Here is a 144179-nt window from a genome sequence, read left to right on the forward strand (position 1 = left end):
CCACTGACTAGCCAAGCACGCTGACTTAGGCAAGGCACCTGGAGTTAGCTATCTTTAAAACAGAGATAAAACTTTCTACATCAGAGGGTTTTGGTGAAGGTGAAATGAGATAAGTCATGTGAAGTTTCTAATTTATCATATATATTGTTTAATGTTTAGATGTTATTTTATTATATCATATCACTTTTATATTAAGGTTAGTTTACATTCCCTTTTCAGGAAATTCGGAGTGTTATCTCACAACCGTACTAAGTGATAGGAAAAAGCAGCCTAGGATTTAAACTTCCTTAAGTTTAATTCCACCTTCACTGCATTCATTCCTCTTTAAATAATTTTTCCTCATATTTGACAGTGTACTTAGGAGGTAGGGAATTTTATGTCACTCAGATGTGTTGAAATCAAAAATGTCTAATAATGTTAACTAATTTTTTAAACAATTATCCATAATCCCCACCCCCTAGAGATAACTGTCAGTAGCATTTTGATGCATTTTCTCTGTATGTACATATTTTTAATCGAGGTATTATTACTATATTACTATGTATATAATTATACATAGTAATATGTAACTATATTACATATATACTATATTACATGTATATGTAACTATATTACTTCCAGGTACTTAACATAGGGATTTGATATTTCTATATATTATGAAATAATCACCATGATATGTCTAGTTACCATCTGTCACCATACAAAGATACTACAATATAATTGACTATATTCCCCATGCTGTGCATTTCATCCCTGTGGCTCATTTTTTAATAACTGGAAGTTTGTACCTCTTAATCTCCCTCACCTATTCCCCAACTCCTCTCCCCTCTGGTAATCACCTGTTTGTTCTCTGTATCTATGAGTCCGTTCTGTTTTGTTATGTTTGTTCACTTGTTTTGGATTTTACACTCCACATACAAGCGAAATCAAACAGTATTTGCCTTCCTTTGTATGACTTATTTCACTTAGCGTAATACCCTCTAGGTCCATTCATTTTGTCACAAATGGCAAGAGTGCATTCTTTTTTATGGCCGAGTAATATTCCAGTGTGTGTGTGTGTGTGTGTGTGTGTGTGTGTGTGTGTGTGTGTGCGCGCATCACATCTTGTGATCCGTTCATCTATTGATAGACACTTAGGTTGCATCCATATTTTGGCTTCAATGAACATAGTGGTGCATGTATCTTTTTGAATTAGCATTTTTGTTTTCTTTAGAAAAATATTCAGAAATGGAATTGCTGGATTGTATGGTAGTTTTATTTTGAATTTTTTGAGGACCCTCCATACTGTTCTCCACAGTGGCTGCACCCGTTTACATTCCCACCAACAGTGCAGGAAGATTCCCTTTTCTCCGCCTCCTCGCCAACACTTGCTATTTTTTGTCTTTTGGATGATGGCCATTCGGACACGTGTGAGGTGACATATTGTGGTTTGGAGTTGCATTTGCCTGATAATTAGTGATGCTGAGCATCTTTTTTTTTTTTTTTTTTTGCGGTACGCGGGCCTCTTATTGCTGCGGCCTCTCCCGCTGCGGAGCACCGGCTCCGGACGCGCAGGCCCAGCGGCCACGGCTCACGGGCCCAGCTGCTCCACAGCATGTGGGATCTTCCTGGACCGGGGCACGAACCCGTGTCCCCTGCATCGGCAGGCGGACTCTCAACCGCTGCGCCACCTGGGAAGCCCGATGTTGAGTATCTTTTCATGTGCCTTTTGGCCATCTGTATGTCTTCTTTGGAAATGTGTCTATTCAGGTCCTCTGCTCATTTTTTAATCAGGTTGTTTTTTTTGATGTTGAGTTGTATGAGCTCTTTGTAGATTTTGGATATTAATGCCTTATCAGATCAATGTTAAATAAGTTTTTAAATTATACTTAGAGCATAGTTTTTTCAATTTACTTAATAGGAGTATTTAATTTTGTTAGATAACAGTCACAAATCTGGTGCTTTTCAGAATTTAAAAGTCAATTCTTGGCTAAGTCTATATTAGCAGAGTGAAGTAGAGAAAAGTAGGATAACTCCTAAGAAATCAAGGGATTAACTCCCCTCCACATTTCACTTTTCCTTTGACAATTTTTTTCATGGAGTATAAATTAGACAAATGCCAACTAAGCACAGACTCTTAAGCCAGAACAACTTCAGTCTGAATCATGATGATCATTTACTAGTTGTCTGACCCTGGGTAAGATTCTTAACTTTTCTGAGTCTCAGCGTCCTTCCCTATAAGGTAAAATGATAAAACAAGGTTATTTTGAGGCCATAATGTTATATAATGTATGTGAAGTCCCTTTTATATGGTCATAATAGATGCTCAATAAATGGTAGTTTTAGTATTTATTTATTTAGTATTTTATTTAAGGACCCTAAACTATCATTGGATTGAATATTATTCCTATACTTAAAAAATAGAATTACAGGGGGCTTCCAAGGTGGCGCAGTGGTTGAGAGTCTGCCTGCCGATGCAGGGGACACAGGTTCGTGTCCCGGTCCAGGAAGATCCCACATGCCGCGGAGCGGCTGGGCCTGTGAGCCATGGCCGCTGAGGCTGTGCATCCGGAGCCTGTGCTCCACAACGGGAGAGGCCACAACAGTGAGAGGCCTGTGTACCGCAAAAAAAATAGAATTACAGGGTTAAAAGGACTCTCTATGTTTTAAATTGAATCTCCTGCCCTTTGCTAAGATTACACGAAAATTCCTCAGGGAAGTACGAGTTATCTTCTATATTATTCTAAGAGGTTACAGAGAAGGAAACAGAATATTTTCTACATTCATATATGTTAAATATTTCATAATTTATAAGTCAAGTCTTTTTTGCGAAATTTCATTTCACTAGGTATTATAACATCTACTATCACTTATTAAAAGTGTCTTTTTTTATCTAGAAATAATCATCATAGTTCATATGAGTGTAACATCGTAGAGTTTTCTAAATGTTTTCATATACCATATTTCACCTGATCTTTACACTGTCCCTGGTGAGGAAGGCATGATAGGTATTTCTAGAGCCATATCTAGACAAAGGAACTAAAGCTGAAAGTTGAAATGATTTGTCCTGGACCCTGATCACCTCATTAGTAGTGGCAGAGTCAGGGAATGACTCCACGTAACTTGCTAACAAAACAAACAACCACCGTCAAAGATCCTTAAGTGAAACAGGAAACTAAGTGAAAAATCTAAAATTTCAGGACCACCTTTTATTCAAGATATGACAACAAGCTGTACACAGAATGAAAAATAAAGCAGAAAGGCAATGCTAAGAGTTTTGAATTTTAAGAATTTTTGCAAAATGTTTGGAAGTACTGAAAGTATGGAGCGTGATGCCGAAGAGCTTTTGAAAGTTGAGCTGACGAGATTATTAATATTGGGAGGATTTGTTTCCTATTTACCTTCGTTTATTCACTGCCTGCTGGAATGCTTGGTGCTTTTTTGCTGCAAGACGGGAGTAAATTTTTAAGATCTGCCCAGACACCAGAAGAGGGCAGTATCTGCTAACAAGACAGAAGCCACGCTCCTTGGACACGGAATTGCACTACTCCGCGTTGCAAGGGTCTGGGCTGTCATCTCATGTTCCAATGTTTGCACCGACACTAACAAAACAAAAAATACAGCACCACCAAGGGAAGGAAGGAAGGAAAGAAGAAAAAAAACATTCATTTTTGGATGAAGACAACGTGAAAGTGTAGGAAAAAAATATTTTGAAACACTGCGTGCCAGGTTCCGAGCTAAATGCTACAATAAACAAGATAAAATCCCTGCCCTGGAGGAGAGGAGTTAAGAAAAGAACTTCTGCTCCAACTGGCTGCGTTCTTGTGTCCTGTTTACCTGTTAGTAAAATAAATACTTGGGGTCAGATGGCCATGCAAAGACGCATCTGGTGGCCAAATCCTCCTGCTCTTTGATGGCAGGAGTCCAGTGCAAAGGCAAATTAAGCACCCAGGAGGAAAGAAAAGGGCATAAATGCCAGTGTGTTCCATGTAGACCTAAGCCAAGTACATACATATGAACAATGTATTCCTATTGCTCATTCAGATGGAATGTGTATACATTTTCATTAATTATTCTCTCAAGGATCAGCAGAAAAAATATGCTCATGAATGTGGAATAAGAAAAATGTCATACCAACATTTTTATTGTTGATTGGAGTATTTTCTACCCCTATAACCCCCATATTCAACTCAGTTCACTTCCGCAGTGTTTATTGAGCATCTTCTATGCTCAGTAGGTGAATACCTCCCTGGAAAGAGGGGCGAGAATAGGTGAAATCGAAATGTCCAAATGTGGAGACAATCTTTTACAAGTGGTATAATAACAGGTATACATAAATGCCCAGATGAGAAATACACTGCTTCTGACTTGGGGAGCTGAAGAAGTAAGGGGTGTTTGAGATGGGCCTTGTCTGGTTTTGATGGTGGCAGAGGTGGGATGGAGATCTGATAGGTGTGAAGGGAATTTCAGGTAGAGGAAACACAGAGGCAGAGGTGTGGAGTGTATTTGGTATGGGCTATAGAGTTTATTTCCAATGTGGGATCACAAGGTATGAGGTGGCGGCAGGATGCAGGAGGGGTGGTATGTGGGAGGAAAAGGCTGGAAGGGACAAAACACGGGAGAGGAAGGAGGGGGGCAGGGCCTGCTGAGTCTTCGTGCCATGCTAAAGAGTTTGTCTATATGGCCTTAGTTTTTATATTCCATCCTAGTCAAAAAACTGGGACAGTACTCCATAAACCAAAGGAAGATGGTGAACATTGCAGAGTACATATGTTTAGATTCTGTGTGTATGTATATTTTTTTAGACTTTACTGTTTGAGAGCAATTTGGGGTTCACAGCAATTTGACGGGAATGTACAAAGTTTTCCCTTATATCCTCCTGCCCTCACACATGCGTACCCTCCCCCACCATCCACATCCCCTATCAGAGTTGTACATTTCTTATAATTGATGAATCAACATTGACGCATCATGATCACCCAAATTCCATAATTTATCTTGGGGTTCAATCTTGGTGTTATACATTCTAAAGGTTTGGACAAATGTATAATGACACGAATCCATCATTATGTATCATGCAGAATATTTTCACTGTCCTAAAAATCCTCTGAGATCTGCCTATTTACCTCTCCCTGTCCACACCCCATGGCAACCACTGACCTTTTTACTATCCCCGTAATTTTGCCTTTTCCAGAATGTCGTATAGTTGGCTTTTCAAACTGGCTTCTTTCATTTAGTAATATGAATTTAAGCTTCCTCCATGTCTTTTCATGGCTTGGTAGCTCATTTCTTTTAATGTTGAATAATATTCCATTATCTGGATGTATCACAGTTCATTTTTCCATTCGTCTACCGAAGGACATATTGGCTGTTTCCCAGTTTGGGCGATTATGAATAACGCTGCTACCAACTCCGTACACAGATTGTTGTGACATATGTTTTATGTGTGTGTATACAAAGGTCTGACGTCATGGCTAGGCGGCTACCTTCACAGGCTCATAGCCGTTGCTTCTCTGATGAAGATGGTGAGAATGGTGATAACAAATGTCTAAACCATGTAAAATCCAGTAAGCTGATCAGAATATCAGTGTTACAGGAACCGGGCGAGCAGGCAGACAAGAGGCAGCTTTTTTCCGGGAGATAATTTCTTTAGGAGACTGTGGCATCGGTGAGACAGCCATGAGCGGAGCAGCAGTAGAAATGCAAGGAAACCTTCATTTTACTTCTATCACCTTCCAGACACTATGTGGAAATCAGTTTCTTCCGCTGACATGTGTGTGTTCTGATCTAACCTTCTGGTATTGTACTCTACATCGATATTTATTTCAGAAATACTAGATTATTGTCAATGATAAGACATTTTCCCTTAAAAATCAGGTTCTTTGTATTTTTCACATGATATATAGGCAGGATGATTTGGTTTGGGACTCATAAATGCTGTCAGGAAAACATGAGGAGATAAAAATTTTGTCTGCATCTGGGTGGCGCTAATGCATTTTAGCTGGAGGATCATCTGGGAATTTAAACAACATTTGGATGTATCCGTGGTGATATATAACATGGAAAATGCATTTTTAAAAAAACTCTGTATTTGTTCTTCTCACCCTTTGAATATGTTGCTAGTCCAACAGATTTTAATAAGTTTAGTGGCAGACTTTTTAAAAACCCTACCAAAGCTGAGAACCCTATCCACAGCTGAGAACCCAGTTGACAGAAAAACAGACATATCTACATTCCTTTTCAGAGGAATTTATCAACACTGAAACTCAGTAGACCAAGGTTCAGAGTCTTTGCCTCAGACTTTTAGAAAGTGGCCAAGCCACTGTGTTTTCTTTCCTTAAAATGTCCCCCTCCCCATGTTACACTTCCTCTTTCATTTCTGTGCTTGGACAGTGGTTGTTTCCTAACCAGGTGATGACTCTGAAACCCAAAATGTGGTTTTATTTATTTAGCGTTCTGGGGAAGTCCTGTTGCCTGTGATTCCATTGATGCTTATATAAACACAAGGCTATTCTGACTAATCCAAGATGGTGCTGGGAGAGGAAATTTCTGAAAGGCTTGTTCCTTCATAGGAACCAAAAACAGGATTGTCTTCGGTAATGAAAATGTGCAGTCAAATTCCATTTTTGTCTTTCATCTTCTGATGTTTATGAAGCCCTGGCAAGAATGGACCCAAGTATCTTCTTTGGACTCAAGTGACTTAAGGAAGTAACAGCCTTATTTCAGTTTTAAATAAGAAACCCCTTACCCTGTGTTCTTAAAGCACGAGGGCAAATTTTACACGTGTTTCAGATCTACAGTCAGGCTGCTCAGCAGAGCCGTCCCCTTGACCGCCAGCACACACCGCTCACATTTCATACTGCGTACATACGTGTGCAAGGCGCGCTGCTAAGATCACATTAGAAACCCACTTAATCTTCCCAACGACCCGAAGAAATACAGAAATGTTGTTCTGCCTACTTCAGAGGTAAGGAAACTGAAGGACAGGATGCTGAGTTGCTCACGATGGTAAAGCCAGGATTTACATTCAAGCAGCCTTATTCCAGAGTCTGTACCTTGAACTCTATGCTATACTATCTCTTATACACAGCCATTATTCTAAAAAGTAATTACCTGCAAACAACCCAAGTGCCCATCAGAAGACATTTGGATTAAGAAGATGTGGTATATACGTACAGTGGAATATTACGCAGCCACAAAAAGAGTGAAATTCTGCCATTTGCACCAACATGGATGGACCTAGAGAATATTATGCTTAGTGAAATAAGTCAGACAGGGAAAGACAAACACTATATGACATCACTTATATGTGGAATCTAGAAAATAATACAAATGAATCTACATGTAAAAGAGAAACAGACTCACAGATGTAGAAAACAAGCCTATGGGGAGGACAGATTAGGAGTATGGGATTAACAGATACATACTGACAGATACATAAAATAGATAAGCAACAAGGACTAAAGAAAACTAAGAAAATTTTTTTTAAAGTAATGGCCTGAGATAACAGTGGAACAACTCTCCTATAGCTTCCCTTTTGTGAGGATCTGCAACCCAGGCCCAGGCATTTTCCCAGCTCCTCTATCCCTTGAAGCGGTTCTCTTTTTTTCTCTCTCTCCTTCTCCCTGCATGCCCCCCCCCGCACCCCCCAGGCATGGAGCCACTACACAGATGCCATTCAGCTGTACAGCTGTCCAATTGTTCAATTAGTCCTAACCTCTAAGTTCGAGGGAAGTAGCAGGCCCCAAACCTATCGCCAGCAGCCTTCCCATTGGACGTACAATAACAACTCAAGTTTGTTTTTACCATGAAAAGAAGTCAGAGATTTCACTTTCTCTTTTTCCCACAAGTCATAGAAGGTCGATATTTAGGGGTTGCAAATAGGAATGGCGAAAACTTCCTTATGGACTTTTTCCCCCTCCAAAGATTTTTGTTTTGTTTTTGTTGTTGCTTATTTATTTTGTTTTCTAGAGATGTATATTTTGTGTTTCCAATTCTGTCTCTTGGCAAGTTTTTCTATCTGTATAAGAGCTCTTAAAGCTCATACTTCCAAACTTCTGATTCTTCTCTTCCTTTGGGACTAAAATACTCACCCCCACTGGAACTTCTTCATATTTGAAAGTCTCTTGAATTTCAAGACCTTGACTTTATAGCGTTAACTAGGTCATTCTTAAAACTTACACCCTATACAATAGTCTAACTCAGTTCAGGTGTTTTGATTGGTCCATTGTTTTGACAATTACAAGAAACACCACTAGCGTTTGAAGAAGTCAACATCCCAGGCCTTCTTTACATCTAAACCAGCAGTGGCACCTGGACCAGGACAGTGGTCCTCATAGCTGATTGGCCAATGACTGACTAGAAACTCTCCATGATGGTTTCTCCTATAAGTATACCTGATGGTTAAGGAAGGGAAGAAAATAGCCAAGAAATAGAAATATTCTCTCCTTAATAATAATTTTATATCTTCAGTTAATTTTCACAAGGTGAAAAGGTAATATTTTCTAAATATCAGCCTTCTAAATCAATTTGAAAAAATCTCCAGGTTTGATGATAATTGTTTAATGTACATTTTGTTCTTTTTTGTCTTCATGTAGGATGTATGTTGAGGTCACAGTACATGAACAGATGGAATATATGGCCAGGGCCAACTAATTACCATTAAGGACAGGGGACCCATTGTCTTTCTATAACTCCCATCCATCTACCTTCATTTCTGTCACCATGGTACCTAGTGGTTCAATTATTGAGTGTTGTGAATAATCAATTCAACAAAATCCACTTCGTATAATGCTCTGCTTGGTGCTCTAGAATCTATGGATGAATATTTTCCAAATCAACTTCCACTCATAAGGGAGGTGAGACTGCAGGGAATTTTGTGCGAATTGTTTAGTTTGTAGACGAGTGGAGTGAGAATTGGCATGTTTTACATTGCATTATGGACATTCTTGTGGTTTCTCGCTGCAAGGGCCAACTCTAGAATGCCTCAGAAGTTTGTGCCAAAGGAGCGTTCAGGAAGTATGTAATTTTCATAAGCTCACGTATCATGTGTAGCATGCTGGGGATTTCAAAAGAGCAGGCATTCTTCCCAGACTTGGAGTAACTCCTGCTTCTTCTTGGAGCAGCCATTTCCTGATAGAATTGGACGGGACAACACCAGGAAGTTCTGAGCAGCATGAAAGCCCTCAAATGTGACTTGTGAGTTTCTCAGGGAGCCTGTGACAGAAGAGCACTGAAAATAGGTACAATTGAATTGCCACATGAGCCAGCCATCTCACTTCTGGTATGTTTCCAAAAGAATTCAAAGTAAGATCTTGGAGAGAGATTTGCACACCCGTGTTCATTGTAGCATTCATTATTCACAAAAGCCAAGAGGTGGAAGCAACCCAAGTGTCCACAGATGGATGAAAGGGTAAACAAAATGTAGCAATATCTGCTCTCCATATTTGCTGGTTCTGCGTCTGAGGATTCAACCAACTGGTGGCTCATGCACTGTGTTTAAAATCAGAGGTTGATTGAAACCTCAGATGCAGAACCTGAGGCTATGGAGGGACTTCTCTGGGACTTGAGCATCCTTGGAGTTTAGTATTCATGGCTGGTCCTGGAGCTAATCCGCCACAGATACGAGAATACATACAATGGAATATCATTCAGCCTTTTGAAAGAAGGAAATCCTGTCATAAGCTGAATGTTGGTGAAGCCTGGTGTCAGAAGCCAGCCACAGAAAGACAAATACTGTATGATTCCACTCCTAAGAGGTATCCAAAGTAGTTAAACTCATAGAAATAGAAAGTAGAAAGGCAGTTGTCAGAAGCTTGGGGGAGGGAGAAACGGGGCGCTGTTTAATGGGTATAAAGTTTCAGTTCTGCAGGATGAGAAGGTTGTAGAGATGTTCTGTACAACAATGTGAAGAGACTTAACACCCCTGAGCTATACACTTAAAAATGATTAGGATGGTAACTTTTGTTATGTATTTTTTACCACATTAAGAAAATTAGATATTACTGTCCTTTCTCCTTGAACTGATGGGTGTTAATGAATTCAGCAGCTAGTCTGGGGAGGACACTCGTGAGGTAATTTTGATTAGAGAAAGCTATTTTCCAGCTAAAAATACTTGCATTAGAGTTGACCAGTGTGTAGAACGACTCCAGATCCTAGATCCCAGAGCCCTCCTGGGCTGCCCGATTGCCTTGAGAGCTACTGTGGACAGCCTGGAAACTTCTAGGGAGTCTCTGAGTTCAGACGTGGAAAAAGGCAAAAAGTGATACAAGTAAAGAAATGAATGAACATACTAGCAAACATGCTTGACTTCTTGGAGGTATTTCTATGGGAAGATGTTTCCTCTTAATAGTCTACTTTGGGCTAGTTTCCCCACAGTTCCAAAAGCTGACCAAAGTTTTACCTAGGAGGAACAGTAAATGAATTCATTCATATTATGCCAAGAGGAAAGTAAGTCAGAAACGGTGAGGGAATTACTCAAGATCTTCCAGAGAAAAGATTAGAAAACTCCGTTTAGGAGTGCCAGTCCCAGTGGTGATTTTAGCCAAAATCCTTTCTTGAGTGCAATGTGACAGAAAGTCAATGTTAACACACACTCACATCCCTCGCATAAAACTGGGATTGTTCTGGTTGAAATGAAAGCAGGGGTGGCAGGGTGGTGGTGGTGTCATTTCCCTTCTGCACACTCCATACCCACCCCGGTGCCCTGGAGGCAGGCCTGTGGATGCCCAGGACTCCGTGGGGTACAATTTGAATTTCACCCATCACACTATCCTTTTCACGTTATAATCCACCTCTAGCACTTACAGACTACTTTGTAATTCTCGTTTACATGTCCCTAGGAAGGAAGTCCATAATAATAATGGCCCCATATATTGAGTACTCATTATATGCTGGCTTGCTTGCTAAGTGCTTCACAGCCTTGATTTCATTTAATCTACCACAGAAAGTTGCTTTATCCCATTTTTCAGGGGTAAGAAACTAAAGTCTGTGTAACTTAAAAAGCTTGCTTAGGCCAACACCTGGAGATGGCAGAACTGGGATTCAAACTCAGCTATGACCAAAGGCCTGTGCTAGCAACTAAAGTGGCAATTCAGATTGGGAATGATTCCTCTTTGTCTGAGATTCCTTGAGTTTATGGACATCTTTTAAAACTGCACATTTCTCCGGGAGGATTAATAACTATCAATTATTCACACGTAAGTCTGAATTCTTTTTTATCTGATTGCTTTACTCTTAGCTCTTCACTGTAGCTGAGAGGAATCTAGTGTAGTGACTAAGACATCAATTATAGTCAGACTGTTGGGTTTTTAGAATCTGTAGAATCCTGGGCAAGCTGCCTAACTTCTCTGTGTCTCAGTTTCCTCATCTGTAAAATGGATATTGTAATAGAATTTACCACGTAGAACTGTTGCATGGATTAGATGAGTTTATGCCTATGAAGTATTTAGAACAGTGCTTGGTACATAAATAGCACTAAATACATATTAAGTATTATTATGAACTGCAGTGGAGGAAAGGGTATTAAATTTGTTTTCATTGTCATTGGAAAGGAGGTATTAAATTTGTTTTGATTTTTTGGAAAGGAGGGAGGGTAAGTAATTTTTAAGCATGGTTTGGGCTTCTGACATGGGAGCCTGGGGCAGATGTATTGGGAGGGCTCTGGGCATCTGGTGGAGGCTTCCACCCTGGCTTAAGAGTGGTACAGGCAAGGGCATTAAAGAGCACATTTCAAAAATGTGCTTCAGCCCTGCTCTATCTCTGGGTTAGGGCAATAAAACCTGTGTTTCATTCTCCTCTCTCCTGCATCTCTTGGCCTCTGATCTGGACTCAAGTTTAAGCCATGGATCAGCTGTACTCTCAGTTAGGAAGGATTTTCTGAGCTGGAATAAGACTTTGGCCATAACAAAAATGGAAACATATTACCTCAACTCAAAACTTACTTTCCAATGAACAATTACGTGTTTGGTCAGCTTTTCCCATCCAATTCTCAGAGCTCAGTTTCAAAAAACGAAAGCCAAGGCCAGATAGAACAGACATCACAGCGTGGGAGAAGGAGTGAGAGCCCAGCCCTGAAGTGGGTGAGAGACCAAAGTTTCATTTCCTTAAAGGTTAAGAAGTTGGACTAGGCAGACACTTGGTTGAGGAATATGCTTCTGAGAGGGTTTGCAGATTACCTCTGGATAGACGCTCCTGAGAAAGGCAGAATCCAGTTATTATTTTCTCCAGTTTGCCAGAAGGTGTTAGAACTGACGGTCCTTTATAACCAAATTCTGGTTAATTATTTAATCTTAATCAGCAAGCCCCTTCTCAGATCACTAATTAAACATAAGGGGAAAATAAAAGACACAAAGATATATAATCTATAAGTTCATTTAATTTGATATAAATACTACGGGGATAAAACTCCATTTACTATGGGGAAAAAAGTCACCTCTTCTTAGAGTGCATGGTGATCAGTTGCAGATTTGCCCGTGGCTCTCTTCTGCTCCCCGCCGCCACACACACACACTGCCCCATCCCCCGACCCTGTGCCAGAGGGGACTACGTTTCCCAGACTCCCCTGCCACTCACTCCCAGGCTGCTTGGCCAATGAGTCACTGGTGGAAGATTGGAAGATTGAAAGGCAGTGAAAGAAACCATGTGTTTCCCAAGTTCTCTCCTGCTGAAGCTGTGCTGCCCCGTGGCTCCAGTTCCCTCTGTACAGCTCCTGCCTCAGTGGTCCCAGCTGCTGCCAGGAGTCCTCACAATTGTCCCAAGTCCTGCCAAAGACCCCTGGCTCACTGCTTCCTGCAACTCCACTTCCTCAACAGGAGAAGCAATTTGCTGCTATTGCTAAGCTCTGGGTTGTTTCCGGGGCCCCATTTGGCTCCTTCTTTCTCCCAGTGTAACCAATTCCCTGTATCAATCCCCCTCAGTGTGAAAGATCTACAAGGGTTTCCATTTTTGCTTTTGTTTTATTCCAGCAAGTGTCTAACTACTACAGAGAGAAGGAGCTCTGGACATAACTTTAGAAACCAGGTAGAGGTAGCACTATTCCTACTTACTATTTTTGCATTGTTTAGGGCATATTATTTCTTTATTTTTATCTCCCTTAATAGATAGTTTTATGGAGCAAACAATAAATCAGCAAATATTTCTTGAACACTTACTTCCTACAGTGCACTTTAGTAACAATTGTCTAAAGAACAATCTGCTAGGACAGTGGCACTCAGCTCACTACAACAGGAGACAAGTGCAGTTCATCCTAATCAAGGCAGCTGAAGGCCGAACTTTCTAGATTCTGGCTGTCTTCCTAGGCTTTTAAGATGCTGTGTCATTCCCTCTCACATTCAGATCTGAGAGTGGGGCTTGGAACGTTAATGCTGCCCCTTAGAACATCCCACGTCCTGCCTAAGTGCTTCACTGACCACTGTGAGCCCATGAATCGCCACAGGAGCAAGTAAGTCCACGGCTGTGGAAAGCTGTACTGACGGTGCCGGTCCATAATGGCCACCTGCCCATCTGCAGTATACTTAGTTTTTTTTTCCTTCTTAATAGAGTAGCTTTAGAAGCATTACAACATCTGAACGTCTACACCAAAGGGGCCAGGGATGACCTCATTAACAGGAGACTCAAAGATAGCCCTTACCTCAAACTCTCCAAGAGAGAGACGTGTGTTTTCTGTCCTTCAGAAGATGCCCTTTTGGTCTGGACACAGTTCTAATGATTCTGCTTTAATAATCATATTTATATAGCTCTGAAATACTAGAGCTACTCAAGTGGGAAGTTTCCCTGATGAACCACAGGAAAAGATATCAAAATCTCAGAGTATAATAGAAATAGTACAAACTAAGCTTATAGAGTACTTTAGAATTTGCAGAGTACTTTCATAAACACTGGCTCAATCTTGAGGGTTTTGAACGCTGTTCTGGCAAAAAAAAGTTAAGACCTAGAAGTGCTGTTTTCAAAACACTTCAGAATTGAAATGTGGTAACACTTTAATGATGCTGTACTCCTGTATAGGCAGATATTTTCTTTTGATATAATATGTGCTGTCTTTCAGGGAAATCCTTTATTAAATTTGAGTCTTATTTTAATAGTCACAGGGGAGACAACATCAGACTTTCTGGCTATGGAGTCTCACTGTGTTGGAAGGAAATTTTCAAAATTATTTGCCTAGTTAAGCAATTGACTCCTTTTGCTTTAGTGGGCTGTCTTATCATATCAAGTATTCTTGCTATGTCTCTTAGTAATAAGGCTTTTTAGGTTGTCCTAGTTCAATAGTGACATGTATAATATAACAATAGAGACAAGTGAACTCTAAGACATGTACAATCTCAAAGTTATGCTTCTCTATAGAATGAGTCTACTTTTTTTCTTATACAAGAGAACTTTCCACTGATTTTGTTTAAACTCTTCTAACCCCAGGGCTTTATCTAATGTAAGATTTTATAAATTTTTATGAAATCCTGAGACTTTCATAAATGTAAAAACGAATCCAATTTGATTCAGACCTGTCTGATCCAAAATGAATTCTGTACCATTTCACTGTAAAGCAACTGGCTGCCCTGTTTTAGACAGAAGCAAATATCTTCACTAGACTTCAACACTCAAAATAATGGCTGTACAATTCATTCATTCATCAAATTCTTTCTGAGCATCTGCTATCCCCAATATTATGCTGGGGTGATGACATAAAGGAAGACACGGTCCTTTATAGAGCATTTGTCTAATGGGGGAGACTGATCATTGAACTCTTCACTCTTATCCGAACAGACTCTTGTCATAACTCTACTGCTGAGGGACAAGTTGTAGGTTTTCCATGTAATAATAGCAATAATAATATCTGACTTGTATATATTATACACCTATATTTATGTACATATATACACGTATGCTATATACATTGCTTATTTATCTTTTCTTCAATGTCTAACACAGAACATGATAGAGGGTAAACCCTCAATAAATATTTCCTGAATTAATAAACTAAAGAAATGCAACTTGATTTAAAGACTAAAAGAATCCCTATCAAGAATATATACACTTGAGGGGCTTCCCTGGTGGCGTAGTGGTTGAGAGTCCGCCTGCCGATGCAGCGGACACGGGTTCGTGCCCCGGTCCGGGAGGATCCCACGTGCTGCGGAGCGGCTGGGCCCGTGAGCCATGGCCGCTGAGGCTGCATGTCCGGAGCCTGTGCTCCTCAACGGGAGAGGCCACAAGAGTGAGAGGCCCGCGTACCGCAAAAAAAAAAGAATATATACACGTGAATCACTTTTCTGTACACCTGAAACTAACACAACATAGTAAGTTAACTATACTTCAATTAAAAATGATTTTAAAAATTAAAAAAATAAAAGACTAAAAGAATCTGCATCACAGGAAAAATCGTTTTGACCTCAGTCTTTGGAGGCCGCCCAATATATCACCCATGGAACGTAATCTTTAGAATGAAGATCTATCACCTCAACTCCTTCCTTTCAAATCAACTTAAGAGATATCTTTTGAACAACTACCGTGTGCTAGACAACGGTAAGCACTGAGATAGAAAAATGGCTTCAATAAGGTCTCGTCCTCAACAAATCTTTCCTGGGAATTCAAATATAATATGGAAACAAAGATCTGTGCTCCTAAGGATATAGATTGTACTTTATTTATCTTTTTCTCTCCAGTGCCATGGCACATAGCAGATATTTAGTAGAAGATTGTTGAGTAAATAGATGAATCAACAGATGGAGTAAGACTTAAAATGAGAATAGCAAGGAAGGAGTAATTCTCACTTGTATGCATGAGGGGAAAGGAATTTAGTCTAGAAAGGCTGCAGATTGGAGGTGACAAGTGAACTTGGTTTTGAAAATGAGATGCTTTTAAGATAAAGAAGGGGAGACAAACGTCATAGTTGAGGAGGCAGTAAGAACAGAGACATGGGAGAGGAAAAGAACATGCTTGGAGTGGTTCCCTTTGGGAAGCTGGTGGTCATATTGGCTCTTCCTGGTTGGTGAGAGCATGGTCCCTTTGTAACATCATTCTTTCATCATGGAGGAGAAGCACCCTAGTCTAGCTTTGTAGAAGAGCTAATTTCTCCCCATTTCACTTCCCTGACTTATTTTGTTTTCAGTTTGTGAGGAAGGCAGAGGAAGAAATGTCGGAGACAGAAGAGATGAGGAAAAAATGTTCAAAACTATTCTATGGCTTGTCCAGGATCAGCCAGGTAACTTGATGCTCTATCTCGACTGCTTCATTCTGATGTCCACCTGAGTAAATTCATAATTGATTCTTTGGATTGATGCCAAAGTTTGCATATAATATACCTCAGCAATCACAGATTGAATCCAGAAGGACTTTATTGAATCCAGTTGTTAGAGAATCAAAAAATCCCTTTCCGTGCCTCAGTTATTTATAGGTCAATCCAAAAGAAAAAAAAAAAAGTCCTAGTGCTATCCAAGCTTGCTTTCAAATGGGCCTAACCAGTTTTAAACAGTTACTTACAACATCCTGCCAATTTCCATTTCATAACAAGCATGAAGTTAACATTTTTAAGAGACAGAACAACTTCACTAGTAGCCCAGCTACGAAGAAAAGATATTCAACCTTCTAATAAAATAGTAATGCTGCAAGCTCAGCGGCTCATAAAACATTTACAACCTTCAGCCAGTAAAGTGCAGAACAAGAGATTTAATGTTGCTGCTTGATGGAATGAAGGGGTGCTTGGTATAAATATCACCCCAAAGCAAGTAGGCTGCAGGGGGTGCAGGAAGAAAGGTCCCCTTGTGGCTGCAGGTGTCTATTTTGTAGGTAACCAAAGGTATATGGTCCGTTTCTGACATTTTTCTTTGATAACCTAGAACTGAAACACTAAATGGGATGGATGGAGAGAGAAGGAACTGAGCCGAGAAGTCAGTCCATGCCACCCCGTGTTACAACTTCAATGAAACAATGTACGTTACATACCAATAAGAGTGGCGCAACCAGAGGCACACCTAAGGTTGGCCTTGCCTAGCTCAGGTGTCTTTCTTTAAAAAAAAAAAAAAATTATTTCTTTATTTATTTGGCTGTGCCGCTCTTCCTTGCGGCACGTGGGATCTCTCAGTTGCGCATGCGGGATCTTTTAGTTGCTGGCATGCAAACTCATAGGTGCTGCATGGGGGATCTAGTTCCCTGACCAGGGATCGAACCTGGACCCCCTGCATTGGGGTCGCGGAGTCTTAGCCGCTGGACCACCAGGGAAGTCCCCTGCTGTGTAGGATTCCCGCTGCTGTGGGAGATGGGGCGGGAAGAAGAGGCATGCTTCAAGTTACCCAGAGGTAACTCTCTGCATCCTCTGTGTGTGTTTGAGTGACTGTGAGAGGGATGGCGAGAGCCCCGGCAAGGACTGAGTTGTTTCCTTCTGCTTTTCATTTGGGACTACGGCTGGGCATGCGTTAATATGAACAAATCCCTACTTTATATAATAACAGGAATTTGTATATACAAATTGTGTATTAGAAAATAGGGATGTGTTCATGTGTGCTTTCAATCTGAGGATTTGTTTTTTGATTCTGGAAAATTCTGAGCGATACTAATTATCTACTACCGTGTCCTCAGTTCTCTACTTTGGAACTTTTATGTTATATCTATGCTGAAGTGTGAATCTAATCTTTTCTATCTCATGTTTTTTCATTGGTTCCGTGTTCTGGGTAAATATCCCAGCATACCTTCTAATTCATTAATTCTCTTTGTTCATCTAGAGTTTTTTTTTTTTTTTTTGCGGTACGCGGGCCTCTTACTGTTGTGGCCTCTCCCGTCGCGGAGCACAGGCTCCGGATGCGCAGGCTCAGCGGCCATGGCTCACGGGCCCAGCCGCTCCGCGGCATGTGGGATCTTCTAGGACCGGGGCACGAACCCGTGTCCCCTGCATCGGCAGGCGGACTTCCAACCACTGCGCCACCAGGGAAGCCCCTAGAGTTGTTTTTATTTTTCTCTAATTATAGTGGCGATACTTTTTATTCCCAGGACTTTTTCCTGATTCTTTATCATATCCACTTGTTTTTGTTTCATAATCCCTTCCTATAATTTCTTAGTTTGCTAAGTTCTTTTTCCCCTTAGCTCACTGGGAGTTTTAACACGGTTTTCAGATGGCTGTATTATCTCTATCCTTTCAGGGATGAATCCCCGATTCAGTGAGTATTTTGGCTATCATTTACGACGTGAGTTTCATTTCTGCATTTTAAACTTTTAATTGCCATGTCATCTTGAGTGGAAATTTCCTTTTGCTGGTGTTTGTTGCCCCACTTCTCTTGCTCACCTCTCCTTGCCTCGGAAATTGTGATTGCTCTCACCCAGCCTAGGTCCCCATTCAGAGCCAAGCTCTGTGGGAGCAGTTTGGGTGTCTTATCTGTGGGAGCAATGCTGATCCCATCTCTTTGTCAGCAGGTGCCTTTGGGCGCAGGCTCTGCCTGGGAGCCTCCAGCTTCTCTCTCCTGCTGCTGATTATTGGTGACAGGCTTGCACCCCAGCTGCAGCTTTTTCTAAGCTCTTTTTCTAGAAGGGCAAAATACCCTGACCCTCTGTGTCACACAGCCAGGCCAACGCCACGCCCCACCCAGAAGAGGTGCAAGTCTGTTCCGCCATGCCTGGGAGCTCCCAGCAGCCGTGCTAGTTTCCTATTCTAGAGCCAGGAAGACTGGAACCTCCACCATACCTCACTCTCTTATTTCTGGACCACAGAGATATTCTCTTGTTTTTGAGACTGTTTACATATTTTTAATTAAAATAAAAGTTTTAACTTATCTTTGTTCTCGGCATGAAAAAGTACTATGTCCTGTTAAGAAGGTAAACAATGCTGACCTGTATTGCAATTGGGTTAAATATAACATTATTTCTTACCAAAAATAAATGACGGAGCTCTAGAAAAATAACAAATTAAGATGAAAATTGCAAAAAATTTTTCATGAAGTGGAAACGAGGCATTTGTAAGGTATAAACCATCTAGTACTGAGAAAGTCTTAGGAAAGTGGAGAATTAAATAAAGAATATAAGTAGTCTGAAAGTTAGAGAATTAAAGAGAGAAAATGTTCAGGTTTCTGAAGGAAAAAGGTCAGGAAAAGATTAAGGGGTGTGAACTGAAGCTGAATATAGTTCTTGCTGAGAAAAGTCAGGAAAGACAGAGTTTATAACAATGTCAAGAGAAGCAATGGAAGAGGAAGTGGAAATAAGGGAAATTTAGACCTCCTTCTAATTCAGAACTATGTTCATATTTTCCTAGGGTTAATGCTTACTCATTCACTTCAATGTCAATGCATGTTTTATTTATTTAAAAAGATGCATTTATTCAGCTTCATGGTCAGACTATTACATTTAGCCATCAAAAGTATGGGTGCAAAAAAAAAAAACCTACATTAAAACCCTTTGTTGGAATGCTTTACACTTTCCACAGAACAGAAACTAAAATACCTTTTATACAATTAGTCACAAATACAGTCCTCAATTTTTTTTGCCCATACACGTGAGTATTGTCTAAAACATGTCTTCTTTGTAGCAGCTAGGCCCTGCCACCACTGCGTTTGGCTGAGTTCACAAATCTATTGTAACCTGTAGCTTCCCCATCACTTCTCTGGCTCTCCTCTCCTGCTGAGCTTTGTTTCCTGGCAGTAATTAAAACCTTCTGCCACTGCCAGAGGTCCTGCTGCTGCTGGAACCGCCATAGCCGCCTTGGTTTTGTGGTTTGGCAAAGTATTGGCCTCTGCCACCACAGGGGCCAGCACTTCTGCCTCCAAAGTTTCATCCCTTCATGGGTCCAAAATTTGAAGATGGTTGTAACTGCCAAAATCATCGTAGCTTCCGCCACCTCCAAAATTGCTTCCACCATTACCAAACCCGTTACAGCCATCCCTACTGCCACCACAGCCACCGCCACTGCGGCTGCCACCAAAGGCATCTCGACCGCTGAGGTTTCCTCCACGACCAAAGCTGTCATTCCCACCAAAGCCCCCTCCAAGACCACCACCAAAGCTTCCAGAACGACTTCCAGCTCTTTGGCTGGATGAAGCACCAGCCATCTGTTGCTTAGGTAGGGCTTTCCTTACTTCACAGGTGTGGCCATTCACAGTGCGGTATTTCTGAATGACAATCTTGTTTAATGAGTCATGGCCATCAAACATTACGAAAGCAAAGCCTCTCTTTTTGCCGCTGCCTCGGTCAGTCATGATTTCAGTCACTTCAGTTTTCTCATACTGTTCAAAATAATCTCTTAGGTGATGTTCTTCAATGTCTTCTTTAACGCCACCAACAAAAATCTTTTTCACAGTTAAGTGGGCACCAGGTCTTTGAGAATCTTCTCTTGAGATGGCCCTCTTTGGTTCCACAACTATTCCATCCACCTTATGTGGCTTTGCCTTCATGGCTGCATCCACCTCCTCCACAGTGGCATATGTGACAAACCCAAAGCCTCTGGAGCGCTTGGTGTTTGGATCCCTCACTACCACACGGTCTGTGACCGTTCCCCATTTGCTCGGAATGGCTCCTCAGACTCTCATCGGTTGTTTCAAAGATCACATCTCTGAAGAGGAGCTTCTGCAGTTGTTCAGGCTCTTTGGGAGACTCTGACTTAGACATGACGGCAGTGGAGGGGGGAGACATCAACGATGCTTACTCCCCAGCGTCCACTGGCAGAAAGGAGTAATCTAGCGAACGTATCTCCCAATGCATGTTTTAAATAGTGAGCTATGTATAGAGCACTTACTCTTATGTTAAGAGCTGTTTGATCACCTGAGGTCTGACTGAAAAAGCAAACAAACAAAAAGTTCCTATTTTCAAAGAACTAAATCTAACTGGAAGAATGCAACAAAACCAGAAACAGCTGTGGTGCAATTAGTTTACTGGTGCAGACGGATGACAGAGAACTTGAGTCTGGTGGTTGCAGGAATGCCTGGAGCTGATGTGGCAAAAGGGGTGGGACTTGATTTGAATAAAAAGAAGGGGGGGGGGGAAAGGAAGGGTGAAGAGGAGAGAAGAGGAGGGGCTATTATAACCCAGAAGCTCTTGCACCCCCAAGGCTAGCACTGTAGCTGGCCTTTTATAGAGGATCAATAATGTTTGTTCATAAAAGGAGGGAAGATGGATGGGGGGTAGGGGCACAGCTGAGCTGCCTCAGGGGACAGAGAGGAAACTGACCTAGAAACATGACAAAGAGGGGAAGCAGATGATGGAGGGGCTCACACACAGGCAGAGAGAGTTTAGATTTGATAGAGTAGGAAATAGAACTCCACTAAAAGTTTTCATTTTATTTTTTAAATTAACATACAATAAAATAGACTGCTTTGTGTGTGTACAGATCTATGAATTTTAACACTCTTATCTACCACCATAATCAGGACACAAGACAATGTCATCACTCCAGAAATCTCCTCTGTGCTCTGCCTTTGCGGTCACACCTTTCTCCCTTGCCTAACCTCTGGCAACCACTGGTGTGTTCTCCCTCACTCTAGTTAGTCCTTTTGAGAAGGTCATATAAATGGAATTATACTGTATGTAACCTTTTGAGACTGGCTTCTTTCACTCAGCTTAATGCTTTTGAGATTCTTCTAAGCCGTTATGTGTATTAATAGTTTATTCCTTGCTGAGTAGTATTCCATTGTTAACTTACTCATCCATTAAACTAAGACATTTTGTTTGCTTCCAGATTTTGATATTTATGGATAGATCTGCTATAAACATTTGTGTACAGATTTTTGTGTAAACATAAGTTTTTATTTCTTTAGGATAAGTACCCCTGGAATGGTATTTCTGGGTCATATGGTAAGTGTATGTTTAACTTTATAAGAAACTGTCAAACTGATTTCCATTTTGCGTTTCCACCAGAAATGTGTGACAATTCCAGTTGCTCTGCATCCTTGCCAGTATTTGGTATTTCTAGTGTTTTTTATTTTAGCCATAAAATAGCTTTGTACATATTGTGGTTTTAATTTGCTTTTACCACTAGCAATTGAGGTTGAATTTTTTTTCATGTGCTTATTTGCTTCTGTATACCCTCTTCAGTGAAGTGTCTCTTTAAGTCTTTTCGGTTATGTTTTTTTAGCTGGTTGTTTGTTTTTTTACTGTTAAATTTTGAGCATTCTTTACATATTCTGGTAACAAGTCCTTTGTTAGATATATGATTTGCAAATATTTTCCCCCAGTTTGTTACTTCTCTTTTCTGTGTCTTTCACAGAACCAAAATGTTTAATTTTGATCAAATTTAATTCATCAATTTTTAATTTTATGGATCCTGTTTTTTTGGTTTTGTGTTTAAGAACTTACAGAGTAGGAAAGAATTCTTTTTCTTACTACTTTCCCAGCTTCTTCTGGTGGGGTCTGTAAATTGAACTGACAAAAAAAATAGATTAACAAGAAAAAGTATACAAATGTATTTAATATAAGTTTAATGTAACATCGGATTCTTCAGAGGGAAATGAACACCTGAAGAAACAGTTAAGCCTGAGCATGTGTATGCTAGGTTTGATGAAGACTGAAAAATCGTGGACAAACGTGATGACACAAAAAGGTATGAGCTAAGGGGAGTAAACTAGGGGAAACCTAGCAAGTTTGTCTAGATTCCCCTTGGTGTCCCTCTGTCTTCAGAGATAAGAATGCTCCTTTCTTCCAGGTAGAAGACGCTTCACATGAGTGTCTTACGATCTACTTCAGAGGAAAAGAAGGAAGTCAGAGAATCCTTCCTGCACCTGCTTTCTCTCAAATTCCTTCAGCTTAAAATATTCAATATGCCAAGATGCCGTATTTTAGGGTAGCATGTTCTGAATCTTGTCAAACTCTTTCCCTAAGCCCAGGTCATGAAGATTTTTACCTATATCTTTTTTTTAGTAGTTTTATACCTTCACGTTTTACATTTAAGTCTCTGATCCATTTTGAGTTACTTGTTGTTTAAAGCGTGAGGATTAGATCCAAGTTTTTTGGTTGTGGTTGTGGTTGTTTTTGCCTATGGGTGTCCAGTTGTTCCAACATCATTTGTCACTATAGTATTCTTCCTTGAATTTCCTCTGTATCTTTGTCAAAAATCAATTGGTCATATTTACGTGGTAGATCTATTTCTAAATTCACTATTCTGTTCCATTAATCTACATAACTGTCCTTTTGCCAATACACAATGTGTTGTTTACTGTGGCTTTAGAGTATGTCTTAAAATGAGGTAGTGTGAGCCCTTCAGTTTTATTCTTCTGTTTTCAAAATTGTTTGAGCTATTCTGGTTTCTGTGTCTTTCCATATCAATTTCAGTATTGACTTGTTTATATCTTCAAAAGATCCAGCTGAGAATTTGATTGCGATCCCTTTAAATCTGTAGGCTGATGTGGGGAGAATTGACATCTTTGCTAAGTTTTTGAATAAGAGAGTGAAATGACCACTCTTCACTTATGGGAACTTCATTTGCATAGGGAGAATAGATGGAGGCCATTTTTATATTTTCTGTACTATTCCCAGCCTAAAAGAACTGCTGAGGGACTTCCCTGGTGGTCCAGTGGGGAAGACCCTGTGCTCCCAATGCGGAGGGGCCCGGATTTGATCCCTGGTCGGGGAACTAGATCCTGCATGCATGCCACAGCTAAGACCCGGTGTAGCCAAAATAAATGAAATTAAAAAATAATAATAATAAAAAAGAACTGCTGAGCCTGGAAACCCACTCACCTTGACCTCTGGTCCATTAGGAACAAGAGGCTCCAGTCACCCTTCAAAGTTTACCCCCATGCCTTTAAAACACTTGTTTGGTTTTGGAGGTTTCTCTCACTAGTTCCATTAATACAAGTTTGACATCTTATATAAGGGCCAGACATCAAGCACATGCTTGTTCAACTGTCTTACTACATTCCCATGGACCAAGATGCTCTAGTTCTAGCCTCTAACTTCCTATGTAGGAAAAAATGCAGGCAATAATTAACATCTTTATAGTCTGAAACAGCAGGGAGACAATTTTGTCTAATTTAAGGTGAAAAAGAAATGGGAGTTGTAGATATCTGGTCTCTCAGGGACCTGTTGTGGGATCTGGAGAAAGACAAAGAGTTTGGCCTTCATCTTTGCAACAGAGACAAGACTAACAATATTTACGAGGAACAGCTAGTCAAAGCAGAAAGTGTTATAATTTTTAGGAGAAATTAAATGCTCAAACCATAACCTTGTTTGGTCTTAACCTGTATTCACAGGGCCAGAGTAAAGTGTTTTTGTTTGTTTGTTTTATTACTTTTTAAAATGACCCAGTTGAAAGGATAGTAAATCAACCCCAATTTTATCATGACAACATATAGCTACAAAAGCAGCCTTCTGAGTTGCATGGGGATGGCTAGAGAATGAAAAGAGAGTTTGTATTCACTGTTTCAATGGCAAAAACTACCTGTAATTATTTCCTCAGTGGGGCTGCATAAAACTTGGTTTCCATTTAATCTTATAGTAAACAATTTCTATATTTCATGTCATGGATTAGAATGAAAATGGAGATAGTTCATCAACACTGATCTGCGATATAAAAAAGAACAGTGAAGCCGAGGGTATGAGAGTGCATAAAAATGTTTTGTGTTCTGACCAGTACATTGCTTTAAAAAAATTTTACAGTCAGGCCCAATTGTTCATTCTCACCATGCAGAAGATACGCACATATTCATTTTTAAAAGGGCAAATCAACCATAATTCAGTTTATAAACTGTGAAGCTGGTTGCGAATGTCTGGATGAATATTCATTAGAATCTCTTAATCTGCCATCGACTGTGATTCATTAGGCATATGTAAATATCACTCACTTTAATTGCCCCTAAACTGACTTAACATAATATTGTCATTAGCAAATTATTAGTTATTTGTGTAACTAATGGTACATTATGGTGTGCACGTTAAATCTCCAAATATATGGTTACAATTATGATGATGTTTTATGCTGTGAGCTTTCTAAACTATTTGATAAAATATAATGGAGTCAAATCAAATCTGGTATGTTAATAGGACAGTTGCAGAACTTTTTTCTGCACCTTGGTGCTGTTATCATGTCCCAGCTACTCATTCTTCCTGACACTCGCTCTAAGTTCTTTCTATTGTCTTGTCTGCACCAAAGGTCTCAGGAACATCCTCAACTCTGTTCTCCCACATTTTATGTCATGGGCTCCATTCCAGTTTGCTTTTAGTAAAAGTGAATATTTTCAAAAATATTCACTCATTGAAATGGGGCAAACAATACAAAATAAGCAAAGAAAGTACAGAAGACCCTCCTGAACATGGATGGGAAGGGCCAAGACTAACATGTAATTTAACCAACTCATAGGAACTTCACTGTATATGATTGGAAGGCAGCAATTTCCGTATAAATTCATCAAATGGTGAGCTGTGTTGCAGCTGTTTTCTCCAGTTATCATCTGTGAAGAATTTGATACTACCTAGGAACCCTCTTGCATTCTCAGCATTGCTCTTTCCGAAAATTTTGTTGACCTGTCCCTGCATCTCCCCAAAGTGCTTGCTTTACAACAGTGTCACAAAGAAAAGGACTTTTCTCTAATCTCAATCTCCGTAGCAATATCACCATGTTTGCTTTTCAAAGAAAATCACCCACTTTCATCACTTACAATTATTACAAATTCATTAAGCGAGCTCCTAGGAATAAAGCTGACCCAGCACACTGGCAGAGAAGCCTACAATTAGTGTTCCTTTAGTCTCTGTTAATTGCCTAACTGGTGACAGGAATATGTTAATACAAAATGAGCTAACAGAGGCAGGCAAGCTTTTTATCATGTTGCCCTCCTAAATATTAGTACATTAACAGGCCATTGATGTTTATAAACGGAGATTCAGACAAACGCATGTTCCTGTCTTTGATAACACTCTAGATTAATTGCCATTTCATCTTAATTTAATAAGCAATCCTTTTGGTAAAAAAAAAAAATGCTTTAACATGAAAAGAAATTATTGAGATAATGACAGCATAATGAATATAGATTGTGGTACAAATCTCCTGAAGAGATACCAACATTCCAGAAACATGGTCAAGCATTACTGTATTTAAAATAAAGCAAAATTTTCAGTCTAACATCCTTCAGGTTTAACACTACTGCCATAAAGTAAAACAATTCTGGTGATTCTGATCGAAGGTGAGAGATTGAATCCCTCCACCCAAGAAGATGAATTGTGAGTTTCACCCCATATCAATCCTCCCATTTTACAAGATGATCTGTTGAAGTACCTCTTCTATGATATACATACTTCTGACATAACACCTAGTATCTTCTGGTTCACACGATGCCTGCCTCCTCTACAGGCTATAAGTTCCACAAAGTCAAGGGCTTTGTATTTAGTACGGAGGTTGGCAAATGGGCCAAATTTGGTCTACCACCTGTTTTTTTTAATAAAGTCAGTTGGAACACAGCCGTGCCCAGTTATTTACTCTTGTCTGACTGTTTTATCTCTTCAGTGGCACCATTGAATGGTTGTAACAGAGAACACATTGGTCCACAAAGCCTAAAACATTTACTATCTGGCCCTTTATAGAAAAATTTTGCCAACCCATGGTCTCATATACAGAATTTTGCCAAAAATGAAAGAATGCATAAATAAAATCCCTAAAATGAGCATCTTGTTTGTGATCAAAATTTATGTCTCAAATGCCAGCAGAGTTAATGATTCATCATGCAGTTAAATAAAGTTTGGTCACTTCTAACTCTGACATCGCAGAGATGTCAAAAATATCTAATTTATTTGAGCCCTGATCATTTTGTTATACAGCTTGGCCTAGATATTTGTCTGTGTTTATCTACCAAGTCGATTTATGAGTTATGGTCAAATGTAAATGTGATTCAGAAAGTCACTTTAAATTTTGTTCAGACCTTTAGGTCCACTTTAGACTCAAACACAAGTCTTTTTTGTAATGTACACACATAGGAGAAACGAAGTAGCACTCCTGCCCAGCATCAATATTGCAATTATTAATACTAACCAATATTTAGGGAGCCACTAACTTCGTGCCAGGCCCATGCAAAGCATTTTACATACATTATCTCATTTAATCTGTACTATACAACTTTATAATACAGAGACCATTACTTATCCCAATGGTAGGAGTAGCCATGAACTGCTTCACACCCCTGGTCTGTTCTATCTCCCTTTAGTTTTCCACAATCTTCTCTTTGTAGGTTTGTCCAATGTACAATATCTTGACTCAACTACCTAGGAAATCCTGTAATTCATGGGAATCGTAGGCTGGACACTGTAGACCTCTCTTTCTGCAGGGCTCCCAAGCTTCTCCATTAGGATTCCCTTCTTTTGGAACTGATTCCCCTGGGTCATAGCTTAGCTCTCTGACACATTTGATACAGCTCTGTCTCCTTGGATACCAACCTGAGTGTAATTTAGATGTACACGGCATGAAGAGGGAATAGCAGACATGAATTAGATGTACATTAGAGGGCAGGGACTTGGAGAAAGGATATTAATTCGCCTTGGGTCGGAAGAGTGGTATCTGGGAAAGCCTAAGAGTGGAGGTGCATCTTGGAAAATAAATAGAACTCTTCCAGAAGACAATGGTACATTCCAGGCAAGAGAAAGAGCTTGTAAAGAAGCAAAGTGTGTGAAATGTTATGGCATATGGTGACAGAGGAAATAAAACTAGAGAACTGTAAGAAACTTTATTTCATTGTAAGAAGTTTAGAAGCCAGTCAAAATTTAGGTAAAAGTGTGACATGAAAAGATGGATGTTCTAGAAAACTGTGGTAATAGGATTGGAAGGAGTCAAGACTGGAAATGGGCAAAACAATACAAGCGACAGATACAATAATCTGTCACTTATTTGTGAGGTGAGGACTTCCTCTATGGCAGTCAAAGTGGGACAGACGCAGGGAACTTGGAAAAGATGTTAAGAGGATACCATTGGCAAGCGTATGGATGCAGGAGAAAGAAGAGCCAAGAAAGACCCTCCTTCCCTGGTGGCGTGGTGATTGCGAGTCCGCCTGCCGATGCAGGGTACACGGGTTCGTGCCCCAGTCCAGGAAGATCCCACAAGCTGCGGAGCGGCCGGACCCGTGAGCCATGGCCGCTGAGCCTGCGCGTCCGGAGCCTGTGCTCTGCAACAGGAGAGGCCACAACAGTGAGAGGCCCGCGTACTGCAAAAAAAAAGAGAAAGACCCTGAGGTTTGTGGCCTAAGTGACAGAACTGTCAGTGTCGTTCACTGAATAGGGAGCAAAAAGTGGACTGCACGGGCATGGAGATCAATGACGATTTCAGTTTGAACATGTCGAATATGAAATGCCCTTGGAATATCCAGTTGGAGCTGACCTACAAGCTGAGTGATATATGGATTAGAAAAGAGGTCTGGACTAGAGATTTGGATTTGCCATATTAGTCCCTCTAGTTGTATGAGCTTGGGCAAGTTAATTAGTTTCTCTGGGCACCAGCTTCTTCATCTGTAAAATGGGAATAACAATAGTACCTACTTCAAAACGTTGTTACCAGTGTTAAGTGACTTAATACATGTAAAATTCTTAGAACTATGCCTATATAAAGTATTAACTATTATTATTATTATCACTGTTATTGCCTTTGACAAGATACCCCATTATATGTATTTTTTACAGTTATTTTCTTTTTTCAGCTTCACTGAGGTATAATTGAATACTAGAATTATAAGATATTTCAAGTGTATAATGTGATGATTTTGATATATGTATATATTGTGAAAAAATTTCCCATCCCCATCATGTTAACTAACACACCCATCACCTCACATATTTACCTTTGTGTGTGAGAACATTCAAGTTCTACTCTCTTAGCAAATTTTAATCATACAATACAGTGTTATCAACGAGAGTCACCATGTTGCACATTAGGTCCTCAGACCTTATCCATCTTAAAACTGAAAGTTTGTACCCATCTGCCAGCTTCTCCCTATTTCCCCCAACTCCCAGCCCTTGACTGACAACTTCTTTCTACTCTATGAGTTCCACTTTTCCTTTTTTTTCAGATCCCACATATAAGTGACATCACACAGTACTTGTCTTTCTCTGTCTGGCTTATTTCACTTAGCATAACGCCCTCCAGTTTCATCTATGTTGTTGCAAATGACAGAATTTCTTTCTTTTTTAAGGCTGAATAATATATACATATATATATATATAAGGGACTATATGTGTATTATGGAATATATATATATATATATATATATATATCGCATTTTCTTGATCCATTCATCCATTGACATTACATGTATCGTTTAGCTGTCTTCTCCAACTGTCCTCACTTCCTCCTGCCAGCCATCCTTGGTGAAAAGCTTAGTTCTCACAGTTGATGTAAAGTCTCACAGTGGCCTATATCTTTAAAAAAAAACACATAGCCTGGAATGACTTGTGCTTATTGCTAGCTGGAACGGCCCCCAGAAAAGCCTGCAATGGAAGCTCTCTGAGTCCACACTAACGCCCACCCCGAGTACGACGAGGAATGCCTATGCTACTAATTCCTCTGTAGCTTTTATAAAAACAACTTTTTTCCCTATTATAAAATTAATTCATGCACCTTGTACAAATCTTGGGAGAAAAAAATCAAAAAAGTATAAAGAAGAAAGTAAAAGTCACCTGTAATCGAGACGTAACCACCGTATGAGTATTTATCACTTGTTTCTTTATCATTGATGATTTACTCCTTAGGAGACAGAGGCAAAGAAGAGCCCCCCATCACCACTCCCCATGCTGCCTGCACACTGATCCTGCTTCTGCCGATCTGTGTGCAGGTGACTTAAGATATTCAGTGTGATCAATGGGTTTCAGAATGTTGCCAGGCTGGGAATAAATGCAACATTTGTTCCAGTGTCCTGGCTGAAATCCAGCTGAAGTCCTGAGGGTTCCAGGGTCTCCGCTGTAACGTCAGTTGGATTAGTTACCCATTAGTTCTCATTCTGACCCTGGGTGGAGGGGTGCCGGCGCGGGTAAACCAGGAGTGGCTGCTTTTAAGCGAAGGGAGCCCTGCCGAGTGGGCTCTGTAAATCATCCCCCTCCACCCAGACGGAAAGCTCTGTAGGGATCAAAGGCTCTGGGAAAGAGCAGGGTGTCATTGACCCTCCCGCTGCCACCACCCACTGCCACCTCCTCCCCCGGTGGGGACCTGCAGAGGTGGACCACCACTGCTAGGGCATTCCTCCATTATGGAATCTCTCATTTCCGTTGAGATCCTGCGAGCTTACTGAGCACCCTGGCATATTCCCTGCCCAAGTTTTACAAACACTTCATCCATCTTTCATTTTAAGGGTGAGGAGGAGATTTGGCACTGCAAGCAACCTAGGTGATGCAATTTAAATATTCTGATCACAGACAAGATCTAAGATGCAAAACTTAGTTTACTGCCCCAATGCATATAAGATGGTGAAGGTGAAAAGTTTATAAGGACCCAGAACCCAAGCTGGTAGAAAACGTTGCTTAAACATTCTGATCATGTAGGAAGGGGGTCAGGATGCCGTAAGCCTTGAACCAGAGGGAATCAAAATATGAGTCCAACAGTATCCAAAGCCCTAATTGCTGCTGATTTGAATTCGGCAGCAAATTTTGCATAATACCAATAATGACCTTTCTTCAGGGCTGCACTGGCATGATTGTTGGGACCTCGTAACAAATACCTAGTGCGCTTTAATGATGGAATGACATACCTCTGATATGCAAATTTTTACAGCACAGCAATTAAGCAGTTTAGAATTTTACGACAGTGTTTGGGCTTTATACAACAACAAAAAGGGGGCCAATAAAGGCCGGTGATGGATGGGCTAATCCCCACTGGAAATATACCATGTAATGCTGTGGAGACTACATTATGGATAGCATGGTGATGATTGGTTGTTAATCTCCTTTCCCGTCCTCCCCCAGATCCCGTGGAAGCCCTTGCTCCTGTCCTCCATACCCCACCCCCTTAAACCCACCCCCGCCCCTACGGCGCGGAACCTGGCACGGCAGCCACGCTGTTGGGACACGAGTCTGGGGTACAGATGCGAAAGTTGGGGCATAGCAATCTGCTGTGTGCACAGAATACAGAGCAAAAGGGGCTTGCAGCGAGGCAGCTTGTCAGCAGGGGACAGAACTGGGGGCCATATGCCGCTCTTCTTCTCCCTTCTGTCACCAAGTCTGCCACCTCATCCTTCTGTCAGGGGACACTAATGATGAACATGTTTTAAACAGTTTTGTTTACCTAGCAACAGCTTTTCTAAGAGGGGGTCTTAATTAGTCACCTAAAACAATTTTGGGTTTGGACTTTTTTTTTTTTTTTTTTTTAGCATTCATTCATTTGTTCATTCATCTGGAAGAATCTCCTCTTGCTCATTCCACACACAGCCCCGCCCCGCCCCCCATACCCAGGAGGCTGTTGTTACTGTTTCCATGAAAAAGTGTGTCTGCATTACAAAACTAGTTTTAATAGCTATATGCCATTTTTCTTTCTTTCATACATCCTTTAATGCCACAATTAGCTTTGAAGGGTAGATTTTTCTCCACTTGTCAGAGGCAGTATTCCTTTGTGAAGCTCTGCAAATAGGATCTGCATTTTAAAATGAAATCCCATTTGGCGAATTTTTTTTTTTCCATAATTTTGTCCTAGTGGTTGCAATCACTTCCCTGTTAAAGGAGTAGGCTCAAAGCTGATTTAGCCATTTGCTCTATGGTGACAGCAAGAAAATAGAAGATTGTAATTTGAATTTCATCAATTATGGGATTGTTTTTTTTTTTCAAATTTGCTTCACAAACCACAGTGAAAGCATAGTAGCTTCCTACTGATTTCTGAATTACTTTTGGTTCCTTTCATTTAGTATAAAGCAGTTTGAATACTGTGAATGCATAGATTTCTATGTCTATAAATTAATACAAAATTTATAGAAATCTGTTAAAATGTACAATATTTAATTCGAAATGAATTAGAGACAAATTCTGAAGTAGCATCGTACAAAATGTTGGCGTGAAATGCTTTCCTTTTTTTGCAATAAGATTTGTGACAAATGAGTTAACAACCAAAGAAAATAGGACCAAATGTGTTTAATCATTAACTCTCATTAGACAATAGCGTCCATAAAAATCAAATGACACAGGCTAATTCCTGTAGGACTACCTCTGCTTTTACATTATGCAACCAGCTTCTGCCTTATTGTAAAAGAATAACACCTCTTTCAAGTCACTAGTTGTTTCTCTTAGAACCTAGGGCCCGCTTAAGCCATGGGATTATTCACCATTGAATATCCAGCTTCATGTTTATTCAGAACAAGGTGGAATTATTAAAATGTAGGCACGGTGGAAATAGAAAAGAGCTGATCCCAGCAGAGAGTTCTTAGAATAAATAATATATTTTTGTTGGTAACTTTGTGTTTCAGTATGTCAAATAATCATTTTACTGGACGATTTCTTTTTTCTCCGTATGAATTATAGTATTCCAGAAACAGGTTTTTGTTCAGAACTCTAAAGATGAATTTTTTAAGTTCAACTGATTTTTTAAATTTTCAATAGACTTTATTTTAAGAACGGATTAGGTTTCCAGAAAAATTGAGCAGAAAGCACAGAGAGTTTCCATATACTCCCTCGCCTTTCCCTACCTTTCCCCTTATTATTAATATCTTACATTAGTATGGAACATTTGTTAAATTGATGAACAAATACTGATACATTATTATTAACTAAAATTCATAGGTTACATTAGGGTTTATTCCTTGTGTTTTATAGTTCTATGGGCTTTGACAAAGATCTATCTACATGTATTCACTATTAGAGTGTATCATATAGAATAGTTTCACTGCTCTGAATATCCACTGTGCTCTGCCTGTTCATCCCCAACTTCTGCAACCACTGATCTTTTTACTGTCTCTGGAGCTTTGCCTTTTCTAGAATGTCATATAATTGGTATCATACAATATGTAGCCTTTTCATTTTGGCTTCTTTCACTTAGTAGTATGCATTTAAGTTTCTTCCATGTCTTTTCATGACTTGGTAGCTCATTTCTTTTTATTGCCAAATAATATTCTATGGTATGGATGTATCAAGATGAATTTTTATAGCATTTAATGGTTTCATTACTGTGAAAATAGGAAAAATCTACCCTTCAAAGCCAATTGAGTGTATATATTGTACAGTTAGCTTGATTCTTAGATTTGAAAAAGTTGTTTGTTTAAAAAGTTTGACCTTGATTTTGGGCTACTAGTAACATACACATTATACTTATTTAGTGTAAGCTAGATAAAACATTAAGTGGAGAAAAGAAAGTCCTCAAAGCTGCCGTGGTCAGGGGAGGATGCTTGATAAGGTTTACAATTAACCAAGAAGTGTCACCTCATCTGATGTGTATGCCACGTGGGGAGGGTCTAGAACAGTCTCTGTGTGTGTGTGAGCCTGGTGAAGGAGAACTTAACATTTTCAGTGAGAAAGCTTGCTAAGAATGTTGTCAAGAAAGTGGGCACAGCAAGTTACCCTGGCAGACTTTTGAAGAATCATTCAGATTTAAATGCCTTGGAATTACATATTCTAGGATGAGTTGGTACACCGATTATCTTAAGGAAATAATAAAATGGAAACATTTGTGGTTGATGAAGACCGGCACTCACAATATCACTTGGTGTAACGCAGCTGGTCATGGCAGAACAGAGATGAAATTGTGTAGGAATCAGGAGTCTTTGGTGGGCGGAGGATGAGATTGAGATATTGGTCACTTCTCTTTTCACAATCAACATGATTAGAATCAAACTGAGAGGTTGGGATGGCCCCAGCTGAGGTCCATGGGTTGGAGAAAACACCCCAAAGTCCATGAAACAGAACTTACATGTTGGAAGGGGAAGTCAGGACAAACTCAGCCCAACACGAGGAACCAAATAAATGCGTCGGGCACTGTGTGTAGTTGGGGATGGAGGCTGACCCTTGAGCCACTTCCTCCCAGTGGTTTGCTTCCCAGATGGATAAGCAGGACCAGGAAGCCCCAAAGTTGGGTGGCACTGCAACCCGCCAGGGATCTGGACCCCAAATTATCACCTCAGTGGAGGGAAGTGTTTTGCAGCAACTTAGAAGATGATTCCAGAGGAGCACTTTTTAAAGAAATGCTGCATCAGTGATACCCCTGTTGACACAGACATATTATTGTGTAGAAACTCTCAGATAACAATAAAGCATTTCTAGCTAATTTAATTGGCAGTCTTTTTTATTTTGGTCTTTCTTAGTGATGCATAAAATAATGGAGCGTCTTTCTATCAGAGGTTTCTTAGTTACATAGCAGATAACCTGCTTCATAAAAGCCTGACGATCACTTTTTTCATTGATGCGTTGTTAACATTTACCATCTAGCCACCTGAGGTTATGTGTCTAACCCACTAATTCCAATACTTTTGTTATCCTGGAAAGAAAGAAAACTCCTGAGGCACGTTGTACATTCCCCCCAACTTCCAGCCTGGAGTTCCTTTCCAAACTGCCAGCCAGAGAGCTGCACTATCGCTGGCAGAGAAACAGGGATTGGAATTTGAGCCTGGTGAGGCAGCTGTGGTTTGCAAGGTAGAGTATCTGAAGAGAAGAGAGACGTACAGAAAAGGAGCTCCAAAATCTGTATAAGCATCCCCTTGATCTTGTCTGGGTAAAAGTGGAGCCTGTGCAGAGCCTGACTCTGTGAGGCAAGACAGAGAACAGCTATTGGTCTCTACTGGATTTCCAAAGCTCTCACAGTGCAGGAAGATGCTGGATTTCCAACCGGCCCAAGGAGAAAACTCTCTAAACACCTTGGGTGTTAGCTGGGACACCAGAAAGACCAAGTCTTTCCAGTCAGGTACTTCCAGGTTAAAATCCTTGACTCCCTGTTGTTCTCAGGGAAAAGAGCTAAAATTCTCATACTGGCCTCCAGCATGTCTGGGTCCTGTGATCACTCCGGCCACCTCTTCTCCCTGCTGTGTGGCATTCAGCACCCCAAGCACCTCTTTGTCATTCGCCTCTGACTTCAGGGTCGGTTAACCATGCTGTTCCCCCGACCCGAGATACTTGTTCTGTTTTGTCTACTCAGACTGGCTAAAAAAGCAAAGTCCAGGATATTTACGGCAGTGAAACTACCCTGTATGATACACGTCATCATACATTTGTCAAAACCCACAGAAAGTACAAGACCAAGAGTGACTCCTAATGTAAACTATGGACGTGGAGTAATAACGATGCCTCAGTGTAGATTCTTAAACTTCATGGTGCGTTCTGATTGAAGCTTCCCTTTGATGATTTTGTAAGCACCTAGTTCCCTGGATTAAATCCCTTTCTTCTTAAAATTAAAAAAAAAAAGAAGGCACAGCCCAATTACGTGATGATTTCAAGAGACACAATTTAAATATAAAGACAAAGATAGACTGAAAATGAGAGGGTGGAAAACGGTATACCATGAAAACTCTAATCATTAAAAAGCTGGAGTGGCTATATTAATATCAAAGCAGACTTTAAACAAGGAATAGTAGCAGAGATAAGAAGAGATATTTCACAAATGTTAAGAGGTTAGCTCATCAAGAAGACAATAATCCTAAATGTGTAAGCATATTTTAAAAAGCTTTAATAAAACAAAAACCAAAGAAACTAAAAGGAGAATTAGACAAATCTAAATTACAGAGCAGATCTAAACATTTCTCTCTCAGTAACTGCTTGAACAATTAGACCAAAAAAAAAAAAATCAGTTAAGGTACAGATTTGAACAGCTATCAACCAATTTTCCCTCTCTTTAGGCCATTACTTTTAACCACTGCAAGATACACATTCGTTAAAAGTGCACTTGGAACATTCACCAAGATAGACCATATTCTGGTCCATAAAACAGGTCTCAATAAATTTAAAAAGGTTGAAATCATATAAAGTATGTTTCCTGCCCACAATAGAATTAAACTAGAAATCAATAATCAAAAGATATATGTAAAAACTTCAAATATTTTAAAATTAAAGTATGTATTTCTAAATAACTCATGGGTCAAGGAAGAAATCACAAGGGAAATTTCAAATATTTTTTAACCAAAGGCTAATGAAAGCATAATATCTTAAAATTTGCTAAAGCAGTGTTTAAAAAGGAAATTTATAGCTTTTACACAGCAAAAGAAGACAGACCTAAGACTGTATATTGTGTGATTCGAAATTATGTAATATACAGAAACAAACCCCCCAAAACCAATAGTCCTTTTCACGCAGCCCTCGGTATTATCCACGCATGTTTAGTTTTCTGTATCCCACCTGACAGTGAGTTAACTGAATTCCTGAATCACATCTATTAATTTCCTGTCTCTGAAGCCTGGCATCAACAATACTCAGATAATGACTGGATGGTTTAATATAGGGGTTGGCAATGGTTTTCTGTAAATTGCCAGATAGTTAATTCTTTAATCTCTGTCACAACTACTCAAGTCTGTTATAGCACGAAAGCAGATACAGCCAATAGGTAAACCAATGGGCATGGCTGTGTTCCAATGAAACTTTCTTTACAAAAACAGATGTTGGGCTGGATTTGGCCCAAGGGCTGTAGTTTGCTAACCCTGGTTTCAAGATACAAGGAAGCAGTACCACTTCAATAAATCAAACACTCTCTTTCTATAGAGACCATTACAGCCCTGCATATATTGAACCCATGTCTCCCAGTCTCCCCAGCTAACCTTAGCTAGCTCAGTAGCTTGTTGCAGGGGTAGCCTGCGGGAGGAAGACACAGCCTCCTCTGCTTGGCCGGTGGGTGCTCCCCCATTTCTAAAATCCCTGTATCCGTACTCTTTCTTGTCACTCTAAAAATAAATCACAGAGTGAAAAAGAATTTTTTTGTTAAAATCTCCCCAAAATATAGGTTGAGCTTAAAAATTAAGACAAAATTGATGATATTTAAAGTAAATACAAAGATTCAATGAGAAAAGTTTAAAAGTCTAAAAGCTGAAAGATTATAAGGCCAAAATGCAAATGAAAATTTTAAATTTTAAAGTAATGAGATTAAAGGTGAAAGATAAAAACAAAGTGGTGTAGGGATAAAAAATTATAAATCTGTAAGAATTAAGAAGGTCGAAGATCTATCTTAAAAAGAGAAGAACAAAAGCATAGAGATTACAAAAAGGTAGATGCAAAGAATAATATAAAGAGGAAAACCGCAGACTAAACACAGAGAGACACTGAGATCTCAAAACCAGACTTGAGGAGTCAGGAGCTGGCAGCCTTCTCTTAGAAAGAAGCCTCTGCCTCGTGTGGGAATCAAGTTAGTAGGGCGACCTCCCCAAGATGGGCACTGGCAGGATAGAGGCAGGGACTGAGGCTCCTCCCTGAAAATAATGGAGAAATGGTCAGGGCCTGGGGTGCACACCCCACAGAAAACTGCCCAGGAGACCATCTGGAAGAGGAATTAGCTATGACAAATGACCTCCAATTTCAGGGTATCTGGTTCAGATAATTTTCTCTTCTTTTCCCGACAGATACAGAAAAAAAGTAAGAATGGAAACAATTTATCTACCAAGTATATATGATACACAAATATGTATGTATGTGTGTATATAAAAATTGTACAAAATTTTGTACAAAATTGTATTGAGCTTGTATAAAGTGTATACAAAATCAATATATGTGAAAATTATATACATGATATAATTGTATATATTTTATATATAATCATATATGTGATTATATATATGTATGAAAATTGTGTCTGTTTACATCTAAGTCAGATCTTCTGACTTCTAGCCAAATATATGAGCACATATGCACACACATACTACACAATGGCACATAGATACACCAACATTCTATTGCTCAGGACAGATCACAGTGGTCACTTCGGCATTGAACTCGTTGCCCAGGGAAATGATCATCACCCTCTGGAAGACTAGCAATTTTAAAAAACAGTCAAGGAATCCCAGCACTTCCCTTTCTCAAATAAAGAGAAGCCCCCAAATGGGAGGCTGCCAAAAGGAATAGGGCACAAACTTCAACGGGACTCTTGTTTCCTTAGTGACCCCGAAGGTGTTCCCACCCCTTGAAAAGAGGTACAAGAATGTCATTTTGTTAGTAAGCACAAATCAATTGGAAAACTTTTTGTTTTTCAAACCATAGGCACGACAGAAGAACAGAACCCGTTTTCCTGTTCGTCTTCTCAGCGTATTTGAGCTGGGAGGAAGATTCTGACTGCTACTTTTTGCAAGTTGTAAAATCTAGAAACCTCATATGCTCTAGGCTCACAGTTTACTGACGGTCTTTACCTTACTCATACTGGGGATGCCCTTGGTGATGTAAGAAAGCCCTTTCAGATGAACTGCTTTCTATGAAAGTTTTTAAGTAGATATGAGATTATTAAACTAAACGTGAGCTTATTTTGGGTTGAGTGATGGAACGGATATTAATGAACCAAAAATAGATGGTTTTCTTTCTGTTTCGTTTTTGCTTGTTCAAACTGTGTAAAGCTCCTAATGCAGGGAGGGGGAGGGTGCTCTGGAGCTGGCATGATCCGGCTTGCAATAGGGTCTTGTTGGCAAGTCTTCCCAAGTCAATTTGGTAACTTGAAATCAGCCATGGAGGAAGTGTTACACCATAGAAATCAGCAGATACAAAAAAGTCAGGGCTTTTTTTCCCCAGAGAGCCTGTCATTAAAATTTACCAGCGTTCCACTGCTGTAATGTAAAGAGAGAATTACTCTGTTAGTATTAAAAGCTCTTTCTGCACGAAACTGATGAAATATATTTGTTTGAGGTCTTGCTAATGAGAACCCTATCATACTAGAACGATTGATAAAAAATATTTAGTTCTATTTGGATCTTTGTAAAAACTTTAACTGGATAATATTAATTAGGTTAAGTTCAATATAATTAGTAAAAGAAATTCTCCTGGTGTTTACAGTATTCCCTCGGGAAATTGCTCTGTTAAAGTTTACCAGGTCAGTAACTGATTGACGGTTATTTTCATATGTATATGAATAGGTGGTTTGTGACAAAGTATAAGTAGCAGTCAATCAATTGATAGCTTAGTGACATTAAAAAAATCAGTGGACGGCTTCCCTGGTGGCGCAGTGGTTGAGAATCTGCCTGCCAATGCAGGGGACACGGGTTCGAGCCCTGGTCTGGGAAGATCCCACATGCCACGGAGCAACTGGGCCCGTGAGCCACAACTACTGGGCCTGCGCGTCTGGAGCCTGTGCTCCGCAACAAGAGAGGCCGCGATAGTGAGAGGCCCGCGCACCGCAATGAAGAGTGGCCCCTGCTTGCCGCAACTAGAGAAAGCCCTCACACAGAAACGAAGACCCAACACAGCCATAAATAAATAAATAATTAATTAATTAAAAAAAAAATCTACCTGTCTTCTATTAAAAAAAAAAATCAGTGGAATTCCTAAGGATACTGCAGTTATACCTGAGAAAAAGAAAAGCACTAAGAAAACCAGAATTAGGAGTAAATGAGCTACTATTTTAAAAAATCAAAGCACAAATCCTTCTAAAAGACATAAAGTATACACCTAGGACAAGAGTAGAAGTCTAAAAATAAGTCTTCAGTTGACTCTGGGATCTTTGGTGCCCTAACCATTGATTTCACTTGTCACTTAGCTGTTTTAAATAGTGGCTGACATCACAATTAGAAAAATGAAATTAAACTCTTCCTAATTTAGAAAGAGGTAGTATATATCTTTGCATAAAGCAATGTGCAAAATTCTCTGTTTTTACATTAAAATGCAGATAAACCATGAAATGTTGCTCAATATCAAAAAAACAAACAACCCAATCCAACAATGGGCAGAAGACCTAAATAGACATTTCTCCAAAGAAGATACACAGACTGCCAACAAACACATGAAAGAATGCTCCACATCACTAATCATTAGAGAAATGCAAATCAAAACTACAATGAGGTATCACCTCACACCAATCAGAATGGCCATCATCAAAAAATCTACAAACAATAAATGTTGGAGAGGGTGTGGAGATAGGGGAACCCTGTTGCGCTGTTAGTGGGAATGTAAATTGATACAGCTACTATGGAGAACAGTATGGAGGTTGCTCAAGAAACTAAAAATAGAACTACCATAAGACCCAGCAATCCCACTGCTGGGCATATAGCCTGAGAAAACCATAATTCAAAAAGAGACATGTACCACAGTGTTCATTGCAGCTCTATTTACAATAGCCAGGACATGGAAGCAACCTAAGTGTCCATTGACAGATGAGTGGATAAAGAATATGTGGCACATATATACAATGGAATATTACTCAGCCATAAAAAGAAATGAAATTGAGTTACTTATAGTGAGGTGGATGGACCTAGAGTCTGTCATACAGAGTGAAGTAAGTCAGAAAGAGAAAAATAAATACCGTATGCTAACACATATATATGGAATCTGAAAAAAAGGTTCTGAAGAACCTAGGGGCAGGACAGGATTAAAGACACAGACGTAGAGGACGGACTTGAGGACACGGGGAGGGGGAAGGGTAAGCTGGAACGAAGTGAGAGAGTGGCACTGACATATATACACTACCACATGCAAAATAGATAGCTAGTGGGAAGCAGCTGCATAGCACAGGGAGCCCAGCTCGGTGCTTTGTGACCACCTAGAGGGGTGGGATAGCGAGGGAGGGTGGGAGGGAGATGCAAGAGGGAGGGGATATGGGGGTATATGTATACGTATAGCTGATTCACTTTGTTATACAGCAGAAACTAACACAACAATGTAAAGCAATTATACTCCAATAAAGATGTTAAAAAAATAATCAGTGAGCTTGGTCTGAGTGTCATCATTTTTTAGGTAAATGAACTGAAGTTCATGACTCTTTCTAATACCCAGCATTGCCAAGACAGTTCTAAGACGCACATGAACTTCATGGAAATGATTTAACAAAAAGAAATTATTTTATGAATTGTCCATAATGAGAACTCTAGATTCAAAAAATATTGGTCTTTTTGATTGTTTTGAGATGAGTGTTGAGTTCACATGAGAATATCTACATTTATATTTTACCTGTGCTTTTCTTCTTAGAAAAGGAAATACAAAGTAAGCCTTCCAGTGCCAATCCAGTTTTGACAATAGGACATTATCACACATTGTAAGCTCTAGAACACTGCACATCTTTAAAACTATAACTTTAAGCCAGAAACCTGGATGTTTTGGGAGTTTGTTTTGCTTTTTATAATTGTGTAAGTGTTCTGGTATGATCATGAGAAATGGTAGGTGTCACAATAAAAAGGAAGTGAAGAAATAGTGAACCAACAGATCCCCATGTTTTTAGTTTCCTCAATCTGCTGGAGCCTTCATTTAAAAGTTTACATCTTTTAGTGGAAAAATTAATTTCTCTTTCACAAGTTCCACTCACATTTTGTTGCTAATAAAACCAAGGATGTAACTACTATTAAGTACAAAATAGCCTGCGGCATAATTGTTTCAAAGCAATTACAGATTATATCGAGCCATTTGTGGAGCAAAAACAGTTTTTTCCAAGACACCAGCTCCCTGTACCTTGAAATTTTATTAGTCTAAGAATTTCATGCACCATATGTCTGAATATGAGACTAGCTGCAATTGAACAAACAACTTTCTGATATATAGGTGAATGATAACCTGATTTTAAATGTGTTTATCTAATGAGATAATAACTGTAATTTACAATACATATAAAAAACCCCACTGTTACTCCTGGTGCACCTTTTGGCTAAAAAGGGTGATGCAGGGAGACATGCTAATGACATCGTCTTGGTTTTTACCAAGTCAGTAATAAAATTTGCATTTGATATTGTGCACAGTAAACTGGGTTATTAGCCTTGAAAATGAGTCTCATAAAATTTAAATATAGGCTTAAATCATATTAACTATCCTGTAGGTTTTCTGAGAGTCTTTAAAGCATTGTGTTGCCTCCACAGTGTAGGGAATGCAGATGTTTGTGTGCCTTCAAGTGGGCCTCGAAAAGGAGGATACAAAAGAGAGCTTGAGAGATGCACTAGAAAAGCATCCACAGTTGTACTTCCCACTCTGAGGACCCGGCCTTGGTCAAGCACCTGTAGCACCTGTAGATCAAGGAGGGTCTTTCCAAAGAAGCCATCTAAGGGATTCTGGCTAAAGATTGAGCCAAGTTGGCCAACCAATCCCTGCCCAAGGACTGCTTGGACCATCAACAACAGGACTTTGAAACTCCCATGATTTGATGATGCAGGAAGGTTGACAATTGTGAAATGCCACATGTTGTCCTTGAGATAGAAGCAAGTTGCAGATTAAATGTTGAAGGGCCTAGTGGTCACATTTTCTCCATTAACTTCCAATTTCAGTGTCGTGCTTCTCAGTGTGCACTAAATCATAATCATTTTTGTTATGAGAAAGAAATACATTTGAGAATGCAGACACTTTGTTGTTGACTCCTTGATTGAATTAGATGCACTGCTCTGACACCTGGGCATATGTTGCTAAGTAGACTTGTAGGGCCCCACCAGCCCTACAGTGCTTCATCCCTGAGCCAAGCCTCAGTCTTACCCATCACTGACTCCTTCAACCCAGCCAAGGCATGAGGAGCCCCTTGGGTGTGTGATCAACCAAGGCCAAGGCTGATACCCAAGAAGCACAGATGACCCTCCACTTCTAACTCCAAGACTTTCATCAGAAGACTACCAGGACTAATTATTTTAAATTTTTCTAACCAGCCAAATTAGCCATGCTTTACATACATTTCTCTTTCTTTGATCACTACCCAAATCTAAGCTCCTCAGATGCCAATCCCCTCCCTCATCTATTCCTTCTCTTTCTCCTGAATCAACTTCCTTCTCTACTCTCTCTCCCCAAATCTTCCATTCTGCCCTGTGGAACTCTTGTTACAAGGGTAACAAATTCATATTTGTCCTCGAGTTCTTCACTAAATGCTGCAGGGAAAAGTGCTTCTCCTGTTACCCTCTTAAGGAAAAGCTGCATATTTCTCCCCATTTCATATGCTGCAAGGATGATGGGAGGTTGTCCATCCTTCCTACTCAGCACTGCCCATCTAGATCATGAATCTTCCATCTTGATGTGAAAACCCTTGCTTGAAGGAGCTGTCTATATCACTATTCCTTAACCATTCTTTTGCTAACATCTACTCTCCCTCCCCTTTTCACTAAAGACTTTAGCACTGCTTTAAAACTTTCTTCTCCACTGCTCTGTTTATGAAGAAGGCTCATACCTTCTTCAAAACCCCAAACTCTCAGTATTGTGTTCTCCTAAGTTCTAGCGACTCACTCCTCCATTCACAAACTTCACACCCACACTCCCATGGATACAGCGCATGTCCTTGTAATCTCCAAGTATGTCTCATTCTCTGAATTAACAGTTCAGAAAGTCCGCTCCCTGTCCACACCCTCCTGACCTATTTCCTGATCAATCACTTCTCAAGGACCTCCAGTCCTCTGCCCCATCGAATTTCCCCCATCTAGCTGCCCTTCATATCTTAACTTCTTTCTTAACATTCTGTAGCACTCTAACTCTACCACCTCGACTGAAACATTCTTTGCCAGGGCCATTAATGAACTACACATTGCTAACACCAAAGGAGACTTTTCCATCTATCTCTAACTTATCTGCTTCGTAGCATGTGTCTCTATTGGGCCCTCCGTCTTCACAATGTCCTCTTCTCATGGTGTCTGCAACATGGCATCTCCCTCCTAACTTTCCAGCTGTTCAGCCTTAGGCTCTTTGGGGTTCCACTTTCTCTTCCTTCCCTTAAGTACTGGTGTCCCTCAGGATTTAGTCCCAGGATGTCTCATTTCTTCTTACTCTACATTGCCCCTGAGTGTTCTCATTAATTCTCAAAACCTTAAACAAAGTCCATATGCTAATAACACCCAAACAAATATTTCCTCAGCTACACATACAATTTTCAACTTGGGCAAGTTACTTAACTTCTCTGTGCCTCAGTTTCTCATGTATAGAATGGGGATAATTATAGTACCTACCTCTAGATTTGTGGGGAAAATAATGAGTTCATGCAAGTAAGCACTTAGAACAGTGCTTGGTACTTGATAAGCCCTCAGTAAATATTTCCTGCCGTCATAACTACTATTATCATTGTTACAGGACATCTCTTCTTGGATGTCTCATAGGAACCTTAAACTTAATTCACTGAAAAGTGAAAATTATTACCATTTAGCCTTTTCTGATAAGCTTTCTTTTGCTGAGTCTCCTAGCTCAATAAGCATCAATATCATTTACTCAAACCAGAAATAATTTACTTCTCCTTCCTTTTGGCCCATACATTTGATGAGTCACCAAGTCTGATAAATTATGCTTCATTTCAGATCTTTTCTCTATTCCATAAACTAACTGCTAGTTCCCCAAATCAAGCCTTTATCATCCCTGGACCTCTGCAATAGTCTAACAGCTGATCTCCTGACCTGTCCAACACATTGCCCACATAGTACATTCCCTGGAAGATCTTCCAAAGTCCAAATATAAATATCACCTCTCTTGTGTAGGTCCTTTTAATGGTCTCCCATTGCCTTCAAGAGAGAATCTAAACTCTTTAGCCTAGTTTTTAAGGCCATTTGCAATTTGCATCACTTATCCTCTCACATCTACCCCAAGCCCAGACTCTTAAGAGTCCTTTCACTCTGTGCTAGGAGCCCGCAGGCCAAATCCAGCCCACTGACTGTTTTTCTACAACTTGTCAGCTAAGAATGGTTTTTATGTTTATATTTTACATCAATATAAAATATAAAACAAATAAGCAAATGCAAAACAAGATGATTAACCTTTCAGCAAGGACATTGCCTCTTGGTCTGCAGACCCAAAATATTAACTATCTGGTCCTTCACAGGAAAAGTTTGCTAACCCTTGCTCTCTTCTCCATTCACTAAACTTCTCTCAGTTCCTCAACTATCTATGCTCCAGGACCTTTGCATATGCTTTTCTCTCTATTCTTATCCCAAGACCTAAGTCCTGTTCATTCTTCAAATTAGTTTACATGTTACCTTTGCCAATCAGACTTCCTGATTTTGTAAATCAAAATTAAGTACCCACCTCCTTAATTAAGTTTCCTAAGTATTTTATTCTTTTTGGTGCTATTGTAAATGGTATTGTTTTCCTAATTTCTTTTTCAGATAGTTCTTCCTTTCCAATCTGGATGACTTTTATTGCTTTTTCTTGCCTAATTGCTCTGGCTAGAACCTCCAATACTATGTTAAATAAAGTGGTGAGAGTAAACATCCTTGCTTTTCCCTGATCTTACAAGAAAAGCTTTCAGCTTTCACAATTAAGTGAAAAGCTGTGAGCTTTTCATATATGGCCATTATTATGTTGAGATAAAAACAATTTGTCAAATGCTTTTTCTGAGCTATGGAAACCAGTATGGAGTGTGCTAAAAAAAATTGAAAGTAGAACTATCATATGATCCAGTAATCCCAATCCTGGGTATTTATCCAAAAGAATGGAAGTCAGAATCTCAAGGAGATATGAGCACTCTTATGTTCATTCACAACAGTCAAGATGTGGAAACAACTTAAATGTCCATCAACAGATGAATGGATAAAGAAAATATGGTATATACAAAATGGAATACTACACAGCCTTTAAAAAGAAGGCAATTTTGCAATATGTGACAACATGGATGAACCTAGTAGACATTACGCTAAGTGAAATCAATCATTCACAGAAAGATACATACTACATGATTCCACTTATATGATGTATTTAAAATAGTCAAATTCATAGAATCAAAGAGTGGAACGGTGGTTGTCTGGGATGAGGGGAGGGAGAAATGGGGAGTTACTAATCAGTGTGCATAAAGTTTCATTTAAGCAAAATGAATAATCCACAAGCTCTAGAACATCTATTCTAAATGCTCCCAGCAACTTTTTAAGTTTTTCCTTTACCTTCATTTATTATTTATGAGGGGACACTGTTCATTCTGCAGCTCCTGGAGCAATGCAAGGTACAAACAGGCATTCAGTTAGCATTTGTTCATTGAATTAATTTAAAGAATCAGTTCATACATACTCTATCACAATAAATAACACTTTGTGCTGTAGTAGTATATTGTCTGCCACATCATAGAATGTCAGTTCCTTGATTGTGTGCTTATCCCTAATATCTAATACAGTTGTCACACAGACTAAATACTAAAAACTATTGAAAACAATTAGCTAAATGTCCTTTGTAACAATAAAGGAACTGCTCAGCTAATCTTGCCTGCTGTGGAAGCCCAAAGGGTGAAAAGGGCTTACAGTAATTGTGGTCATAGAAGTGGATTAGAATTTACACATCATGTCTTCTAGCTTCTCCTCTTAGCCACTCTTTCTGCAATTCCAAAGTCTACCAGCAGGTGTCACTACAAACTTTTAGATCGTCAGTAGGTTCAGGTATGAATAACTAAGAGGTAAGAGTAAAATTATGTCCAGGGACTTCCCTGGTGGTGCAGTGGTTAGCAGCCTGCCTGCCAATGTAGGGGACACAGACATGATCCCTGGTCCAGGAAGATCCCACATGCTTTGTAGCCACTAAGCCTGTGTGCCACAACTCCTGAGCCTGTGCACCACAACTACTGAAGCCCACGTGCCTAGAGCCTGTGCTCCGCAATAAGAGATGCCACCACAATGAGAAACCCATGAACTGCAATAAAGAGTAGCGCCCTCTCGCTGCAACTAGAGAAAGCCCACATGCAGCAATGAAGACCTCACACATCCAAAAATAATATAAAGAAAGAACTTTATAAAATAAAATGATGTCCAGACTAATTTTTATTTTTTTCAACAAAATCAGAGCAATATACAGAATAGTATAAATATTGACCAAATATTAATTAAATTTATTTACACATTACCTGTACTGAAGCACCTCAGCAGAATAGTATAAGGAAAAAAGAACAGTTACACAGAGATTTACGCCATGTCCTGTATAATCAACTGTGATGGAGAAATACTTCCTTAATCTCTAGCTCTCCCTTCCAGCTAGAGGAGCCATTCTGAGGTTATAATCATAGCTCACTGGGTTTTAGATCCCTGTACCTTGCTTTTCCCTGATTCTGTCAGCTAACTTCTGGGTCTTTCCTTATAAATGTCAGAATAAAAAAGAAAACCAAAATAGATGACTGTAGTTTTTCTCCCTTCTCTGCATAAATCTAGTCTAAACCTTATGACAGATTCCTCCATTCAGGCTACAGTTTCTATAGGATCAAGCTGCAGAAGAAAGGAGAAAACAGAATTCAGGAAACTTCTTAGGAGGCCATAGCAAGTGTCGTTAGAGACTGCCACGATCTACAAGCACTACATAGTGTATCCTTTGCCTAGACTAAGTTTGCAGAAGGAATCTGCTTGTTTAATATTACAGGCTCTGCTTATTGGGAGTTAATATTTTATGAGCCTCCATTCTGCATAAACAAACAGCCCACTGTAATGGAGAACAGACAGAAGTCAGCCTTATCAGACATCAGCTTCATATACCTTCCCAAAACAATACCATCTGTAGCCCCTGCTTGTGTGTGTGTGTGTGTGTGTGTGTGTGTGTGTGTGTGTGTGTGTGTGTGTGTGTGTGTGTATAGAGTCCAGGGAGGAGGAAAGAGAGGTATTCATTTTTTAATTAACAAAATATACAGGACCCTAATTTTCTTTTTTCCAAAGAATAAGAAAATGAATGAAAAGCATCAAAATGTGTTCATAATTTATATTCTCAAACTTTGAAAACAGTGACCATATTTCTTAATCAGGAAAAATATATCTATTTTTATAAGGTAGAAAGAGGAGAATTCTTCCTAAAATTGTAGCTTGGGAACCCAGCTTTTTGGTTTTTCCATCAAATTATCACTACCAACCAAAAAATATAAAAATTATTGGGGGAAATCAAATAAAGGCTGCAATTGATCTTACAATTACCCCCAATCTTCTGCTTCAGAGGCGGAAGCTACCATATATGAGTGTTTACCGCGTGTGATTTCCCAGGCAGAGTTAGTATTTGAGGTGTGCTGGGTGCAGTTTTCCCGCTCACGGTAGCATTTTACTTAAGGGCATTTTAAAGAGTCCAATATGTATGTAACAGAAAGCAAACATTTTGTGTCAACACGCTCAGTGACAGCTGTCTCTGAAAAAGGCATTGCCACATATATTTATTTCATTCTGATCTGACACTAGTCATGTACTATAAACTTCACACCGAGAGGCCTCATTTAGTTAGTCTGACTGCCAGACTTGGGGGGAAAATTCACACTGAGAACATCTGTGAGCAGTATCTTGAAAACCAAGCGTGGAAGCCTGGGGGTGCCTTGTCCTGAAGTTTCTGGAAGGTTCCTGGCTCTGCGACCACACCTCGAGACAAGTTTATTTCTGTTCCCAGACATACCCCATTGTTTACTCAGAAAATTGCTCCTTTGGGCACTGATTCCTGCTTCACTGAACATGTTTTAGGATAGAAGCCTGAGCTTTCCTCATTTGAGGAATCTCTGAGGGCCAACAGAAAAGGAAATCTCATCCTCAAATGCAGATTTTCCCTACTCTTTTATTTATTTATTTTTAATGTAAGGGTTTTCAAAAATCGCTACGTATCAACAAAATCACAATCCATTGCTCAATGAAAATGTCATAGCAATCGAACATAGCCCTGGTTCTCCTTTCAGGGTTTTATTCATAGATAGATGACAATTTGAAGACTTTTGAGCCAAAGCAGTGAGTGGTTTTTTGTATCTCACTTTCATCTTTCCTTACTTTGTGACCTTTTATTTGGGAACATGGATTTGCTTTTGGCCATTTTCTTAATGATTTTGACTTCATCCCTTTGGGCATCAGACTGGGGTAATAAAAGGAACAAAAAGTCACATTGCCCAGTTTCTAGTGATATAAACAAAATTGCACTAAAACCGAGGCCAAAAATAAGCATTCAAAAATGCAAATGCCTTTTAGAACAGAAAATAAATTTCAGAAAAGCTGCTCCGTTCTTTTCAATTTGTGCTGACATTATATAGGAAAAGAGTAGGAATTGAGGTAGATAAACCAAGCAGCTGTTCTATGGCCCCCTTAGCCTCCGGACACCCGTGCTATGTGCACTCACTCCCCGATGTGGGAGTTAATTAGCATAGGGTGTGTGGCAAATACATGGGCTCCTTTGACAAAGGCATTCAATTTTGCTATAGGAGAGGCACACCCCTTAATTCTTTTAAGACAGTCCCTGTGGCTATCAGTCTTATTCACCACATTCCTCACAGGAGGTTGTTTATTCTTCCAATGGTTTGATGAGGAAACATGTACTGAGCTATCACTATATCCAGGGCTCTTATACATATTACCATATGGACTTACACGTCATCATGTCTTGGCTCTTGTTTTCTCTGAACTTCTCACATTAATTTAAAGGAAAGAGAGAGCATGGGAGCATAAAACATGTTCCTTTACCTACTCCAAATGACTGCTATACCTGCAATGAAAATCACTTATTACAAGAAATTTTGTACGACGTTTTTGTATGACAACTTATATGTTGTATACTAAGATCTACTGAACTTCCCAGGAGAGTCGGGAACAGGGGAACAATTTCTGTGACCAAGTTGCCTACAGGTTCTAATATTCTGTAATAACCTAAATGGGAAAAGAATTTGAAAAAGAATAGATATATGTATATGTATAACTGAATCACTTTGCTGTGCATCTGAAACTAACACAACACTGTAAATCAACTATATTCCAATATAAAATAAAAAATTTAAAAAACGTCTACAGGGCTTCCCTGGTGGCGCAGTGGCTGAGAGTCCGCCTGCCGATGCAGGGGACACGGGTTCATGTCCCGGTCTGGGAAGATCCCACATGCCACGGAGCAGCTGGGTCCGTGAGCCATGGCCGCTGAGCCTGCGTGTCCGGAGCCTGTGCTCTGCAACGGGAGAGGTCACAGCAGTGAGAAGCCCGTGTACCTCAAAAAAAAAAAACAAAACGTTGTCTACAGGACTCAGGCTTTGATCCTATTACCAGAGGGAAAACTAATGAAGCTTCCCAAGCCACACGTCTCCTGCCCCTCCAGATCCCTCTCGGCTCTGCTCTGTGTCCTGGGAGCTGGACTTTGCTGACTGGTTCAGTGAGCACCCTTGTCCTCTGACTTCTGGGTGGATGTGGCCACTGTGGGGCACTGGCGACAGATCAGAGCAAGCAGAAGAGTGGGGCTGAAGTTTGTATTACCATTTCCTTGAGGGTACCTCTGTAAGGGGCTGTTTTCCTTGACCTAAGATCACAGCTCCTGCTGGGTGGCCCTCTCTGTACAGATCTCTCCTCATTCTCTTTCTCTCTGTCTCTCTCTCCCTCCCTCTGGGCTCTAGCAACCCCTTCTTTGCTTCCCCCATCTGGAATGAGCATTAAATGGACCCCCAGAAGGCTATTACTATTACTAGTCTCACGGTATTGCAGTATTACTTGTTGTTTGCTTGTACCTTACCCATCCTTTTTCCATTTGCCCTTTATTTAACTCTCTTCAAATTACCCTATTTGCACGCGCTACCTCTTTCCTGGCAGACCCTGTTTGATGCATCTAATGGAGAAGTTAGTGCAAAGTTATGCATTATGTTTACAGGATCCTTGAAACTATTATCAATCAGAAGCAGAAAAATTGCTTTGTGATAAAGAGTCTGACTTCATTTTTGATGTTTGGAGACAATTTTTCAAGCCCTAATCCTCCCTCTTCCTCTCTTGCCTCAAACTAGACAGGCTGATAAGAAAGCCTGGATGACCCTCCCTTGGTCCCAGGAAGTTCAAATCACACAAGCCCTGGCTCTGCCCAAGAAACCTCACTCCAGCCCCATCCGATAACCACAGTAAAAGCCTAGCCAGTGTCCTTTTCTTACTCTCTCAAGGCATTTCAGACCTGCTTGGGAGGCTGCCCTGCTCTCCCCAGAAAGCCTTATTATGTGAGTCATAAACCTTTTCATGCTCCCTTGGTACATACAGGGCAACATCCGTCTTGTCATCTGAACCAAATTTTGGGTACCGTGTTTCTGTGGGGTGACTACAATAATCTTCATCCACTAACTACTCACTAATTCTCATTCAACTGACACAAATACATCCCACACAGATTCAGCAACACGCAATTGGCTAACAGAAGGAGCAAGAGTGAGGGCTGCTTGTAGCCTGCCCTTCCAATCCCAGAGCGCATGCCCAGGGACCAGCAAGAGAGGAAGCCCCGCCCCTCCTCTCCTGGGCTGTCTCCCTCCTGGATGCTTCTCCGTGTAAATCGTGGTAGGTAATCTAAGAGATGTTTCAAGGGGAACTTTGGTAAGTATGAGAATTTTCTCATCAAAAGCCAACTCTATAATCTAACTGTTCCCTCTCCCCGACCAGAGCCTCTACTTATGCTCACTCCTTCAGGATTTACTAAGTGTTTCCTCCTTTTAGTTAAGACTGCTTTTACTTGCAAATAGTTAAAATGCACCCTGGCTAGCTTAAGTAAAGGAGAAGATGGCTGGGAGACCAGGGTGATAGCTCAGGAATCAGAGACTGGGGTTGCAGTTGGGTCTCACTGGGAACACTCTCCATGCCCCTAATCTCTGGGTCTACGTGAATTGTTAAATTATGCAGCAGCCTATAACAAACTCACCAAACTGATCTGTACCTCCGAACCTTCCAACAGGCTGAAACCCTTTCCCAGCAGAACACTTGCTTAACGAACTCCTATGCATCCCTCACATCTCAGCCCAGATGTCACTTTCTCTGGGATACCTGTCTGCACCTTGGACTTGCTTATACCTCTCAATATGTTATGTGGTGATCCACCTGAGGAGCTCCTGACTATATCCCTCACTCAGTAAAAAACCATAAAAACAGAGACCACAACTTAGAGTTACTGGATAAAAAACAGATGCTCAACAAGCCTTGAATTTCAAATAAATAACAAATTCTTTTAAAATATAATTATGTCCCATAAAATATTTGTATATGCTAAGTTTGGCAACAGTTCCATGATCTTCTTCAGCACCTCACACAGAGCCAGCACGTAGTGAGGACTCAGTAAATATTTACTAAATAAATCAAGGTAGATATGGTGGCCGCATGCTGATACAGAAGGAATGAAATGCCAGCAGGGATGAGAATCATACCTGTAAGAGCAGATGACGTTCACACACTGCATCCACTCAGAGCACATCTGTGAGCTTCAACGTGAGTATTAATTAATAGAAGCAAATTTCACAAACAAAATTAAATCAGTTAAATAAAATAAATAAATTAAAAAAAAAAAAGGTGGGCTTCCCTTGTGGCGCACTGGCTAAGAATCTGCCTGCCGATGCAGGGGACACAGGTTCAAGACCTGGTCCGGGAAGATCCCACATGCTGCAGCGCAACTAAGTCCATGAGCCACAGCTACTGAAGCCCATCTAGAGCCCGTGCTCCACAAGAGAAGCCACGGCAATGAGAAGCCCGAGGACTGCAATGAAGAGTAGCCCCTGCTCGCCGCCACTAGAGAAGAGCCCGTGCACAGCAACGAAGACCCAACACAGCCAAAAAAGTAATAAAATAAATAAATTTAAAAAAATTAAATCAGTTACATAGATTTTCAAAGATAAGATCTAATTACCTAATGATAACGAAGAAAATCTTATCCAGACAGAGCATGTGATGACTACACTGATAATGATATGTTTCCTCCTTAAATGCGATTTGGATAAATGCACTTTTTAAAAAATTGAAGTATAAGTGACATATTACATTATGTTAGTTTCAGATGTACAACATAGCGTTTCAATATTTGTATATATTGCAAAATTACCACAGTAAGTCTAGTTAACATCTGTCACCATATGTAGTTACAAGTGTTTTTCTTGTGATGAGAACTTTTAAGGTCTACTCTCTTAGCAACTTTCAAATGTGCAGTACCAAATTATTAACTATAGTTGCTATACATTATATCATGCTGTACATTATATCCCCAGGACTTATTTATTTTATAACTGAAAATATGTATCTTTTGACCCCTTTCACCTATTTTGCCCACTCCCTATATCCCCACCTCTGATAAACACCAATCTATTCTCTGTATCTATGAGCTCAATTTTTTCTCTTTGTTTTTTATTTTTCTTTAGATTCCACATATAAGTGAGGTCATATGGCATTTCTTTCTCTGACTTATTCCACTTAATATAATGCCGCCAAGGTCCAACCATTTTGTCACGAATGGCAAATGTTAGTCATTTTATATATATATCAAATTTTCTTTATCCATTCCTCCATCAGGGACATTTAGGCTGTTTCCATGTCTTGGCTATTATAAATAATGATGCAATGAACATGGGGGCATGTGTATCTTTTTGAACTAGTATTCATTTTCTTTGATAAACACCCAGAAGTGGAATTGCTGGATCATATGGTAGTTCTATTTTTAGTTTTTGGAACAAGCTCCATACTGTTTTCTATAGTGACTACACCAGTTTACATTCCCACCAACAGTGCACAAGGGTTCTCTTTCTTCACATCATCCCTCACCAACACTTGTTATTTCTTATCTTTTTGATAATAGTTATTCTGGTAGATGTGAGGTGACATCTCACCGTGGTTTTCATTTGCAATTCCTTGACGATTAGTGAAGTGGAGCATCTTTTCATGAGCCTGTTGGTTATCTGCATGTCTTCTTTGGGAAAATGTCTACTCAGATCCTTTGCCCATTTTTTAATCAAAATTTTTTTTGCTATTGAGTTGTATGAGTTCTTTATATATTTTGGATATCAACCCCTTAAGAGATATATGATTTACAAATATTTTCTCCCATTTGGTAGGTTTTCTTTTCGTTTTGTTGATGGTTTCCTTTCCTGAGCAGAAGCTTTTTGGTTTGATGAACTCCCACTTGTTTATTTGTGCTTTTGTTGCCTTTGTTTTGGGAGTCAAATCCTAAAAAACCACCAAGACTGATGTCAAGGAGCTTACTGCCTATGCTCTCTGATCAATGCACTCTTAACAGAAATCTTACACAGGAGTGAGGAAAGTTTAATTGTGCACTTTCAGATTCTACTTATTCAAAGACCTAGGCTTGAGTCCTAGGTGGATAATAATAAGCTTAGAACTGTGTTAAAATATACGCATGTGTCATTCTATTTAATCCACCCAAGTGCCAGACGGAGTAATAGGCAAAGTTGAGGTTTTGAAACTTAACTTGTCTGAGCATGTGGATTTGATTTTTTAAAAATTCAACCATCAATGAGAAAACACCATGAGGGCCTCAGTGTCAAATACAATTTCACATTTAAAATATAGATGGTGTGAATAAGACTATTACGAAGAAAAACTGTGGGTATTAGATGAATGATAAAAAAGATAAACATATTCTCAATCTAGGAGGTAAGATATAATCAATAATCTTATAAAAGTGCAATTTCTCTTGATTGAAGTGGGGAAAAGGTCTTTCATTAGGCTGTAGCATTTTAAAAATTCTTAAGAAAGAAAAAACAGATAAGAAATTTGCAAAGCTTACTCTCATAAGCTTTCAAAAACAACCAATCAGGAAACGAGCTTGTGATGATATCTAATGTCTAAAATAAATATCATCTATTGAAAAAAATGTAAATGGTTTCTACATGGTTAATGAGAAAAGGTATTTGGCTTGGAAGGATGGTGTGTGTATTCTGAGGGCCTCAATTTGGCACAAAGGTATTTGAGGGACAGGAAAGAAATATTGGGGTGTTGCTTCAGAGTGTGTTGTTGACCTCATCCTGGATCTTAGAGCTTTCCTGTTCTAATTCCAATGATTTGTTCTGGGACAAGACCCAGTCTCAGTCTACCCAGCCCAAACTATCATCTTCTCAGCCCACAGCAAAGGCTCTGTTCTCCTGAACACTATAGTCATGAGAACCGGGTCCTCCAGGAGGAGGCAGAGGAGGCACTGCAGACCGGTAAAAACTAGTAAGGTTTGGGAACGTTAGGTGACTCAGAGGATGGTGGTTCTAGAGAGAGCAGTTCATTCTATCATTAATTCAACAAGTGTTTATCCAACAACAACTAGGTGTCAGGCACTGTGCTAGACTCTGAAAGATCAGGCTTGTGGTCTCCTGCCCTCCCCCCACCACCATTCCCTGCCATTCAACCTTTGCAAACCACCCTGCCCACCTGGCACTGGCAGAAGACACCACTGGCTCACATGTTGACAATGCAGGGGTCACCTTCCAGTTTTCATTTCACTTAAAGGTTCTGTAACATTTGACACTGTTGGCTACTCTCTGCCTCTTAAAATTCTCTTCCCCCTTTGCATCCAGAACACTCCTTTTTCCTGATTTTCCCAGGGCCTATCTAGCTGTTCCTTCTGATTCTCTTTTGTGATCACTTCATTCATCCCTTACTCCTTCCCAGCAGCATTCACCACACCTGTCCTCGGCCCTCAGTGCACCTCAGGCCACACATTTGTCTTTAGGGATTCCATCCTCATTGGCTTCAATCACCACCATTCCAGAGAATTCCCAGGCCAGGCCACTCTGCTGGGATAACAGAAGGTCTTGCTGTCCTTGCTGAACAGATTCACTTACATGTCCTTCAAGCTCAACATGGGCTACAGGAAACTGAGAATCTTTCCTTTAAAATTTGTTCTGCCTCTTGGCGTCTGGACATATTAACTCTGTCCTCCCAGCTGCCCAAGTCAGTAGCTTGGCAGTCACCTTGTCCTCTTCCTACTTTCTCCCTCCAGCATCTAGTCACCAAGGCTTGGTGAGTCCACTACTGTGGGTATTACATATTGTATATTTCTCCTCCTCTTCTCATATGGCTGATCTTTTCAAAACTTCTCACCTGGACACCGCAATGACTCATCTGTTGACTACAGCCTTGTTCCCTCCCCACCCTTCATACTGCTAACACTTCATTTCCCTACTTAAAATTCTTCAACAACTCTGCATAGCCTATAAGGTAAAATTCAACCCCATTGGTTTATTACATGTGGCCCCTCATGGCTGGCCCTTGGTGACCTCTCTAGGCTCTACTTTCCCACCCAGAATTTCCTCTCTATCACCAAACCAAAGTGCATTGAGATCTCGGGACAGGGTAAACCCTTTCATTCATGCTATTTTGTTGGCTTGAAATTGTCTTCTCTCCTTTTTGTCCACCTCATATCCTTCAAAACTTAACTGTCTTCCCTGACCCTCAGTCTGATTATGCATCTCTCTCCTGTGTTCCTACAATGCTGGATGTGGCACTTGTCAGACAACTATCATTGCTAATGTATGTATATATCTTTTCCGAGCTCATATCCACCCTCAGGGTGATCTTTCATGAGGTGCATGCTCATGTGTACTTATATGTGCATGGGTACAAGTCGTGGAGAGAGAGAGAGAGAGAGGTGGAGAGGAGAGGAAAGCAGAAGGGAAGAGAAAAAAAGAGAAAAGAGAAGAGGAGGGAGAAGGAGGGGGCAGAATAAGAATATAAGCTTGTTGGGGAACTTGGAGTCAAAGTTGGGAGACAGTTTTTCTGAAGTTGTCTTCTGGGTAGGGACTTGGAGGAAAGTAACAAAATCTCGAAATAGTGATGGTGGGGAACGGAAGAAACTGTCAACTCAGGACATGCAAAAGGACTTCTGGGCAGCATCGCTGGGCTGACATTGCAAACCCAGAATTTATAGTGGCTCCCCATTAAGATGGAATCTGTGACGGACGCTCACTGTGACTAGACATCCTTCTTCTTTACTGCTCTGGGAAAATTCTGTACCACGTTGGCAAATCAAGACCTAACAGAGGTCAGTCAGGAAATTTCCCAGTAGGATTTTGGGTATCCTTTGCCCTTTGGGGCAGGGACACACCTAAAACTCTGCAGCCTCAAGTGCCCAGCCTCCTGGGTTTCTCCCAGGGCACTCCCAGAAGACAGCATAACCACATCTAGCTGAGCAACTCCAGCTGGAGGTATTCCAGAAAGAATGTCACAGCTTAGGACATTCCACTTGCTATGTGGCCAGAAGCATTACCTGCCTGACTTTGAACCTCCTCCAAATGACTGTGACATCCAGTCTAAAATTTACGTTGATACAAGAATAGAGATAACCGAGTCTAAAATAATCATCAATTCAACTAAAATTGCCCATGAAAAAATATAAACAGCCTGGCCCATGTGTTCCCCATCTCTCTAAGAGCCGTCGGTGCCACAGCATTTGGCCCTCAGCCCCAAATCCCTTTATGAGGGCTGTGTAAGGTCACAGAAACCCATATACAAAGGGATCCCAAAGAAACGGAACCTGGTATATTCCTGCATCCTCGGGATTAGGAGCTGGGAAGAAATGGCTCTCAATTTTATTGGCTTACCTCGTTGAGGGGATAACCACCTCTCTCAAATTGCAGCTAACAGTTTCCCACTAAAATATTCATTGGCCTCTTCTCCAGGGCATAGATTCCTCAACTCTGTCTGAGATTCAAACAATTTGTAAAAAGTACTGCTGGATGAAGTAGTGCCCAGAGTGCAATCCTTTACAGTCAGGAATCCTGGCTGTTTTCCATAATTTAGGCAACAGACCTAGAATTTTTTTTTTTTTTACTCAGAGCTCTAAAATTGACCCTTACCTTGGAAATGAGGGTAGTACCTGCAGGTTTTCCTAGGGATACAAACTGATCCAAAGAGGCAAAGGAAGGTGGTGAAAATGCTCCTAGGAAAGAATACTAAAACCTACCATGAAATAACATAGAGGCTATTCTTAAAGGAGAAGCTGAATATCGAGAACTCTCTCTTCCTCTGTCTCTGTCTCCACAACATGGGGTGCATAAGCTATACAGAGGATTATTCTCTAAAACTCTGCAGCCAAAACTGCCTTCCCCGCAGGTTCACCATGGACTCGGTCCTCGCCCTAGAGCAGCATTTACAGCATCCCCACTTTTACTGCCAATCCAGTTTGGAGCCGCCAGTAGGGGGTTAATATAAGCCCTAGTCCACACAATACTAGAGACATTCACAGACGAGGTCTACAGTTGCTGCATAGGCACATTTGGCCCACGTTTCCAAAGAGGCAGTAGCTGTTACTGCAGAGAGCACACTGCCTGCCACTGCTGGACCATTAGTATGGAAATGAGGCATGTGTGTGACAGGTGGCCTTACAACCAACACAATTAACTTTCTCCATTAGCTGACGCTCTGACAAAACAGATGCAGCATCAATAAGCACCCACCCCCTACAGAAAAAGAACGGCACATTGCAAACCCCTTATTAATAAAGAGGAGTAGTATAGTCTCTTCTATGCACACAAAGTGGGTGGTACTGAAGTTTGCTTTTGTCTGATGGCTGTGGCTGTTTATTTTTTTACATTTGCCTTGCATTAATATTGCAGTGCCTCCGTGGGTTAATTAGGGCTCCTGAAGTTTCCAAAAAAGAAGTCATCACAGAAGAAGGGAGAGTAAAACTGGAAGCATCAAACTGGAATTCTTTGCTTTTGAAAAGCAATACACAGATGATTACCTGACATAGCTGCAGAGGACAGGAGACAGGTTTCAGAGTTTTGCAATAGGTCTCCCCAGCAGTGACAGTACTGAAAAGCAGAATCTTAGAACCTGGAATCTGGTTTATAAGAACTTTGTGGCTCAATAGGGAATGGTCAGAGGAAGATGGAATACTATCATCCGGAAGACCAAAATCGCCTTCAGAAATGTCTTCTGAGTTTTTTACTCAGGACAACAAAGAGAAATCCAAGACTTTGGGACACTCTGGATTCTGCAGTCACGATAATAACTTAGCAGTGTATTTTTCTAATTAAGTTCACATCTTTTATCTTAATAGCTCACCTGGGCTTGCCCAGCGTTTTGAAATTCCTTCAGATATAGAACTTTCTTGCAGCAGAAGCAGTGCAAATCTAAAATAATAATTTTGCTGTCCTTGTAAAAAATAAAACTGAATATTCGACATGTGTGGATCGTTGTATATTATAAGGGAGAAATCACCCTCCAAACGATTCTATATCAGAGTTAAGATTTCTGTTGTAGAATTCTTCTAGAATTTGAAATATTTATTATCCCTTTGGTATCACTGATCTCACATGTAGTAGAGCTATCATCTAGAAAGAGCTTTTTTTTTACCTGAATAAATAGAAATGCACTCATGTTTTTGCTGTTCAGTCTGAGCCTTCTTTGTAGAAGCTTGAACGAGTGGGGCAGGTGGCTCAGTCCTGCCGACTTTTTCAGATGTTTGGAAAGGTCAAGAGGTGGACCTTTTCCTCCGTGAACTGCCCTGGCTTTTGGAACAAGCAGACACTGATGTTTGGAGGCCAAGTGAAGGGGATTTGACCCAGGCTTTTATCTTCACCCACCCACCATGCTCTTCAAGCCTCAGTTCTACCACTTGTAAAATGGGAATAAAATCATACCTAATGGGATGGTTAAGAAGAGACATTCAATGAGATGGTGCATGTGAAATGATTTGATTATTTCATGTTCAAATACTAACTCATTTTGGAGGAAGGTGGCAGGGTCTCAGACACTAGACATTACAAATAGCCTGTACTTTCAATCATCTAGTCTTCTAGAACCAGCTCGAATTCTTCTCACCTTCTCTGAAACCATGGACATTCCTGCAGGATTAAGGTGTCTGCAGTAAATTATGCAGTTGAGTCTTTCAAGAAGAAAACATCCTATTAAAGAAAGCCTGATAAACTACCCCGAAAGCCTTAAAAGCAATGGTTTCCAACACTTGCTGCACAGTGGAATCACCTGGGAATTAAAAAAAAAATACCCACATCTGGACCCTCATAAACTGATGAAATGATCTCAGGGAGGGGGTCCAGGCATTAGTATTTTTTAAAAAAATCCTCCCTGGGTGATTCTCATCTACATTCAAGTTTGAGAATCACTGCCTTCGGTGGTCTGCAATTTCTCCCTCTATTTCCTACTCCTCAGCGGGACAGCATGCATTTCCTACTTGTTTTTCTCCCCAAATCTCTTTATCTTCTTTATCCCCATAGCCCTATCCTACCTCAGGTCAATCTCTCTCACACCTGGACCATTGCAATAGCCTCCTCACTGGTTTTCTTGACTCGAGGGCTTCTCATAATAATCATACACATCACCCCAGATAAATATTCCTAGGTAACAGCTTTGATCTTGCTACGACCCTGCTAACAGATGTCAGTGACTTGCTGTTGCCTAACAACCATGGTTCCAAACTAGGGATCCAAAACGAGGATGGAAATACACATAAATGCACTAGAAATGATCAGAGCTCATATTGTGTGGGTTAAGGAAGTGCAGAGTATAATGCTTTTCCTTTCTGGTCCCACCCTGACTTTGGAAGCCCGATCCATCCTTCACAGTCTAGCTCTGCCACAATACCTTCCCCACCTTTGTTGCTCTTGGCTGCAACAGAGTGATCAGCGCTCCAGGTTTGCCCTGGACTGAGGGGTTTCCCAGGACATGGAACTTCCAGTTCTAATACCAGAAAAGTTCCAGGCCGACCAGCATGTGTTGGTTACTCCAGGCTAGAATGATATCAATCTACTACAGTAATGTCTGGGTTGTAAGCTCCCTGTTACAGGAAGCATATAAGCATCTGCTCAGTAATCAATTGTCACCGTTAAAACACATTCCTATCTGAGTGATTAAGAGGTCAGCCTGGATGATTTGTAAAGTGCGTTCCCACTCCAACTTTCTAGGTAGTCAAAAGTTCGAAATTAGAATTGAGGAATTATTCTGGAATCCTCAGTTAAATGACAGGAGTTGGAATGAAAGTTAATTTTTCAGCATTGTTTTCCCGGACTCCCACCTATCCTTATTTAGGACAGAAATCCCTTTATCTGAGCCCTCTATATTTTGCTAGGCGGGGTCTAGGTAACAGTGGTATTTTCTTGATCTACTATATTGCATATATGGTGACAGAACCAAGAGTTAGCAGTGGTACCAAGGAAGACTGGGACCCTTGGTTTATGCATAGAGTCAGTAGCTGCTGAGGTTCACAATAAAGTAACAGGAGTGCATTGCTCTAGACAAATATCTGCAAGTTAATGAAAAAGGTCACTTAAGGCAAAACTGAATTTCCAGATAGTGCCCCCTCAGTGTATTGTTATGATAATAGAACGGGCTCCGATTGGAAAAGGATTATGAGATGTTGCACGGGGAAAGGGTATACTTCTCTCTCTTCATAAGTCTTGTTCAGAAGACCCATTTCTGATTTAGACTAGAGATCTCCTTCCCTTTAGTTTCTGTGGTGTTCAGCAAGAAAATCGTTTTATTTTCCATTTTTTAGTTTTTGAAGATGTCATACCTCAACAAAGTTTACCTTTCCAAACTGTAATTTAAAAAAGCGATCCTTGAAAACATTATGCTAAGTGAAAGAAGCCAGACACAAGAGGGTGCACAGTTTATGATTCATTGATGTGAGATATCCAGAAGAGATGCGTCCATAGAGACAGAGGGAAGATGGCTGGTTGCAGGGGTCAAGGGAGGGGGTTATGGGGAGTTGCTGCTTAGTGGGTAAGGGGTTTTACTTTGGAGCAATGGGAAGGTTCTGGAGCTAGATAGAAGGAGTGGCTGCACAATTTGTGAACCTACAGATGCCACTGAATTGTGCACATTACTGTGGTTAATTCTATGTTATGTGAATTTCACCTCAATAAATGATTTAAGTTAATAGACTAAATGTCTCCCTCTTTCTCCCATTTACCAACCACCCAGTTCTCTCCAGAGGTAACCAATGCATCAGCTTCTTGTGTTTTCTTTCAGAAATATTTTTTGTGTGTTCAAAAAACTTCATAGATATCTTTTCTTTCTTTTTATACAAATGATAGCATAGAGTGTTCACTATCCTGCCCTTGGTGTTTTGTCTGTTTATTTGTTAACAAATCTTGGAGATCACTCATACGAATATGTAATATTGTCAATATTTAATTACTTTTAACAGCTTCATGATCTTCCAGTATATGTATGTAAGATAATTTATTTAACTAATCCCCTTCTGATAAGCTTTTAGATTATTTTCAGCTTTTACTATTAGAAACAACAAAGCAATGAGGAGATTTGTGTATATGTCATTTTGCACGTGGGTGAGTATACCTGTAGGATAAATGCTTAGAAATATAAGTGTTGCATTCAAGGGCATATGCACTTGTAATTTTCATAGATAGAATCAAATTTCCTTGCTTAAAGTTTGTACCATTTACACTGTCACCAGTAATGTATAAGAATCTCTGTTTCCCACCATCACTGACAAAATGGATAATTCTTTTTAACCAGAAATTTGCTGTAGCAATATAGAAGATAGTACTTTTCTTTTTTGTTGTTGTTTTTACAAATCCATGTTTAGCAAAACTTTGTTTTGTTTTTTTGTGCTTTGCTGTGTTAGTAGACATATCCCAAGCTGGAACTTTCCTCTCTTTTATCAAATTCACTTCCTAAACACTTATTGCTTTGAATTCCAGATGGTTTGGTCAATCTTCCTGAATATTAAATTTCTGAACAATTTTTGAATGACCTTATTTTCTGGAAACAAAATATTTAAGTAATTGTCCATAAAAATAATTACAGATATGTTATCTTCCAGCCAAGCAATGATTACTTTAGCCTAGTAAACACAGCAAACACTCAGTAAAGCATTTCAGACCTCCACACAAGCACAACCTGGTAAGTATATACCGAGTATCTTCTATTTACAAGCTATGTGTCAAGTCCTGCGGGATGATACAATAGGAATAAGACATAGTACAGAAAAGGAAGATAAAACAGAATGTGGCAAATGCTATAAGAGGAAAAAGGTTCTGTATATTCATGTGAGGGAAAGATAATCTGAGCGGGGGCATCAGGGGTGTCATGTGAGGGTTCCAAAGGGTGAAGATGGAGAACAAATGAGTGAATGAATAAATGAATGACATCTTTAGAAAATGTTATAGGACTTTTCTGTTCACTTTATTTGTAGTGACATATTTTATAATTTATAAATTATAAAATGAAAATGTTTTATTTTAATGTATTTTTAATGTCTTACAAATAAAATATAAATAAAAATATAAACATTACAAATATTTTTATATTTATATATTATAATATAAATATTATAAGTAAAATTTATTTTTAAAAATCAGAAAAAAAATTTTAAAAACTTACAAGTTTCTGATTGTGACATTCCAAGTTTTCTCTATCACTCCTAATCATCAGTTACACCTATTTACTCCCTTCCCCTACCTGAGGGCTCTCAACATAAAGGTGTTAATGAAATGCCTTTGAGCCAAGAGAAACTGATCAATCCCTGAGAGAATGAATAGCTTTCCATTTCTTAGTCCATGAAAATGCTAATTGAAACCTTGTGGTCAGCTGTGAAATTAGGGCATTTCCACTGGGCACAGTATGGAGAGCCACTTCTGAAAAGCAGCTTTTACCATTATTTTGCTGTTTTTTTTTTAAAATAAAGTATGTATTGCATAGACATATGTGATATACCTTGGTGTTTTTCACAGAATCATCACATGCTTCCAGAATATGTTCTAATAACCCTAATAAGTTAGTTATTGGTCAAACTTTTGAGTGGGCTAGAAATAAGTACAAAAATTAAACGGCAAAATTACTGGGTGTTTTACAGAAATTGATTTGAAATATAGACTCCTGGCAAGAAGTCAGTTAAAAATAGATGTAATTCTGGTGGATAAAATAGAGTTTATTGAATTTTAAAGCATAATACCAATGTGCTAGGCATTGTGCTAGTACCTACAGCTGAAAAAAATAATTCACAGTCAAATTTAGGAAGATACCTGTAGCTCCTAACTTCAAGGCAAACCCACTCGAACTAAGGACTTAATAGTCTTTACACTCATCAGGCAATGCCTTGTAGACAGCAAAATTAAGGTAAGATCATTTTACATTTAAAATCTACAGATTATTTAAATTTCTTAGTGGAGAATTGGCATTCATGGGCCTGAGAAAATGAGTCAAGCTAGAAACAGACATACAGAAAATCACTCAAACGGTAGTATTTTTTGTTCACACTTTAAAAAAAAAAAAGAAAAAGACACAAACATTTATTTATTTATTTATTTATGGCTGCGTTGGGTTTTCGTTGCTGCGCGGGCTTTCTCTAGTTGTGTCAACGGGCTTCTCATTGCAGTGGCTTCTCTTGTTGTGGAGCACGGGCTCTAGGTGCGCAGGCTTCAGTAGTTGTGGTGCGTGGGCTCAGTAGTTGTGGCACACGTTCTTAGTTGCTCTGTGGCATGTGGGATCTTCCCAGACCAGGGCTCGAACCCGTGTCCCCTGCATTGGTAGGCAGAATCTTAACCACTGCGCCACCAGGGAAGCCCGACACAAACATTTTATTTGATTAAAAAGTTTTAAGAAACAATTATTAAATAGAGGATGAATTCCTCCTGCCTCCAGAACACATATGCATGATTATATTTAACACATTCATTTCCCCAGATGTACAGGTGCTGAGACCAGGGCAGTGACAGCAGAGACTCACAGTTGGCACCTCCATCAGCACAGTGTTCCCTCCATCCATCAACTGGGGAAGCCACTATCTTTCTGGCCCTACTCTGCCTTCTTTTACATTAAGAAGATCTGGTCTATTTCTCCTTTGAGGAAATAAAAGAGAGAACATCTTTCTTTTATTCCCTTCAAAGGGAGGTCTATCCACCTTTCCAGTGAACCACCTCCTTTTTTAAAAATCGTGGTAAACAGATAATATAAAGTTTACCATCTTAACCATTTTTAAGTATACAGTTCAGTAGTGTTAAGTATATTCTCTTGTTGTGCAACCAATCTACACAATATTTTCATGTTGCAAAACTGAAATTCTGTGCCCATTAAACAACAACTTCCCTTTTTTTTTCCCACCCTCCCATCTTCAGGCAACCACCATTCTACTTTCTGTTTCTATGAATTTGACTGCTCTAGTGTATTAGTCACTTTGGGCTGCTATAACAAATATAGACTGAGTGGCTTATAAACAACAAAAATGTATTTCTTACAGTTTTAGAGATTAGGAAGTCCAAGATCAAGAGAGATTCCATGTCTGGTGAGAGCCTGCTTCCTGGTTCATGGATAGCTAACTTCTCTCTGAGTCCTCACATGGTAGAAGGGGTCTCTCTGGGGTTTCTTTTACAAGGGTACTAATCCCATTCAAGAGGGTTCCACCTTCATGACCTAATCACCTCCCAAAGGCCTTACTTCAAAAATCATCACATTGGGAATTAGATTTCAACATAGGAATTTGGAGGGACACAAACATTCGGTCTATTTCATTTAGGTACCTCACATAAGTGGAATCATGTGTTATTTGTCCTTTTGTGATTGGCTTATTTTTCTTAGCATAATATCCTCCAGGTTCATCCATGTTGTAGTATGTGTCAGAATTTCCTTCCTTTCTAAGGCTGGATAAGATTCATTGTATGTAAATACCACATTTTGTTTAGCCATTCATCCATCAATGGAAACTTGGGTTCCTTCCACGTTTTGCCTATTGCAAATAATGCTGCATTGAACATAAATATGCTGAATCTTTTTTTTTTTTGCGGTACGCGGGCCTCTCACTGTTGTGGCCTCCTCCGTTGCGGAGCACAGGCTCCAGACGCGCAGGCTCAGCGGCCGTGGCTCACGGGCCCAGCCGCTCCGCGGCATGTGGGATCTTCCCGGACCGGGGCACGAACCCGTGTCCCCTGCATCGGCAGGCGGACTCTCAACCACTGCACCACCAGGGAAGCCCAAATATGCTGAATCTTGACTGCAGGCTTGGTTATCATCTTGGGACATATATTTGTTTTGTCCTTTGGCTGCAGTAAACTCAGGGGCTCCTCCACTTTGGAAGAAGTAGATGGTTGGGGATTGGGAAGGACTGAACCCATTTTTCCACCTTTTTGCCCCCATCCGATCTCCCACATGTGCTGGCAGCACAGGATGGCAGCTTGAAATGCAGTCAGCACCTTCTCAGGTTCAGGACAAGTTGGCCTGAGTCCCCAGCCCCTTCTCTTTTGTCTCTGTCTTTGCACCACAGGAGGGCTTCTCTCTTTTTTCTTCACTTGGGGGAACGTCAGGCTTAAATCTAAGAAAACAAACAGCTCTTCAGGGATAATGTTCATCTTTGCATTTCTCTGACACATTGTCCAAGTTTTGCATTTTAGCAACTTTGTCTTCTTAGGCTTCACAACAAGTCCAATGAGTCTAATGAGGGGCTCCTGTTGGTGACTTGGTTGGCATAACTCAACTCTACTAGTTTAACACGCATGACTCAATTACACAAGAGTTAGCTAATGAGCAACGGGGAAGAAGTTACAGGTTAAAACAAATGGCGTCTAAATGAATCAAGTGTCGCCTTTCAGATGCCCACCATTCAATAAAGACCTGGCAAGACATTTTCTTCACTGGGTATGAATCATCCAGATAAAAAGAGAAAACCAGGGCCACCTACATTCAGAGCTTGTACAGTATGACCTCGGGGCCCAACATCTACCAGGAGCTTCCTAGCGAAAGGCCAAGCTCCAAAGAATAAAAGGGCTTACACATCAGCATTAAATAATTCTCTTAGAGATGCAAATTTCTAATTAGTTACTGTGGCAACTGTAGAGGCCTAGAAGTAAGCCCCTTACACAATGAACCTGAGAGTTTACTTTTTTGATTTACTATAGGCTTGGAAGAAGCAGGGAGGAGGAAAATAAATATTGCTTTAACTGTGACAAGAGAATAAAGTACAAGTGAAGGGATTTCATCCTTTTGTTGGCCTTCCTACAGGTCTAAGAGGAACACTATACTTGACACACAGTCTTGCTGCAAACAGAAGCCACATTCTCAAAGGCTTCATGAAATCATGAATGTTATAAACATGACCCAAATGTAACAGACTATTTTTTAATCTACGTTGATATTCCTACTTCTTTAAAGTGAATACGGTTGAAGACTGTTGTTTCAAAAAGCATGTTTTGATGGAGTGCTTTTGTTGTTTGTTTTATTTTGTATGTTTGGTTTTTTGTTCTTTTAAAATTATATGCAGTTCTTCAAATCTTTTATTTGGTATGGGGAAAACAAAATCTTTCTGTTTTTATGGCGAACTGATTCTCCACAATCTACTTATTGGAGAGTGATCTATATCCCAACTTTGAATAATACATGAAGAGAAAGAATAAAAGTACTCACAAGAAAGTCTGTGGCATCAAGGATGGAATAGTAATTTTGTGGAGACATGAACTGAAAAGAAAATTTGTCCCAGTAGGATTTTTTAAAAAAAATTTTAGGAATAATTATTTAAATTAAAGTTCAGGAGATAAATGCATAAATGTTTTTCCTCATCTTTCAGAGGCAAAGAAGAGAAAAATTATTGTCAACAAACTTGGGTAGTATTTCCTCTGTGGAATATATTACTTTCATCTGTCTTCTTTCCTAAATGTCGTAAGTTAAATTTAGAGACCTAATACTTGCTCAAAATAATTAAAATGTAGTTCTTCTCCATTCTATCTTCCTGCCTCCCTCAAACCATGTCAAAAACTCTCCTGAATCTGGTTGGGTGATTTTAATAATCTTATCACATCTGTAGGTATTCCTAACAAATATATTGCTTATTTTTTTAAACTTTATAACACTATATGTCATCTCTGGAAACCTGCTTTTTCACTGAACATTATCTTGCTAAGATTTAACCATAGTGCCACAATGCTGTAATTCATTCATTTGACTTATATGATTTACATGGTATAAATATTTCACAATTAATTTACATAATTTATTTGCTTTGCTTTTACGAATAGTGCTAAAAGTGTTTCCCACATTTCCAGGTGTGCATGACACCTTACTAGGAGAGGAAATGCCAAGTCAAAGGATATGTGAATTTCAAATTTACAGAATAATAGTGAACAGCTTTCCAAATTGCCTATTGACTTATACTCTCATCAGTGTATAAGAAATTTATATCTTATGTTTTCTCCACAATTAGGTATTGTCAGATCTTTTTTATTTTTTGCAAGAAGCAATTTTAATATGAGGAAACTTAACGTGAACTAACTATTCTCAAGATGAGATTTGCTGCCTCTGAAATTTAAAGGTGTACATCAAGTACAATACCTCTTTCTTGGTGGTAGGAAACATGAGGTACAACAGCTAATCCTTTATCTTAGAGGACTCATCCCAGCATGTCTAAGACCCCTGGACCACTAAATATATATATATATATATATATATATATATATATTTAACGTTTTTATTAGAGTATAATTGCTTTACAATGGTGTGTTAGTTTTCTGCTTTATAACAAAGTGAATCAGTTATACATATACATATATCCCCATATCTCTTCCCTCTTGCGTCTCCCTCCCTCCCGTACTCCCTATCCCACCCTCCTAGCTGGTCATGAAGCACTGAGCTGATCTCCCTGTGCTATGAGGCTGCTTCCCACTAGCTATTTTACATTTGGTAGTGTATATATGTCTATATATACACTACCACTCTCTCACTTTGTTCCAGCTTACCCTTCTCCCTTCCCATGTCCCCAAGTCCATTCTCTAGTAGGTTTGCATTTTTATTCCCGTCTTGCCCCTAGGTTCTTCATGACCATTTTTTTTTTTTTTAGATTCCATATGTATGTGTTAGTATATGGTATTTGTTTTTCTCTTTCTGACTTACTTCACTCTGTATGACAGACTCTAGGTCTGTCCACCTCACTACAAATAACTCAATTTCATTTATTTTTATGGCTGGGTAATATTCCATTGTATGTATGTGCCACATCTTCTTTATCCATTCAACTGTTGATGGACACTTAGGTTGCTTCCATTGGACCACTAAATATTACATCACGTGTCAGTTTCCTGAATCTCCATTGGATTCATCTTTTATCTTGTAACACTTTACTGACACTTCAAAGGCATTAGTCACTTCCTTCTTTACATGTCCAGTTTGCAGTATGTCATCAATATAATGGACCAGCATCATGTGGACTATGACATTACATGGCCTGTGAAGGACTAAATTCCCTGAAGACTCTATCATGATAGCAAGCAGAAGAATTAACATAGCCCTGGGGAAAGAGAGTAAATATATGCTGCTGTCATTGGCAGGAAAGAGCCAACTTCATTTGATTTTCCCTACCGATAGAATAAAAATAATACATTCAGCAGATCATAAGCTGTGTTGACCTATAGCTGTAAAAAAAATTACATCTGTAATGGTAGCTGCAGTTGGTGCAATCAAGAATGAAGAATTAAAAAAAAAAAAGAATGAAGAATTCTTCCTTCATTACCCAAAGTAATCCTCTGTCATTTGCTATAATCTATCCAATTTTCGAAGAAAATTCGAAGCCACCCTGTCCTGTGTCTGTATCATTCCAGTCCCTGTCTCTGTGATCACATTATCTCCTCCTTTTCTGAGTGTAATCTCCCTCTGCCTTTCTTTTCTATGGACTCTATGATTGGATTTAGGGTCTACCCAAATAATCCAGGATAATCTCCCCATGTCAAGATCCTTAACTTAATCACATCTGCAAAGACCTCTTTTCTTTATAACATTTACAGATTCCAGGGATTTGGACCTGATAATCATCTTTGGTTGCCCACTATTCAGCCTCTGCCCTCTGGCCCCTAAAGATTCATATCCCTCCCTCATGAAAAAATACATTTATGCCATCCCCAAATCCATCAAATCTCAACCCATTACAGCATCAACTCAAGCCAAAAATCTCATCTAAACATCATCACCCCAAAAGTCCCAAATCTAATCATCTATATTAGATATAGGTAAGAGCCTATGCCGGGGTAACATTTCTCTCCATCTGTGGACCTATGAAACTGGAAAACAAGTAACCTGCTTCCACAATACAATTGTGGGACCACCACAGAATAATATTTATAGACATTCCCATTCTAAACAGGAGAAAATGATAGGAATAAGGGAGTCACTAGTCCCAAGAAAATTTGAAATACATCAGGGCAAATTCCTCAGAGTTTCATGGCCTGAGTATCATCTTCTTTGCCCACGGAGCCAGCCTTTGTACCTGAGAATCTACCCCCTGGGCCAATGGGTCTGCCCTCAGAGTCATTCTTCCTTCATTCTTCCTTCATGCATCCAAGCTGGCAGTGTTTCTGCTGACATAACATTCTCAAAAACCTTTTGGTGCTTTCACGTATGTCGCTTGGATTCACACCATTAGACAGAGGGTCCTTCACAGGTCTTCCTGGATAATTCCATCTCCATTTCTGGCTTCTGCTGAGATGGTTCAGTGGATCCATGAGTCAAATGCTTTATTTCTTCAAAGGGCCCTGTGTGTGAGGGAATACTTGACCTTCTGATCCTTTCAAAGTACCAGCTAATGAGTTTCCAACACCACCTTTAGCTTTCTCTTCAAAGCATGCTTTCTTAAGAGTGACTCCTAATTTTAGCATCTTTTGTAATCAGAATAGAATTTCCCATATCACCAAGTCCTTGTTTCTTTTTGTTTAAGAGGTCTTTTCCTCAACTTACCTCTTTCCTCTTGCACTGTACTATAAGCAGCAAGGAGAAACAAGGCTGTCCCTTAAACATTTTGCTTGGAAAGCTCCTCAGCTAAAAATACAAGCTCGTCATGTACAAATTCTGCTTTCCATACAACTGTAGGTCACAATTCAGCTATGGTTTCTGTCACTTTATAACAAGGGTCACCTTTCCTCCAGTTTCCAAGAATATGTTTTGTGTTTCCTTCTGATCCCCCACTAGAAGTACCTTAAACGTCTATATTTTTACTCACAGTTTCTTCAGAGCAACTGTTTTTTCTATCATGCTTCTCAAAATTATTCCAGGCTCTACCCATTGTCCAATTACAGTGCAACTTACACATTTTTAGGTATTTGTATTTGTTACAGTAGCATCCTACTCCCATCAGTTAGTAGTCACATTGCACTTACTGTGAAGTAAACTTGGTTCAAACCCCTGGCCTTCATCACTGACTGGGGGGCCAGTATAGCACTTCAGGTCTTCTTGAATTCATGTTAGCTCAGATCTCTAATCTGAAATCTTTGAAAGTGTGGATATTACCTTTTCCCCCAATACCCAGTTACTCTGACAAATACTAAGGCAATATTTATCATATACACTTGGAATAGCATTGCAAGGCCCTTCTTAAAGGGACCCAAACTGCCTTCAAATTGCTAAGATAGAGATCTGAGAACTGGCTCATTTCTGGAAGACTGGTGAGGGATCTCCGTTTTCCATTCAATGTCTGACATCTCCTTGGATCTTCTGTCTCTGTCTATCTCTGTCTCTATCTCATTTTTCCAAGTCAAGCAACACTATAGTCAGTATTCTATCTGTTTTACTCCTAGGAACACCATGATCTATTATTCCTGTCCACTCCTCCCTTTGTGTAAGAATATCTGATTTTCACTCCAGTCTTGCTGCCTATTATGATAATTCTATTGACCTTTCCTCGGATGATTAAGTGTTGTTAATGGCTTCTGGCATTCTAATATCTGTCATCCCCATAGTTAATAATAACAATCCCCCATGGTAGGATCTCTTGCTATCAACCATGTCCTACAGACAAGAGGCAACAATGAGCTTCTAAAAGTTGCCAGTGTCTCCTTGACCAATACATTCCTTATTGCCTTAGTAAAGAGAATATACTTGGGGCACTCTTAGGGAACAAGGTCAAGTGATGAATTCTCAGGTCAAACATAATAAATCCATTGTGACATACATATCTCTTTCAGCCTTCTTATCTCCTCTTCATGTCTATGAAAACAAAGTGTGACCATTTCCACTTAATTTATAACACACTATTACCTTGTCTAAACTTTAAGGATCTAGCCAACAAATTGTTAGGATCAACTTCATGTCTTTTAGAAACAATGAACCTTGAGTCATGGGCTAATGACTTCATGTTAATAAATTCTCACCTTCTAGCCTTATATAGTGTTCCCCCACTCTACTTTTCTTGGTCCAAGACCCGCGAGATCCTCTCTCACTTATAGTCCCCCAGTTTTTACAGGTACCAGTAGGAAAATCCTGCAACTCCTTTGATATGTAAGCTATGTTCTTTCTGAGTAAGGACTGAACTCCCCTGCTCAGGCTTTACTGAGACCTGGTCCTGGCCATGGGTCTGAAGACAACAAGTGGTGGCAGGTGCAGGTTTTTAGGAGATCAGCATTATTTTGCAAGATACCTGTAAGGTATGGAGGTCATTGCTTGGTATTGAGGTCATTGCTTAGCATCCAAGCAAGGGGATACAGCTTTGAAGTTACTGGGGGATCTGGGGGTTTACTATTCTCAGGCTTGTCACAAGGAAAGGGAATGTCACAAAGAGAAGAGAAATGCTCAGTAAAGCCTTGGGTGTTTTAGCACATGGACAGTGTGAATCCTAGATGGTGGCAGCTTGGCCAGCCTTGTTGGGTCCTCTGAGCAGACTGCACCCCAGCCATGTTCCCCTGAGTGTCTTTCTGGGCAATCCCTGTCACTGGCGACAACTGTCCTATCTGAGCAGAAACTCAGGCTTAAATGTCCCTGTTCCAGATTTCAAGGTGCCATTCTTTTCCTATAAAGGCTCCAACTTTGACACAAAACCCATTTCAAATCTGCAGATTGTTTTCTCTGCAGCTCTACCACCCAAAGTGAAAAGTTCTTTGGAAAAGAGAAAATGTATATCCAACTTAGAGAGATCAGGGGTGTCATGGGGCTGGGGGCAGTGTGCAGTGAGGACTTCATTGAAAAGGTTGGATAGCCCCGAGGTGGGAGGTGCTGCCATGTTCACAGAGCAGCCGGGAAGCAGAGGAGTGGAGCGGGTGAGCGGGGAAAGGGGCCCACCATTTCCAGTCTCATGACCTTCATGAGGACTTAGACTTTGAGTGACCATTTGCAGGCCTTCTACTGGAAGTATTCTGATTTTAGAATGTCAACTGGTGAACTAACATCCAGTTTTCCGCCCTTTCCGACCTGGACAAATGCCCTTTCCTGGTGCAGGGGTTCCCTGGTGTAGCACACTTCACTCCACTTTATCCTGACACATTGCCCGGGTTCCTCTGGGTGCCCTTCTTCCTGAGCCCGCCGGTCCTGACATCTGACTGCTCTGACTGCCCTGGGACGTGATTCTCGCATCCACTCTGCTTACTTACATTTAGTCTCTTGCCTCTTGGCTCAGTCAAATCACAGCTCTGCTTTCGCTCAGTCTCAGGATTTGGAAATCCACAAAATACACAGATTCTCCCGAGCTTTTGGCTTTACTAGTCCTGTGTCGGCACAGATGAAGGATGCTACTGCAGCACAAATTAGGGCAATGATATTCTTTCAAAATTGCTCATATTAACTTCCGCATGTAAAAATGTGTGTTATGTGGCCATACATCTCACATCTTATACAACAACCTTATAACAGTTACCAAATATCATTAGGCACACAAAATTTTCCTTGACTTGCAACATGTACAAACTCAGGGACCAACAGAACACCTCCTCTCCATAAATACGCTTAGTATCTTCTCTATTCTTCATATAAATAGATAAGCAGAATGATCTATTCTCACAGTTCTGGTGAATACTATTTAGATTTGGGGGGAATTAAAATGGCAGAAAATCTTGCTGGTAGTTGATTTTTTACCCTAGCAGAAGAGCTACAGAATGTTTTGCTGGAAAGAGTACCCAGCCTGAAGAGCTGAAGTCTAGTTTTCACTTTATTTTCTCACACATTTCAAAGTTATATTTAAGCTGTGTTAGGAAAATGTGTAACAAAGTGTGGCTAACGCTCTTCTTTTTTATTGAACAAAACATATGGCAAGTCACAATATCTTATCCTATCACAGGTGTATTTTAAGTATATCGAAAACATGAACGTTTGAACCATTCATTTGCTCAAACATTTTGTACTGGGCACCATGTCCAAAGCAATATGCTGGGCAACACAAGGGTCATAAAGGTGCATAAGGTAAGAATTCTTGCACTTCAGAGCTGATAATGAAGCAGATTTATGTGCAAATGCATGAAAATGACATGCAAAAATAAAATTGAAGTAAACATATTGTAAATATTCAGTTCAAAAAGACCCCCTAAACTGGGTTTAGGAAGGCCAAGTAAACCAGGTCTTAAGTATCTCCTCTCACAAAGCTTAATGATATGAACAACAACAGCAACAACAACAACAAAAAAAATAGAAAAAAAAAAGCCATAGAAAAAGACACCATCAGAAATTAAACTAAATATGGTCTTGGTAGACATCAAAATAGTGAAATAGAAGTTTCCAAAAATCTACCCTGCCAAGCTTGTTACAATTTCATGTAGCAACAAATTGTACCTCTCAGAAGGATTAGGGTAAAGAACTCTGATTTTTTTTTTAATCTAGAAAAATCTTACTAATAATCTGCAGCCACAGAAAGAGAAGGAAAGAGGAAGTAGGCTGCCAATGGAGAAGGTTTAGAAATTATTAATACACGTATAGAATCCTCTGCTCGACCACCTTGATATCCACTCGAGAAAAAAAAGAAAAAATTTAAAATAACACCGAAGTTTAATATTTTGGTGATTTTGTGCTGGGAGAGCAGAGGGTTAATCTTATTAACTGTTTGGGCAATAAGTAGAAATTAGTCAAAAAGAGCAAAATAAGGGAACTGTCCCTGTCATGTGGATGCTATTAACGGGACCAAAAAATTTTGCCTTGTCTACATCCCTTCTTGGGAATGGGAAGGAGAGACAGTGGTTGGGAAGACGAAGGTGAAACCAGGCAAAGTAACAGCCAAGGCTGTCTTTCTCTGTCTCTGTCTCCTTCCGTCTCAAAGTAAAGGCACCAGAGCCATATGACTTGGGAAAATGAGGCAGCACCTGGAAAAGACGCTATGCTCACATGGCATCTTCCCTAGACAAGAAAATAACAAAACTGTGAAGAAGGAAAAGCCAGGTCTGCCAGTACGATGAGGTGAGAGGAATTCAAGCAGAAGACTAGACCAAACTGTTAATATGCAAAAATGGCAAGAGAAAAACAAACATAGAGATGGCATCCATTTACTCACCTCTTACTTCTAGTAGCAGGGCACAGAGAATAAACCAAGAGATTAATATAAAATAAGTCAATTGGTGATAAGTATTGATACAGGGGAGAAACGTTAAGCGGAAATGAGGGGTGGAGAGGATGGAGGGGGTGCTACTTTATGAAAGGTGATCAGGGAAGGCCTCTCTGCAAAGGTGACTTTGGAACAGACCTGGGAGAAGAGTGTTCCTGGGCAGATGAAACAGCAAGTGAAGAAGCATGTGTGACATGTTTCTAAGAACTGACATCAGAAGCAGAGTTAGCAAGAGGGAGAGTACTGGAGATGGTGGGAGAACTCAGGTAGGCAGTGGAGGGCGGGGTGCTGGTGAAGATCAGGTAGGGCCTTACAGGCTGAGCAAGGGCCTTGCTGTTTACCCTGAGTGAGAAGGGAAGTCACTGGAAAGCTTGAGCCGAGGATGACACCAGCTGCTCTGTGAAGAGATCATAAGTAGCAGGGGTGGAAGCAAGACGACAAATTTATGAGGACATTGCAAGGACCTAGGTCAGGGGTCAGCAAATCTTTTCCTTAAAGAGCCAACTAGTAAGTATTTTTGGCTCCGGAGACCATATGGTCTCTGTGGCAACTATTCAAGTCTGACTGTAGTGAGAAAGCAGCTAGCGGCAATATGTAAACAAATGGGCGTGGCCAGATTTGTCTCTCCCATTGTCTTGGCTATAATTTGCATATTCCTGATCTCGGTGATGATGGCCTGGAATAGGATGGTGTCTATAGAGGTGATGAGGTGTGGTTGGATCCTGGGTAGTTTTTGAAGTAACAACCAACACGAATTGAAGATAGATTACATTTACAACATGAATAAAACAAAGAAGTCATGGATGACTCCAAGAATTTTGCCCTGTAAAAGCCCAAAAAATAAAGTTATCTTGATACAGTTGCACAGGTTGTACACTGCACAGGGTTGCACATTAAAGAGGACCCTGATTATATTGTAGTAATACCCATTTGTATATTTGTTGTTGTAATTTTCTAGTTAAAGTGTCCTTTCTTTTTTTTTTTTGCCTTTCTTTTCTTTTAATTGAAGTATAGTTGATTTACAATATTATATTAGTAGAGTTGCCTTTCTGGTGTACAAGGCAGGCTATATCAGTTCCATCTCTTTTTAAATCAATTTTTATTGGAGTATAGCTTCTTTACAATGTTGTGTTAGTTTCTACTGTACAGCAAAATGAATCAGCTATACATATAGATATATCCCCTCTTTTTTGGATTTCCTTCCCATTTAGGTCACACATTGCAAATAAGTAGAGTTCCTTGTGCTATACAGTATGTTCTCATTAGTTATCTATTTTATACATAGTATCAATAGTGTATATGTGTCAATCCCAATCTCCCAATTTAAAGTGTCCTTTATAACAGACTTTATATCATGATGATTTTCCAAAAGATGGAAATAAAGTACCAGGAGGAAGGAACTCCTTGTACTAATTCACACCAACTTTCTCTGTAAATCAGTGGTAACTCTGGTCTAATTTTATAGAAATCACGATTTATTTTCATAAGTTTTCTTGACATATTTCCAATCTAAGAGTTCTAATGCAGAAATGTGATTTGGGATCATACAATAGCAGTATGAGGTTGATGACCATCTCATGAATTTTGGTAGCACATGTAAACAATTCTTCTTTATCTGCATTGTTTAATATGACTTTTTCATAGAATTTCAGCTGTGTTGACGTGAGTCTCTGGGCCCCAAAGAATTCTAATAGCATCATCACTAGCATTTAAAAAACACACATGCAGAGAATTAATTTAAGGTATATTTTAATAAACCTTAATTAATTAGATTTTATACAAAATCTAATGTTAGATTTTATATAAAATATAGATTAATAAAGAAGAAATATAATCTTTATTAGTTTTTAAAATTCAATACATATATGTGTGCAAACTATGTCATTTGTGAAATTAATTTTCCTAAAGAATTAATCTATCCTTTATCATGCTAACCATTTTAGTAGTTGCAGCGTCTTTCTTCATATAATTTTAAATACCTCAATTTATTACAATGAAAGAATAGTTTATTCTACTTAGTAGGACAGCCAGAAAATGTTGATACTTTCTTTAAATGTGAGTACATTACTCCAAATAGTCACATATTTAACATGACTAATCATTAGGGAAACGCATATTAAAATCAAAATTGAGACACCACTTCACACCCATTAGGATGATAATCATCAAAAAACAGGCAAACAAACAAACAAATAAAACAGAAAATAACTTGTGTTGGCAAGGATGTGAAGAATTTGGAACCCTAGGGCATTACTGGTGGGAATGTAAAATGGTGCGGCCACTGTGGAAAACAGTATTGTAGTTCCTCCGAAAATTAAACATAGAATTACCATACGATCCAGCAATTCTCTGCTGGATATATACCCAAAAGAATTGAAAGCAGAGATTTGAAGAGATATTTGTATACCTATGTTCGTAGCAACACTATTCACAGCAGCCAAAACGTAGCAGAAACCCAAGTGTCCAACAAAGGATGAATGGATAAACAACATGTGGTATATACATACAATGAAATAGGTTTCAGCCTTAAAAAGAAAGGAAATTGGACATGTGCTACAACATGAGTGAACCTTAGGGATAGTGTACTAAGTAAAATAAGCCAGTGACAAGGGACAAATGTTGTATGATTTCACTTATATAAGGTACCTAGGGTAATCAAATTCTTGGAGACAGAAAGTGGGATGATGGCTGCCAGAGGCCGAGGGGAGGGCAGAATGGGGAGTCAGTGTCAGCAGGGAGCTGGTGTTCAGTGGGGGCAGAGTTTCAGTGGAGGAAGATGAGAAATAAAGAAACTGTATTAGGAGATCTAGTGTTTCTCTTAATAGAAAACAGTGGGAGAAAAAAATAGTGGAGCTAAGTCTTGGGAAATATTCAGTGTAAAAAAGCAAAAAAAAAATGTCGAGAGCCTATAATTATGAGGTCAGCCAAAATGCAGGTTCCTTTCTAAGAGTGGAGTTAAACACAATGTCTTCCATAAATCTCACCCCCTGGCACAGACTGGATGGTTAAGCTAACTGCAGGAGAGGGGGAAAGGCAATTCCATCCTTCTGGCAACACTAATGGCTCTACCACAGCTGTAGAAAGTGATTGAGAAAAAAATGTCTTTTCCAATCAACTTTCCTAAGTAACCTTCACTTAACAATAAAAATTAAACTGAGCCAGTAAAACACTGTGTGGAAACAAAAGAGGGGAACTGGCCATCTGTAAAATACTGATGTCCATTGTGCCGGGCATGTTGGACTTGTCAGAGGGTGTTGCCTTGGAAAACAATTTGAGCAAACTAACCTGAGATGTCTTTTCTTTCTTCGTGATATACAACTGCTATTACCTCCTAAATGAATGCCACATGGTTGCCGGCCTGTCCCCTTCTTTAGTGCCCTCCTCCAGAGCAAAGACCTCCCGTTTCACCAGGTTGGATGGCCCCACTGGTGTGGCCGTGACAATGGATGTTCATTTTACCTCCATAAAAGCATTTAATGATTAAAAGGTCACACCATAGCACTCAACCACAAAACTCTTTCTTTTGCTCCCATGAAGACCCTCTGATTCAAAATGTCCTTTTGACAGGCTCCAGAGCGGTTCTCACTCTACTGGGCTGCAGAAACATCTGCCTTTTTTATCTACTCCCTTCTACACAGTGCTCACAGTTAATGTGTAATTAATGAAACACCCTTTCTTGGAGTGGCACACAATCACGCCGGGTCTCCCACCAGCCTTGCTCTGGCTCCAATAAAGCAGGGCTGCCTTTTCATCCCTGTTTCCTCATTCTGAGCTGGTAATAAAACTGGTCACAGGGTTATCTAGCCAGCTTACATCTTAATCTTTTTTTCTTTCTCTCTTCTTCCACCTCCTTGGGGGAAAGGAATGACAAAAAAAAGGGAGAGGAGGAGGAAAAAAAAACACGCACACACACACACACACACAAAACACACAACAACTACAGAACTTCTCTTTTTTTCTTTTATTGAAGTATGGTTGCTGTACAATATTATACAGGTTACAGGTGTACAGTATAGTGATTCACACTTATTAAAAGTTATACTCCATTTGTATGTGGTTATTATAAAATATTGGCTCTATTCCCCATGTTGTATAATATATCCTTGCAGTTTATTTTATACCTAATAGTTTGTACTTCTTATTCCCCTACCCCATGCTCTCCCTCTCCCCTTCCTTCTCCCCACTGGCACAAGTTTGCTCACTTTAGGTCTTTGCTCTTTTTTTTTTCCCTACCTTATTAGAGCTTACTGGGAAGGGAGGGGTTGAACCAAACACACAAAAATACCTGATATGAAGAAATTATCTCTACAAGTTACTTATCAGAGTATTATTTATTTACTTAATATTTTCGTTAATATTATTTAGGCCAGATACTAATTTTATTTAAGCCAAAGTCTTAAAAAAAAAAGAGGGAAAAATTTTGCATCTCAGACCTCAGGCTCTACCCACACATAACTGACAGTCCCATATTGGATGGGAAGAGCTTGTACCAAAACTGCTAGAATCACTGAGTATCTTCTCCGCTGGCCACACTAGAACCCCTCATCCCAAAGCCGAGGTTAGCCTACATTCTGAGGTACACAAATAAAGAAGGAAAGGAAAGCTTCAGAAGAAACTTCTTACCCTTGATTCCAATGCATACATGGGTCAGGAGAGGATATAATGTTTGTGGAAGGGATTAACCTCCTGCTGGTTCCTCTAGGTCTGAGAACCCTGAGCCCTCCAGCCCCACCCCCATCAAGGTGGGGAGTGTCTAGGATCAGCTGACCCTTCCAGAGCTATAATTTCCCCAGAATAATTCAGAATAATTTCCTGACGACAAGTGCCCAGAGCACAAAAGTACCATTGAGGTATAATGTCTGCAAGCTCCACATTCCCCCAAAGGTTTCATCTCAGACAGAAAAATAACAGCACGGGGTAGAGCGGAGGGCCAGGGGTTGCTGCTCTGAGAAAGTAAAAAGATAAGGACAAAGCAGCCTTTAAAGCAAACTAATGATAAAGCAGCTTCACCCTTATATCAACTTAGATAGTCCTTGACTTCTGGCTTTATCTAGATACAACTGTGAACTCAGATCCTACTTTCCAGACTTCCCTGGTGGCGCAGTGGTTAAGAATCCACCTGCCAATGCAGGGGACACGGGTTCAATCCCTGGTCTGGAAAGATCCCACATGCCGCGGAGCAACTAAGCCCGTGAGCCATAACTACTGAGCCTGCGCTCCAGAGCCCACGAGCCACAACTACTGAAGCCCACGCGCCTAGAGCCCGTGCTCCGCAACAAGAGAAGCCACCACAATGAGAAGCCTGCGCACCACAAGGAAGAGTAGCCCCTGCTCACTGCAACTAGAGAAAGCCCGCGGGCAGAAACGAAGACCCAACGCAGCCAAAAAAATAAATAAAATTAAAGAAAAAAAAAAGAACCTATGTTCCCTGGAATTAACCATATACAATTGATAAAATCCCAATTTTTCATCTAGAAAACAGAGGGAGGGGATAAATATGTCTTCTTGTTGTCTTTTTCCTTTACAAAAATAAATCAGAGGTAGAGACCGTCTTCAGGGGCTCAATGAATGTTAAAAGTGTCTCCCCTGCACCTCTGTCTGCTGAACACGAACAAGAGTGACACGATATATCTGTGTTTAATCATTAATATGTTTATCTTTGCTGCTTCTAGCCTTTTAGGTTATAAAACCTAGGAAGGTCAAGCACGGTGTCTGTTTACCTTACCTGGTAACCTTGCATTTAACACAAAACCCCACACATTGAACACCTGGTGACTGCTGGCCCACCATCACGATGGTGGTGTGAACGGAGGTGGCCCGGGTTCACCTGGTTCCATCTAATCCTGTGTTGAGTAGGTGGTGCCTAGACAGCCTCCAGTTTAAACCTCAACCTGATAAACTGACAAGTTTCCCCTACAGCGAGCTAGTCACTTGCTTTTCAGCCCCGCCCCTCACTACTTCAAGGGTTGGGCTCTGGCATATAAAAGCCAGAGCATCAGTCATTAGCAAATTTGACTAATACCCAAATAACACTACCAGACTGTGTTGGTCTAAAGTGCCAAACCGAATTGTTCATTAGCATTTCTGAGAAATAACCGAATAATACTAAAATGGGGTGTTAAACCATCCCAGATTGTTGGTGAGTTTTTGCTTAGGGAGAGAAAGAAACAGCTGAGCTTCTTGGATGGGGGTCAGTGTTCTCCCATTCTTACAGGGACAACCAAAAGAAAATGTAGGAAAGGGAGCAGCAGAGATGGGGGTGCTTCAGGTTCCCTAGGAGCTCATTTTCCTGTCTATACATAAGAAGCACGATGAAGGAAAAGAAGTGTCTGTTGGATTTTAATCCCATTTCCTTTATTAGATGTCATATTCTTCCTCCTCTAAACCTATTTTTCTACTACCCTTTTACCTAGACAATGATAGGCTGAGTTTTCTGCTTTCGGTGATTTGTAACAAGTCTTTTAATTTGCTGAAGGGTCGTGTTACCTGAATTTTATATTATTAATAGCTTGCAGCACACAACATGTGCTTCCTTGATATATTTGGAAGGAAGAAAGGTTAAATATATAGCATTAGAGTCACAAATAGGGATCGTATTTTGCTTCAAGATGCTTTGAAACACATAATTATGAACATAACTCTGTTTATGAACTTGTCCTCATTGACTTAGAAATTAGCAAGATCTTATTTGATCTTGGAATTCATTAGACATTGCAGCTGGAAGACTGCTTCTGTTTTAACACATTGGAATCGACAATTGAAGTGATAATAAATGAATCAATATCACTTTCCTCCTTATTACATTTTTCCAAGGCTACGCTATGCTTAATTAAACAGTGTTTTACATTAGAAATTTTTTAAAAGTAGCATTATCACATTTCTCTTAACATGAAGACAATAAACTTTAGTTTAGGAGAAGGGTGTCACCAATAAAGTTATGGACAAAGTTATAGAGCTAAGTTCCTTTCTTCATCTAACTCAGCAGGCAGCCCTGCAAGCATGAGAAAAAGTTGGCAAGGTGGATTCCAGAAAGTTCCTTCCTGCCCTTTAATTCTCAAAGCACCCCCTCTATATTCTAGAATTCTATTCAAGATTCCACTCGGTGCAGTCAGCTAAGTCTCAGTTCTGGTCTGGCACTTGGTGAATAACTTAACTTCTTCATTAATTCTCTTAATGACTTGCATTTGATCATTCTTGATACTTCTGGTATTTGTTGCAAGTGTGAATTTAGCTCATTTAGAAATTAATTTTTCTCATTTAGTTTCATGGTCAGAATTTCCTGCAGTGTTACAAATTTCATGTAAATTCTGTGAATGTTAGAATCCAGGATAGATTTATATCAGCAAAGCCAGGTTTCAAATGAAAGTTACTGTGTACTTTATCCTGAGTTCCTTTAGCACCATCTCCTCCTTAGAGCCCTCCCTGTGGAGGGGTGCTCAGTTCATTCTGATTGGAAAACACGCTACATGGCAATTTTCCCTTTTTTCCCCTAAGTTTCCGTTAAAAATTTCTTTTAAAATTGCCTCTCTGTTGCTTCCACCCACTGATCATAGAAAAATTCTTCTAATATTTAATTTTATAAATTATACCTTCTGAAGAATACTCTTCCCCAGACTCAACCTGCAGGGCTCCATGACACAGCTTTCAGTTCCTTCCGTATCCTGGCTGCTTCCTCCTGGGCCAGTCCTGCCTGTCCGTGTCTCTTTGAATGTACTGGCAATACTAACAGAGTAGTTTATGAAGGAAGGTACTATCACCTCCCTAGTTCTGAAGACCATACACCTATTAATAGAGTCTTATTGCATTTATTTGGGGAGATACCTTAGCCAGGATTGTTCCAGAAAATAATGCCTGAGATCAGAGCTCGTATGCAGATAAAAGCTTATGTGCAGATAGTGTACTGGGGGAAGTAGAGCCAGGAAATGGGAATAGGGAATGAAAAGAATAAAACAGAATTAAGGAAAGCCAGCAGGTCACCACTGTGGGTAACTGGGGGTCTGTCCACCCAGGACCCTCTAAACAGCTGACTAGAAAGCACCTCATAGCTGTCTGCCAGGGAACAGAGGAAAAGCTGATGTATCCACAGGCTCCCCTCCCTCATTGATCCTTGGTCACGGGATGTCATTGACCGTGGGCTGTCAAGTCCCTCACCCTTCCAGGTGCCCATGTGTGAAGCTGCTTACCAACAGCAATGGCTTTAAGAATAGGTGGGTGGAGAGGATGAGGGGGGGGCAGGGACAAGAGGCATCCAACTCAGGTAACCGAATCCCAAGGCTAAGTCATATTTAACTTGTAGTTTACTAACCCTATCAGTCTTTTATTTTTGTACTACTGGGTTTATTGTTGTTATTGTCTAAATTTTCAAAAGTTAAGAGAGATAAGAAAACTGAGACACAAGCTGGGGAAACAGATCTCCCAAGGTCACAAAATTAGTCTAAATACCTGCCTCAATTTTCCACTGCACTTTGTGGAGGTCTTTTATTTTATTTTTTTATAAATTTATTTATTTGTTTATTTTTGGCTGTGTTGGGTCTTTGTTGCTGTGTGTAAGTTTTTCTCTACTTGCCCCAAGCAGGGCTACTCTTCATTGCAGTGCGTGGGCTTCTCATTGCGGCTACTTTGTTGCGGAGCGCGGGCTCTACAGCGCAAGCTCAGTAGTTGTGGCGCACGGACTTAGTTGCTCCATGGCTTGTGGGATCTTCCCGGACCAGGGCTCGAACCCATGTCCCCTGCACTGGCAGGCGGATTCTTAACCACTGTGCCACCAAGGAAGTCCCTGTGGAAGTATTTTAAACTACATCTCTAAGAAATATTTCTTAGGTCTCTAAGACATATAGAACAAGTGTGTGGAATTCCAATGCCATCACTTTCATTAAAAACTGTCTTAGAGTTTGGTTCTGCCAATCATGCAGATGTTTCTTAGCTCACAGAGATTCACATTTGTACTGGAGTTTGTTACCAAGAGATGCCATTATCATTGCCTTGATTCTGCTTTTCTTTATCTTGCAACTAATACCCTAGAAGTATTTATGTTCTGTTGTTGTTGTGGATTTGAGATCTAGCAGCACAAATAGCTATGTGTCCAGAACAGGTGTTTCGGAAACAGAGGAGAGGCCAGGAGCCATCCTGCCTGGGAGCATCACAGGCTGCCTCAGGGGCTGGAAGCCTGGGCAAGTTACCCTGCCCCTCCCGGCCCCAGTTCCCTCATCTGTAAAATGGGGACAATTACAGCACCACCCCATGGGGCTATTATGAGGCTTATATGAGTTAATATTTGTTAGTCCCTTAGAATACTGCCTGACACATAACAAGTTTTGTTAAAATAATTAGCACCTTTAAAAACAGTCTCTTTTGGGGAGAGCTTTTGTTTGATTGTCTTTTTTTTTAACACCAGCATCATCAATGCTAATTTTTTTATTCAAAACTATCTCAGCTTTTCTCTCAGGTGTAGAAGAAGTTGGACATCTCTGTAGTTGCTTATTTACATATATTTAGCTTATATTGTGTACTCTCTTTTAGTTACTTATGGTACAACTTTCTCTTTCAAAATTAAATGTAATAAGTTCATTTTCCTAGCAGGTCCTGAGTTTTAAAAAGATTTTCTGCCTAAAAGTTTTCCACACAGTTTTAAATAGCAATTAATAAGTTTTAAAATAACAAGTGAACAACAACAACAACAAAAATAAATCTAACAAAGTAGAAGAAATAAAGATGTTTCAGCTGCGTCTCCTGATACAACTTTAAACTATAGTAACCACCTGGATGGGTTATTGTGTTGATGGTTCTTTTAAAATATTTCTGGCTCATTTAAGCTGAAAAAAAAATGTATCCATTCAGATAAATAAGCTGCATTTAATATAATTATGATAGCTTTTCCATCACATGAAAATAGCGATAGCTACATCATTTTTCCCATAAGATTTGTAAAATTAAAAATTTCCTTTTTGAAAAATGTAACACTTTCATTGTTAATCAGCACTCTGCCCACAAAACTTGATTCGAAAATCAGTAATTAAATATGCCACCAACTTTAAAATAGTCTGTTTGCAGAAGTTATTATTTGTGAATGGACGGATTCACGCATTCTTCCTGCGGATGGGAATGCAGCCACATTTCCTTTAGAAAGTTCAAAAGCTGTGATGCCTCCTCACTGGCAATTGGGGGCAGGATAGTCAGAGGAGATTCACCAGTTGTCTCAGCAAAACAGTAATTTAGAAACTTGTCTGTCTGCTGCTTCTATTTGAAAAGCCTTGACAAGGTGGTGTCTGTGGGGTTATTTTATTTCTTGGTTTATCAACAGAAATTTCCTCCCCTCCCCCCATCCATTGGCAGGAGCACCAGTTCAGAAATCTGTAAACACGCCGGCTGTTTTAAAGGAAATTCTGGGGCATAATGAAGTCTGCACATCGAGGCGGCCTGGCCTGCTGGGTTCAAGCCACTGAAAGCAGCCGCTGGGGGAATTTCTCAGCCTTTTGGAAACTGTCTCAGTTCTGTTAGTCTGCTGAAGTGTACGAAGGTTGTTTGCAAGACAGGACACCTGCTGGGTGGGTTTGCTCTCCTCCCAGGAGCTCAGAAAAGGTGAGAGGGCTCTTTCACATCTTCTCTTTTCCTTGAACTGACACAATGCTTTCTTCAGCAGGTCCCTCTGCCAGGGAGCGCTCCGTCTCGCATCGCTCACACTGGGACATTTTTCCACATTTCCAGGATTATGGCCACTTTTACTTAGATCTATGTGTGCTGCCTCCACATACAAAGAAGCACTTGGGGACAGGATTAGTAGGATTAGAAGAGATTCACATATGTCCAGTTCAAGCAATTGGTATTCAAAGCTTTACACTTTCAAATGCCACCAAGAGAGAGAAAAGGGGCAGGGAGCTTACTTTGCATTTCAGCACCTTCAAGAGAGGAACAGTGCTTTTGATTGGTGTTTAAAGCGGAGGGGATAAACAGATTCCTCCTTGGTTTAATGCAGTCCAGCGTACCCTGGCCTCTAATCTGGGGACCCAAATAGCAGCGCCGCCAGGCTCTAAAATCACAGACTTCTGCGTTTTGGCGTTTGCTAGTGTTCCAGGAACACGCCTCAGTGCATCTGTTTACAGCCAGTTCCTTTCGCAGTTGTGATTTACTGTATTATATATGGGCATTCCTTCAGGATTTCCCTTGCAAAATTATTCCTAACTCTGTTTGCTTGGACCTAACAGTGAAACTCAGCTTCCCAGCCATGACGTATAGCAGAGGTTTGATTTGTTTTCATTTACTGGTGGTGGGGGGTTAAGGGGCGTAATGGATAATGGAAAGGAAGATGTAATAGAATTACACTTGAAACCTGAAAAACAGTTGTTGAAGTAGTGAAGTTGTTTCTTGTACTTCGTGTGGAGACAGAAGTAGACACCCCTCCCCACTCATGCAACAGAACTAATTTTCTTATCAGTCACTCCTGTCTTCAGGTCATGGAACAGCCCATTCTTTTCCCCCTCAACCTCCCATTTCTAGAAAGGCCTGGTTTCCTTTATGAAGGAGCAAAATAGCCATAGAAAACAATTCCCAGTTTTTTAGGTTATATCGTATCACCATGCATTCCATGACTCCCATTAGCTAATACATAAGAAAAGTTTTGCTCTAGATTAAATCATATTTTGTGTTTTACTTAGCAACAGGGAACCTCGATTATAAGGTTCTATTTTGATGGATTTTGATTGTACTTTGACATCTTTCCCAAGGCTGTAGGTTTTTTAGAAATTAACTTCTCGTAAATTCTGGAATATTAATTTCAGTGAAAAGATGGTGCTAAAAATCCTATCTCTTTTCTTAGGAATAAGCCTGTCTTTCTAAATTTGTTTTATTCATGGAAAAAGATTTACACTAGTTACTATTGGACTTGGGGTCCAGTCCCCGATCTATCATTAATTAAATGTTAACTTAAGGGAGTCATTTATTTTCTCTTGCCCTCAAATTCTTCATATATAAAATAAAGGGGGTGGACTAAAATATTAATAGTTTGCATTCCTGGCACAGCACAGTTTATAAACTGCTTTTTCATACTTCTTTAAAGGATTTCTGGGCTTAAACACTATATTTCTCTTCATAATCATTTCAAAAGAAAGTCACTTATGTTATCTCTGCCATAGAACAGTCACATTTCACAAGACCAGAAAGTTACTTTCAAACAAGTTAACTGCAACAGCCCTGGAGCAGGAATTATTTGGAGTAAATATTTTACAATGAGGTACCATCTCTGTAAGACATGATCTTAAATACCAAAAAGCTTGTGTGGTGCCAAAATTACAATTCTCTGTCCATAAACTTTTCTTTTTTTTTCCAGTTTGTTTTCTCTCTATTGTTCAGACTGGTAAATTCTATTGTTTTGTTTTCAGACTCACTGCTTCTTTCCTCTGTCACTTCCTTTCTTCTATTAAGCCCATCCAAAGAGATTTTTATTTTGGTTACTTTATTTTTCACTTTCAAAATTTTCTTTGATTCTTTTTTTTTTTCTTTTTTATTAAAGCATGCTTGATTTACAATGTCATGTTATTTTCTGGTGTACAGCCAAGTGACTCAGTTATATATATGTGATATATGTATATAATGTTCTTTTTCATATACTTCTTCATTATAGGTTATTACAAGATATTGAATATAATTTCCTGTGCTATACAGTAGGACCTTGTTGTTTATCTATTTTATATATAGTAGTTTGTATCTGCTAATCTCAGACTCCTAATTTATCCCTTCCCACCCTTTCCCCTTTGGTAACCATAAGTTTGTTTTCTATGTCTGTAAGTCTGTTTCTGTTTTGTAAATAAGTTCATTTGTACCATATTTTAGATTCCACATATAAGTGATATCATATGATATTTGTCTTTCTCTGTCCAACTTACTTCACTTAGTATGATAATTTCTAGGTCCATCCATGTTGCTGCAAATGGCATTATTTCATCTTTTTTATGGCTGAGTAATATTTCATTGTGTGTATATATATATATATATATATATATATATATATATACCACATTTTCTTTATCCATTCGTCTGTAGATGGACACTTAGGTTGCTTCCATGTCTTGGCTATTTTAAATAGTGCTGAAATGAACATTAGGGTGCATGTATCTTTTCAAATTACAGTTTTCTCTGGATATATGCCCAGGAGTGGGATTGCTGGATAGTATGGTAACTCTATATTTAGTTTTTTAAGCAACTTCCATACTATTTTCCATAGGGTTCCTTTTTCTATACACCCTCTCCAGCGTTTATTGTCTGTGGACTTTTTAATGATGGTCATTCTGACCAGTGTGAGGTGATTCCTCAATGTAGCATTGAGTTGCATTTCTTTAATAATTAGTGATGTTGAGCATCTTTTCATGTACCCATTGGCCATATGTACGTCTTCTTTGGAGAAATGTCTATTTAGGCCTTCTGTGCATTTTTTGATTGGGTTGTTTGTTTCTTTGTTATTGAGTTGTGTAAGCTATTTGTATATTTTGGAAATTAAGCCCTTGTTGGTTGCATCGTTTGCAAATATTTTCTTCCAGTCTATAGGTTGTCTTTTCATTTTGTTTATGGTTTCCTTTGCTGTGCAAAAACTTATGTTTGATTAGGTCCCATTTGTTTATTTTTGCTTTTATTTCTATTGCCTTGGGAGACTGACCTAAGAAAACATTGGCATGATTTATATCAGTGAATGTTTGCCTATGTTCTCTTCTAGGAGTTTTATGGTGTCCTGTCTTATCTTTAAGCCTTTAAGCCATTTATTTTTGTGTATGGTGTGAGGGAGAGTTCTAACTTCATTGATTTACATGCTGGTTCTTTTCTATATCTCCTATTTCTTTGCTGAGTTCCTCCATTTTTTCATTTGTTTCAAGTGTATTTGCAATTGCACTTTGAAGCATTTTTATGATGGCTGCTTTAAAATCCTTGTCACATAACTCCAATTATTAGTGTCATCTTGGTGTTGGGGTCTGTTGATTCTTTTCTCATTCAAGTTGAAGTTTTCCTGGTTCTTGGTACGATAAGTCATTTTCAATGTGTCCAGGACATTTTGAGTTATCATGTTATGAAACTCTGGCTCTTATTTAAATCTGTTTTATTTGCAGATCTTTGTGAAAACCACTGTAGCAGGGGGAAGAGAAGCACAGACTTTTTGCCACTGGGTGGGGGTATTAATCTAGGCTCTCTGCTCCTTGTAATCAGACATTGATAATAATGATTCAGAATGGTCCAGTAGACAAAGTACAAATTTGGGAGTCAGACAACACTGAGTTGAATCCTGGCTCCCCACTTACTTACTATGTTTCCTAGGAATGTGCCACATAACCTTATTGAGCCTTGGTTTCCCTATCTCTAAATAGGGATGGAGCCTTAGAGGCTATTTCCAGGATTAGAAATACTACATGTGAAGAGCCTAGCAAATAGTAGATGTTTGATCAATATTAAGCATCTCTGGCTATAAAGTAAGAACGAGTATATTTCAAATGGACATGCTATTGAGCACACATCCATGTGTCTTCTAAGAAATAAAAACTTCACAGCTCTATTTTTTCTCCATATTTTTCTCAAACAATTCTTTTTTCTAAAAATTAATTTATATGTGGTACAAATATGATATGTTTGTGAAAACCTCCTCCCGGTGTCAGTGGCACAACTTGGAGGCCAATACCTTTCAACTGACTTAGTCATGCCTTTACTTCTTTCTTGAAGTACTTCAATTCCATCATACAATTGAATGATATTTTTTAAGACTTCTGCTGAAAACATGTCATTATAAAAAAAAATCTTGCTATAGTGTGTTTGATTTTCAGGGCTACTATATTTCTCCACAACCTTTATGGTTTTATTTGTTATCCTTATAAGGGTTATCCAAAATAAGGGTTATCCTTATTTTTCTTCTCAGTACTATTAAACATTTTTTTCATTGTGGTAAAATACACATGACATAAAATTTACCATCTTAACCATTTTTAAGTATACGGTTCATCAGTGTTAAGTATATTCACATTGTTGTGAAACCAATCTCCAGAACTTTTTCATCTTGCAGAACTGAAACTCTGTCCCCATTAAACAACAACTCCCCACCTCTCCCTCCCCCACCCCCTGGCAAACACCATTCTACATTCTCTTTTTATGAATCCATTACTCTACATTCCTCATAAATGTGGAATCATATAGTATTTGTCTTTTTGTGATGACTCTCTTATTTCATTTACCATAGTGTTCTCAAGTTTCATCCATGTTGTAGCATCCATGTTTTCTTCTTTTTAAAGAATGGATAATATTCCACTGCAGGAATATAACACATTTTGCTTATCTATTCATCTATCAATGGCATTTTGGTTGCTTCCACTCTTCGGCTATTTATGAATAATCCTATGAATATGGGTGTACAAATATCCCTTCGAGATCCTGCTTTCCTTTTTTTTTTTTTGATAAATACCCAAAAGTGGAATCTCAGTAATATTAAATTTATATAACTTATTTTGGAAGAAAGGAGGAACTGAATCTTCTCTGTATATAGCCACACACTGTGTGTATCATGTGAAAATTTTAAATCTTGGTTATTATCTTCAAATCTAGGAATGCCAGCTAAAATGCATATGGCTGTAAATAACAGAATACACAAGTATTCTGTGGCTTTAACATTATAAGGCATCTATTCAATTCAAGAATAAGACTGTTGGGAAGTTGATTCAAGTCTAGTCTAGTGACTCAACCAATGCTTGCTTTTTGCTTCCCTTCTGCTCTGCCAGTAGATTGGCTTTTCAGTCTCATGCAACCTCATAGTCACAAAATGACAGCCACAGTCTAGTAATTGTTGTTCTCAAGAAGCAGAAAGTAGGAATAAAAGAGATTTCCTTTTATCAGAGAAGGAAACAGCTTTCCCAGAAGCCTCCTGCAGCCTTTCTTTTATTCTCATTGGCCAGAACTGGGCCATATGGCCACTTTTATCTCAAGTAGAGAAAGTGAGTATCTGACAAAATAGAAATAGATTACCATGATTGGGACCAGTCTTGAGTCAGCCCCTTTTGTATATTTGAAAACGTAAGCACAATTGTCAGATATACAAAATTAGACATTTGTTTACAAGGAAGAAGTTGAGGTATGACTTGGACAGGCAGTTGGTAATATCTGTATGGTAGGCCCAGAACCCCCAGCAACTGACTTTCTTATGCTTGGAGGATGACTGAACAGCCTGTGTGATCACTGGTACATACTTGCAGTGTACCTGGCAACCACACTGCATTTCCTTGATCCATTTACTTTCCCATTCTCCTAAAAGACTAGTTCATATCTTGTCTCTTTAAATTGTCAGTTTCTCTTTCCCCAGTTCTCACTTTCAGATGTAACCTTGCTTCTTATTCGACTGAGAAAATAGGATTAATAGAAGACATCTTCCAGAAGCTTCTACCACCACTTCCACCTTCCTGCACCTTTGTGTTCCTATAAGGCCTGTCCTCCCCACTTATGCCAAGTGTCCATCCCTTCTCACCTATTCAAAGGCAAGGATCCAGCAATTATCCTCCCCTGCATCATCAGTTTCCTCTCACTACTAGATAATTCCCAGAAACATAGGAGCATGTTGTAGTTTCTTCCATCTTAAAAAGGAAATACGCCTCCAGTAATTATATTATTTTTCTCCTTCTCTTTTCAACAAAACTATTTGACAGAGGTTTTATAGTTACAGTCACCATTTTTTTCCCTTCCCATTTTTTCTGGAACTTACTCCATCCTGGCTTCTGCCCTCACTATACCATCAGCACCACTGTAGTCTAGGTTGTCAGTGACCTCCATCTTGATAAATGAGTTTAAAAAAATCTTTGACATGAGTTCATTTTATATATGTATGGGAGTCATGGTTTTGTATCACTTTTTGACCATGATCTCTTAACAACTGAAATGGGAAAGACTGAGGAAGGAGATATTTTGGATATGTTAAGTTTGAGATGCCTATGCAAATGAAAATATTTAAGTTAGCAGTTGTATAAACATCTTGATAAATCCACAAGGTGAAATCTGGGTCTTCCTCTCATCCTTGGCTTCTGGGACATCACCGTGTCTGGGCTTTCCTCCTACCCTAGTAGCTGCTCCTTCTCAGTCTCCTTTGTTGCTTCCTCCTTTTCTTCCCTCTTTCCAAGAAGTACACCAAGGCTCAATCCTTAGAATGTTCTCATCTTTATCTGCATTCAAACACCCTGTTGATCTTATCTAATCTCATGTCTTTCTCTGAATGGCAGACATGTTTATACAACTGAACTCATGTCAAAGATTTTTTTAACTCATTAATTTACGAGGGAAACTGGTAAGATATTACAACGTGTTTAAAGAAGCATTCGAGGAATAAAGACATTTATAGGGATAAGAAATTCTGAAATGAATTTGCAAGTACATGCACAATGGGTCTATCTACAGAAAATAGTCAATTGCATTCTACTAAACACAATCAATGTGTTTTTTATGGACGAGGATAATTTACATTATGTTCAGTTTTCTACACTTTACAAAGCTGTAAAGCATCTTAAAAACACTGGAAGGCAGAGATGACCTAAATGAGTGAGTTAGGACTCTCACTAATCTTTTAATCTCTTTTTATTCCCATTCCAAAATCCTTCAAGATTTTTTTTCTGACACAGTGGATTGCATCTATATTTGCCAAAACATTTGAGTTCATTTTTAATCTCTTTTCTTCTTGCACTTGATATTCAATCTCTCAGCAAACCCTGTTGGCTCAGTCTTCATATTATATCCAGAATCTGGCCACCTGTCGACACTTCCCCCACACAGCTGGTACAGGCCACCATCATTTCTTGCCTAGAGTCTTACAATAGCCTCCTAACTGAGCTCCTTGCTTTCGACCTTGCCCCTTTCTAGCTATTCTTAGTAGAACGGAGTGAGCCTTCCCAAATGTAAGTATGTTCAAGTCCCTCCTCTGCTCAAAACCCTCTCATGCTTCATACTTAGAGCAAAAGCCAAGGTTCTCAGTTAAGAGTAGAACCTAAAATTTCCTACAAAGCTCTGTATGCTCTGCGTTCTCAACTGTGGCTCCCCAACCCCAGCAAGGCGTCTCTCTGATCGCTTAACCATCTTTCCCCTCACTTTGTTTCAGCCACGTTGGCCTCCTTGCTGTTTCTCTAACATGCAGGCTTGTTCCTGCCATGGAAACTCTTTGTATCTGTTGATCCCTCTGCCTGGAATACTTTCCCCCCAAATATCCAAATCACTTGGTCTTTCGTCTCCTCCAGGTTTTGCTCAAGTATAAAATTCATTAGCATTCTTCACTAACATTATTTATTACAAACACTGGTTATATTCCATTATGGTGCAGAACTACCATTCCAGCCCTGGACTGCTTTTTTCTGGATTTTATATAAAAGAAAAACTTACATCCTTAAGAGAATGCTATTTTAGGTAACTGTTAATACCCAGCTAACTCTAACTTTACTGATATAAATAATATGGAATTCAGCACAAGCCTAGCATGTAGTAAATACTTAATAAATGCCAGCTCTTATTTTGTTTTTACTCAGAATGTTCTCTCCTACCATTTTTGCTTTTAGAGATCCCCCCTATCTTTCAAGGTCCAACTGAAATGCCTCTTGTTCTGTGATGCCTTCTCCATTTCTTCACTGAAGAGTTTTAGCAAACATGGCTAGATTTACCTAGTACTATAGGGATTTATGCAAATATCTGTACTTTCCCTAAAGTCTTTGTAAATGGGAATCAGATATGAATCAAATTTATGGGTCCTCATAACAAAAAGTATTATGCCATGCAATATATATATATATATATATATATATATGTTCTTATCAATTAATATTGAAACTAGATTATGGGGTATAGAAATTAAGCAATATAGGGTTTTAAAGTCATTGGGGAAAGTTTTTTGAAGGAGGTTGAATTTCACCTGAACTTAAAATAAGGACTGAATTTGAATGAAGGGGCATGGAGAAACTATGCACAGCAGAAGAAACTGTACTCAAAAGCATAGAACGTGTGAGTGAGATGTGTGCAGAGCAAGGAAACTTGTAAACCCTAGAGGTTCTCTGCTAGGAGGTAGGAGTATGAGAATTGAAGAGATACAATGAGTTCCACTGCATGAGAGCTATTCATCAATATTTCTAATAGACACCAAGGCATCTGTTTCAGAGTGTATTTTTGTTATTCATTTTGTTTTTTGGGTCACAGGTACAGAGAATTAAATTATTATTCTTCTTTGTTCATAGCACACTCCCATCATTGGTCCATGAATATTTGTGTTTATTTTCTTTATTTTTTAATTGGAGTATAATTGCTTTACAATGTTGGGTTAGTTTCTGCTGTAGAACAAAGTAAATCAGCTATATGAATACATATGTCCCCTCCCTCTTGAGCCTTCCTCCCACCCCACCCCCATCCCACCCCTCCAGGTCACCACAGAGCACCAAGTTGAGCTTCCTGTGTCGTACAGCAGCTTCCCACTAGCTATCTATTTTACACACGGTAATGTGTTTATTTTGAATAATATAATAAACACCTGTTAACACCCATCCCAAAACAGGAAAAAAGAAAGTTGATAAATGCGACTCCATTAAAATTATGAACTTCCTTTAATGAAAACTCACCTTAACAAATGCAAAAAAACAACTGAGAAAAAACCTTTTTATCTGTTTTTGTCTATTTTACAAATGCATCTCTACTTCAAGATCATAAATTTATCTTTTTTATTTAATGTTTTAAAGTTTTTAAGTCTGACCAATCTGGAGTTTATTTTTCTTTATGGCTTGAGGAAAGAATCTAGTTTCACATTCCTATGTAAGTAACGTTTTTTTTTTTCCATTTCTCTCTCACATCTTTCTATCTTTTCCCACATGTTTTCCAATTGATATACTACACTCCCTTTATCATATTTCAGTGGTTGATATACGTGCAGATCCCTTTCTGTTCTTTCTATTCTATTCTATTGGCCAATTGTAATAATTCTGCACTGCCATTATTTATTTAACTTTAAAATAAGTCTTGGTATCAGATACTGCAATAATTTTACCTATACCTTTCTTCATCAGAAGTGCCTTGACTTTCTTGATCCTTTATACACGCGCACACACACACACACACACACACACACACACACACATATGTATATTAAGTTCTTTGAAACATTCTATTGGGGTTTTATTTTAAATTTTACTGAAATGATAGATCAGTTTCAGAAGAATTGACACTGCCTAAAGATATGTGAGACTCTTACAGAAAAAAACTATAAAATTTTATTAAATTTATTTTAAAAATTGAACTTAATGAAGAGTTATACCATGTTTATGGATAACAAGATTTAACATTATAAGGTTTATACATTATATTGTAAATATTCAAGGAATTCATGACTGGTAAGGCATTTTATACACAATTTCTGCATTGTTAGTAAGCATTAGACATTCACAAATGACTTGAGTTCCATCTGGAAATTCTAATAATTGTCTTCATGTGACAAAAAAGGCATTGTGAAGCTATCATTACAAACAAGAAACAACTTTCCATTTTAGCACATGACCCTCTTGTTTCTGTTTTTAGTTTACCCTTTTTAAAAAGAGTTTTAAGATACTTTGATTTTTAAAAATATGCAATAGTCAAAAACATATAGGACGAGAAATACATAGGCATTATGGCTTTAGGGTTTTCTATTATGGTAGATTTCCTTCATGTCAAAAATGTACTTGTTGTGAATATGAACATTAGTCTTTCCAATTACATTTGTAGTCATGTGAAGGAATTCCAGCAGTGCCTAAGGCAGAAGAGCCAAAGGGCCATAGAGGCTAGTGAGACAATTTCTGTGGAATCTCCCTACTTAAGAGGCATGCCACATCTGACACACTCTCCAAGGGTCCTATCTGGGACTAGCCTGAACAAATTATATGTATATTTAGCTCCCCTCAATTCTTAAATTTGTCCTTGAACATCCTTTCCAACTGTCCATTATTGTAGACTTATCCACAGTCCTCCACTGGAGCTAGAAATTCCCTTTGCTCCACATCCTACTTCAGAGATGTCATTCACTCATCTGTATACTCCATCATCTTCCTCCATTGGGGAAATTAGCAGATTTTACTTGTGTTCTAATTCCTATATTCTTGGTCCACCTTTGCCGTTGCTGGCCTTAGTTGCACTGCATATCTCCTGTTTTTTGCCTGGGGCTTCTCTGACACAAGGATATGGAGCACCAGTGGGGACTCCCTTGTCACTCTCATGTGTGGCCCAGAATTGTGGAAGCCTTTAATGGCCCATGAGCAGACTGCACCAATGTGGGGGTGAAAGGTACTGTAAACAATGGCTAAATGCTTCTCCATTTCATCCCTTGGGTGAACACATCAAAGATGTATTCCATACACTCATGAGAAAGAACAAGAGAAATCAATTCCCAGTTGTCCATAGCAGCGATCAACTTGATAAAGCACCTTTTCATTAACTGTTCCTCCTGCTTTGTTTCACTCTCCCCCAGGCCCTCACTCCTGCTCTCTAGGATCATTTTCCAAATAAATCCTGCACCAAGAGAAAGCAGGCTAAGACAAGAAGACATATCTCATTTTCTCAAGGTCTCTCCTCGGTGGCTCCAGGACAAGTTCCTAATCTGTGTAAATGACCAATATTAATAGCAGAAGCCTAAAACTCCCATCCATGGTACCCTTCAAGAGATTATTGGCTCTCTCATTTTAGCACCTAGACAATAACACAGTAAGTGCTGTGTTTTACTTGATTTTGTTCCCCAGAAACTCTAACTGTTCTGATACACAGGAGGCACTCAAGAAATGCTTGATGAATGAATGAATGAAAACGATGCTCTGTGTTTTTGTTTTGCTTTTTTAAGATATCTGTGGTAGGACTCTATGGCTAGGCCAGAATAGGATTAAGTCAGTGCCAATCATCAGAAAGTCTTTTAGGACAAAGTATAGCAGGGCTTCCAAATCCCATAGTGCAAGTGTCACATACCTGCTCCTCCATATGAGGCCAGTCCTGTCTAACAGGCCCAAAGAATCCCTGCCCTGAGCTAAGGGTGTCAGGGATGGGTATATGATTAGGGGTTCCAATAAGAAGACTGGGCTTGTAAACTTTTGTTGGGGACTCAGAATTCAAATAAGCCTACTGATTTCCAGGGCTTTCCCTAAGAGAAAAATGAAACAAAATTTAAATCATGTTTCTTCCAACAATCTTTCTTTATTTCTAATAAGCAATCAGATACTTCCCTAGTATGTTATTTAGAGAGACTGAGAACTTGTCATAGTACCTTCTAAAGCTAGTGGATTCTGTACTTCAATGTCATTTCTAAAATTCATAACACTGTCGAGGTACCAGATCCAGCATCTGAAAAGTCCCATGGTATGCCTTATACTACTAATTCTCAACTTGCCAGGGAGTGGAGGCAATCGGAAAGGATGTTTCCTGCCTTAATAGTGAGGGTAGATGTAAGAAATTTTTAAAAGCCATACCAGGATTACATTTTTACAAGGCAAACTATAATAGAATAAAGCTGAACAAACATTTTTAGCTGGTAAAACTATATACAGAGGACAGGGTGAGAAAATATTTTATTTCAAAAGCATAATACTGCATGATTTTAAAAGGTTGGCAAAACACTGTTATTTAATCTTCACAATGGCGTATGTCATGACTATTATTATTTTCATTGTGCAGATGACAAAATGAAAGTTCAGAAATGGTAAGAAACTTGTGTAAGTATGCACATCTGGGAAGCAGCAAATCCTATCCGTGAAATTTGATGGGTTGTGAAGTCTTTTTTGTGTAATATCTACCTCTGGTCTTCATACCATAAGGAGAGAACTGTCATCAATGGGGAAGTGGCATCTCTATGTTTACTATCTAAGAGTTTTCAAAAAAAATAGTTTACGTCTCTCCAAGAACTCATCTTGGAAGATGAGTATGGTATTTGGAAGCTTTGGCCAGAAGACAGCTTATTAAAGAAACCTACACAATATTGTTTGTTGGTTTGTATTCTTTGCTGACGTTTGTTTTCATTCCCTTTGTTATTGATGACCTTCTCAAACAAGGATGGGAAGGACAACACAAACATTGAGAGAAACTATGCCCTTTTTATTCTAGTCCTGTCTTTATAAAGGTTTTCAATCCCTGGCTGCCTATGCCCTTTAGATTTTAGTTTTTAGTTTCTACAGCTGCTTATTGAATAAAACTCTTAAGTTGAATTGGTTATAGGCTCTTGTTTGGCCCATGTCTTTCCTGCCACACATTTTTCAGCAGTATTTTTATGTTGGGTATCTGTTCTTGGCATTACTTTCCCAAAGGCATTATTTTCCATTTAATATAATTACTTCAAATAATAAATCTAATGGAAGAAAAAGAGCTATTACGCCTTGCTTTATTTTCACAGGAGACAAAACTTTGATAAAGAGAAAGAGAAAGGACCATTCCAGCAAGTATACTTGCAAATTTTACGCATAATTGTATTTGATTTTTTTGACACAAATAAATCACATATAAAAGCTTTTCCCAGAGAAAAATAATTTTGACTCTGGAAAGAATTTTAAGATAAGCTTATAAATTCACATCAACAAAATAAAAATTCGCTTTTTCTAGCAATGAATTTCTAGTTGTCTTGTATTCTTATCGAACTAAATGCCTTATTGTATTATGAGCAATTATTGGGACATTGGCGTTGTCCCCCAGTATAAAGTAGAAAGCTTTTTTTCCTCTTTGTCATTGGAAAAAATTAAGGACTTGTTTGGGAACCCCGTTCAGCAGCGCTAGAAGATCTATACTATTAATTTTTTTAATTCTATTTTTTATCAGGGTTTCAGTCTGATAGTGTGCTCTGTTTGCCACGTGACCTCTACGGCAGTTTTGCAGGCATCCCAGTACTCAGAAGTCCCATCCCAGAAGAAGTCCTCAGTGTTTTCATTCTCACAGCTTATCTCAGGCAATTTGACTGGTTCAACACATAGCAGGATGTATGAATGGAGAACAGAGCGCCATAGAAACAGTACATTTGCTCATCCTCTGACTCTGGAAAACAGCCACAAATGGGCTCTGTATTAAAATATTAGAATCAGTGTTAAAATTTTCATAAATTTATAAAGTAAACATATATGTGGAGATCATACAAACAACTCTTTAAAATGCACTTACGGGTGGGATTAAGTTTATGTATTATGAGCTAAGGACACTTACACAGTGTGTTCCATGCCCTCCCCTTCCTTTTCCCCCTCGTTACAAAGTTGTTGTTTTTTCCTAAAAGTCTACCCATATTTATTATACTTGCCATAATAAAAAGGAGAGAAAACAAAGTGCTAAAGTATCTAATTGAAACGCTCACTTCTGTGAACATAGTCCAATATTCTGCTATTTCCTAATATCAAGTGTTATAAAATAGACAATCAAAATTACTAAGACAAAATGAGGGTTTGGAAAATTATCGTTTCTTTCATCAATATCTTAAATAATGTTATGTTCTGAATGTTAATCTCCACTATCACTTTATGTTGTAAAAAATAACATATCCCAAATGTATAGGACTTTTTTAATATCAGTTCTTGATAGTTGAGAATATCATTTCAATGGTTAAGCAGGAGACTCAAACTAGTCTGCAACTGAAATATAGAATGATTAAATATCTACAAATTTTGAGTAATAATTTGTTTCTAGCCTGCTTCCTCTCTTCAGACCTCATGCCCCAAAATAAAAGAAAAACAGGACTTGAGGCTTGAATTGTCTGGATAATTGCTTTAATTTTATTGTATATTATAATATTATATAAAGATGAAGGTGAAAATTCTGCCAGTATTGTAAATGGTGACAATTTGCCTTTATAAACTTTACACTCAGACTGTTGATGTTATGCAAACAAAATAAAACATGCCTATAAATAGAAAAACACAATGGTCTAATGAGAAAGGAGGGCATATTATATTTCCATTTATTTTTAGAAATGATGAAGCAGAGTTCACCTGGTCTGTAGCGCAGATTCTATATAAAATCAATCAGCCGTGGAAATGTTGATTTTTAAAAACTGTCATTTTGACTTTTCAAGATTCAGTAGAAGACTCCTTAATTATCATTTTTTCAAAATAATGTGTGTAAATATATATTTGATAGGCATCAATGTAAATTTCAAATGTAACTCTACTTATGAACAGGTGTGTAATACGTTTTCCTTTGTCCCTATTAACATCTGAAAAATAACTTATTCCTTTCTATTTAGGACTCAAAGTTTTCATATAAATATTTTAATGTATTTAACTTTATGCAATTATACATGTAAGCCTTGGAATGCACATGCATAGGTATTTATAATAAAAAGCAGTGTAATAAATTGACGACAGGAATGTTAACATCTCTTTAATTTTCTGTTGCTCTATACTCAGTTTCTTACATTCTAATCTCTTTGTGGTATATATTTATTTATATACTTTATGTATTAACCTGAATTTACTGAATACAAAATGACAGTAATACATATGCTACACAAGATATCTGTCTCTAAGAGAAATATTTATCTCTAAAATAAAACTAAATTCCTTAAGCATTTTAGCAAAGAATACAGCAATATGTGTTACATTTAACTACCTAATTGACTATACCAAGGAGATGATAAAATAGCTTCCAAAAGAAAAAGCAGAATTTAATATTCTGTGATATTTTATATTAAGATATCAAATTGCGTACAGTGGCTTTAACTCTAGAATCATAAAAGAAGTCAATTAATAACAATAAAATACTAATAAGAAATCATCTACTTAGTGCTTGTTCAAGTATTAGTATTAATGGAGCCACAAATCCAAAATGTCAGGACACATGCCAAGAATCTGTGTATAAGTATGCAAATTTTAGTATAACTCATCAGTTTAAGTGATGGATCACCAGTGATATTTAAATCAACCTAAATGTTCCAATCTTGAGGAAAAATGTTTTCAATTTATTGGCTTTCTTTAGAAGGAAAACTCAGTAGAGGTTTTGGCATTGCGCAGATGTTTCCAGAAAGGAAACAAAAAGTATACTGAAGTATGCTCACTGATTGAGCAAAATCCTATAAATGAAACCCAGAAGTTCATATCTCCTTTGACTTTTGTCAGTCTTTAAATAATTATAATGAGTCTGTAAGTTCTAGCCAGCCTTGATGCTTACGCATCTTTAAAATCAAACTTCTACTTCTGCCAGTGTATTAACTTGCCTATATATTCACATAATTAGCACCTCATCATTTTATGCTGTTCGGGGACTTCCTCTCATCTTCCAATCTCACATCCAACATTGAGAAAAGCAGTCACTATCGCCTCATAAAATTCTGCTGCCCTTCAACTTCTGCTATTTTTCTTGTATGAAAATCAGATGTTAAAAAGATGAGAAATACGGGACAGATCACGAGAGTTTGAGATATTATGTAAAATATGGGGAAACGCAGAAAACTAAAACACGTTAGTCAGTCGGCCCAGATCCATCCCCTTGCGCCCTCCTGGCACCTAGGGTTTTCAATTGGGCGTCTTCGTCTGCGGGGGCTGGGAGTTCAGCATCCTCACTACACTCCATCACTTGGGATGCTCTGCCGCGAGAAGAGATAATTCCTGCTTGGCTGCGATCTATGTTGACATTTAATTTAAAAACTAGATGTCATTTTTTTTTTTTTTTTGATAACGGCTTCTTTGATCAATCTAACAGTCTGGATGACCTGGCCGCCATTGCTATTGTTGTGAAGTGAATGTTTTACTCAGCAGATAAAGAAACTACTTTTTGAGAAGTTCCTCCGTGGTCAACTAGTTTTTAGGCTTTTGCTCCAGTTGCACATGACGGAGCATCTTTAGAGATATCTGGGTTTCCCTTTTATCTCTTTTGTTTTGGAAGGGGGATTGGGTTAAAAGGTGAATCCCACAGGGCAGCCTCCTGCTGTTCGGTCTTGGCCAAAGTTTCTGCCGGTCAAGTTTGAGGCTTGAGCCAGAGAAGCCCGCGGACGCTGCGGATTGACCGATTCCTCACAGTAGCCGCCTGGCAGGTCAGCCAGCGTGACATTCGTCGCTGGACTCTTACGAGGGGTTGGGGAGGGGTCGCTCCTGAGCCCAAATCGCCGCGGCCTCGGGTAGAGCGGCAGCTTCTGGAGAGGAACTCGGTGGCTGGAACTGCGGAGCGGTGGGCGTCGGGCACCGAGCTGCACGCCCCAGGCATCGGGTAAGACACGGTCCCCGGCGATCTGGAGGTGGGAAGGGGTCAGGAGGAGCCCCGCAGCCTCTGGAGCGCGCGGTCCCCGGGAGCCGGGGTTGCGTCCTGTGTGGGGATGCAGAGCTGAGGCTGTGCGCCCGGGGCACGCATCTCCATACCGGGTCCGCGCGCCGACCCGCTACTTTTCAAGTGCTATGCAAAGGCTGAGAAACTCACAGGCTCTTTCCGGAGCCAGGACGGCAGGGCTGGAAGCAGCCCGCGGGCCTTGGGACGCACCTGTTGCCAGGGGACCAACCCCCTCCGCCGCCGCCGCCCACCCCGGCCGCCAGGGCGCGGCGTGTGGCCCGAGAGAGCGCGGCCCCGTCGCCCTCTCCGCTCCGGGCCCGCCTGAGCCCTCTGAAGGAGCCCTCGGCCAGGGCCAAGGGCACGGCGCGTCTCTGGCTGAGGCCACTCTGGGCTGCCGCAGGCTCGGCCCAACGCTGGCTCCCTTCCACTCCCCTCCTCGCACCCGCCGGCGGTGGTGGATGGAGAGACGGCCCATGGAAGGAAATCCGTCTGCTTGCCCTCGTGGGCTCGGAGCCTGCTCCGTTTCGGGCTCGGGGGCTTATCCCGAGGGGCCGAGCCCGAGGGTGGAGGAGTCGAGTGGAAGTGAACTCTCAGGGTCCACAATGACTCCGCGAGGCAAGCGTGTGGGAGCAGCGCCAGCGCTGCCTGGTGGACATCTCTGCCTTTTGGGCCCTGGCGAGTATCAACCCATTTTTTGGCGAGCAAAGTTGTGGCTCCTTCACTCACTCTCTCTCTTTTCCGAGGGAAACAAGCCTCCTAGGAGAGTCTGGGACTCCTGGAAGGCCTCGCTAAAAGTGCTTGCCTTGCTGGGGCCCTGGACCTTGCACCATTCCACACTCACGCAAAGCGGCCCTTGGGGAAAGCAGAGGGCGATCAGGGAGAGAGGACGCATCCCTAACTGCGACCAAGGGCCCCCGGCCAAGACATGGCAGATCTGCCACTCCAAGCACCGCCGCGTTACTGCAGCCAAAAGCCCCTTCGTGGTGGAGAGGGTCTGGTCGGTGCAAGCGAGGCCCTGTCGCCCCCTCCCCGCCCAGCGCAGCCCCCCTCGGAGCTGGCCGCGGTCGCCTATGTGCCTGTCTCCGTGGAAAGGCGGTGCGGAGGCAGAGAGGCTTCTGGATCCGACTCCCAGAACACCGGCCCCAGTCCTTTCAGCCCAAGTGAGTTATTCAGTTTGTATTGGGAGGACTTCCACTTCTCCCCACCCCTTTTCCCCCTGCAATTTTACCTTCTCTATTGATTGGCGGGGCGGGGGGAGGGGAGATTTAACCCTTTATTTCATATTGTCCCCTGAGAAAATAGGAATTTTGTTTTTAAAGGTAAAATACCTTTCAGCGGCAAGATTTTTTCTACTCCTTCATTTGCAACCCTTCTGCTCAAACTAGACTTTGCTACTTCCCGAAATCAAAACTGAGCAGCAGCATTCTCATTTGGGGCATGGGAAGGACAGACGTCGATGCCCAAGGGTCAGGAAGGTGGATCTGGAGGACGACGGGGGCCAGGCCTGTGCCTTGGCCCAAAGGCGGGGAAGTCGCTTTGGCTCCTGTCGAGCACTCTCTGCCCCACACCTTGATCAGCAGGAAAGCCGCCGAAGCCTGTGGTCTGGACCACGCCTCTGCCCCAGCTTCCTTCCATCGCCTGGGGCGGTGTCCGAATGTATGCAGATGTTCTGGAAGCCTTTTGCTCAAAAGCAGCTCGGGGGATGTCATTATCTGAGTTCACATGGGCGAGTCCAGTGAATTACGAACAATTCCTTTTGCTTGGATATTAGGAGTGCGTTTGGACATCAATCTTTTCACATCCAATCGAATCTCTTGGATTCTCCGTTTTAAGAAACTTTCCTTCTGTGAAGGTGTAGGCGACAGGAGGATAAAAGGCTTGTGTCCAATCTTCAGGGGCACTAAGGTCCTGGCCTTGACAAGCGGTGTTGGCCATTTCCTTTATTTTTTTCTTTACAGAGAAGCAAAAGTCGGTGTAGAAAAAGCATCCGTTCCAACACTGCGTCTCCCCACCCGACTTGTACTGCCAGTGCTGCTTTCGCAGCGTGACCGTCTACGAGACACAGCCTCGCGGAGCGCGCAAACTCCGGCCCTGGGCGTGCGTCCCTCTTCTGTTGACCGCTCGTTTTGTGTCAATGGAAAGTGAGGCCTCTTTTACCTAACGAGTCCTGGAGGCTTGCAGTGACTCTGCCGCGCTGTGTGAGGCCCCAACTGCTCGAGGTTCCGGGATTGTTTCGGTTTCGCACTTTCCACCCAGACACCCAGCCATAACCTAGCACTTGTCTCTGGTTCCTCTGAGCCCGGAGCTTGGCGGTGCCCACGTTTTTCTAGAGGCCGCCGCCGGGGCAGTTTCCCTTCCGGGAATTTCTGCCTTGTCGCCCCTTACGCTGCTTAGCTAGTTCCGACTGACAAAAGCACAGCAAGACGGAAGAAAGATCAGCGCCGAGCTCCCCACTCGAACCGAAGGCTACAAACTCCAGGCCTCCTCTTTATCCCCAGAATGGACTGTGCGTGGGAGCGCAGGGCCCACGCGCGCACGCATAAGGGGCTCTTCAGATCCTTATGGTGCCGAACCACACACACACACACACACACACACACACACACACGTGGTGTATTTTTTGAGGCTGAGCTCCCGCTCTCCCCGGACCGCTGATGTGGGGCGGCCCCAGCCGGATGAAGCCACCCGCCCCGGCCGCGTGGCGCTGAGCTGCAGATGCTCTCTCCGCGCACACGCACAGCAGTCAGAGGCCCTCCAGCCGAGCCGCAGGCGGCGGCCGCCCCTCCATCTTCAGCTAGCGCCGGGGTCCGGGGGCTGCGGGGTAGGCAGGGCAGGAGCAATCTCCCCTGGAGTTCTTGGGAACCTTTCCAATCCTTAACTCCGTCCCGCCTCCTCGGCTGCTTTTCCTCTCCTCCATTTCTCAAGTGGCTCTTATTGTAAACGCCACGGTTGGTTTGTTTCTTCAGTTCCAGGTCTAAGAAGTTACAGAATCTGACAAAATTGAAATTCTTTCAGTAATCTATTTTTCAAAACGAAAGGGAAGATATAAAAAGCAAGAAACCCATCTCCACAACAGTGTCAGGGGGCATACCCGTCACCAGATATGGACATCCCATTCAAACCACACCGGAGGGCCCAATAAACAAAATGAACACAATGTCAATGTTTAGGGAAAGAAGCCTAATGAAATAAACTTCAGGCAGTGCATGCACATCGACAGGCATTCTCTTGCCCCTCCCGCCCCGCCCCCCAGCACATTGAACCTGCCCTTCATCTGCATCTCTGTCCTTGAAACCATTCCACTGAGACTTCTTTTGCCTACATTTTCCAAAAACTTGGGAGTAGCTGTGAAAGGGAGGAGAGAATGTTTCAATTCCTCTTTCCATCCCCAGAGAATTTCCTCCTGGCCCCCTTTCCTTCCCTTCCTTCGGTTCCTTTAGGTGTGACTTGGTTAGGGAAATCAGGAAGGGGAGTGGAGGGAAGGAAAGTTTTTTTAAAAAAATCCAGAAGGCGCGAGCTGGAGTGGTGAGTGTGTCAATCAGAGGGTTTTGTGCCTGGGGGCTCCTAGCGCTTCTGAGCAGAGGTGTCCCTGGGCGGCCCCACAATGAATATGAATAGGAATCCTTGCTAAATGGGACAGCAAAGCGCACCGCCCTGAATGACTGCACGTCATCCTAACCAGCCCAGGATAGATAGGAGGGCTCCTTTTGTCTCTTTTCTCCGCCGCAGCTCTATAAAAGCCCCTCTTTTTCAGCGTGAGTTGAGTTCAAGCACACACCAACTACTGTCCAGGAAACAGCCAAACCAGAGAGAGGGGAGTGGGGAGGGAGAAAGGCGGGGAAAGGCAGTGCCTCAGCTTTTCTTCTCATTTCTTGCCGCTGAGACGTGGGTTACTGGGCTGCAGCTTTTCTTTTAATTCAAGGTTTTCTTTCATTTCCTTCCTAAAGTCTCACCACAGTAGGGCCGCATCCCCTGTAATAAAATGAATTCTGATTCGAGCTCTGTCTCCAGCAGAGCTTCATCTCCGGACATGGATGAGATGTATCTGAGGGACCACCACCACCGCCATCACCACCACCAGGAGAGCCGTCTCAACTCGGTCTCGTCCACGCAGGGCGACATGGTGCAGAAGATGCCCGGGGAAAGCCTTTCGCGGGCCGGCGCCAAAGCCGCGGGCGAGAGCAGCAAGTACAAAATCAAGAAGCAGTTGTCGGAGCAGGACCTACAGCAGTTGCGGCTGAAGATCAACGGACGCGAGCGCAAGCGGATGCACGACCTGAACCTCGCCATGGACGGGCTACGCGAAGTCATGCCCTACGCTCACGGGCCCTCGGTGCGCAAGCTCTCCAAGATCGCCACTCTCCTGCTGGCCAGAAACTACATCCTCATGCTCACCAGCTCCCTGGAGGAGATGAAGAGGTTGGTTGGTGAGATCTACGGGGGCCACCACTCGGCCTTCCACTGCGGGACTGTGGGCCACTCGGCCGGCCACCCAGCGCACGCCGCCAACGCCGTGCACCCGGTGCACCCCATCTTGGGAGGCGCGCTCTCGTCCGGCACCGCCTCGTCCCCGCTGTCCGCCGCCTCGCTGCCCGCCATCGGCACCATCCGGCCTCCCCACTCGCTGCTCAAGGCGCCCTCCACCCCGCCCGCGCTGCAGCTGGGCAGCGGCTTCCAGCACTGGGCCGGGCTGCCCTGCCCCTGCGCCATCTGCCAGATGCCGCCGCCGCACCTGTCCGCTCTCTCCACCGCCAACATGGCCCGGCTGTCGGCCGAGTCCAAGGACTTGCTCAAGTGAGCAGCGGGCCGGCCCGGCTGCGGAGGATGAGCGGAGAGCGGCGGGAGGGCTCGAGGTGCCGGGCCGGGAGGGCAAAGGGAGGCTGGGCGCTCGGCCGGAGGGCGGGAGGGAGGGCGGGGGGCTCCCGAGGCCTCCCACACCGTCTGAGAGATCTCAGACCCTACTTGACCGCCGGAGGGAAAGGACTAAAACCAAACTGCAATTTCTAGGTGGTAGCGAAGGGGGGCTCGAACCAGACGTCGTGTGTCTTGCATGCATGCTTCTTTTCTCCATGCCGCGCCGGTATTTCTCACTGCCATACGCTCTTGTCAAAACGGCATTTGTTGTATAAAGACGGGATCGGTGTAGCTGAACGCCGCGAAGGGCCTTTAGAGTCGCTGTCCATGTCTCTGGCTCTGTGTTCTCACCTTGGAAAAGACAACCATCCCTTTTGAATTTCAACTCCGGTCCAGGGCATGACAGCTCTTCTGTGGGTTTTCTTTAAGACGCAGTGTAGGTCGAAAGAATGCATGCACGCTTCTAAATGAATCTCGTCTAAACATGTTGTGCAGGCCGTGATGCCATTTTCCTTGTAACAAGGATTTATGAGGGAATTCTCCGAAGTACTCCGTATATCTGTCTGTGGTTGTAAGAAGTGAAAAAGGGGGCAGAGTGCAAAGACCCAAACTCACGCACAGGCGCTTCTCCCCCACCCCACCCCCTTCAAACTCTATTCCCAACCTTCCTGGGCTGTTTTAGGGGCTGGCGACTGCAAGAGCTTGGGCTCCCCCTGCGACCTTGCCCCAGCCCCCCTTGCTCAGTGATTCTGCATGCGGGGTCTGCTCTCTCCATCATCAGCTTTGAAAATTTACTGTGGTTTGGGGAGGGGTGCCGTTTTTATTTTCCTGAACATTTGCTTGAACTATTTTGTTAGGGCTTCGAAGACAAGACCTGTCTTTATTTTTTATATATTCTTGATAACTATGATATATTTATTAATAACCAGTGTTTCTGGATGAGAATTTCAAATAAAAAAGAACCTTTAAATCCTGGCTTTGCTTTTGCCTAAAATTTTTGAAGATGGGGGTAGTGGGTAAGGAACATGTGGACCCAGTAAGGTATATCTGGGAGTGGGGGGGAGATTTGGGTGCGTGGGCAGATTCGAAGAGTTTTCTCTGATCATTTGCAGGTAATGAGGTCAGACGCATTGGTGTTAATTATTACAACGAAATATCCTTCAAATGGGGGCTTGTCCATGTCACTAGTCTTGTGATATTTGAGCTCCTATTTCTCTGCAGTAATCAGAACCTCGTAAGCTCAACAGTTGAGATTTTTTAAAAAAGTGATCTAGAAACCCGAAGTGACAGGAAATGAGAGGCAGAGTGGTGACTGCGCTGGCTGTGTTGGCAACAGACGAGAACAAAACAGTAAGTTAACTTCTTTTCACTTTAGATTGACCCTCTGGCTTTTTAAAAAAATCAAGCAAGTGAAAATCCCGTATATGTTTTAAAAATCAAGGAAGAGTGATCCTAAAAAGAATCAAATGCCCAGCCCCCCACCAGCCCCTTGGCAGCATGCTCCTCAGAGACAGGGAAGGCCTCTCTGCTTTGTAAGGTGAGCTCGGAGTGATGCCAACGACCGCCCAAGTCTCAGCATCTCCAGATTTATAGTGGGAATTCTCTCTTTCCTCCCTTAGAAGATCCCATGAGTTGAATGCAAGCTATCTGGAAGTGTTATTGAGGGGAGGGATAAAGAGAGAAAAGTCTTCTACGTAAATAATGGCTAAAACGGGGGTTATTTCAAACGATTACTTTTCTCTCTTCCCACCGTATAACATATAGTTTGTACAAGCAAAAGTAATCCAACAAGAAGGTTTTGTTTACTTGTTTATAGAGGACAAGAAATCAAGCTCTGGTGATGATAGCTCGACCAACACATGCCTCTATTTCCCATTAAGGATAATGGAAACCTGATTGAAATGTACCACCGCAGAATCTGCCTCTAGCTTAGATGTAACATCACCTCCCTGTTGGCCGAGGCCTAAGCTCCTCTTCAAGAGGGGGAGGCCAGGCAATAGATCTGTCTCTCTCTAGGATCCAGGGTAGACAGCACATCTAGGAAGCATCTACCGCTTCCTAGGTCCCCCACTGCCCCTCTCTGGGAGGGCACCTCTGTGGGTTCTGGGTTCTGTTTAACTCATTCTCCTCCATCTCTTTTTGCCCCCAGCTCCCGCACTGCCAGGGAGATAGAGCTAAGTGAGGGTCTACAGTGGAGGGTGCTTGTTTCCTCTGGTTTTAGGCAGATAAATGGGGGAATAATCGTCTATTTCCCAAGGGTGATTCATTTCTCTGGGTGAGGAAAGAGCTGTTGAGGATTTATTTGAAACCAACACAAGGCAGCCCTCCAGCCTTTCCCTGTGAGTTTATTATTTAGAAAAGAGAGGAGAGGGAGAAGTTTAATCAATCACGAAAAGGACTTTCCCCTGAGTCACTGGCTTCTTTTGAGTCCTGTTTTCAAAGGCCTGGTCCTGGGGAAAGACAAGAGGCCTGGCCACTGGCTTAGTGGTGGGCTTCATCCCTTCTCTAGAGCTGGGGCTTAAATTGGGCACTGAAGAGAAATAAGGCTGTGCTCCTTGTACCCGAGGAGTGGTGGCTGTGCTGCTGGGGCACGCAGGAATCCCTTGAGTTACCTCCAGTGGTCAGTAAAAAGAGCTGTGTGAGATGTAGAGAACAAACGTATGGACACCAAGGGGGGGAAAGTGGCAGGGGGGGGATGAATTGGGAGATTGGGATTGACATATATACACTAATATGTATAAAATGGATAACTAATAAGAACCTGCTGTGTAAAAAAAATAAAATAAAATTCCAAATAAATAAATAAAGAGCTGTGTGGTTCACGCTCTTGGAGAACTGTGCTAAAAACAGCCTCGGGCCCAGGTAATTCTATAATGAATTCTCCAACCCAAGTGGAAAACAGACACTGTTTCCAGCATTGATGAGGCCCCCTAGACTAACTGGTCTCTTTTCTGGGTCACAAAAATTCCTTTGACCTAGAGACCAGAGAAAGGATTCCTTTAAGAACAGTACAGGAACCCAAGGAGAAGGGCGATTCGGGAGCCAGGTGGTCTGGAGTTCTAGATTTATTGGGGAAGGAACAATCCCCACTTGCTTCCACTGGGAAGGGCCTTGCCCAGGAGCAGGCTGGTCTGCTTGGAGATGCGGCTTTGCAGGCGACTCTTACAGGCATTTTCTGTTAAATTCTCGATTTCCTGATGCCAGAAAGAAATGTACATGGCCACGAAAGTGAGAGTGGATTCTTGGCCGGATTTTCTTTTCACTGCCAATTTTTCACCTTCTCGAAAGTTCTTCAGTTTAAAGCAGTTTTTAATTCAATCTAGAAACACGACAACGATCCCCTCATTCCACAGTAAACGTTGCTTTACATTTAAAAAGACGGCGAAAGCCTCGTGGGCAAAGGTATCTTGAGAAACCTAGACCAGAAACCTCACGAAGCCCTTTAAGCCAGTGACGCATCTTTAAGGTGGGGAGAAAGTCACGCTTAGAGAAGGAAAGCCGGCAGTAGTTGTCAGGGTCTGCCAAACCTTTGTTCCTAAAGACCCTCTCCCCCCTCCCCGGGGTTCCAGGGCCTTGGGTTTATATCCCCCAAAAAGGGCAGGGAGAGGTGACCGGAGTTGGTCCACGAAGTCCAAGGTTCCCTAACTCCTACAGGAGGAGGCCTTGTGTCCTCTCAAACTTTTTCAAGCTGCTGGGTCAAGCATCGCCTCCACTGGTACCCTCAGCAGAAATTGCAAAAGCCCCTTCCCTCAGGGAGGACAATGGATTCTCTGAGCATCTCGCTCAGCTAACAAGATTTAACTGCTCTTTTCTTACCCCTTCTAGAGACTTCGAGCCCCTCTCTTCCCGTGCCGCCGCCCGCGTTCAAGGTGGGCTCCCAAGCCTGGGCGCCCAGACGACTAAGCTCTCGGCCCTCCCCGCCGGTGCTCCCCCCGCGGTTCTGCCGCCCATGGGGGCCTGGCCAGACCTCGGGGGCCGGGACTCCGCGGAGCCTCCGCGATCCAGGAACCTCGTCCCCCGGGACTGGCCGGTCCAGGTTCCTCAGGCTCAGGAAGCGAAGCAAGAAGAGGAGCCGCCCCAGAAGGGCGAGGGCAGTGTCTTTGGAAGAAATAGGCCAGGGGAGGGCCGTGGTGAGCTGGATGAACCTGCATCTTCCGCCCGCCTCTAGGCGAACTTGCGGGAGAACGAGGGGCCCCTGCCTCCCTCCCCCTTCAAAGTCTCTGAGCCTCGCACGTACCCGTTTCCGTCCTAAGCAGCCGGGAGGAGGCAAACCCTAGAAGGTTCGGGTCTGCAGTATTGTTTTAGTTGCGTCTGTTTTCAGTGAAACCTTCCCCTGGGACCCCGGTCGGGGGGCTGCGAGGGGGCCGGAGAAGGTGGGGTGAGGGAACCAAGAGGGGAAGATCAGGAGAGCCGCTGGGCTAGGGATCGCCGGGGTCCTGGGAGCCCCGGGACCGGATCTCTCCCGACTCCCCCCACCCGTTTCGGCCCCCGCCCACTGGGTGCGCAGCCCCTCTCTCCGTCCTCTGCACCCAGCGGCGGGGAGCAGGGAGCCAGGCGCGGGTCTGGGTCCCGTGTCGCAGAAACTGGCTCTGCACCTCGCCTCTGGCTCTGGAGTCTAACTCGGAGCAAGTCGGAGCGGAGACTGCACCTCCGCGCGGAGCCAGGGGCCCTGGGGTCGGGGCTGCGTCCCATGGGAAACATCGGTCTCCGCGACTCGACCCCCGACTCCTCTCCGTCCCCTCCGCAGGCCCAGCGAAGCCGGGGCGCAGACGACAAAAGACGCGCGGGAGAGGGACATCGCGGAGCAAGGCCCAACCCAGACTGCGCCGACCTTGCAAAGAGCCTCGAAATACCTCAGCGTTTAAGGAAAGTGGGTGGAAGAAAAAACAAGAGTAACAAATCCAAACTTGGGCCGAGCGTGCGGGCGCGCTCTTTCATCTCTGTTCCCCGCGCCCCTATGCTGGGATGCCCGCCGACATTCGGTCAGCTTTGCTAAGGAGATACGGTCCGGGTCAGCCAGGGCGGCCCGGGCTGCTGTGCCTTCGTCAACCGCGTTTCCTCGCTGGGGACCTCACGGAGGACCCGGTCGGCTCGCTCCCCGAGGCCCACCCTGGCCTCAAGCCCTGGCGCGGAGACCCTGTTTCTAACACAACCCTGGCCCTGTCCCCGGCTCCGGCACCAAAGTGAGGATAGTATCCCTGCAGCCGGCACTCGGGAGAGGAAGTTCAGCACGCCCCGGGAATTCGACACGTTCCAGGGGAGGCGGGGATCGGGATCCGCTGGGGCTGGGGTCCCAGGGAACTGAGAGGGAGGGGTGCGCAGATCTGGGCCCTCAACGCGGGGGCCTGAGTGTTGCGCCGTGTCCTGGGGTTCGGGTGAAAGCAGAGTGGTTGGGTGTCTCCATCCTGAGGAGGACAGCGCCGAAGGGTCTGGGAAGCAACTTGGGATAACAGCCCTCAAAAGTTTGGGGATTCTGTCTGGCCAGGACTTGACCAGCGCCGGTCTTTCCCGCCAGCCTGCGACCGACGCCTCCGAGAGTGCGGGAGCCTGGGCCTGATTCTGGGGGCGCCACAGTTTACGTATAAGATGCAGCCTGTCAATCTTTAATCCCCCTTGGGCCTGAAAAACTCCAGAAGCCGGCTTCCGAGAGCCCCACCCCCGACCCCCGCGTGCTGCTGAGCCGAGGTGCCGAGAACACGTTTCTGCCACAGGCAGGATCCTTAACACCTCGGAAGGAAACAGGTTGGAGCAAGCACATTTTATGAAGACTCTCTTCTCCTGGTTATTCAACTGCTCCTCCCTCCCTTCCACTCCCGGGAAAGGGCAAAGGAAATTCACAGCATCCTTTGAACCCACACGTAAACAGACGGCTCTCTACTGCACTCCCAGCAACGTGAGCCTCAACATTACTTCCTTTGGTATTTCTCTTAATTTCCCTCCTTTTAAGCAATCAACACTTTCTTTCTTTCTTTTTTTAACATCTTTATTGGAGTATAATTGGTTTACAATGTTGTGTTAGTTTCTGCTGTAGAACAAAGTGAATCACCTATATGTATACATATATCCCCATATCCCCTCCCTCTTGCGTCTCCCTCCCACCCTCCCTATCCCACCCCTCTAGGTGGTCACAGACACCAAGCTGAGCTCCCTGTGCTATGCAGCTGCTTCCCACTAGCTATCGATTTGACATTTGGTAGTGTATATATGTCCATGCCACTCTCTCACTTTGTCCCAGCTTACCCTTCCCCCTCCCCATGTCCTCAAGTCCATTCTCTACGTCTGTGTCTTTATTCCTTTCCTTTCCTGCCCCGAGGTTCATGAGAACCTTTTTTTTTTTTTTTTTAGATTCCATATACATGTGTTAGCATACGGTATTTGCTTTTCTCTTTCTGACTTACTTCACTCTGTATGACAGACTCTAGGTCCATCCACCTCACTACAAATAACTCAATTTTGTTTCTTTTTATGGCTGAGTAATATTCCATTGTATATATGTGCCACATCTTTATCCATTCATCTGTTGATGGACACTTAGGTTGCTTCCATGTCCTGGCTATTGTAAATAGATCTGCAATGAGCATTGTGGTACATGACTCTGTTTGAGTTATGGTTTTCTCAGGGTATATGCCCAGGAGTGGGATTGCTGGGTCGTTTGGTAGTTCTATAAGGAATGTCCATACTGTTCTCCATAGTGGCTGTATCAATTTACATTCCCAACAACAGTGCAAGAGGGCTCCCTTTTCTCCACACTCTCTCTAGCATTTATTGTTTGTAGATTTTTTGATGATGGCCATTCTCACCAGTGTGAGGTGATACCTCATTGTAGTTTTGATTTGCATTTCTCTAATGATTAGTGATGTTGAGCATTCTTTCATGTGTTTGTTGGCAATCTATATATGTTCTTTGGAGAAATGTCTTTTTAGGTCTTCTGCCCATCTTGGGATTGGGTTTTTTGTTTTTTTGATATTGAGCTGCATGAGCTAAGGAATCAACACTTTCTGAGTGCTTTCGTGTGCCAGGCACTGGAGAAAAATGAACAAAGCAGCAAGAGAAGTAGGATATTCAAATGCATAAGAAATGGCCCCTGCCCTCAGGGTCCTCAGACCCTAGTGGGAAAACACAAGGCATCTAAGTCCTAAGGTAAAACCTCCAGTGGCTGCACAAAACACAGGTGCTGCAAGCCTGCCTTCCAGAGGCTTTTTCAGATACTGGAAAACTCACTGCTCATTCCCTCTACCAGACAGAGGACAGGAGCAGATGCCTTTGATTAACATGGAAATAAAAAGAAGCAATGGTGACAGTACTTTGTTTCATCGCTGTTGTTTTGAGATTTATTGACACTGAGATAAACTTCAGTCTGGGGTATCTCTGTAATTCATGTCCCCATCAGTTATTACCAAATAAGCAAATCGTTTTTTCTTTTAACTGGTTTTTAAAAGAAAAAAATAAAAGACGGGGGAGGTTGGGAGAAATCTTTTTTTAATGGGATTAGAGTCATTACCCTCCTTGTCTCTGTGGGTCCCTGAGCTACAGAAACTTGCCTCTTGACTCCTGAGTTCACCAGGCTATGTTCTAGACATAAAACAATCCTGTAATTTCCTTCAAGAACAAAAGTTTTCAAAGAAATGACCTGCACGTTATCCCCCTCAATAAAGCAGAATTGACTTAATGGTCTGTTAATTACTCCATCCCGGCAGGGGGAGGGAAGCTTCCAAAAGGATTGCTACAAACCCTCTGTTGATTGGTCTGTCCCCAAATGTACAGCTGGGACTGGGCCATTGAAAACCCAGACAAAACAAAATCCCTGATAAATAATCCTACCTAGAACACAAAGATTCAGCATACAATTGTTCAATCTTTGCTGGATCCTGAGAAGCCCGGAGCGAGCTCCTTCGGGGCTTCCGGTAATCTTTAAATTTGAGGCCAAGTATTCTTGGACAAAAGTTAAAAGAAAGACCGTGGTTGACTCTTCCGTCCTCTCATCATCCTGTGTCAAATTTCTTTCACTTTTATTTGAGACTCTGACTAGACTTCTTTTATCCAATCTTCTTTTGTAGGAATTACAGTTTGTTTCATCATTTAATACATTTTTGGTTTGGTCATCTTTTCCAATTTTTGTCTATTAATGATTTAAACTGAGGAAGACAAATTTGATTGTTCTAGTAAAAAAGGACAAAGTAGAGAATCAAAATATAAGAGATAGATTTGGGTATTATTCTCTGCGACTTTTTCACATCTGTAAGGTGACAACCGCATCATGCAGTTAAATATATTTCTAAAATAAAAACGTTTAAAAAATCCTACTTAAGCCCAAGCAACATTGAGTATTCATCCAGTTAATTTTGTGTCAGAGACAGTTAAGCAGAAAAATTCAATTTTTAAAAATATTTCTTTAAGGAAGAAAATATCCATGTTCTACACTCATTGAGAAAATGTTGGTTTTAATTTGGTGTATATTTGACTTTGTGGACCCACTGAAATGAAACACTGCAGAAAGATGAAGTGTGGCATCTAGAGAGATGGGTCATGAAAATGATCAAAATGTGGATATGATCTGTTTTGAAAATTAGTTCTTTGTCTGAACTAGGCAATAACGGAGAGAGTCTGTCAAACCACACAGTCTCCCGCATCTACCATCACTTTTTTTTTTTTTTTTTTGTGGTACACGGGCCTCTCACTGTTGTGGCCTCTCCCATTGCGGAGCACAGGCTCCGGACGCGCAGGCTCAGCGGCCATGGCTCACGGGCCCAGCTGCTCTGCGGCATGTGGGATCTTCCCGGACCGGGGCACGAACCTCTCAACCACTGCGCCACCAGGGAAGCCCTACCATCACTTTTTAAGGAAGTGATCCTTAAGAGTCGTGTGTTGATGGAAACCAACCTCTGTCTTCCTTGCCACAGTTGACTGGTCCCTGCATGGTGCATGAGCTAATCATTATAATCATGAGAGAGGCTAGCTCAAAGGTGATTGGCATTAAATTGCGCCCATAATTGCGTTTCATATAGAATGGTGGCAAACACATACTTTTCTCTCCTTTGGAAAAGTGAAAAACATCTAGTGAATCAAAAAGAAACCCATCATTTAACCTCAGCTTGGCCCCCAAGGCTGAACTTTTGTTTTGATTTTGGGTACTGTTGACTGCTCATCCCAGTTATGTGAGAAACAGGATCTAGACACAGAGTGAGACAGTGTGACCTGTGTAGCTCAGATAATGTTGTTCCTTTCAATAAAATCCATACAAAAGGCCATCTTTGCCTGTCTTGTCATGATGTCCTCACAATCCTGACTTTCCCACAGTCCTATAGAGCTAATAGACAAACATGAAAAACAAGAAGCCGTTCCTCTTGCTAAGTAGTCCATGGGGAATGCTAGAAGTAGAGAAGACAATTTGTTTCCAGTTTTTACTAGATTTATATTATGAATAGATTAGACTCCAAGATTGAGTAAAGTACTTTTAGAAATGATACTGACTGACCATGCACTGCAGAGATGGGTTAGGTCCTCTTTTTCCCCTTTGCAGAAATTAATGTGCTCAGGTATCAATGGCCCTCCCCAAAGGGCATTTTGATTTGGAACGTTTTTTCATTTTTTACCCTTAGGTAGTTGATTTCCTAGCACTTCCGTCACTTGTGGAGTGTTGTTTGCCAGGCTCTCGAGACACTGGATCTCTTCAGAGCCACAGAGTACCTTGACTTACGATCAGTAACTTTTCATCATTTTTGATCTGGGCAAATTTTTAAATAGAAAATCCTGAGAAACATGCAGTGTAATTTTCAGAGTATGCATTAGATCTCAGTAAAAAAAAAAAAATTACAAAGGAGTTGTAACTTGAGGGGAAACACTAACAGTAAAAACTTTTTGGAATATATTTAAAATGGAGAGAATTAATCATTTTTTTTTCTTTTTTTTTTTTTGGAAACAACAGTTTTATTTAAACCCAGCCAAACATGGCACTTGGCCTTGAGTGGCTAGAGAAGAGGACAGAAGAGACAGGTAGGGGACTGCTACTTTTCTAAATGTGCTCTTACTATGCAGACCCTATACCTCATCTAAGTGGACAGTGGCTGTGAGAGGCTTCACTTATACTTCTGTACTTGACCACAATCCATTCTTTTCTTTTTCTATAATTTGCATCTTTGTGATTTTATGTGAAGCTTCATCATCTAAAATATATTACAGTTATGGTATAAAAGAATGTTCTAGAGTTTGTTGAAACTAGAATTAGGTTCATTGAAAAATTCGATGTTTCTCTGCACTTTAAATTTGAAAGAAAGAGATGGGAGATAGAATCTGCGGAGCAGGGATGAAATGGATTTATTAAGTGGAGCAAGTAAGGCAAGAAACATGGTGGCCACTTTTTTAAAAGGCAAACCATTTCTGTTGGTGACATGGTGTCAAAAGTTACTGTTATTAGTTTGTCCCTCACATATATATGCTTTAGGTGAACATGCTGCTTAGAAAAAAGGAGCATGTTTGCTTACTTCCAAGAGATGGAAGATTTATGGGTGAATTCTTCTCTTTCTCCTCTATCTTCCTCTTCAATTCCCCTTTCTTCCTCTTTTCTTCTATCTTGCTTCTCAATTATCTCCTCATCTTCTTGCTCTCTACCTTCTTCTACATCTCTGCTTCCAGTCTCTATTTTATTCTCCATTCCAGCTCATCCCTCTGCTCTATTTGTCCATTGCATTGGCCACTTCATTGCTTTAGGGGAGCCTGGGGTTTACATTCCCCTAGCCTTCTCACTCAGTCCTTGCACATGTAATCTGCCTACTCTTCCAACAAGTTTTGGTTTCTGTTATTCTGGGCAGCTCTGTTAATATCTTCACTCTCTCAGCCTGTGTTATGTAACAGAAAAAAATGAGCTACATGGAAATGTGTTGCAGAACCAAAGATGTTCGAAAGCGTTTTAACTTCCAAAAACAGCATTATCATGAGAATGCCTTTGCAGGTGATAGACATATTGTGGTAGATGTTATGCATGTCTTAGCCCGCTTGTGTTAATTTAGGAGAAATATTTATATTAATAATTATAGAAAACACAAAGTTCTTACAGTGTGCCAGTCATGGTTTTAAATACTCAGAAAGTATTAACTCATTTAATTCCCACTGAAAACCTATGCAGGTAGTACTATTATTATTCCCATGTTTGCAAATGTAGAAACTGAGGCACAGAAAGTTAAATACTGTAACTTTCCTGGTGTGACCTAGATCAGTGGTGTCCCCAGGCCTACAGCATGGGTTCTGGGCCAGCAGTATCAGCAGGATCTGGGAACTTGTTAGAAACACAAAATCTGAGATTTTACCTTACTCGCAAACATATAAGGCTATCACGGTTTTGTGGATGCTGGCTGAGGACACGAGACCCTTGTCGGAAACAAGGAGCTTTATTTCTCACTGCATGGAAAGTATCATGGACGTCATGTTCACATTTGTTCCCCTGGTCCTTTAATTCCCATGAGAGCATTGCAGAGGTAGCAAAGTTTGTCAGTGTCTCAGATCACAAGATGTGGAGAAATGCAAGAGACCTGTGGAGTTTCTGCCAACAGAGCGTTAAGACCAGTACACTCTTCCAGCAACCGGCACTCTGTCATCATTCTTTGGGACAAGGTCGCTGTTTACTCCCCTTCCTCTCCCTCCCACGGGCATGATATACATCTTGAATGTTTATGAGTATAGAAATCCTTGTATAATAAGCAGTGCTTCTTTGTATGTGTACCCATTTTTAATTTATACGTGGACTGTGTTATAGTCCTTCTTCTGTTACTTTTTTTTTCCCACTCAGCATTAGGGTTTTTTTTTTTTTTTTTTTTTTTGCGGTAAGTGGGCCTCTCACTGTTGTGGCGTCTCCCGTTGTGGAGCACAGGCTCCGGACGCGCAGGCTCAGCGGCCATGGCTCACGGGCCCAGCCGCTCTGCGGCATGTGGGATCTTCCCGGACCAGGGCACGAACCCGTGTCCCCTGCATCGGCAGGCGGACTCTCAACCACTGCGCCACCAGGGAAGCCCCCACTCAGCATTAGGTTTTAAGATCCATCCACTTGGCTGTTGGTTAATCTTGTTCCACTCCTATTTTATTGAGTTATATTTGACATACAACATTGTATGTAAGTTCAAGGTGTACAGTGCATTCATCTGATGCATTTATATTGCAATATGATTGCCACCATAGCAATAGTTAACACCTCTATCTTGTTAAGTATCTTGTTAATTATCTTTTTTTCTAATGCTGGGAACAATTAAGATCTAGTCATTTACCAAGTTTAAGGTTCATGATGCTGTTTTGCTGTCTGTAATCACTGTACTGTGTATTAGGTCTCCAGGATTTATTTATCTACTGGTTGCATGTATGTAGTGTCCCCCAGTTTCAACTCTGCTGAGTATTCCATACTGTGTGTCCATCACGTTTCATTGCTCATTTCCCTCGTGATGAAACTTAGCTTCCCTGTAGCATCCTACTATGATTAACACTGCAATGAAAATCTTTACATATATGTCCCTTCTTGCATCGCTCCAAGAATTTCTTTTCTATAAATATATATATAATCTCCAAGGTATATAACCAGTATTATTTGCTCATTTTTCTATCAGGTTATCTGTCTGTTTTTCAAGAGTTCCTTGTACAGTTTAGATATTGAAAGTTTTAGATATAACAATTGTCTTCTAATATTTTAATTTTGTGTTTTATGTTCTTTTTTCTATACAGGGCGCCCAATTTTCCTAACATTGTCTGCTATACAGTCTCTTCTTTCCCTGTCGATTTGTGATGGCATCTTTATCCTATACTAAGTTCCTATATATTCATGGGTCTTTTTTTGAACTTTCCACTCTGTATCATTGGTATATTAGTCTGCTTCTATGCCACTTCCAGTATATTGTTATTACTATGACTTAGTATTATATCTTAATATACAGTAAAGTGAATCCAAGGAGAATAAGCTTTTCACAAAAGGGTCATATTTGTCTCCAAACTGAATACATTCTAAGCCAACCAGAATAATGACTTTTTTTAAAGGCAGTGCTAATATTACAAGATTCTTTTTGGCTGCTTTGGGTCTTTGTTGCTGCACGCAGGCTCTCTCTAGTTGCAGCGAGCGGGGGCTACTCTTCGTTGCAGTGCGCTGGCTTCTCATTGTGGTGGCTTCTGTTGTGGAGCACGGGCTGTAGGCACGCAGGCTTCAGTAGTTGTGGCTCGTGGGCTCTAGAGTGCAGGCTCAGCAGTTATGGCGCACGGGCGTAGTCACTCCACGGCATGTGGGATCCCCACAGACCAGGGCTCGAAACCGTGTCCCCCGCATTGGCAGGCGAATTCCCACCCACTGCACCACCAGGGAAGCCCACAATTACAAGATGTTTTATCACCTGTTCCTTTAGGTGTTGGGAGGGAAAAGAGATAGGTATATAAGCAGGCCTCTTAGAGTTATTATAATATTCTTATTTTTTCACTCTATTTCCTCAACCTCAAAATCAAGGATGGGAATTCTCAAGCTTTCTGACTCCCTATATGAAGCAGTTTAATGCCTCATAATTCTGAGCTTAGAAGCAAGTTTCCTCCTAATTATAAAGGTGCACAGATAGTGTCCAATGTTACATCCCATTACATTATACATTCTACATCATTATGTACTTACTATAGTGTCTTCTACAGTAGGCAGTAGAAATTTTTCTCAAGGAGGAACTTCCTGCTCATCCTGAAAGAATGTTTTGCAGATGGATTCAAATCTAAATAGAAGCCTTTCAAGCTTACTCAGACTCTTTCAGACCTCCAAGCCTGGGCACATTCTAACCCCATTGCCTGGAACACTTGTTCTCACCCTATTCCCCTTTGCCTCGCTATTAATATCCAATCTTCACTTCCCAGCTTCCCTGGGGAGTCTGGACCAGTGGTACTTAGCTCTCCCTTTGGGCTTTCTTAGCCCAATGTACCTCTCCTTCACAGCACTCCCCACCTGGAACCACTTGCTTATCCTTTTCTTTCACTGGAATGTGAACCCTACAGGGCAGAACCATGATGGTCCTCTTCACCCAACATAGTGTCTGGAGCATAAGGTGCATAAAGGACATTTTGTGAACCAACGAATGAGAAATGTTGTAGAGGAGATCTAAGCTTTGGATGGGTAGTTGCATAAGATGATCTTTAGTTCCATCTATGAGATTCCACAGCCATATGATACAAAAGCACAAAGTTTGATTCAGATTTTTAAGTCTGGATACCTTATTTCCATTTAAAAAACCGTAGCAGGACCTCCCTGGTGGCGCAGTGGTTAAGAATCCACCTGCCAATGCAGGGAACACGGGTTCGAGGAAGTTCCCACATGCTGCGGAGCAACTAAGCCCATGCGCCACAACTACTGAGCCTGCACTCTAGAGCCCGCGAGCCACAACTACTGAAGCCTGCGCACCTAGAGCTCGTGCTCTGCAACAAGAGAAGCCACTGCAATGAGAAGCCCGCACACCGTAACGAAGAGTAACCCTCTCTCACCACAACTAGAGAAGGCCTGCACACAGCAATGAAGACCCAACGCAGCCAACAACAACAACAAAAAATTAATTTAAAAAAAATTGTAGCTACATTGAAGTAGGGGCTTTTATCACTTATGTTTCTAGGCACTTTTTGGAGTGGAAAATAACTTTATAATTTAATCAGGTAAAAACTAAGAGAGTAGAGCTGCTTTATTATCCTGACTGTTCCTGTGTGATGTATTAATAGTAGATGCCATTTAATGAATAACATGATTGCTATTTCATTGAAATCTCTCAGTAATCTGGCAAGAGTGTCGTAGTGCCCTTCTACAGGTGAGGAGAATAAGGGTTATGTTAAGTAACTCAGAAAGGGTGCCCAGTCAATAAGTGGTACAGCTGTGTGCTGAACCCTGTGCTGTCTTACTCCAAAGTTGGTGTTCCTGAGAGCCATCCTACATCTTTATGAATATTCTTTTGGTCTGTTTCTTTAACTTCTCCCTTTCCTTCTCCGTGGCCATGCCCTATTGAAGGTAACCTACATAGGACGGCTGCTGTCCAACCCTCCCTAACAGTTTTTTTTGTTGTTGTTGTTGTTTTTTGTTTTTTTTTTTTTTTGTGGTACGCGGGTCTCTCACTGTTGTGGCCTTTCCCGTTGTGGAGCACAGGCTCCGGACGCGCAGGCTCAGCGGCCATGGCTCACGGGCCCACCCGCTCTGCGGCATGTGGGATCTTCCCGGACCGGGGCACGAACCCGTGTCCCCTGCATCGCCAGACGGACTCTCAACCACTGCGCCACCAGGGAAGCCTCTCCCTAACAGTTTTCGCCTCCATAACAAGGTCTTGTTTGGGGTCATCAGGGGTCCTGGAAATTTTTTTCTCTAGTCATTCACTCATCCAATGAAACTTGCCTGGCTCCGGGCACTGTACTAGGTTCTGAGGGTGCCACAGGGAATAAGAAAGATGTGCTATCAGCACTCAGAAATCTTATAGCTCAGTGGGGAAACTAATCAAGCAAATGGCAAAACAGCGCCCCCATACGATGCTAGAGGGTGTGACGGCAGTCCCTGCCCGCGGACATAGGGTATGTCAAGTTGAACTGTTAGTCAGGTGAGGAGGTGGGGCAAAAGACATCGACATTTCCAGAAGCCAAAGAGCAGAGGGGATGTGAAAGACGTTTTAGGGCAGCTGGAGAGTAGGATTCCTTTATGTGAGTGGAGTTAGAGTGGAGCAAAGCAAGATCTGATACTGCGGAGATGAGAAGGAGCCAGTTGCCAAGAGACACTGCAATCCATTCACTCATCGTTTTCAATGCATATTGACTAATTTCCTACCAAAATAATCAATAGATTATACACATAGCGCTTACCAAGTACCGTGCACTGTTCTACGTGCTTTATATCTACTAACTCATTTAATCACTGCAAAAAAACCTATGAGTTAAATAACTATTATTATTATTCTAGTTATAAGAATGAGAAATCCAAGGCCCAGAGAGTGTGGGTAACTTTCCCAAAGTCACACAGCCGTTAAGTGACAAGGCTGGACTCAAACTCAGGCAACCCATCTCCAGTGTCTATGCTTTTAACTGTTATAGTAAACTGCTTCTGGGGATTAAGTGATGCACCTGACAGGTTAGGCTCTCTGTTCTCCTTTTAGGGAGGAGACAGAAAATAAGCAGACAAACAACAAATAAATTAACAAGATAGAGATGAGAAGTATGAAGAAATCCAAACAGCAGGATAGCTTGAATTTGTCTTGGGTAATTAAACTTAGCTAGGGAAGTCAGGGAGGGCTCCAATGAGGGGTGGCACATGAGCTGTGACCTCAAGTACCAACAGAGGCCAGAGAAATCCATGTAGTGGGAACAAGCATAAATGGGTTGGATGGTGGAGATGTGGGAGGGTGAATGTTATGTGTCAACTTGGCAAGGCTACCGTGTCCAGTTGTTTGCTGTGAAGGTATTTTGTAGATGTGATTAACATTTATGGTCAGTTGACTTTAAGTAAAGGAGATGACTCTCCACCGTGGGTGGGCCTTACTTAAGCAGTTGAAGGATATAAGAGCAAAACCTGAGGTTTCTCAGAGAAGAAGGAATTCTGCAATGAGACTGTAATATAGAAATCCTGTCTGAGTTTCCAGCCTGACCTATGGATTTCAGACATAGCAGCCCCAGCAATCACATGAGCCAATTCTTAAAATAAATCTCTCTCTTCTCTGTGTGTGTGTGTGTCTATATATATATAGACACACATATAATAAATAATAATAATATTTCTTTAACTCATAGGGTTGTTGCAGTGATTGCATTTATATATATATATATATATATATATATATAGTTTTTCTGGAGAACCCTGACTGATAGCTGATGATCAGTAAAGACTCAACCCCTGCCCTCACAGAGCTTCCTTATGGAGGGATTACATAATTAAGAATTTAATTCCAGGGCTTCCCTGGTGGCGCAGTGGTTGAGAGTCCACCTGCCGATGCAGGGGATACGGGTTCGTGCCCCAGTCCGGGAAGATCCCACATGCCGTGGAGCGGCTGGGCCCGTGAGCCATGGCCGCTGAGCCTGCGCGTCCGGAGCCTGTGCTCCGCAACGGGAGAGGCCACAACAGTGAGAGGCCCGCGTACCGCAAAAAAAAAAAAAAAAAAAAAAGAATTTAAAGAATTTAATTCCAAGAGCAGAGACTGTCTCTTTTTTCTTCTCTATATTTCCTTAAGTACTATGATCAGTGCTCTGAACCACAGAGGCACTGGGCAGTTACTGGCTGAGGGAATAATATTTGGAGTCAGGATAAAAAGATTCTGGTGCCAGTTCTGCCCCAGCAGAGCTGTGTGACCTGAGTTCACACACTTAACTCTTCTGAGCCTATTTCTTTCTCTGTGAAATGAAGGCATTGGATTAAATGTTCATAAGTTTCTTTCCTTTGCTAATTATCTGTGATTCTTTGAGAGCAGACAGTTGTAAGTGGATGACTACTGATCTACTTATGGGAGGAGCAAACTTCAGAAATACAGTCCTAGAAGATGGTCGCTGTTCATGCAACAGGTGAGAGACTGCTAGGGTCCCCAAACCTTACCCCCAGCTCCAGATGCTTCACAGTCAGCTGGGGGCCTGCTGGCTGTAGATAGAGAGCATCTGGGCCAATGAATTTTCAATGCTTAAGTCAGAACCATTTTTTGTTTTTCCTTAAAATGAATGTTAGAAGGAGAAAAATTAGGATTATTTTTTTTCTTTCATAAGATGAAAACTTCCCTTTTCTCTATATTTGTATACTAAGGCTTTCTCCAATGTCTCATTATTATAAATCGGCTGGAATAAATAATTGGGAGTATACTACTCTCTTTGTACCTAGGGTTGTTTTCTTACCTACTTGCTTAAAATTATATTTCTTTGATAAAAAAGAGGAATATTTTTTCATGAAGTAATAAAGATTTGGGGGGGAAGGTGTATTTGCTATGCTGTAAGTTCTTTCCAAACTTTTGGAGATACTGCATAAGCAATGTTGATAAAGTTCCTGGGTCTTCCAGTGTTTATAATCTTGGGGTTACGACTACCAAAAAATAGTATTTCCTTTAACAGGAAATGTTGGTTTATGCTTTTTACCAAATTATGTATTGGAAACAGTGTTCTAGTAATTAATTTTTGTGAGAGCTATATGTAGAAGGTGGTAAATCTTTTCTTAAAAATGTCTTTTCTACTTTGTAGTTTGCCTTTTAACTTTGATTACTTTTTGTTGTTTTTGTTTTCTTTTTTTCATTTCTGTCCTCTAAAAAATTTTTTTTTGTAGTTAATTTCTTTTGGTTATTTTTTTTAAGGCATAGAGAATTTACAGCTACATATAGTTATAACCATGAATTCATTTATTTCTGATTGCTTTTATGCTTTAGCAAGGCCTCTGCACCCAGAAAGTGATCAGCATTGATCTTTTATATTAGTAGTTATATAATGTGACTCAAAAACAATAACTAGTATTAACCAAGGGCCAGACTTAACTTTTTTTTTTTTTTGAGATATGCGGGCCTCTCACGGTTGTGGCCTCTCCCGTTGCGGAGCACAGCCTCCGGACGTGCAGGCTCAATGGCCATGGCTCACGGGCCCAGCCGCTCCACGGCATGTGGGATCTTCCCGGACTGGGGCACGAACCCGTATCCCCTGCATCGGCAGGTGGACTCTCAACCACTGCACCACCAGGGAAGCCCCAAACTTACTTTTTAATAATTATCATGTTTAATCCTAAAACACTTTCTTTAGGTAGCTACAATAATTGTCTCCATTTTATGAATGAGCAGTAGTTTATGGATCAGGATTAGAAAAGCAAATATCTTGCCCCAATTTAAACAGCCTCCACTCAAATGTAAACTATAGTGTCTCCACCTGGGAATTATTTTGGAGTATGGTACAGGGTGAGAACCAAAATTGATTTTTTCCTGTCATAACTAACCACACTTCCGCAAGTGATTTATTGGTTCTCCCTTCCCTTTCCCATTATTGAGGATGTCTCTAAACATGTATATGTAATGAGGACTTTTTGCATATAGTGAGGGTTTTTCATTTTCAGTAAGCATATTATCTATATTCCTTCTGCTTTATTTTGCTTTGTTTTGCTTTGATTTGGGGAAAGAAGTTTTAAATTAATTTTTAAAATAAAAATTTCCTACTCATTTCCTTTTTAACCTCCTCTTCTAGAGATCTTTAATGAAACTTCAAGGTATAATGTTGCCTTGAGGACATTCCCTGGCAGTCCAGTGGTTAGGACTCCGTGGTTTCAGTGCCGAGGGTGCAGGTTCAACCCCTTGTTGGGGAACTAAGATCCCACAAGCCGTGCAGTGCGACCAATAAATAATAAACAAACAAATAAATAAATAAGTAGCTGCCTTCAGACTTAACTACTTTAGAAAGAAAACTAATGCATGTTATTATTTTAGGTAAATTTTGTTGGTTCTGTTTTTCAGGGATGATTTTGGACCAAAAAGATACTGTTGAGTTCTTGAATTTCAATTTTCCTATTTCTGACTCAATTTAGAAATACCTAGAAAATTGGTTGTGTAGTGGAAGGTATTTTGCCAAGGTTTCTAAGCAGAGTTAATTTCTACTCCTTCTCAGAGAAGGTTTGGTGAACTTGAATCCGCTTTATGCAGATGAATAGCGTAAATAACCCAATTGTGCCTCCTGGTTCAAGTCCCCACCTCTTTTTAGGTCCATTAATCTTCAGCCAAAACAAAATTACTGCCATAGAAGGGAAGGGAATAAGAAGTTACGATAGACTTGAAAAGAGGCAGCTGTGGGTGTATGTCCCCTCAGAAAAATATGAGGATGTTTCCGAAACTAATAGGAAGAAATAACTTGGCCCCCCAAAAAGAACCTCTGTAACATCTAATTTTGGTTTTTCTGGCACCAAAGCTAGGACAAGGAGTAAGTTTTCAACCCTCTCTATGGCGTGCATATCACCCTTTGCTTTCAGTTTGCCCTTTCTGGAAGTTAGAAGACTTTTGGATTTTCAGGAAGTAATTGGTTGACCACCAGTGGACCACAGGCAGCTACAGGGGCCTTTGCTTGGGCGTTGCAGCCGCCTCTCTCTCCTCTAGTGCACGTTGAACTTTGGCTCTGATTCCATGCAAATCTACATACAAACAATTTAACACCTGACTTGGTTAAAACAACAACAACGACAGGTCTCTTAAGTCTCTCCTTTAAAAAGATTGCTGGCTGCAGAAATCCAAGGAAGTAAAGACATTAAATCTCAGTTTCTTGTTTTAAAAGTGCTTTACATACATCACCACCAACCAGCTTGTAAATTTTAGTCAAACCAGCCTTTTAAAGGAGCTGAAAAATTTCCCTGTGCCCTCAAAGGACACACCTGTTATCTGAAACAGTTTTTAACCAGCTTGTTAAGCAGCTTTGACAGATCAAAGACCCCAGACAATGGACACAAACTTTAACAATAGTATAGCCTTGAGCAAAAGGTTCTGTCAAACCAGGCTAGTGCCCAAGGCATTATGGCCGGCAATTGAAAATAAATTTTGCTTGAATAAGTACCTCAGCCGATCAGAGGCACCGCCCGCTGCTGAAACAAAAGCAGTTGAGGATAAGTTATTGACTCCACTGACGGCCTGAATGAACTTCATTATGCCAGCCCGCTCCTGGTAAATGTGTCAGGTTTTAAACTGAATTAGGTGGCAGGTGCATGGACCATTTTCCTGCCCCCCTTGAGACAGCAGACAGCCAATCATCACCTGATTCTACAGACAAATGTTTAGATTTGTTTCTCATATTGCACGGCCGTAAGTGAAAGCACATTTAAATCTTTTTTCCTTATCCTCCATCACCGCTGGGTTATGTTCCCATGAGCAGGTCATACCCACGCTTTGGTGTAATGGGATTCATAAAGGCCTGGGCTGCCGCCCCCATCCCTCCCCTCCTTCCAAGGCACAGATTTCAGAGATGATTTGGATCGTTCACTTGAGGTTATTGGATTTTAGTTTCGGAACTGAAGAGGAGCTTCAGTTCTAGGAGATTAAAACGCAGGGACGCACATCCGAAATCTCTTCCATCTTAAGGACTTCGACGGGACATAACCGTGAACATTCCAATAGGTTTTAACCAGAATGATTAACTTATGGATTGGTTTTTCAGTTGGGAGCTAGGATACAGAACTCAGATATTTTAATCTATAAAAATATTTCTCACCAGCAAACCTTGTAACCCCTGCCAGGGCCTCTGAGTTCAAGCAGAGTCAATAAGAACTGGCATTTTTCTACTGTGTGTGTCTATCTATCTATCTATCTGTGCTTGTATATTTGTCTCTAAAATATTTTGTTTTACGATCTTCCCTGGCCTGTAAGGATAAATGCAAGATCAGCTAAACTTCAGATACTTTGATGCCCGCTCTCATTACTTAATCATGAGACAGGACTATTAAGACTCCTAAAAATGAAAATCCAGACTTCCAACCAGAGAGGGAGAGGGTTGGCATATGCCTTTGGCTGTGTGCCTTATTAAAGTTAATGAGCAAGAAAGACTCTCTTTTCCTAAGTATCTTAAAGAACTGAAATCTTTCCTCTTAGTAAAGTATCGTTTTCTTCTGAATGTTTCCATTACTCATGATAAATAATTATACTTTCTTGGACATACATCTTGAATTGTAAGGTAGAACACCTCCCTGAAATTGTCAGCACCCTCTCCTCTCAAAAAATGCAGGAATGCTAGGTTTTTTTAAAATCTGAAAGTAAAACATCAAAGACATATCAATCCAGTCATTGCTGTCCTTTCAATGATGTCTATGCACAAGCTGGTTCAAATCTCCAAAGGAACTTTATTCAGTTCTGGGCTATATTTATTTCACAATATTGTTTTGCTGGATTCAGTGGTTTACTGTTTGCATTTTAATAGAAAGATAAATTCAAATTTTTTCACCTTTAGGAAAACATCAGTGTTCTATAATTTATGTGTGTACCAACCTGGATGAGACATACTCTCCAGGAGTACGCAACTGGTTTTCCTTTAGAGCTCCCTAAAGGCTCTGCCAAGTTAACACAGGGAGGGGTCTATGGTGGCTCTCACTTGCTGGAGCCCTTCCTCCCCCAATCAGAGCAGATGGTGTTTCATAGTTGGTCACAAATGGCTGTCAGCGAGTGTTTGTCTGCCTGCCAGTAACCTATGGTTCAGGGACTCCCTGGGAGAGTGTACCAGCTCTGAGTCTGCTGATAACAGCATCTGAGAAAATGATCCGTCCTTTCTTGTCAGGCACAAAATTAGCCATCTCACTTTCAAACTGTAGACAAGGGGGACATGAAAGAAAAAGGACTGTGCCAGCCCAGCTGATGTTTCCTCTGCTCTCGTTCTATGGGCCCATTGCAGACAAATCGAAAAGCAGACTGTAGGACAATGGTGTTGTCACCAAATACACGGTGTTGGAGCAACCCCAGTTCCGGTACCAGCGTTTCCTGCAGTGACTTGCTGGAACTCTCCACAGGGCTGGTTCTGATCTTTAGAGCAACAAATACTTTCTTACCCCAGGGCATCAGTCAGACTTCATACTGCAGTGACCTTGAGTGGCCTGACCTCAGATGAAGGGGGAGGAAGAACAGAGAATGGGAAAGGGTCTGAGCAGCTGTCCGTCCTCCTCTGGGCACCACCCCCAGCTGGAAGGCAGGGTGCCCGCCCTAATGCCTTTGTGGATGCAAACAGCCTTGAAGTACAAGAGGCAGCCACTAATGAACCAAAGCAGAAGAGAACGAGGGAGGAGGAGAAAGCAAGAAGGAGAGAGAAAGGAGGGGGGAAACAAGAAGGGAACTAGCCCCAAATTGGGAAGGTACTAATATTTGTTGAAAATCTATTATGGGCCAGGCATAGACTGGTGCCGTTGATGCATCGCGTGTGTAACCCTCCCAGCAATTTCATAAGTTGGGTAACCAGCATCCCTATTTTAGAGACGAGGAAAGTAAGTAATTTCTCTGCAGCCACGAAACTAGAAAGTGACAGAACCAACATTCCAACCCTGGCCATTGCATTTGAGATTAAGAAATTGGACTTGAGGGATAGGTTCCTGATTTAAAATCTTTGTTACCTACAGGCTGTGTATACTTGGGCAACTTAGCCTCTCAATGCCGCAGTTTCCCCGTTTGTAAGATGGAGCTATTAATAATACCTATCTCATCAAGTCATTGTAGAGGATGAGATATAGTAATATATAAGAACATTGGGCAGTACTTAGACGGTAGGAAGCACTCGACTAGTGTTTGTTTTTATTCTTTACTGCTTCTGTGTTTTTCAGTATTTATTTTAGTGTTTGATCAGTATCTCCTTATTGGTAAGCAACCCTTTTCGAATCCTCACTGTAGGATATTTTTCTTTCAGTGCTCTTACATTTCTAACTATTGCTATCTTCTTGTTTGCTTTTTAAGCAGATGAATCTAAATTCTAAGGCTGTATTGTCAATTTTGTGTATAGATGTGGAAAAAGCAGCAATTTTTGTATCAGAAAGCAGCTGAATCCTACTTCTGCCATTTTTTAGTTGTGTAATCTTGGGCAAGTAATCTTGGGTATCACTAAGCATACCCATCTATATAATGAAAAATACTTACCAATTTATAGAACCACAATTATGACTAAATGAGAAAGGTATATAGAGTGCCTAGCACATAACAGGCATTCTATAACCATAGTTATTATTATTTCACTAAATAACTAAACACTGGTTTATATCGTGTAGCTATACATATCAACTCAAATGTGGGTAATAGATATTGTACCAGAATATCTGGGGTGTATACATAGGTTGATGAAGCTGCCCTAAATGTAGCTCTTTTTCCTTCTATGACATTTCTCACATTTAATTCCCTCCGAAGCACTATGCTGGGTAATAACCACCAACTGCCATAACCGTTTTGTCTGGCAAAGGAATTTCTTTACCGTAGACTGTACCCCTGTGGCTCTGAGGGAGGGAATGCTTGGACCTCAGGGAGCAGGGGATTGGGCTCCCTTTCAAACAGCCTCCGCCAGGTGAGGTCAGCATGGTGATGAAGGGAAACATCCTTCAATCCTGTAATCTGTCCAGGAGAAATGAGAGGAACCTCTTGCCAATTGTTAATGATAATGGTCTTATAATTTCAACACCACATTTTACCCAGGAGGATCCCAATTGCTTTACAGATCTGCAGATAGCTTCAGCCACTCTGCCTGTAGGCATTAGGTGGAGTAAGCTTGGAACACAGCCACTGTGAGGAACGTTACCCTCCTATTTTTAAAAATGTGTAAAAAATATATATATATGTGTGTGTGTATATATGTAAATATCTCTATGTATATGAGTAACTATAAAACATAGGCATGTAAATGCTTTACTTACATATTTTACTTAGTAGTTACAATAGGAGTGAGAACAAGAGAGAAGAGGAAGATTTATGCTTTATTTTTATTAAAAACTTATTCAGTTTTACTGCTTCTTTAAGCCTGGAGCTCCCAAATGAGCATAAGCTTATGTTGGCAGGTCATTAGTTCCTTAAGAGAAGGGCTTAAGGGACAACAATTCTTAAAGTACTCACCAAACAGAACAGAAGGCAGCTCTAAATTATGAAGTAAATTAAGGAGAAATTTTGGGGAGACATAAAAATAGTCTTTACATGCAGCTTTTACATGTTGCATGCTTTTTTTTTTTCAGACTGAGACTGGGTAACAACCTATCCCAAATCTGGCGGCTTAAAATAATAAGCGTTTAATTATATCCCATGATTTTGTGTATCAGGCATTTGGGCAGAAGATGGTTGGGCACTTCTGTTCCACATGGCATTAACTGAAGGACTTTTGGTGACACTTATTTGTTCGCTTGGGCTGGTCTGGAGGGTTAAAGACAGGTTTACTCTCGTACTTGGACAAAAAGGATGGGCGACTGGGCTCAGTTGAGCCCCTTGTCATGTAGTGTCAGGACCTTGTCATGTAGTGTCTCCAGTAGAGTACTAGAACTTCTTCCCTGGAGGCTCAGATGGCCAAGAGGAGCCAAGAGCAAGTGTTCCAAGAGAGAAAAATGAAAATTGTCCATCTCTTAAGACCTGGGCCCAGAACTGCCACTGCCAATGTATTTTGTTGCTCACAGCAGTGATGACCCACTTAGGTACCAGGGAATAAGACCAGGACCTCAGCTCTCAATGGGAGGAATGTCAAAGACTTTGTCCTTTTTTGTTTTTAATTAGCCACTCTCCAGTTGAATAAAAGCAGTTTGAGGCAGAAATTAACTAAGATGTATCCTTGTACTTTGTTTTGACCTTATTCTAGGAAGGCATTCTGTTAACTTAAACAACTTTGTACATCAACTGTTGTACAATACGAATTTCAGTGTAAATGCCACAAAAGCTAGGAGCATGGATTCTCAAGGGCTTTTCTAGGAATCTGTTAGCTGAAGCCAACTACTGCAAGGAATATATTCTCTAGAGACTTTGTTCAACTTAAATGTTGATGTGTAAAAAGACAAGAAAATAATGGGCAAAAATTTTCCCCCAGGAAAAGAGAGATGATTCCAAAATGAGAGAGGAAGGGGGAAATTTTGCCATTGGATTTCTCTTCATTCCCAGAACTGACCTACCCCTGCGAATATGGCTTTCAGGACCCGCTGGCAATAGTAGCAAAGATGGAAGGGTAATTCCTAATATTGGGATGTCATAAATCAAGCTGTTAGTATAGTATTTGTGGTTCCATGTATGTATCTTTTGTTTTATGTATCCTTTCTTCCTCTTACAGTGTGTCTTTATTATCCTGAGCTTTCCTATCACCTCACCATTCCATTTCTTCCCAACCTTCTAGTCCATTGCTTTATCTTAGACCCTGCAAATAAATACTTTAAACTTCTTTCCTGGAGCCCTAAACTTATTGTATGACTGACTTTCTGCCATTCCCATCTCATTAATCTCCAACTTGGAGTAATCCCCATCATATACCTCATAATGTGAATTCCAGAAAAGGAATCACTGAGATGATCCTACATTGAAGAAATGGAATTTACATTCTCTATCATGGCTTTTTTTTTTCTGAGTATTAAGAGTTTTTATTTGCATAGATCACTATTTTTTTTAAACATCTTTATTGGAGTATAATTGCTTTACAGTGGTGTGTTAGTTTCTGCTGTATAACAAAGTGAATTAGCTATACATATACATATATCCCCATATCCCCTCCCTCTTGCGTCTCCCTCACACCCTCCCTATCCCACCCCTCTAGGTGGTCACAAAGCACCGAGCTGATATCCCTGTGCTATGCAGCTGCTTCCCGCTAGCTATCTGTTTTACGTTTGGTAGTGTATATATGTCCATGCCACTCTCTCACTTTGTCCCAGCTTACCCTTCCCCCTCCCCGTGTCCTCAAGTCCATTTTCTACATCTGCGTCTTTATTCCTGTCCTGCCCCTAGGTTCTTCAGAACCATTTTTTTTTGATTCCATATATATGTATTAGCATATGGTATTTGTTTTTCTCTTTCTGACTTACATCACTCTGTATGACAGACTCTAGGTCCATCCACCTCAATACAAATAACTCAATTTCATTTCTTTTTATGGCTGAGTAATATTCCATTGTATATATGTGCCACATCTTCTTTATCCATTCATCTGTTGATGGACACTTAGGTTGCTTCCATGTCCTGGCTATTGTAAATAGAGCTGCAATGAACATTGTGGTACATGACTGTTTTTGAATTATGGTTTTCTCGAGGTATATGCCCAGTAGTGGAATGGCTGGGTCGTATGGTAGTTCTATTTTTAGTTTTTGAAGGAATCGCCATTAGGTCTCCATAGTGGCTGTATCAATTTACATTCCCACCAACAGTGCAAGAGGGTTCCCTTTTCTCCACACCCTCTCCAGCATTTATTGTTTGTAGATTTTTTGATGATGGCCATTCTGACCAGTGTGAGGTGATACCTCATTGTAGTTTTGATTTGCATTTCTCTAATGATTAGTGATGTTGAGCATTTTTTCATGTGTTTGTTGGCAGTCTATATCTTCGTTGGAGAAATGTCTATTTAGGTCTTCTGCCCATTTTTGGATTGGGTTGTTTGTTTTTTTGATATTGAGCTGCATGAGCTGCTTGTATATTTGGAGATTAATCCTTTGTCCATTGATTCGTTTGCAAATATTTTCTTCTATTCTGAGGGTTGTCTTTTCATCTTGTTTATGGTTTCTTTTGCTGTGCAAAAGCTTTTAAGTTTCATTAGGTCCCATTTGTTTGTTTTTGTTTCCATTTCTCTAGGAGGTGGGTCAAAAAGGATCTTGCTGTGATTGATGTCATACAGTGTTCTGCCTGTTTTCCTCTAAGACTTTTATAGTATCTGGCCTTACATTTAGGTCTTTAATCCACTTTAAGTTTATTTTTGTGTATGGTGTTAGTGAGTGTTCTAATTTCATTCTTTTACCTGTAGCTATCCAGTTTTCCCAGCACCACTTATTGAAGAGGCTGCCTTTTCTCCATTGTATATTCTTGTCTCCTTTATCAAAGATAAGGTAACCATATGTGCAGGGGTTTATCTCTGGGCTTTCTATCCTGTTCCATTGATCTATATTTCTGTTTTTGTGCCAGTACCATACTGTCTTGATTACTGTAGATTTGTAGTATAATCTGAAGTCCAGGAGCCTGATTCCTCCAGCTCCGTTTTTCTTTCTCAAGACAACTTTGACTATTCGGGGTCTTTTTTGTTTCTATACAAATTGTGAAATTTTTTTGTTCTAGTTCTGTGAAAAATGCCAGTGGTAGTTTGATAGGGATTGCATTGAATCTGTAGATTGCTTTGGGTAGTAGAGTCATTTTCACAATGTTGACTCTTCCAATCCAAGAACATGGTATATCTCTCCATCTATTTGTATCATCTTTAATTTCTTTCATCGGTGTCTTATAATTTTCTGCATACAGGTCTTTCATCTCCTTAGGTAGGTTTATACCTAGGTATTTTATTCTTTTTGTTGCAATGGTAAATGGGAGTGTTTCCTTAATTTCTCTTTCAGATTTTTCGTCATTAGTATATAGGAATGCAAGAGATTTCTGTGCATTAATTATGTATCCTGCTACTTTACCATATTCATTGATTATCTCTAGTAGTTTTCTGGTAGCATCTTTAGGATTCTCTATGTATAGTATCATGTCATCTGCAAACAGTGACAATTTTACTTCTTCTGTTCTGATTTGGATTCCTTTTATTTCTTTTTCTTTTCTGATTGCTGTGGCTAAAACTGTGTTGAATAAGAGTGGTGAGAGTGGGCAACCTTGTCTTGTTCCTGATCTTAGTGGAAATGGTTTCAGTTTTTCACCATTGAGAATGATGTTGGCTGTGGGTTTGTCATATATGTCCTTTATTATATTGAAGTAAGTTCCCTCTATGCCTACTTTCTGGAGGGTTTTTATCATAAATGGGTGTTGAATTTTGTCAAAAACTTTTTCTGCATCTATTGAGATGATCATATGGTTTTTATCCTTCAATCTGTTAATATGGTTTATCACACTGATTGATTTGCGTATATTGAAGAATCCTTGCATTCCTGGGATAAACCCCACTTGATCATGGTGTATGATCCTTAAATACAAAGAAAAAATATTAAAAGCAGCAAGGGAAAAGCAACAAATAACCTACAAGTGAATCCCCATAAGGTTAACAGCTGATCTTTCAGCAGGAGCAGGTCATATTTAAAGTGATGAAAGGGAAAAACCTACAACCAAGATTACTCTACCCAGCAAGGATCTCATTCAGAGTCAATGGAGAAATTAAATCCTTTACAGACAAGCAAAAGCTAAAAGAATTCAGCACCAGCAAACCAGGTTTACAACAAATGCTAAAGGAACTTCTCTAGGCAGGGAACACAAGAGAATGAAAAGACCTACAGTAAGAAACCCAAAACAATTAAGAAAATGGTAATAGGAACATACATATCAATAATTATCTTAAATGTAAATGGATTAAATGCTCCAACCAAAAGACATAGACTGGCTGAATGGATACAAAAACAAGACCCGTATATATGCTGTCTACAAGAGACCCACTTTAGACCTAGGGACACATACTGACTGAAAGTGAGGGGATAGAAAAGGATTTAGCATGGCTTTGACATTTACACAGGTCTTACTGCTTGTAGTTTAGAATATTTCTACCTCATCACATTAGTTGTTTAAATTTTCCTTTGTGTTCTCCAACCTCTGTGTCCACAAGTGTCTTCATCTGCTTGGTAGACACTTGTCTACTCTCAAGTGTCTGGAAAATGTAGTTTTAGTTTTTCACCTAAAGAAGGCAGAATTCACAGTGATTGTAAAGGCAAATGATTTTATGCAGGTACATATAACTGATATCCAGGATGGTCCACCTGTTGTTTGTCCAACAACATATATTCTCCTTCTACATTCAGTCTTCCGAACAATAATAGCAACAACTATACACTCCATCTAACACAGCACAACTATCCCTCAAAAGTGAGGACACCATCACATTCTTTCCGAAAGGGCCAGATTCAATCTCATTATTTACTGACTCTTTCCAGTATTTCTGGGTGAGGTTTACTCCTTCTCTATTACAGTCACAATCCCATCTTGACTTTCTGTAATTTTAAATACTAGATTAACTACTGCCAACACAGCCTGTTTATTAAATTTGAAAAAATCTAAGACATTTATCATTTGTAAAATGCATCATTATCAATGCTGTTCCACTTAAGAGGAAAAAAGGAACACTGTCATTAAACCATAATATGCCATTAGTTGTCAGATGCCATCCAGTTTCTGAGACGTCAACTGTGCAAAAATGTACATACACACGTTTCATGGATGTTAACATGTAAAGAAGCAAAACAGAGTTAAAAAGTGAAGGAAAAGGAAAATTAATGAATTTATGTACATATTAATGTATATGAATATATATATGTATATATATATGTGTGTATATATATATATATATATATATATATATATGACACAGCATAAAAAAATGTTGGATACCACAGTCCTCATTTCTGCAAAATATCAAAGGTCATGGTTGGTGTCTGTAATTTTCTTCGGCAACCACTCAATCCATGATTTGTTTTTCCATTAAAAAAATTCTAAATCCAACAGTAAAGTTACTCTGTTAAGTTACTATGAAAGTGACCAAGCTGTAACTCGATTTCCAGACTTTTTTGTAGACTAGAAGATCCATTCATGGATCTTCATGGAGCTGGAGAACACACTTTGAAGAGTGCTACTGTGTTTTAACTCCTTTGGCTCCTTGTGGGCGAATCTTGTTATTTTGTACACTTGCTTGTACTCACTGGCATGGTCTCCTCCTTCCATGATTTTAGTACACAGTAAATATTTTACCCAGGCAAGATTCTTTACCCAGTATGGTAATGTAAGCCTTCATTCATGAGGCATATTAACTTAGAATGGTTTTGCCTGTATGGTGCTATAGTTTTCCATTGATTTTTATCATTGGGAGCACCTCAGTTCCATATATTCTACTTTTGGATACACTATTGAAGAGCAATTCTCTTTACTCTTGAGAGCCTAAATTAATTATTGAAGCCAACTCAGAAACTCTTTTTTTTTTTTTTTTTTTTTTTTTACTATTTATCCAATAGTGTGGATATCCTTAACACCCAAGATAGGGGGATGTGTTTAAAAAATGTGAGTCATTGGGTATAATAGTGTGAAAGCCACTCCCATATTTCCCTTTGGTGAAATTTTCACCCCATGATTTGATGGAGTCTGGTTATGTGAAAAACAGCACAGTATATTGTTTATTCATTCAGAGCATGTACTACATCCTGTGAGTACCTCAGCTTTGCTAAGTGCTCCATCACAGATGGTACTAATCCTGAATCTTCAGTAGGACATTCCATTGTTGTATAGAGCCAACTGCTTCTAGGTAATGGGGTATGTGTCATTGTCAGTCCCATTTCCCCACATCCTTTTCTGTAAGATCATTTTCTTGTTCAGAAGTGATATTGAGTGTGTTGGTTATGGTTTAAAAAAAAAAAGGCAATTTAAAGTTAATAATTCCTACAGACAGTGTTGTTGGCAGAATCGTTGAGGGAAGGGAGGGAAGGTGGATATTCACACTATTCCAGGGAGGAAAGTCATTGACCTTTCCATGATGCAAAGGGTCCAGTGTATGCAGTCTGTCCTCAGATCAAGGTTAATATATCTGGAGCGTGGTGTTGCGTATTCGGGTCAGTGTTGGCTTCTGGCAGCCAGCTGGGTATGTGGCATGTTCTTATCCAGATGAGCTTTGGTGGTCTCCATCTCTGCTTCCATGAAAATTTTGTTCATGATCCCATTTAGCATATTCTGGAGTGGCTGGAGAAGAGACTGACTGACAGCCATAGAACAAGTCAGCTTTTAATATTGAGAACTTTATTTAACAGAGGAGTGGTTTGAGTGGGCATACTTGCACACTGGTCTGATTCTGAGAGGTCCATCCCTGAACCCCTTCCTCAGATTCCAAGTGATCACTTCCAAGTTCCAAGTGATTGGCCAAATCATAAGCCAGTGGTTAAGAAGAGTATTGCTGCCCATTTTTCAGTGGCATTTAGATAAAACAGTTTAGAGTCTTCCCACTGAGAGGATTTTCCTTTCCCACAGTCCTTAAAAAACAATTCTAATAAAAATTGTGGTGTTCCAGCTGTCCACTTCCAGTGGAGGTCAGTAAATGGTGCACGCTATTCTGTAATCAGGTCTGAAAACGTTTCTTCTTTAGTCAATCGGTCTATAAAGAACAGCTTCATGAGGAAATACATCTGTTTTTTTTTGTTTTTTGTTTTTTGTTTTGCGGTACACGGGCCTCTCACTGCTGTGGCCTCTCCCGTTGCGCAGCACAGGCTCCGGACACGCAGGCTCAGAGGCCATGGCTCACGGGCCCAGCCACTCCGCGGCATGTGGGATCTTCCCGGACCGGGGCACGAACCCGTGTCCCCTGCCTTGGCAGGCAGACTCTCAACCACTGCGCCACCAGGGAAGCCCAAAGAAGCTCATCTTGATCAGGAGATCCAAACTTTCAGCAGCCTAGGCTTATGGGTTGACAAATCATTTTGATTTACTCATTTAAATCAGAGAGAGGGTTGAGACACCTATTTCATTAACTCAAGAATTTAAAAAACTTCCTATTTCATGACATTCATAATCTAGTAGAAAATAATGATGATCAATACTACCATGTAAAACAAATCCATGCATATTGGTACATACAGAGATAAATTTATGTGGGAAATACAACATGAGAATGATTCATAATGACAGTAAAATATTTATAGAGTTTATGATATACAAAGCAGCTTACAAATAGCTTTTAAAGTTTGAATTGTTATTGTACTGAGTACTAAGCACTGTCTGAGCCTACATTATTTAGCATATGTAATAACAGTTAACATAATATGACAGGCTGACAATGATAGGCTATGGCAGGCTAAGCACTTAATATATATTAATGGTACTATTATTTTCCTGATTATTATCCTCATTTTACAGATGAGAAAATCCAGGCAGAAAGCTATTAAGTTGTAGAGGTAGAAAGTAAACCAGACTGTCTGGCTTAAACGAACATGTTCTTAATCATTTCAAAATATCATCTCTCTAGTAAATATTCATTGTATATTTATTCATCAAATGAATGAATCAATCAATCCACAATCCATCAATGAAAGAGTTAACAAAACAATGAATTCGTAACAAAAAACAAGTGGGGAGATTCAGAAATCATTTAGTTGATTTAATTTAAAAATATGTATCATAGATTATTTGAGGTTAAAGCACATACCTCTACTTTAGGGCCAGGACTACATGGTTTGATTAATCCATTGTTCAGAAAAATAAAACAAATACCCACAATTTTCCTCACTCTGTGTGTCTCAAGCACAGAGCATGATACAGACTCTTCCATAAGGTTTCTTTCTTCCCAAAGTAGAAGGAAAACTAGTTGCCTCCCAATATTTGCTTCTCTTAGCAGAAGTAATTTAGATTCTTGGCACTTATCCATAATTATTTTAAACTCTTTGGCCAAATGCTATGAAGCAGAATAAAACTTCCATCTTTGAGATTTGATCTCCTTTTTAATTAACATGACTACATATAGGGATACTAATTAGATTGATATAAAACTGATGGCAATGCCAAGGAGCATAAGTATTAATACTTAATAGCATCGGATGAAAGAAACTAATGAGTCAGAATGATTCTCAAAGCACAGCATATAGAGCTATTAAAAAACTTATTCATGTAAATGAGGGGTTGATTACTTTAAGCCATAGCTATGATGTTTAAAATGATCTATTTACATTAATCTAACTTCTCATGGTTTTTGTAATAAATAGAATATTTTTGTATTTAATTTAAAAATAGTTTAATTTCCTACCAGTAATTATTTCATTTGTACAAGAGGGGAGAAAAATGCACCCATATGAAGTGAATTTTTCTGGGCCTCCACGAAAAAATTTGTAACTTCAGGTTTATTTTATTAGAAATCTAAGCCAGATGTTCCTGGCTGCTGCTAAGCACTTCAAGTTATGTTTAATACCAGGAAGAACAATCAAGTGATTCTGAAGGTCGGAGTATTGACTTAGTAATAGTCTTAAATGTAAATCAGTCAGTTTGTTTACTGGGAAATAAAAGATCTTAGCATATTTACATTAAAAATTAAAACATACAAGTAGACACATAAGTAGATGTTAGAGAAACACTGATAAGAAAGCAAATATGGGGATAAAACTCCGCTTGGTGTCTTTAAGTGATCTCAAAACATACTTTCTAAACACTTACTAGCTTAAATCCTTTATCTAAACCTAGTTTTTCTTTTAATCATTTCAACCAAGGAATGAAAAGTCTATTGTTGTTTAAGATATTGAGATTGTCAACAAGCATTTATTGGATAACTAGATGATTCTCTAGTGTTCTAAGAGTTTCAAAAAGCTGTTTAAAATTAAATGTTAAATCAATGAACAAATAGTTTGAGTTTATGACATTAAGTAGTTATTCTGATAATTTTTTTCCTACCAGCTAAAGGCTTTGGCAGTAATAGATACTAACATTAACCTCTAGGTACATGTTCACATTTTATTCTTCAGCTCTAAATAGTTGAAGTAAAGTGTGATTTTTAACATTGACTATATATAGTATTTTAAATTTATTTTTTAAAAATTTTATTGTATATTGTAGTATAGTTGATTAACAATGTTGTGTTAGTTTCAGGTGTACAGCAAAGTGATTCAGTTATACATATACATTTATATATTCTTTTTCAAATTCTTGTCCCAGTTAGGTTATTACAGAGTATTAAGTAGAGTTCCCTGTGTGATACAGTAGGTCCTTGTTGGTTATCTATTTTAAATATAGCAGTGTGTATTTTTAAAGCTCTGAAGATGAAGTTAATCTATTTAAAAAATTAAGCCATACAGAAATCTCTCTAAAAGAAAGCAAACTATCAGGCAAGATTCCAAAGAAAATCACAATTAACATTTTGATAGAGATTTTTCCAGACCTCTATGCACACAATGTATATAGCAACAGAATCATTTATTTCATGACTTTCTTTATTACTGTTTATAAAATTTATTTTCTAATTATTTTCTGCTGATTATAAAAATACAGTTGGTTTTTACATATTGATCTTATAGTCATCATGTTAAACTAACATGTTAATTCTTATAATCTGTCTATGGATTACATTGTTTTATTCATATAGAACTCAGTGAATTAAGACAAGTTAAACTTTTCCTTACAAATCTTTATAACTTTTTGATTTTTTTATTATGCCATCTATGACCTTAGGTTCAATGTTGAATGGAAATGGTGATATCAGACATCATTTTCCGAATGCTGATTTTAAATGCTTCAAATATTTCATGTCTAGAAAAATATTTGCTGTTTTTGTTTTTTGTTTGTTTGTTTGTTTTGCGGTATGCGGGCCTCTCCCATTGTGGAACACAGGCTCCGGACGCGCAGGCTCAGTGGCCATGGCTCACGGGCCCAGCCGCTCCACGACATGTGGGATCTTCCTGGACCGGGGCACGAACCCGTGTTCCCTGCATCGGCAGGAGGACTCTCAACCACTGTGGCACCAGGGAAGCCCTGCTGTTTTTTAAATTTACATAAAGATGTTGAATTTTATTAGATGGTTTTCTCTGCATCTATAGAAATAATCATATTGTTTTTCTTCTTCAATCTTTTATTGTGAATTGGTGTTCTAATGTTAAATGCATTTGCATTTTGGTAATATTTGCTACATGATCAGAGTCAATTATTATTATAAAGTTAGGTTTTCTTAAAGTTAACACAGATTATTCCAAAATTCTTTCATATAGATTGTTTGCAAGCACTGGCAGCAATGAGCTCAGGGCTTCAGTCTTTGAGAAAGGAAACAATTGAGGTGAATCTAGCATCCACTCTGGCTTTCTCCCTAAGAGTATTTTCCAAACTGTGGTGGAGGGAACAGAGTCAAAGTAGTGACAGTCTCACTGAGTGGAGGAAACAGAGGGCAGAATTCAGGGTCGCCAAGACTGCTTGGATTTAGGGCCAGAGTACCTGAGAGTAGGGAGCTGCGGACAAGGAGTCCCAGAATATGTACTAAAAATCTTCCTTGTCTGACTCATAAGTTGCACATACCCCAAATAAGATTCTAGGAAACCTAGCAGAGTATAGCTATGGGAGGCCAGAGTGCTTTGCAAAAATTTTAGAACTTTCAGAGCTGCAGGGAGATGTTGGAATTTGAACTCAGTCAGAAGAAAGAGACCTAGGTAAACACTCTGTTCTAAGAGCAAGGGCTACACCCTAGGGAAGAGAGAAAAACTAAAATAGACTCATCCTAGTAAAGCCTCACAACCAGATGTGGCAGGTCAAGGTAATAAACAACCGCTTAGCTATCTATCAGAAAAGAAATCTAATACTGCTTAGAGAAAGATAAAATAATCTAGGGTCTCTACAATGTATCATCCAATTTGACTAGCATACAATTTAAAAAATACAAAAATGTAATGAAAAAAAAACTTTTGCCATTATGGAGACATAAAATAATCAATAGAGGCAAATAGACATGATCAAGATATTGGAGTAGCAGAGAAGAACTGCAAAATGTCAATTATTAATATGTTAAAGAAATGAGAGTAAAATATGGACAAAATAAATAAAAGTTGGAAAATTTCAACAGAAAATTTAAATATAATAAAAATCAAATGAACTATCCAGAATTTAAAATACAGTATCTATAATTAAGATTTCATTGTTTGAGTTTAACAGTTGATTGGAGAAAGCTGAGGGCAGAAAGAACTAGAAGATAGTCAACAGAAATTATGCAAATGAAACATAGAAAGAAAAATTAACAAAACAAAGTGAAATAGTGTAGGAAACATGAGAGATGCTAAAAATATCTAACATGTGTAACTGAAATTCCAATAAAAATGAAGAGAGCGAATGGGACCAAAGAAATAGTTGAAGAAAAATGGCCGAGAAGTTTCCAAAATTGTTGCAAGAATTGAACAGGCAGATAAAAAAATGCTTAACAAGCACCAAGCAGAATGAATTCAAAGAAAACCACACACAGACACGTCATAGTCAAAGAGAAAATCTTTAAAATAACCAGAGAATAAAAAGGTACATTGCCTTCAGTTTGCAAGCTAAGAGTGAAAGCAGACTCTTTATCAGGAATTCTGGAAGTCTGGAAACAATGGAAAGAGTTCTTTAAAGTGTTAAAAAAAAAAAACCCTGCCATTCTAGAATTCTATACAAACAAAAATATCTTTCAAGAAAGAAGAAAATTGCTCCTTTGGATCACTTGCTCAGGGGGAAGCTAACTCCTAGGTCATACTCTAATCTTTCTATGAAGAAGGTCACTTAGAAAAGAATGAAAGAGAAAAAATGAAAGTGGTTGACCAACAGCTGGCAAGAAACAGATGTTCAAATAGTCTTGTAAAGTGAGTTTGGAAGAGGATCCTTTAGCTCCAGTCCAGCCTTCTGATGACTTCAGTCTCCTGACAGCTTGACTGCAACTTATGAAAGACCCTGAGCCAGACTATCTAGCTCTCAAATTTCTGATCCACAGAAACTGAGATGTTTGTCATTTTAAGCAGCCCCCCACACACACACGAAAGAAAAATAAACATTTTTAGAAAGAAAAAGATGAAGAAATTGGTCATCAGTAGATTTGAACTTCAAGAAATACTAAAGAGAGATTTTTGGGGGTGAAGGAAAATGAATACCATATATTCTAGACTTAAAAATGCCTCTATCCAATTACCCCACTTAGGAAGATTAACTTCTTAAACTAAGCACAAAGCTTCAGGATGCTAATATATCTAGGCAGATAAGCTGAAACAAACACCATTGACCAATGAAGTGACAGATATTACAGTCATATCACCTTTGCTTTTAATCTGATTACTGAGTATGTATCCCTACAAGTATGAACTGCTATCTTTGTCATACTATTATTTCTTATTTACC

The 144179-nt window shown here is 40.5% G+C and overlaps 1 protein-coding gene and 1 pseudogene across 1 annotated transcript; one reads left to right on the top strand and one right to left on the bottom strand.

Moving 5' to 3' along the window:
- Positions 1-19351: 19351 nt before the first annotated feature.
- On the bottom strand, positions 19352-102829 carry LOC101275560 (heterogeneous nuclear ribonucleoprotein A1-like; annotated as a pseudogene).
- A 2945-nt stretch (positions 102830-105774) lies between these two features.
- On the top strand, positions 105775-106735 carry OLIG3 (oligodendrocyte transcription factor 3). The gene has a single exon (XM_004263777.3). The coding sequence runs from the start codon at positions 105920-105922 to the stop codon at positions 106733-106735; it is 816 nt and encodes a 271-aa protein (XP_004263825.1). The 5' UTR covers positions 105775-105919.
- The last annotated feature ends 37444 nt before the right edge of the window (positions 106736-144179 follow it).

Source organism: Orcinus orca, chromosome 12 (assembly GCF_937001465.1).
Source record: "Orcinus orca chromosome 12, mOrcOrc1.1, whole genome shotgun sequence".
Classification (NCBI taxonomy): Eukaryota; Metazoa; Chordata; class Mammalia; order Artiodactyla; family Delphinidae; genus Orcinus; species Orcinus orca.

Excerpts from the sequence above, each read along its gene's own strand:
- OLIG3 (XM_004263777.3), top strand. The coding sequence starts at position 105,920 with ATGAATTCTGATTCGAGCTCTGTCTCCAGCAGAGCTTCATCTCCGGAC.